Source organism: Gobius niger, assembly GCF_951799975.1.
Source record: "Gobius niger genome assembly, chromosome: 8".
NCBI lineage: Eukaryota > Metazoa > Chordata > Actinopteri > Gobiiformes > Gobiidae > Gobius > Gobius niger.
Genome location: NC_136859.1, coordinates 13,164,199 through 13,308,377, shown reverse-complemented (window position 1 = coordinate 13,308,377; position 144,179 = coordinate 13,164,199). Strand labels below are relative to the sequence as shown.

The window sequence follows — 144,179 nt, the reverse complement described above, 5'->3', positions numbered from 1 at the left end:
TACAACCGAACATTGCAAACTACACATTTAAAGTGACTCCAGTAACAGCTGGCCTCGAAATAATAAAAATACAAATCTTCAAAGTTGTTGTTGTTGGATCTGAAACATGAAAGAGGAAGAATGACCTTCCTCTCTGAGAAACGCCGCCTCTGGCCAAACACATTTCAGCGGCGTAAGTGTGAGTGACAGGACGTCTCAGCGCCCTGTGAGCTGGGAGTTTCAAAAGAATAAAGCAAAGCTATATACATTTAGGAAAATGATTACGCTTTACTTAGTGGTTTTAGAATATTACACCTTAACATTGGAATTTCACATTTTATAACTAACGTGCATGTATTGAAAATAGATTAAATACTTCTGCCTTAATTACGGGAAACATGAAACTGTATTCATCACAGCAGTGTTTACCAACCAGGGGTGCGAGGACCCCTGTGGGCACTTAGGCACAGGAGGGGACTATTTAGGATTAATAAAGAAGGCGAAACCAAACAGTATTTGAAAATTAATGGCACTTCCAAATTTAAGAATTTGTCTATTTATGATGATACAGAATTTGAAATGATTTAATCACATCACATCATCTTTTCTACTGGGTGGGTAAATTGAAGACTGTCGGGGTATAGGCATGACAAAACGTTTGGAACCACTGGAGTCCGGACCCAAAAGTGGGTCATGGAACCGTTTTCATCACCATTGGTCGCGAGCCTTGCCCAAGAAACCTTTCTTCTAATATTTATGTACAAGAAAGTATAAAATCGCTAATTGAGTCAGTTAAATTGACTTAGAATTGTATTGTTTTTTATAAACTTTATTTTTGGAGGAAAAGACAATACGTTTGTTAAGTGGTGACGTCACAGCTCTACTTCCGGGTCCGCAGATGTGCGAGAAACTATAAAAAACCTCTTTAATACCACAATAAATATTTCTGAAGCTCAACAGAGAGTTACTGAACATACTTATTTATCAGGCCAATTAGCCAAAAATGCTGCACCTACTGCCATAAAAGTAATATTTACTAAAATCGGTACTTCCGGTTTAGCGGAGAAAAAAGCGGAAGTTGTGACGTCACACTTAACGTAAACGTATACTTTACATTATATTTAAAAAAAGCCTAAGTTGTTGGAGTCGCTGCTTGCTCTCCCAGGGTGATTGTGGGTCCAGGTGAGAACTACTGGTGAAGGGGATCTGTTCATAAAGGAACAGGCCACCTTTTTTCATATACTGAGATATGTTCTTACCTGAGCTTAGACGAGTTGATACATACCTGTCTGGTGTTTGTGCCCATGGAAGAGCTTGATCGCTTCTAACTTCACCCGTTTGGAGCTATAGGAATATGCTGGGAGAGGCCAAATGCTAACAACATCTTTGGTCATTTTGGGTGACTGAGCGCACGCACAAAGATCAGACAGGTACACATCAACTCGTCTAAGCTCAGGTAAGAACATATCACGCGGTGGTGGTGCGTTCGTTACGTATGTAGTTAATTTCCGATACTGTAGACTGACAGAACCTTTCACCACCTTTCATTCACTCACACACATCATTCATCCTGGCCTATCGTACATGTTTTTATTGGTAGGGGAAACCGGAGTACCAGGGGATAACCTATACAGACACAGAGAGAACATGCAAACAAGAGTGGAACCCAAGACCTTCTTTCTCAATGTAATCATTGGACAGTACAGTGTGGTACGATTGCTGTTCAGAACCGGGACAAGAAGGCACTGCAGCGTTTGGTCAAAGTGGCAGGGACGATTATTGGACGCACTTTCACACCATTCACTACGAGCACTGCAGAAAACAGGCCACAAGGATTCTTGGTGACCCCTCACACCGCTCCAACGAAGTCCAAGGAGCATCAAAGTGAAAACCTCTCGCCTACAGTCCAGCTTCTTTCCTGAAGCAGAGAGAATAGTGAACAAGCCACACCAAACGCCTCGGAACGCCTCTCATGCTGCTTTACATGTCGCTCTTATGTCTATGCATTGTTGTCTGTTTGTTTTTAAGCAGTATTTGTGTATTTATATTTATATTCTTAGATTTTTTTATTTATTTAGGTGCATCACTGGACCTTGAGGACCGACTTCCGTTGTTTTGTGGCATGTGGAATGACAAATAAAGTATGTTGAACCTTGAACATGAAGCTGTTCCCATAGGGGGCACTGTTCCAATCTCTGTGTCATGGGTTCGAGTCTCAACGTAGATAATTTCCTGGATTTCACTCCCTCTCTTCAGGCTCGTTCAATCTGCGCAGGCCTGTCCAATAAAGCCAAAAATCCTTCTAAGAAGTGCTTCAAAAAAAGTGAACCGAAAGAGAATGGGCTTGATATTAGCATTGAGTGCACAAACACACGCAGCAGGGTGTGGAAGTCCAGGCCAAAGACGGAATATGTGAGCACATCTTTTGTCACAACAGCCCCTCTATGTTTTGCATGTCTGAAACACCGCCACGAGACACGAGTTAAAACTGAAATCATGTGGTGGAAAATGGCCGGTCCCAGTGGAATTGGTGCAGGTTCAGAGGGTTTTTGGTGTGAAGAAAAATATTTGTTTGTGATGAGGTTCGTTTATCCAAGAGGTCAATTCTGTCTTCGAGGCATAACATGGTGGGTTTTCATCCACAACGAGGTCCTGCTTTCAGACTGCTTAGTTTTTTCTTTGTCTTTTATGAGAATAATAAAAGCAGGCAGGCAAATGAGTCTGAGATGTGCTCCATGCTGTGTGTGCCATTGATAAGTTAATGAGACTGCTAGCACACATATTAAATGTATATAATATGTTGATAGACAATGTTTGTGGTTATTTTCTCAATTTCCTTTTAGCTACAAGGTGCTTCAGGAAACAATTTGCCTCCTAGCACGAGCATAATTTCCAGGCTAATAAAATAAAAAAGTGTTTTTCCCTTTTGACAACACACTGTCTATTTATGGATGTAATGAAAGATTATTACACCGTTAGGAAAAGGATGCAGAGGAGACATTAGTGAAATCAACTGTTTGTATTTCCAGATCTATACACAAGAATGTGTTTTTTATTTGCTGCTTGGTATATAGTTTAATCGATTAATCAAACAAATGAACATGTGGAAAACTGTTTGAATTACATAGCTATTTAATTTGAGTACTTTTGCACTTGAGCATCAGTTGTATTGTATATCAGCACACAACCAGACTGAACTTTGACTACATATTTTGTAATGATGTAGATTTTAAAATTGTAAATAGAAACAATAGAAATTGTAAGCCAGAAATCACTGCTAAACCTGTTCAGCCTCACCTGAATGGGGTTTATGCCTGGTTTTAAACACCGGATTTGGCCTCACATTGATTGGGAGTGGATGGCGTTTAGGAGTCCTTGGGATTTAATTTGTAAGGGTCCCATTAACTTTGAGAACCCTTACCATAAATATACGCAGCCTTGTTTCCTTCTCCAATTACTCAGCGATGGTTGAAGAGCTGGATTTCATTGCACTGACTTCAAGAACAAGATCAAATATGAAGTCAAATTATTACTTCAGTAAAAGTACAGTGTGAGTGTTTTCTGTAGAAAATGTAGAAAGTACAATTCTGTTTGAGTGTTGTAAAAGGTAACTCTGTGACTTAAAAAAATAATAATAATGAGAAGAGCTTTATTTATATAGCGGCTTTTACAGACACAAAGCAAGACAATTGTACATTCACTCCATACTCGGTGGTGGTAAGCCACGTTTGTAGCTTCAGTTTCCCCTGGGGGAGACTGACAGATGTGCCAATGGTCTCTCTGACACCACCATGCATTCACTCACACACATCATTCATCCTAAGCTATTGTACATGTTTTTTGTGGTATGGGAAACCGGAGTGTGTATTTTTAAAAGGGCTGGGGCGATCCACTTTTGTCACGATCCGATACCCAGGGGCCGATCCATTATGTATTGCGATACAGTAAGTAATTATAACAAGTGATATGTTTACCTTAAAGGTGCGCTTAGTAACTTTTTATGTCAAAAAAAAGACTTGATATTTGTGTGTATTTGACCTTTCATTGACTCAATGGCTTTATGGGGGCAGCGTGGCACCTTTGTTTTCCCTCACGCTCAAGAATCAATTGTTTTTTGGGTTTCTGGACAGTTTCTGGTACGAACCCCTAAAAACATTTGATCCTGGAGCATCATAGAGGCCACTGTGAGGGAAAACAAAGGTGCCACCCATAAAGCCACTGAGTCACTAAAGGGTCAAATGAGCGCAAATATGAAGGTTTTTTTTTCACCTTAAAACTTGCATAGTGCACCTTTAAAATGTGAAAAAAGTCATGAGTCCAAAGTTTATAAACCAAAGGCCATTTAACATTTATAAGTGTTAAGATTGAAAAATGCATTAACACACAATGTAACAAAGTGCTGTGTAACGTGATAAACAAAAAAATGCCTCCGAACACAAGTATTGAAAGTATTGCGATACTTGATGAAGTACAAAGTATAGCGATCCAAGTCCGATATTTTGTCCCAGCCCTATTATTTTACCTCCACCATTTCAGCCCCTGTTCGAGGTTTAGAAGCTATTCATTTCTTTATTTGTGGTTTCATGAAAGCTGGGCTAAGGAAAGCGGGATAGTGGTTATAGAGAAAAGGAAATGAAAGCAGTATGAGGTTAGAAAGTGTTGGATAGGACGATTATGAGGATGCAGTTTCGAGTTTTCCAGTTCACATGGATAGTTGTCTTGGCGATGGTTGACTCCAGAAGCCGCCATTGGGAGCAATAAAGGTTGCTGGTTGGCATATTGTTTGGAACGGTTTTAATATCCTTTATATTTAGGAGAGTCATTTTTTAGGTGAGGAAATGATGATCAAGTTCAATAATGCAGATGGAAGTTGTAGATTTGTGGATCACATGTGAATCTTTCTTATAACAGAGATTTAGCCGCAGACATTTCAGAAACCAACTGCTCCCAATACTAAACTCCTGGGTTATAAGTGGAAATGAAACTGAAGTGTTGGATTTGAAATGATAGTTGATGTGAGTGACACCCATGTGCAGAAGATGGTGTTAGTGATTTGCCTGTCAGAGGTTACAGTTACTGCGCTGATACTTGAGTGATGTTTGATGGATGGTGTGAGAAAAATGATGTATCTGATCTGGTCTTTGCAGAAACTGGTTTAATGTCTGACCAGGCAATATCTGACTGGGTGGGGTGAGTCCATTTATGAATGTGTTGTAATTGATTTTCCAGAGAATAATATTGAAAATCTCGAGACTTCCTGAAGATGTATTTTTCTGCAGACTGGTAAGTTTTATGCTTGGTGTTTAACCCACTAAAATCATGTGATCATGGAATCTAGGTTCATTTTGGATAATTTGGGATAATGTATTTTAGGGTTTGATTGTTATTTTCATTACTGCTGACCCCACGAAGCAATTTGTATGCATTGATTCAGTAAGTAAGTTTCAGAGCGTGGTGTCCTGCACTGGTCAGCTCCTCTTTCTTTTTCCTCCTGCGCAGCTCCCTTCGCTCCACAACAGTCTTTCACCATCTTCTCCTATAGAAATGACTGGAGAGAAAGTACAGACCCTCAAGAACTCAGTATTTACTGTAAATGTACTGCGTTACTCCACCTCTGTAATTGACGGGTTGAAAATGTCACTTTCGCGTTCTTGTATATCCTCAGATAAAAGCTGTACACGCACCTCTTCATCACTTTCCTCTCGGCTTGTCTTGCTTTGCATACGCCCTTTTCACTTTCAGCGGGTCAACGTTTCGTGTTGTGCGTGCGCTCCTCGCCCTTACCTGTGTCGTAAAGGCACATTGTGTGTTGTGTGAGCAGACCACGTCCACTCTCCTCGGCTGGCTCTGTCTCTGTAATTACAGCTCAGGACTCAAGCTGCGACGGTAAATGCCTCTCTATTCCCTCTCTCTATCACTCTCCATCATGCCTCTTTTCTCGCCAAGCAAATTACATCTCCGTTACTATAGAGACATGTTTATTGAAAGCTTTTTTTGCAGCACTTTTAACGTCCCCCTAAGCGCGCTTTTACCTGCGCCTTCCACCCACTCCGAGCTGCGCCCCATCGACGGTCATCTCCGTCTTATTGTCTGCGCCCCTCCACGGCTCTGCTGACTAACAGTTTGCATCGGTAAAGAATGGATGAATATTGATTGCTAGGATAGATTTTTACTGCCACAGTGGGGGCATTGTGTTGTTTCCTGGTCGTTCATGTTGCAGATAAAGAGGCACAAGTTTCTATTGTATTCGTACTGTGTGCTGCTCGTTACTATTGACTTTGCAAGTGGCCACTTCAGAATACACTGCGAGCGAGAAATACAACAGATTCCTGATTAGGTCTCTGCACATTACATTCTCTCTGCTTGATCCAAGTGCTCTGAAACATGGCATTGAAGAGCAGAGAATGGTTCTAAACCACACAATTCCACATAATGCAACAGAAAAGGTCAGATAGCGAATCTTAATCTTGCTTCAGTGTAGCCCAGCAAGTCAGGATCCTGGTCAGAAAAGGTGACAAATCAGACGTGGTCAAGTTCATTCTCAGTCATATATTATTCATTTTTGTAAAGATAAATGAATAAAACAGCCTTTGTAGTACAGAGGAGTTGATAGAATGAAAATGTGAATATCTGGCAGTGCCCTACAGTGTTTCAAGAGGATCCCAAAGAATATAAAAGCTTTAAACAAAAGAGCTTGTTCCATCCTGCTTCGCTATTCTGTTTGAACTAGCATTCACTAACATTGTATTGTTAGTCACGAACAATACATTACAGCAGTGACTCAGTGTGAGTCCCTGGCATTGCATCTGTGGTTTTAAAGAAACCGAAACAAGTGACACTTTGGGAGTCATGATTGCTAAACTCCATTATACTTTCTTCCCTGTCCTTTTCTCGACACCGCATTTATCTGTGTGCAGTGTAGGAGCAGGACGTGCACCTCCCGGCACAGTCCTATATCCTCCCTCTGGAGCTGCCCCCCTGCCCCGTGCGCCCGCAGTCGCCCGTCCCGAACACCCTCGTCCATCCATCCTGCTCTGCTCTCCTGAACATGTCCCGTATCAGTCCGCCCTCCCCGGCCCAGATGGTGCCAGTGAACCCTCTGTAGTGGAATTAACTTTGAGGCTCGCACATACAGAGGAATAGCCTGCCAAACACACACGCAAAACTCGCTACTCGATCTGTCCCTGCTGCCAACAAATGCTGCTTCTGTTCTGTTCTTCTCAGTTTTCTCTGATATAGAAAAACAAACAGAGGAGCGCGATGCCAGAAACGGATTTCCATTTAAATCCAGCCAAGGGCACGGAGCGTGATATCAACTGTCCCATTACAAGACATGCAAGACTGTTTAAACGCCTCCCAGGACTCCTGCGCGATCATTTACAAAAGACGCCTGTTGCTCATGGAACAACTTCCCAAAGTCTCAAAGCTACTGTCAAATTGTGTTTTGCATTTAAGACGTCGTCTACAAAAATGGCTTGTGGGTATTGCAGGTAATTAAGACTTTCCCACTTTGCAAATGTTCAAACTGACGGAATTCAGTTCCCAAAGCTCAGTTGTAAAGGGCTGTTCTAACATCATTTTGAAAGCACATTGTACAATTTGACAGATCCATAATTTGCCTGCTTTGACTGGATCAATATGAATTTTGTAATGTTAGAGTTCTGTCTGGTGATATTTTGTTGTTTTCAGAGAAGTTATCATTGGATATTATACTATAAAACTGAACAAATCAGATGAAGGATGAGTTGCGACTGTGATCTTTACCACTCTGGGCAAAGGCCTCATTTGGTCCTCGACACACACAGGACATTCATGTCATTTTACCTGCCTACTTGCAATTGTATGTACAAAGGGAAGAAAAAGTAAGTACACCATTTGGATTTTCTCACATTTCTGCCTAAATTGGTCATAAAATGTGGTCTGATCTGATTCATAAGAATGAATAAACAGTGTCTGCTTAAACTAATACCACCCAAACATTTACATTTATCTTACTTTGATTGGCCATAACATGTAAGCATTCACAGGAGAGTGTGGAATAAGTAAGTACACCGCCTGAATCTCGCTGAACTGCAGCAGTTTTGTAAAAAGGAATGGTCCAAGATTCATCCTGTGAGTATCTAATCTTCAACGACAGAAAAGCAGTTATTCCTGTAAAAGAAGGGTCAGCCAGTTGTGAATTTCTCAGGTCTTTCTGCAAAATATCTTAAACTTGTGAATGACTTTTTCTATTGATGATAGCACGTTGTTCAGGCTCTGAGGCAACAAAACAGCCCCACGCCATGATTTTCCCTGCACCATACTTCACAGTGAGGATAGTGCTGCTCCCCTTTTCCTCCTTTTGGATGCTCCACAGCACTACTGGAAAAAATAGTGTGCCCATAGTCCACAGTAATGTGTCTGGATGTGACAGTAAGGGCATCTGGCTTGACAATTTTACAAATCATGTTTGATCTGGCAACGCCTAATGAGGAAGAGCAAAACTGACATGAAAGATTTATATAGATAAAGAAAACAAAAACAGCAGTGCTTTGAGATGAGTACCAGATTGAGCACATCTTCCTATCTACGTATTATACTGTATGTCTCTATGAAAACGGAAAAAGATGCAAATGTCTTTTCTAAAAGATGGCAGAACTTATTTAATATCTCCGTGCCTTTCCTTCCGTCTTTACACTTTAGAATCTTATGGGAAGCGCATTTACATTGGAGTGAATTAAGGCAGATGAAACTCTGTCATTGTTGCAGGCTTTCTTCATTACACAAATGTTCTCGCTCCGCTGTTATCTGGCAGATGTGCTTATGTGGTAGGAACTAAAAGCAAGTTAATTGTTCCCCCGGGAAAACAGGCCGTGGTCCACTTAAAACCGTGGGCCGCTGATAAAAATGCTAATTCTTTCCCTTCTTACTGATGTCTTTGGCTTTTTCCTCGTCAGTGTCTTCTCTGGGGTGTTTTAAACATTATTGTAACTAGAGAGTCAGGTTCTGACATGGCACTTGGGCAGATTGACACATAAGAAAATGCTCACATATTTGCAGTAGTTCAAAAGGTAGAGGATATTGTATAAGCATATACATCGCCTGACTCCCCAGAAAGTCGCCACCTGAATTGAACTAACTGGGGTTGCTGCAGTTGGTCAGGTCTAGTTTTAGCAACACCCCAAAGAATGAGATCAGCTGATGACCTGAGCATCCTGAATGACCAATGGATTTCTTCTTTATGAGAGGAGTTTGCATGTTCTCCCAGTGTCTGCGTAGGTTTCCTCCGCATACCCCCCTACCACTAAAACATGTATAATAGGTGACTCCTCCAGCCAGATGATTATGACCAGCAGCCTGGCAACAGATCTGGACGTGGGTCATCGGGCCCACTGCTCCTAGAGATTGTCTCAACAGATTTTCATCATCAGACTTTGCTGTGAGCGGCTCAGCTCTCTTAAGACATGACTGTAACCTTACCAGGAGTGGGTACGTCTCCACCTTGTCGCCATGGAGATGTCGACTAAAGGCAGCAGAATTTGAGATTTAAACTAGTTAGGTCCTCATCCAAATTCATTCTTTGATCACCCACTGCAGTAATAGCATTTTCTGATGGCAACAGTAAATTATAGTCCAAAATGTTTGCCCTGATGGGCATATATCAAGATGACACTGCCAGGATTCATCAGGCTCACATTGTGAAAGAGTGGTCCAGGGAGCGTGAGTGAAACTGGATTGACCAAAGAGTCCAGATCTTGACCCCATTGAGAATCTTTGGGATGTGCAGCAGAAGCGTTAGGGCAGTGGTCAAACTCTCCCATCATCAATACAGGATCCTGGTGACAAATTAATGCAAAATAGAACAATGCCTCAGCTGCAATCAAAGCTAAAGGCTAATATTGGACCAGTGTGTAGCTTTTTTTTTGGTCAGGCAGTGTAATTATAAACACATTATTCATTCATTAATACATTAATACATTAAATTATCATTATTCAAAAGCCACTGTTTGAGAAGATTGTGAGGGAGTGGTTCTTTCCTGCTCTTTCCTGGCTGTTCTCTGTTGGTCAAGAGCCGCTTGCAAAGTAGAGTGCATGATGTTCAATATCAATTCCCTCTGACCTGCCTCTAAACTAATACCCATAATTGAATTTGCTCTGTCTATTAGTTTTTCACTGTCCCTGTGACCTCTTTTTCTGAAACTGCCTCAAACAAACCGCAGCATATTGAGCATGCAGACTCACAGCATGTTCACAACCCACTGCAGCCATTTCAAAGACCTTGCCCTCACCTTTCAAATGGTGAAAGGGGGGGTTCCTGCCATTGTTGGCAACAGTTACAACCAAATTAAAGGTATATGTTATAAATTCAGCAGCAAAGGTGGGTTAAAAATGATCTATGTTTTTACTATAGTATAGTTTCATATGATATTTAGTCAGTTATTAGTTTCTGGCTCTATTTTTTGTTATCTGTGCTAAGCTAATCTAAGAAATGTGATTTATGTGATCAATTATGTGTGTTACTCATAGTAATGACTCGTTCCCCGTTACTTTTCAGATTACCTGACTTTTGTAACAGATAGAACTTCGACTTCACTCTTTTTTCTTGCGTTGTCTCGGCACCTCGTTTTCCAGACACTTCCGGTCGAGCGCGAAACCCGTTCATTTTAACGGAGAACGAGGAAAAATATTCTCCGCTCAAATCTGATGTTTAGTCAATTGATTTGTCTAAAATGGCCAATGTTCATTTGCACCAACACTGCACCGTTTCTCTGTGCGGCCTGAAAACGGCTTTGTTTTCGTGTAGTGACTGATTTTATGTGGACTTCTCCAGCCCCATGTTAACACATAGGAGAAAAGGGGCGGGCACAATTCATGGCAGCGCCCACGCGAGCCTCCGGAATAAGGTGAATACAGTCCTACAATCACTAATGGTCTTTCGAGCCGGATCCTACAATCACTAATGGTCTTTCGAGCCGGATCCTACAATCACTAATATTGGTACTTAGAGCCGGATCCTACAATCACTAACATTGGTCCTTCGAGCCGGATCCTACAATCCGGAATAGAATGTGTTTTTAATGAGAAAACATAACAATATTGCAAAAGGTTTTCACTTAATTCTATTCATTCCTCGAACGGACATTTAGATAGAGCCTAAATGAACTACTCGTAAGGACTTCTGTGTCCGCCTCACACCAGAGCCTTTATACTTTTGCGGTTTGAATAATTAATTGGCCTTTATTGTGTCATTACTTTGAGGATGTGATCTTCCTAGTTCTTCTCATCAGGAGAAGAAGACGGCTGAAAGCGATATCGTCTAATGATTAGCCGCACTTCTGGCTTTGCGCACTGTCTTTCAGTAAATGAGGGAAAGTGATACGCCGCTGTAATGACCGGCGTGAATAATCACCGCCTATATATAAAGGCCTGGTGTTTGGTGGAGCTCCCGCCACTGTCCCGGTCTCGCCTTCATCTCCCATTAACAGACTTTTTTCCTTTATAAATACAGGTACTTCGCGTTCGGCCTTTTATCATTGATCCAATTTCTCGCAGCGTGCCCTGTCCGTTTTCATCCCGCGCCCCCTCGCCCTATTACGCGCAGATCACAGAAGAGGCTCAAACTGACATCCATTTCAGGGGCATGTTTAGCTTTTATACGGCGTACACGAGCGGAGAGAGCTAGAGGAAACGGAAGACATAAAAGAGCAGCCCAGAGAGTGCCTTAGATAAAAGAGAGAGGAAAAAAATCGTCACGTCTGTCTGTCTGTTGAGCCGCACGTTTATTTTGTGCTTACTAAAGTTCTTCTCTCGCATTTGAAGCCGAGGAGGAGCTGAGTTATTAAAACGCCAACCTTTCCAACAAGAAGCAATAAATCAAACTAAATATCCAAGGGAGAGAAAAGAGGGAAGGATGAAATGAAAAAAGTGAAGTTGTTGTTAAGGGGGGGGCTTAAAAAGCAGAGGGATTGGGAGAGGTGCAAGAGCAGTGTAATGGGATAAATGGATGAGGGGGGTTTATGAGGAAGACCCGTAATGAGTGCACTGATTTAGCATTCGGAGAAACAGCCAATCAGAGCAATTCTTCAGAGCAGGAATCACGGGCAAATTTTCATAATGGAGTGCACAGGTTTTCAAATCGCTGCAGAGTCATGTTAGTCATTATGGAATCAGAGGAAGATGAAAGGGCTGGGTTGTTTGTTCTTTACACACACACACACACACACACACACACACAAAGCCAGAGACGCATTTGACTTTTCTGAACCAGGATAAGTCAAATCATCAGTCTTCATCAGTTACATAGAGAAAAGGTTATGATTACAAATACGCAGTTGTATATTGTGGAGGGAGATTAACCTAGAGTATTGGAGGTGCAGAGGACAGCATCTATCACAGCATTGACAAGTCGTGGAGACATGCCCGAGTCTGTCTTACCCGGAAAAAAAAGTTTTAAAAAGATGAACCAAATAACCCTGTTTTATATATGAAAACATACATTTTTGAGGGGAAAATGCTATTCAAAGGTACATCCATAGAGTAAATGGTAGATGGCCTCAACTTTGCCTGGCCGGACAGACTCTCCTCCTTTCTGGTCAAAATACGCCATGATCTACGTGCACGTATCGACTCCTCCCAGCACACGCTTCTGATTTTCACCACACACACACACACACACGCATTTGTTGTGGGAAGCGACCCCACAGAGGAGCACGCTGTACAGATTGTCATTAAAAGTTTTGTAACCCGCGATGAGAACAAATGTGCTGCCTTCTGGTGGGGGTTATGGAATCATTCAGAGATGCCAAGCTGTAATAAAACAGAAATGCAACAGCCTGAAAATGAGCTATGAAGGTAAGCAACATCCAAGTGTTATGCGATTTTAAAGTTCTTTTAATGGTTTTTAAATGTCTTAATGGTCTTGGTCCTTCTTATCTTTCAGAACTGCTTTTACCTTACGAACCTTCACGGCCCCTTCGCTCCTCCGGCAGGGGTCTCCTAGTTATTCCTAAAGTCAACAAAAAGACTCATGGTGAGGTGTCTTTCCAATATTACGGCCCTCACCTCTGGAACGACCTGCCGGAGGAGCTCAGGGCTGCAGAGAAAGTTCATGTTTTTAAGAGCAGGCTCAAGATCCACCTTGCTAGCTTAGCCTTTAACTGACTAATCTATTTATTTAATCCTATAAAATGTATATATATGGGAGGATGTCCCAGGCGCATTGTTTTAAATGTTGTAATCTGTAAAGCACTTTGTGATACCTTTCGGTATTAAAAGCGCTATATTAATAAAGTTTGATTGATTGATTGATGCTAACACCAGCTAAAGTTGCGGTGGCTAAATGCTAATATTGCAAAATCCCCTTTTAGAACAGCGGCATGAGGTGAAATATTAACTCCGCATGACCTGGCTGTTTTAGTGAAGGCTGTTCACTGTCCCATTTGCCTATCAGCAGCCAGCAGTCTGTTCACGTCACCTTAGTATGATTCAGCGCGCTTTGGCCACATCCAGAGGTCGGTCTCAAACCTTATGTTAGAGGATAACATTAAATCGCTATCTATCATACTGGGTCTAGCTGTAAAGTGGTACTACCTCTGTCATAGCCTTTACTGTGGTGCTCAGGCGCCCACTCTTGCTTGCGTGTCAGTATGACGCTCCCTTTTCTGCGGATGCCAGACTTGAATGGTAGGACAAGCGCAGTGTCTCGAGTTCATGTCTCCGGGTCCCGCACCAATGGTAAAAAAAACTTTTCCTGCTTAAGACATCCAGACTGCTGCCTCTTTTTCATCTATCCTCTAGAACACCATAGTTAATTCTCTAACATTTAAAAAAAAAAAGCTTGCTGAACGGGGGTGACCAGGCATTGGGCTGATACACGCCTGCCTGTAGAAAGGCAGCTCATCGGTCCATTCACGGACCGAGAGGTGGGAGTTCATCGCACCAAGACACGGAAGCTGTCACTGCGCATGCAAAACATTAAAGATGGCATGCGCAGCGACTGATACACTCTTTTCTTTTGCTCTTTCATCTGTTTTAAATCATCTGGAAAATTAAAAGAAAATTAGTTCTTGAAAAACTGCGTCACATCCTATCATATCCCGTTTCTCTAATTCGATTTGAACCCTCGATTGATCATGAGACGACACACTCTACCATCTAGAGCTACGAGGTCTATATGTAATTCATTCTGAACATTGGTTAACATTTGCAGTTCACAGTATGATAATTATTGCTTTTTAACTGATAAATAATTGCACACACCATGCACGTACCCCAAATAAAAGAAAAATAGAATAGAATATAAAAACACACCTATATTTGTCGGCTCTTCTGGATCCACACAATAGAAAGACAAGCCATTAAAGCCATGGGTGTTTCTCATTGGGCATTAATAGTTTTGCTCCTTGGCCAGTACAGTCAGTGGCCCCTCCTTGTCGTCCCCTGATTGTCGTCTTTATAAAGTTCTGATACAGGACAGACACATCCATCACCCGCTCTCCCTCATTACCACTCCGAGGGCATTAGCAGCACTCTCAGATGGACGCTGTCTGTTTTGTGGAGTGCTTTTGGTAGAGGCTTTGGTAAAAGAGAGATCTTGAAAGCGTGAAGAAGAGACAGAGCAATAAACAGAAGCACTCCTCCATTTTGTTCCCCACTGGACCGTGAGATGCTCTGGATTTCACTAAAATGGTTATGCGCCAGGTCTCCAAATAATTATGTCATGCTCTCCCCCCTAAGGATGCGGTTTGTGTTTTGTAAATGTGTTGTTGTGTTACAGCTGGAAACATGAGGCATTACCAGTGCTGAGTTCATTTGTCTGGCTTTAAAGGTATTACTACTTCATTTGATCCTAAATCTTATTTAGTCACTTGAGAAGAAAAAATGCGAGAGGAAATGTTTGAAAATGAGCCAAAGTAGAAATTTCCTTTTCTAGCATGCTTGAAGCTTATAACCCAGAGCAAAAATGGGAACTCTGCAACCAGGAGTGCAATATGACTCGGGTGGTGGAGTGGTCGTCATCTTATTCTGTAGCTGGAAGGCAGGCGGTCCGATCCCAGCTCTACTGTTCACTTCACCCACTTCAATGGAGGGGTTAGGAGTCGGCAACGTCAGGCCCTGGAGCACATTTTCTCGAGTTCGACCTTACCCAAATCTAACAGTTTCTTGGCCAGTGTAGCGGCTCATGTGAAAGCTTCAAAACTGATCGTACCTTTTTTGTCGTGCTGTCGCCACATTATAATCCCATTTTTGAAGCGCTTTATTTTCGTCTCTTTTGTGTATGTGCTTTTTTGTCTTGTTTTCTTCAGTTTTCATTGCATTTTGTAGCTTCTTTTTTTTGCGTTTTGGGTCACATTTTTGGTCGCTCTTTTGTGGCTTTTTCGTCACTCTTCAGGCGTGTTTTTGCCGCTTTTTTATTGCATTGTTGATGCTTTTCTGGGATGAAAATGCGCTCGGTTCAGGCGGGGGTTAAGAGGTTAAAATTCCCTCGCAAAACAGCACGTAGTGTGTTAATATTAAAGGGACTATGCAGAGATTAGAAATGTTAAAATTAAGTATTTTCCTCCCTCTACATGTTCCAGCCAAGTCCTAATGTGTAGAATGAACTCAGACCTGTTCACCACAACTGCCTCTAAAATCCTGCACTGTCACAAGAGCTTAATATAGAACCTGCAGTTACGCATAAGACCTGAGGTGGCAGTAGTGAGTATAAAATGACCAACTTGCATCTAGTCTCTTGCAGTGCAGCGTTATCATTTGTAGAAGTGGTGCTTGCAAACAATGAAAGGGGAAGCCACTAAATTAAAACCTAAACTCAATAGTTACTTTCCTAAATTATTTGTAGCATCTAAATTCTTTACAGTGACCAGTTTATATAGGCACATTTCACAACTTGCAGGGTCACTTTTCAGGGTCACTTTCACAAAAATGTGAGAAAAATATCCTGAAAGTTCATAAAATGTATGCAAATATTTTATACATTGATGCACGCTGTTTTCCCATTTGAGTTTGAGTTACAATATAATATACTAAAGGAGGACAAAATATATAATTTCTAGAAGTAAAATCAGGTATTGCTCCTTTTAAATGGGGCTACATTTCTTTATTTTTCGGTTTAGCTCACCTGGAAAACCGTTGATCTAGGGCACGGGCCACGCAAGTTCACAGCAGGACGTGGGCACATTTTCTGCTCATCATGAAGCTTCAAGCGCTACACATAACCACCCAGTCCGTTACGCAGACCACGTCCCCCACTCTCGCCATTACCCAGCAGCACGCCACCTCAGTAGCTACAACGTGTTCAACTGGGTAAACGCACTCACCGCTCCAATTAACAGGTTAAATCATCAGGAAGACAACAATTTGGCACTGCATGAAGCATAATCCCACGTGTGGAAAGTCAGGCACCTGTGGGCCTCTTCCCTCACTCAGATCCTTCATATTCAGGTCTCATGTTGTGACTGCGAGCTGTGATGCAGGACTTGACCCTTGGAACTGAACTTGAAAAGAACAAATGCAGCCTCTTTCTACCGCTGCGAGCACAAAAAAACACCGGCATAAAAAACACACAGCGATGAATTATGGATAATGGAGAAGCAACTGAAATCATTGGAAGACAACAATGGGGCCACGCTATTGTTATACCCCGGTCTTGACGTCAAAGTGCCGTATAAAAATTTTACACTGTGTTTTATCTCGGGGAAAATGGTCGCATGCTTCAGTGATTTTTTCTTTTCTTTCATTAGGCGGCTATTGAACATGTCCTAATTTTCCTCCTGAATTTGGCCTGATAAAAGTGTTGTTTGTCAGTATAAAAAGCAGCACATCAATAATTCATTTAGTGTTTTTCTCAGCCTCAGATACTTAGAAATCAATCATTACACTATTCTCACCTGCAGGGTCTACACAGAAGCACACACTACAACCTGGTCTCTTAGGACTAATAACCTTGAGGTGGGGCTATAGCTGCTCCACACCTTTATTTAAAACTAACCATAAACAACTTTAAGGCGTGTCTCAACTCTTCTCGAATCCGGCTCAGATCTTCTTCTTTCTTTTTTTGTCTGTTGAAAGAGAGGCCTTACAAATGCAGAAAGTATTTTTCTCTCCATAGAAAGACCTCAACATATGCCTGTTCATCTGCCCTGTATTGTGTGTGTACAATTTGTCATTAAACCTGCCACATGCGTCTGACTTTTACCCAGATCACAAATTGTACAGACTTCACCAGAGGATTGACTTTTTAAATCTTAACAATAGTGTAGTCATGTTTGGCTGGTCCATGTTCAAATAGTATAGAGGTCATTTTTCTGACCCACTTTTTCTGTCTATCCACACTGGGGGGAAAAAACAGAAAAACCTGACCCTAATGGCGCCGAGGTATGAAAAATAAATCTTTACAGGGCATATGTTTAAAGTGCATATGACAGGTTTTTAATGCTTTTTGAAAAAAAGACTTTAGAATTTAGATGGATAACCTCTGGTGTAAGTAATAATTATAATTTTATATCAGTGAATCAAAGGGTCTATTTGCACGTTGGTAATTTTTATACTCACTACTGCCACCACAGGTCATACGTGTAACTGCGGCTTCTATATTAAGGTCATTTTGATTTTAGAGGCAGTTGTGGTAAGTATTGCTGGAACATGTAGGGGAAGGAAAACCCTTAATTTTAACATTTTTAAACTCCGTAAAGTCCCTTTAATGAAGAAATGTTGGGCAGAAGTTATTTTTATTTGAATTTTTAAGCTACTGACAGAGCAGTTTGATTCACTCATTTCCCATTGACGTAACAAGGCAACAGTTTCAAATTGTTTGCCTCTGTCTTTGTTACTTCCTGCTAGTGTCCAATAAGGAAGTGAAACTATAAACATCACAATTTCTTTGCAAAATCTTAAATATAATTGTGTTAACTATGTTTTAGCAAAAAAAAAGTATCGACTGTGTCACATGCACTTTATTGACAGGTCATAGTGCGTGTATGTGGTTCACTAGCATGAATATGTGGCGTACATACATGTTTTACGTCTTGTTTATGACTTCTTTTCCCATACACTTAAAAGAGTCTATAGGTTCTGTATAGTGTCTTGTTAGCAGCCTCCAACTGCATCTCCTGTGTCACCTTTAACCTTTATGAGCTGCACTCGGCGAGCGACCTCTCTCATGTGTGACCTCAGCAACTCGGGGTCAGGCATCACTGGTAAGTAATATAGACAAATCCCCAAAGAGAAGCTTCACTTGAACTGATATAAAAGAATGAGAAGTGAAAGGCAGGATATACAGTAATACAAAGGTGAGGGGTGCAGGTAGTATACGTACACCCTCCCCAGTCACAGTTGTGGACATAATCAAGTGCATTACGGCCAGCTGAGGCCTGCGGTCTCCTCTGTGGACGCCCGTCAATCTCCTCTCACTCAGTGAGCATCTCCGTCCACACATGTGGAAGCCATTTGTCAGCTTTGAGTGACCGTTCATGTCTCTAAACTTATACATGTGGTGTAAAAACTATGGTGCATATGGAATCAGGTATTATATTGTGCTGTAATATTATATGTTATATGCCTTATAAGTCTTATATGGAAGTCCTCTTGATCATAGGGTCTGTAATAGAGTGTATATCGTCCAGAAATGACCTCATACTTTTAACAGTCTGGACACAGCTCAAATCATCTGCCTGAGGCTGACTTTGGTGCTGTATGCAGAAGGTTTGAAATGATATGCTCTTCTAACCCAGAAGATCATCGTCTGATATTTTTAGTTTAGTTTGCGCTGCGGCATATTTAAAATCAGAGTGTGTGTGTGTGTGTGTGTCTGTGTGTTTTTTTTGTTTTTTTTCATAAAAAACAATAGTGATATTTAGCAATAGTCTGTGAAGGTTAAAGTCATAAGTCAGTGTTAGGTCATGTGTTATTCTCCTCTAGAATTCTATATTATAATGTATTATAATTATTTATTTTATTAAACAATATGCATGTATGTCTGATCTGAATTTTACCCATAACTTTGGAATGTGTGAATTGATACAGCGTTGAGATAAATGAGATAAATGCCGCACATTGGCCCACTTCCTTTCGGAGTCATCAGAATAGAACCCTGGGCTAACCCCTGGTTCACTTAATCAAGGGCCATTTTTCACCCATCCCATGCACTTAGGTTTTATTCTGACAGGCCTGGCTTTTGTATTCCCCAATGTTGAAGCACTCAGATAAGTCTGGTAAGTGCGGCTTTCCAGCGAAGGCCACTTAGGCGCACATTAGCGCCCTCCTTAAAACAAACAAGGCTTAGAGCCTGCAGTTACATAGTATCGCAGTGAAGAAGAAATCTGTTTAATAGATGCTCCGGCAAATAATCTTTTTGACCTGATGATGAATAGTCAATAAGCAGCTCCATCCTTTGAGGACTATTAAGCTGCATTCTGTCTACTGTGCATTTTATACATAGAGAAAAAGTACTCTTTGTTATTGCTTCTATCGCCTGTATCCCACGAGAGGCGGGACAGTGAACACCCTTTGAACAGTAAGGTGGAGGTAAGGACAGCAGTACAGTAAAAACAAGTACAGAATGTATAGAACAAGTGTGTTGTTTGTATGGGAGAGCAGACGAAGGATACATTGAGAGGCTTTGAGAGACAATAAAAATAGTGCTGACATGGTACAGTGAAATGTGTGTGCTCTCGTCAGCAGGCAGAGGAGGAGAGAGAGTGCTATCCTTCCCGGAGTGCCGCTCGTAAAATAAATAGAAGAGACTGAAAAGAAAAGAAGTTTGGGAAGATAGAAGGCCAGATTTGCTCCTCGACAGATCAAATTAAATACTTTAACTTTTAGGCTTTTAAGAGGTGTGGCTTTGCATGATCTGACAAATGTTTTTGGGTCTCCTCACTGGTGGCGAGGCACTTTTTAGACAATACAGATTTAAGGGAAGGATTTCAGGAATCTTTTTTATTTTTATTGGCACTTAAGTTGTATTAGTATGTTTACTCGACTGACACTTCTACTTTGTAAAGCCACTCTTTTACTCTCAATAGCCACTTTGGCAAACTGAAACTACCACTTTTATTCAAGGCACACAATTGAAATAGGTTGCAGTGTATGTTATAGATCTAGTATCGAGTGAATGGCTAACCGGTTCGCCTTTTCGTTGCAAACAGGAATCAGTGTGGCTATTAAAACACACATTGGCTAATAATATTTGGAAAAAGAAGATGATTTGCCAATGAACAAAAGTTTAAGTCAAGTGCTTTATAAAACCCAAAACATCTGTGGAAAATAAGTGTTGTTGTATGTATGAGCAGATTTAAATGTAATGAAAAAAGTAGAAAAGTAAAATACTTTATCCACTGCTGTGCCATCACAAATAGATGCCTCCATGCAGCAGATGACTTTTTTTTGACCCAAATAAGTTCAGTAATGGCAGGATAACACAAAGACTAGACTGCATGAGAGAACGATTGCGTGATGGTTGTTTATGGTATGGAAAAACCTGGCTGGCGTATAGTGCGTAAGCAGGAGCAGAGGAGAGAGGGATGCGGCTGGAGGATGATGGATGCACTGCTCTGGTTTTGTGCCCCCTAACGAACACTCTAATTAGTGTTTGTGTAATTCCACACTGTCTCCTCCGCCTGCTCGTCTTAATTAACTACATTCATCTTCCCCTCCCGTTCCCATCCATCGCTCCCCTCTCTCTCTTTCCCCCTCTCTCTCTCTCGCTCAGCCCTCCTAAAATAACACACTGCTGCCTGTCGTACCCCACCTGGACCAGACCTGCTTTTACTCAGATTGTCGCTTTTTCACTCCCCCCCTCCCGCTCCTCTCTATCGTCATCTTTCTTCTGCGTCTTTGTGGCTGGGCGGCTAGTTTCCCTCACCTCAGAAAACTCCAGTGTTTTCTAAGAGTCTTGAACGCAGCAGAATGTGGAGGAAGTTGGTCTGGAGTAAGCGCTGGCCACCCGGAGAGTCCCCAGAGGAACAGTGACGGGCCGTTTAGTTCCTGCTCATTAATTTCATCAAACAGTCACAAAAGCGTGGCTGCATAGCTGTACACAGAATGTATTTAAGTCCAAACAGGCTTTGCACAGCTGAGGCCACTGAGGATACGGCAGCAGAGTAATGCTCTTGTTTATTCATTAGTTAGTCTTCTAGTGACTGAAGGTTATTATTTCACAAACAGTCTTTGTAGATGTGGAGTGACTGGAGTTTGTCTCTGTGACACATTTGACAATGGCCTGTTAAAGCTGACAGAGTCAGATCGTGAACCCAAACGTCTTTATAGTATTTTGATTGTGACTGATGTGATTGAAATTCCGACTTTCGTTGGTTATGAATAGATGGTGGGTCACATCTAAAGCTGCACCAGGCTGTGTGCAGCGGTGGCTGCAGCCTCAGTGTATGAGTGGCAGGTGGAGCAGAGTGCCATGTGAAGTGCATTTACAGATGGAGATGACAGCGCCCTGATGCCTGGCCTGGACTGTGTTATTGTAGATGGAAGCCGTACCTGCCATCATTTAGCCTCGCTCTCAAATAGGTTTCCCACTCCGCGGCTTTCAGCAGTCAGTCAGTGTGACAAAGGACTGCTGGAGTCACAGCCTCTCATTCACACAAGCACACACACACACACACACACACATGCACACACATGCACAAACGCACGCACACACACAACACACACACACACACATGCACAAACGCACGCGCACACACATGCATGGACACACACACGTGTGCACATGCACACAGAGGTAAATATTCTGCACACTCCAGTGCCCATGCAGGCAATCAATCAGACGAGCTTCAGAGAGAGCTCCAGTCGAGCCCCATAGGGCCCAGGAATGAGGTGCCAGTCAAAATCACTTGTTTAAATGTATGTATTTCTTAGGGGGATTGAAGCTCTCTTTACAGTGTTTACATGTTTGAGCTCAGATAAGAGTCTTTGTGTGGAGAGCAGCAGTATACAGTATGTCTTATCCTTTTGAGTATGGGCACTCTATTTACCCAGAATACACTATCATTACACTGAACCATCCCGTCTGCACAGGACAGTCATCTCGGTTTCCAAGAACACAACATACAAGATAGACACACAATATCCACACTGACACTGATAGCAATTACAGCCAATTGGTGGCACCTCCCTGCAGAGGTCAGAGTTTAATCTAGCAGCGTCTCACCTGACAGCACAGAGGCCCCAGGCCGAGTGAGCAGAGCAAGAACACGGTGTAAATAGAGCGATACAGAGGAAGTCAGAGGCAATGGGCCGACAGAGATAGCAGCGCTGCAGAGAAGTGTTTGAGATAGGACCATAGACAAAGTTGTGTGAGTGAAGGACAAAGAGGAGAAAGAGACACAAGGCATGTCCTTCATATGCGTGAAATGACTTCCCTCAGCCTGCCCTCGTCTTTGAGATATGTCCCCCTCAGCCTCTCCTACAGGGAGGAAGATGCCTCCGGGCATTGATCTCAGATCGGCTTAGCCACTGGAATAACTAACCTTTAACAATAAAAGGAAAATGCAAATCTGACCTTAGATGACAGTGTAAGTTAAAGCTCTTCCCAGTCTCCTAATCTCGAAGCCTGCTGGGCTCATAACCTGCTCCACAGCCGCCGCCGCCTCCGCCGCTGCCGCTGGTGCTGCTGATGAAATGAGATGTTGGACAGAGCGGCAGGCTGCTCCTCACCTGTTCCCCTGTCCCGTGTGTGTGCCACTGTCGGTGTGTGTGCCATGGTGTGCACATGTGTGTGTGAGTGCATGGATTGGCATCGAATGTGCTGTTACGTGCACATACGTTTGTGTGAGTGTGGAGCTGCAGGCGCTTGTATGTGGCTCTGTATCAACCAGTGTTTCTGTGGAGGACACTCGTGTGGATGGTATTATCCTGAAAGCTGTCACACACATCAGAGTAAAGAGGCCTGAAGAGGACCACTTCAGCTCAAACCGCCCTAATGCTCAAATTGGTTTGAGGTCGGTCAGTGAAATAAGTGACAGAGGCACGGCATGTTTATTTATACCGCAAATTTCATACAAAATGCGCCTGTTTAAGAGTTTAAGCATGAGTTTAAGAGTTTAAGCATGAGTGACGCTCGTAACGTGCTCTCCTTATCCACGTCATGTAGTCTAGACTCAGACATCATGTTCAACATCCAAGTGACGATCACGGTCAGACACAAATCTTATCATTTCTCTTGAGTTCTACAGCTTTTTAATCATTACTTCATCCAATAATGAGTGGCCAATATCACAGCATTGGGTGAAAAAGTAAGACTAGATGCTCTATATTTATATTCATTATTTTAACTCAATGTAACTGTGGAGCAATGTGTAAGTATAGGACATTACAAGGCCTTTTTTTGTAAGATGTGTTTTAGAAGAGCCTAAAACACATCTTACTTAAAACCAGGGCTCTATTTTTCCGTGTGTGTGAATTTATCTCCCCCTTCAGTGCACCGTCTGATTTATGTCCAGATGTTTGGTGAAAAATGCCCAGCGAACACTGTTTAGGGCTGCGATCGCTGCAGAGATTTACTGTAGAGCAGCGCGCCCTGTGTGATCCCTCTGAGATATTAGAGAGAAAGGAAGGCCTCTCAGAGCGGAATAGGAATGAACACTCCCCACCGAGAGGCGCAGTTGGACTTAATTAAAAACACACTTATGTTTCCAAAAAGACTCATTAAATAACAGTTTTAAAGAGGTGGAAAACCATCCTCCATCTGACTCTTCAACTTGAACAACTGAAAATGCTGGAGTGGATTGTTAAATGTAACTTATGTTGGAATTTGCTTATTTTATATGATGTATTATAGACCTATGAACTGAGATAAAGCATTAAATCTGAAACAGGTTCAATCACAGAAACAAGCTATAACTGTATTGGCTGAAATAAATGGGGTATCAGGCATGGGATGGTGAAATCAAGCCTAAAATGACCATATGCAGATTTACTGATAAGACAAAAAGATGAGCATTGTCTTCAAACTGCAGGCTGTGAAACTGGAGCGTCTTAGCTTGACTCATGGTTGTGTCTGTCTTACATTTAGAATCGGTGTCTTGTAGTTGACATTGACCTGTGATGAACAAGCTAAATAAATACACTCACCTTTCTGGGGTGATTCTCGTCAGAGCTGCCAAACGCCGGCTAAATATTTGACATGGAGGAGAGATCAGTGAGCGAGCAGATCAAAGCGGAGCTGCCAGAGAGAGCGCGGTTTGGCACGAGCCGTGATGAAACACCAAACTGTCTCCATCGCCATCTCCAGAGAGCGCGAGTGCTAACACAACTGAAGCTGCTGTGTGCTGCCTGCGTCCACTCGCCACCGCTCTGCAACTCCTGCTTAGGTCATAAAACACAAAAACACACATGCACCATAACATCATTGTTTTATTCTTTACGAGCTATCTGGAAACTCGGTTTTATTTTGGAGCCATTTATATCAAACGGACTGGGCATGGGATTTGTTCGTCTCAAAGATAGCAGTAGCTGTAGATACTGTACATAGTCGAGGAACCAACAAGTTGTTTGTTTGCATCCCAGGAGCTAAAGTGTGGACCGTCATTAAAGGGATATTTCAGGATTTTTGACATAGGGCCTTATTTCCTAGTTATCCAGAGTGTTGCTGATTTCTGGAGATATTTTTTTTTTGTAATTCATGCAGTTCTTATATTTGAAGAGTTTTGTCGCGCTAGGCTTGTGCTAGGCTAGCGCATTTCTATGGTATCAGCTAGCCTGCATTAAAAACGCTCCACAGTGCACCTGAGGCAAATCACTTATAATGCCAGACTAACCATATGTAAATGTCTGCGTCGATAGAATAATTTTTGGAATATAACTGACCTTGCATCACATGAATGATCGCATTTTGAGGGACTATTTTCTAGCAGATCACTCCGCCGCCGCATAGCTTATACAACCACGAAGCTGATGCTGCTCAAATATAAGTTATTTTAAATGCAAAATGGTTAAAATTACTCTATCGACATATCAAAGAATATGAGGCTGCCATAGGAGAGCAGCGCACTGTTGTAATAAACCACGCCTCAGTCGACCTCTTTTTTCAACATAGCCTAAGCAACAGCAAGATGACGCTTGTCTAACGTTGCATTTGGAACAGGGCTGTCTTTACGCCAGGTGGAAAATCTAGGCCTAAAACCCAACACTCCCGTGCACTTGAGTTGGTGCAATGTCACAACAAAATGGCACTCTTCTAAAACAAGGTATGGCAATTATTTCTTTAATTTGAGGCGCTGATCTCAACAGTATTGCAGCCATGAAATTAAACAGCAATAGAACCATTTGGCTAGACTTTTAATGATAGTGAAAAAAGGTCCTAAAAAGGGGGGAGTAAATGTCCTGAATGGTGAGGAGGAGACCATCAATGATCTTGTCAGCCAGTGTTTAACATATCTTATAAAACCTCCCCCAAACATTTTATCATGTGTTTGTTTCACTACCACGTTTGATACAAGACATTATAAACCTATATATCCCTTGAACTACAAAAATCTTTGCCCAATTACTCCTCACTCAACCACTTTTAACAAATGACCAACCCATGGTGAGTGTGTCAACATTGCCAACATGCCCTTTGGCCTTCGTGCGTCTGTGGATGAGGCAGACCATTGATCAAAGCTATAGCTCGGTATTACGCTTTAAAAATGAGACTTTAGGTGGTTGTGGAAGTGCTAGAAAGAGAACTTACTCACAAACAACTCTTTTATTTCTCTTCATCAGGCCTCCCTTCAGTCCCCCCATTCAATATTTCATGTGGCTGAGAGCATATCTATTCTGAGCCAGTCTTTTCCTCCCATCTTCTCAGGAAAAAAAACCCGTGCACTGGCATCACTCTTGCTGTTCTCTGCCTCTGTCTGTTCCTCCATAAATCTCTCTCTCCCTCCCCCCCCCCCACACACACACACATTCTCATTGCACTCCTAATGTTCTCTGCCCCATCAAAAACTCTTTCGCCCCAGCACGGACTTTTCACTTTCTGTCGTACAAGCCCATTTGGGAGGAGAAAGAAAGAGTTGGGCAATGGACATGTTTCAGTCATTTGACTATCCTCAAACAATACAGTATTTTAGTTTATTTTTATTGGTGCATCTCTTAATAAACCAATGGAGAGTTTACTGGAGCACAGCACAATAGTGACCCAGCAGCTGATGACCCACCACTGTTTTCTCTGCTTTTTCATGGTCTTTTAGCTAAAAGTTTAGTCTATAGACATTTTTTGCAAGTAAGTGGTTTCGTTGAATTTCTAACAACGCATCCCAAACTCTACAGAATTCATGAGCAACTTCAGGATTTGACACTGCACTTTCCTGATATATTAAGACAAATATGTATTTAAAAAAAAAAGAACAAGCTGATTTTATAAATAATAAAACCCCATTGAGAAAACAAAACTCTTTGCAAACACATTGGCATAAATCTTGCAGCTGTAACTTTTGTCAAATTTACACATCTCACACAAGTTGCGCAAGAAAAAAAGCTGGAAATTCCAGAGCTTTTGTTGTACATAATTATTATTATTTTTGCTTGTTTAATAAAAGGAAAGACAATAAAAATGATTTTGTGAATCATATGTTTATTAATAACAAGTACTGTACGTGGATTGTGAGCTGATCAGATTGCTGTCATTGTGGCATATTATTTTTAAGTGTATCTATAGAGCGATGGCCTCAATCAACCAATCATAGCCCCAGCCATTCATTGCCAAGGATCCCCTTCTTAAGCTTCCTCGTTCATTGCTTGGCCGTTTCCCAGCTGTGCTGCGACCCTCCTCCGCCTGGCCTCTCCTCGGCTCTGCTCGTCGTCGTCAACTGGCCACTCCGGGTCTCATCCTCATCTCATCCCAATCATGATTCATATCTGATATAACTCCTCACGCCACTCTGTTTCTGTGAGTCTTTTCAGGTCTTTTAACCAAAAGTTTAATGCCATTCTTTAGGTCAGTCAAGACATGAGTACAGCTGAATTTCAGACTTCCTGTTATGCATGAAGAGAAGAATTTCCAGAGTGTTACATTGACATTTTTGAACAATTTCTGCAGCCTGAAGACTCATTGATGCCACAGTGATGTCTTTCTTGCCGATTAAGTTTTGTTGCTGTGTAGGGAAACATTCCTTCACTGTCCACTCAAGATTTCCTTAATACTTATTGTCTTAGCAGGACTGTTCAAAATCCTCAGCTCCTTCCACTTCCATTCCCTCTTTTGCATTCCAGGCAAAGCATGGAATAAGCCCCTCATCTGTGTTTCTGCACTTCTTCCCACACCCCTCTGCCCCCCACCCCTGGTCCAGTCGCCCCTGTCCCGTCTTGCCAGCGTTCCGCCCCGCCCTCGCTCGCTCCTTTTCCGTGCTCTTTTAGCCCCCCGTACGGTGTTGTTTTAGGCACAGCGGTGAAAGGTAAACAGAGAGATTGAAAATTCGTGTCAGTCAGCGCGGGTGAGAGAGGGGGGGAGGCGGAGCGGGGGGGAGTCGGGGAGGGGGGAGGCGCGGGGGGAGTGTCAGTACAATTTACTAACACAACAGTGAACAGCGAAGCAGGCCAAGACTCTGAGCGCACTGCTGGAGTGAACCAGAAGAATAGCTCCGGCGCCATTGAAATGCTGCAAATACAAGCACTCAGGGGGGAAATCAAGTATTGGTGAGATATATATGGGGGTCCTGGAAAGTCGGGGTTTATCTCCGGAAGCCCAGAGAACCAGGATGAGAGCTCTGCAGGAGGACGAGCATCCAATTATGAGCGCTATATGAGGAGGCAGCGATTATTTGGCCGGTGCATAAAGGGGCACTTGACAGATGTGTTGTTGCTCGGCGTCGAGTTGGAAATGTCATAAATGGAGCCTCCATGTCACTGCATTCGGCCAGACGCGAGGTCGTCTCTCAGTAACCTCAATACACCAGTAATCCACAGGCACAGGTGTGAGGAGAGAAGCCGACTTGTCACTGTCAATTCAAAGATACTGGCAAAAGTGTGGTTATAGTTAGAAATACTACTGGTGTCATGTTCATCCAGTGGGTCATCTGCCTCCATTTGTTGTTTTTACTTTGCAAACCATGGCTGCAAGAAAAGAAATTATGATGCGACAGTTCAATAAGTGCATTGCAAGCACTGTTAATTTCATCAACTAAATAATTCGTCATAATTTTAGATGATAAGTGATTTTTTTGCTGACTAAAATGAATTCAAAAGTTGTTTAGCCGCTTAGCTGGGTAATGAAGCGTACAAGTGGATGTCTTTATTTTCCACTTGGTACACAATACCACCTTTTTCCCCTTTTCAGGAGCTAAACACTTCCTACCATGACTGAAACACGTCAACAGAGACAATTAAAACAATCGGTTACACTATGACTAAAATGTTATTAAAATGTCAACATTTTTTGTCTGTTGCTCACTGTTCCATTTTCCACACAGAACTGGAAAAAAAGGCCTTTTCTGCTCCTTTTACATGGAGCATGTTGCAAAAAGACTAGAAAATAACTGAATTTATGTCATTGAACGCTTTAAAGTCCAGATTGAGAGCTCTTGAGATGACGTTTTTAAATTGTAACTGTTTTCCATAATGTGGATGTCACTTTATTTGTATGTAACTGTGTCTTTTGCTGCCTCTTTGTCCAGGACTCCCGTGAAAAATGAAAATAGGTTTTTTAATCTAAATGGGACTTTCCTAAAATAGTAAAAAAAAAAAAGTTAAATTACTGAATAAAAATGAAAAGAAGAGACTAAAGCCATAATCCAAACTTCCAATATGAGCGATCATTGTTATTGTTTACTTACTGCAATTTTCGCCGGATGTTTTGGTGAATGGTCGGCAACAGCTGATGCATCCAGGTCTCTAACTCGGTTTTATCAAATGATAGATCTGTTGCAGCGCAAGAGAAGCAATGCCCTGTTTATGGACATTGTTTTTGACTATCATAGGATTTTAATAAAATGTTTATCAAATATGAAAACGTAAAATGCCTACAACGGCCAACGGATGTGGCGACATTGCGATCGCTCGTATGACCGATTGAAATAGCCTCATGTAATTCACTATCAAAGGGACAGGTCTGTGCTTTGTCCATGTGGGAGAAAAAACATAAAGCAGTGGACCTTGATTCATATCAAATATTATAAATCTAGAGTTCTAAATTCATTTAATCTAGGTTATTACATTTCTGCCAAAAGCTAAACCTAAAACTAAATTGACATGTGTTGCAAAAATGAACACTGATTGCAAGATATTTAGGCATACTTTCCAATACAACACATTATACCACCTCCAGGGGGTCGTATAAAGCTTCAAATATGGTTTTGAAATGCATGTGAGTTGAGTTTTTGAGTTGGTTTTGCAGTTCATATTTCAGTCTCAAGAGTAAATGCATTATTATTGCTTTTTTTAAAAATCCTGGGCAGGAGTTATGATGCATTCCAGGCAACTGGTATCTGGTACATTTCCCACCTCCCACTTGGAAAAAGGCCTTGGAACGCCGCTCGAACTGGTAATTACAACTTGTAAACTCGGAGACCTCAAGACCAGTGGAGGTGCGCAGTTAATGTTAAAACTGTAACAAAAGCACAGCATCAGTGACGTGAATGTTACTTTTCGCTTTGAACATAACGTTATGTCGCATGTTTTTAAGCATTAGCCGCTTTGCTATACGAGTTTAATCACCTGGAAAGCTCTGAGGTCGTAAGTCGTAATTTTCAAGTGGGAAAAATACCAGTTACCAGTTAGTTGTCTGGAACGCACCATTTCACTTTTTACACTGTTTAACCTGAAGCTAGTTCCAGCTCAAGTGTTTGTCGATGTTCTTCAGCCTGAACTCTACTGAACACTGTGTTCTTTGAAAGAGTCACTCATTTCATGTGTAGAGCATAAATAAAGCCGAGTCACATGTAAGGTCAGGGTGTAATTGATTCAGCGATTTACAGAGGCCTATTATATTACTTGTGTTTTTCCCCTCTCGTGTTGTGTTGAGTTGGCCTGTGCTTTTGGACGGGGAAAACCCATTTATCCGAGCTTGTGTGCGACACGAGGAGGAACCTTTGTCTATCCCTTGATCTATTTCTGTTCATCTGTATATAGGCTCTGGGTGTGAAGGCGAGCAGTGGAAACACACCTGTCCGCTGCCTCACCCCGGAGTAATCACTCATCCGTGCGCGGGGTCAGACTGCAGGGTCACTTCACATATGGACCTGACACGTGTCTTCACTTACCACCACTCAGAGGCACAGCGTTTAGGCTTGATTTGTTCTGATTTGTAAACATTACGACCAGGAAAATTACAAGAGACGGGTATTCTTTATGCTTTTTAAGGTATTGAAGAAGACGAAGACAAAGAAGAAGAAGAAGACACAGTCAGTGGCTCCCAATCAAAGGAGCTGTTCTTGGTCTGGTCAGAAATGTTTTATTTGAGCCAAACATGTATAGAAAAAATTGAACACATGATTTTGAAAAGAGTAAAGCGGCAAGGACACACCAATTTATTTTGAGTGACTGAAATCAATGCTTACTAGCTATTACTTTTCAATGTATTTGTTGCTGCTATGGTTATGGGCAGAAGTGGGAAGTGTAGCCAAATATTTACTCATGTAAGAGAAAAAAGTACTTGGACAAAATGCTGATTGAGTACTGTGAGTATTGAGTAACTGCTTGAGCGCTAGAGTCTGATTTATGTTTCAGGAGTGACAGAAATGATGAAAGACAAGACATGAAATAATGTGAAAATTGCAATATTCTCAAGAATAAATACAATAAAAACCTAGAAAAAGAAATCATTATGACAAATTAAGTAAACAGATCAAGAAATATCTTAGATAACTACAGGGCCTTGGGGTGGTGTATGCTTCAAGGGAATAAAGGTGCTTTAATGACAAAATAATTTCAACTTATATTTCATATGGACAACTTAAAACAAGAAATCATCAATTTGACAGTTCAAAGGCCAAGGCTACTATCGAAATCTTAGCTGTGCCCACCCTCTGTATCGACACACTAACACTGATGCACTTTATGGGTTACAAGTAAGTAAGTAAGCAAGTGCTTTATTTGTCATTGTACAAGCGTACAACGAAATAGTGTTCAGGTGTTAGTCCTGAGCCGCTGCCACTGAGCTGCTGCCACTGAGCCGCGCTGTGGGTCAACCTGACCAGGATGTTCCGACCCTCTGAAACGGTGCAGCGCCTCCTGTGTTTGTTCCTGCTTCAGAGCATGGTGTCCTGCACTGGTCAGCTCCACCGCCTCCTTCCTCTTGCGCAGCTCCCTCCACTCCACAACAAATTACCAGGGCAAGTTAAAACATTTTTTTCAACACATTTCAGTCTCATGGGGGCATGAACTGCATTAAATGAGTCAAAAGAGTCGCGTGTGAACACATTCAATTAAACCGAACATTTTTATTTGTTAACAAAAACAATGGGAAAAAAGATGCTTCTCTCCAATACAGTTCTTCATCCCACATTGCACAAGATACAATAAATGCATCATGAAGTAAAAGCAAAGTCAGTTTTATTAACTTCTCCACATGCAGAGAACATGCAGAGAGTTGAAATGAAGTTGCCTTCAGTCCCACAGTTGTTTATGTAATGGTATTGGGACCACCTCGAGATAACTCTGTGTGTTCCAAACAAACTAATAACAGATTTTTCTTTTATTTAATTGGTTCCAAGCTTCTTCCTCGATCTGTGAATAACGGCTTTTCTCTTTAACACATTACACGTCTTGTTCCTAAGTTTGTTTAACACGCAAAACTATGCTATTGATCCTGTACACTGGACATCCGTACATGGATTTCACATCTGCCGCTGTAATAGTCAGCCTAAACGGAGAGCTGTGTGAGCAGAGAAGCGAGGGATGATGGACGGAGCTGAAATGAACAGGGGATGAGGAGGAGGTGTGCTCATTAAAAAGTTGCATAGCTTCTACCACTGCGAGAGAGAGAGAAGGAGAGAGAGAAAAAGGGAGAGGGGATGGGAGGGAGAGCAGACAGGTAGCCCACCAGAGACAATGCTAACAAAAGGCATGGCTAAAATAGCGGGTGGATGGAGTGTGCAGCGTTTGCATGGGAGGATGGCGACACAGAGAGAGAGGAGGGGGGGGCGGGTGTCTGAGTGGATGGACAGCTCAGGACTGCAGAAGACACCAGGACTCCCCCATGGCAGCTCATCTCTCTCTCCTCTACACCTCTTCTTCTCCTCATTTCCCCCCTTTTTTCTCCCAATAAATCATTCTGACTTCTCCTTAACCAACTCATTCCCAGCAGGCAACAAGAAAACTGTAACAATCCCTTCCCAGCTGCAATCTCTCTCCTCGCTGCTTTCCTTCAGTGCACGCTCTTGTCTCTTACTCCGTCTGCCCTCTGCCTCCCGTCCACACATGCAGGCGAAAGTGCACCAACATGGTCCAAAACTTGGCCTGAACTTCAATATGTAAAAGTGCTTTTGATTGTACCCAGGTCATAACAACTGCTAGTGAAGATTTAAAGCCATAACATTTTACCCAATAAATAGACTGACACATGCAGATTCATTTTATGATGAGTGTCAATATTGGCAGCGATAGAATATATATATACCCCTCCTGGAACCGCCACCTTAACGTGTTGGAGGGGTTTGAGCGCCCGAATGACAGGTCCTGGGTGACGGGTCAGACAAAGAGCGGTTCAGCAGCCCCTTATGAGAGACCAACACCTGGAGGAAGAGCCATAAGGGGCTTGTGCAATGTGATCCCACGACCCGGTAACAGACAAGTGGAAGAAAATGGATGGATGGATGGAGAATATATATAAACAGTGTAACAAGTGCAAAAACTTAAGTGAAAACTAAGGAATTACATGAGATAAAATAAAATAAAATAATCAAAACAGAGTTGGCCAAATTGTGCCGAAAGGAAAACCACATGTACTGATCAGGGTAAGTGTCTGGCACAAGGGCACTTCAAAAGCAAGAATCAAACTACTGGTGAAGTCTTCGGGCAATAAGTGCACCTCCCGTATAGTCTAACTGTGTGGAGAGGCCACTTAGCAACGGCCTAAAGGCTTGACCTCCTTGAAGAGGGCCTCCTGCCTGTCAGCCCGCGGGGGGTATTGGTGTGGTGTCTTCCTAATTTAACTAGATCTAGAGGGTTAGAGTTCCTGCTTCGATTGGTTTAGGAAATAGTAAAAGTTTCGGTCTGTTTATGTTTTCTCTCACAAATTGCTCTCGGTTACAAATGTATAATTGCATTAGAACAGTTGGTTCTCGGTTTTTGTTGACAGAAGAAGCCGCCAAACTTCCTGGACTCTGGCAGCATTAATGTCTGTCGTGTAAACAGTGGACAGCGTTTGGCTCTAAATCCATGATAATGTTTGTGATGTTGCAACATTTATAATGGGCTTCATTCTCCTAAAACTACAACATGCATCACACTTGTACATCTATTTTTGATTAGTTAGAAGAACTGGATTGAATTGATGAGGGAAAAAAATCCAAACAAAATGATTAAACTAAAATAAAAGTGCTTTATGAATATTTTTTACTGACTGGTTGTTAGACAAATAAGCAGTAATGAAACACTTGTAAAAAACAATGACCAACGTGACAGTTGGTAATTAAAGGGACACTGTGTAACATTTTGGACAATACAGTTGTAATCAGTACAAAACAATGACCTAATGACCAGCTCAACACAGAAAAATGCTATTACTGCTGTGAATAATCAAAGAATGGATTTGGATGAGGACCTAGCCTGTTTTAATCTTAAATTCTGCTGACTTTAGTCACATCTCCATGGAGACGAGCTGGAGACGTACCCACACTCGGTAAAGTCTTTGGAGAGCTGAACCTCCCTCAGCAAAAACACATTTTTGTTTGTACATTTATGAGGTGTATTTACAATGATGAAATGATCTATCATAAAATAAATGGTAGTATTTCAATTTTATTTATAAGTGAAAATCCTACGCGGTGTGGCTTTAAGTTAAAGATAAACTAACGTGTATTGAATTAGCGTTAGTTTGTGCTTTGTGAATGATCAGTTAAATCCTCTTTGAGATGTGGCTACACCTGTGTTAGCTGCTGTTATTGAGATGACCTTGTCCGTAATGCTATTCTTGACAGGTCACAGGTCTAAGTGTATGACAGTATTCAAAACAAACTGTGAATGCTCTCATCCTACAGTCAAAATAACTATCTATGGGGAAAAAATAAATAAAAAAAAATCAAGTTTTAGGCATTTGAAATGTAGCTTTAAAAAAAAGGGGGGGAAATTGATAGGCCTGTTTATTGCATTTCTCTGATTAATTAAATGTTCGTCGATAAAATGCCTGTTGTTTAAGCCTACAGGGAAAAAACAAACAAACTTACAACTATTTATTTTTCCTAAAAACTCAAGATACCGGCGACACGTGTTAAAAAAAAAAAAAAAAAATGCGTGAAATACAAATCCAGCATGTCGGTGCGCGAGAGCCACGCTGAAGACGCCGCGGAGTGCAGCGACTGCGCTCACATTGTTTTTATTTGGAAACAATTACGGCTTTTTCTTCGATTTACGGGAGCTGAAGGTCGGAGCATCGGTCCTGTAAAAACTTGAAGCGCCACAGCAATGCAACAATATCGGAGGAATGCTCTTTTGTCGCTCGCAGGGGGTGGAGTTAGAAAGTGAACGAGGGCTGCCTACCAAACAGAGACGAGAGAGAGAGAGGGGGGAGAGAGAGAGAGAGGGAGGCAGGGGAAAGGAGACGGGCAGAGCTCCTCACCGTAACGATGCTTGTCGGTCAGAGTCTTGAAGACCTACTCAAACTGGCCGCAGGAACTGTTTCGCCAAGCTCACTCACGCTCGCGACATAGGCTGGTTCGCGTCCCCCCCTTTTCTTCAGCCTGGAGGAGAGACGCCGCAAGACTTCGTGCAACATTTGACCGGGACTTCTTTTCGTGCAAAACTCCACTACTGCCTTTTTGTTGTTGTCATCAAACGCAACTCTTCTCCAACATAGGATTAAACCGGTTTATACTAAGTACCAGAGAGAGAGAGAGGGGGCGCTTCTTGGATCCGGTGTCGGCTCCCGTGCGCTCCTGTGGCGGGCTCCTTTACGCAGCGCTACCCGGTGAGAAGGGGGACTTATGAGAAGGAGTTTTGACTAGAGCGCAAGGATGTGTAAAGGGGGGGGGGCTGCACATGGGCTTCATAGTGTAGTGGGGGAGGGGTCATCCCGTAGTGAATGTCTTGCAGAATAGTTTCACAGCTTTGCATGCAATTCTTTTCGTGAAGAGCCATAGTGTGACACCTCTGTTCTCCCCATCTCGACAGGGCCGGTGCCGGGATGTTTGAGAGGCGTTGTTGCTCGGTGGTGGTGGGGTGAGTCAAAGGGACCGAGACGGGAGACGAGTAGCCTAAAGAAGAAGACAAGGCTGGCCACCGGAGAGTGCGAGGGGGACGGAGGCCGAGGGAGCGCGAGCGCGGCGTGGAGGAGGAGGAGAGGAGGAGGAGGAGGAGGAGGCGGCGGAGGAGGAGGAGTAGGAGGAGGAGGACCGGGGAGCATGGCGGTGGTACTGCTTTCTCTCTGGGTGCTAACGGGTCTCACCTGGGCCAACCCGCTGCAGGTGTCGGGCAACAGACACTCGGTCTACTGGAACAGCTCCAACATACAGTAAGTCCAGATGTGTTTTTTTTCTTCTTCTTCTTCTTCTTTAATCTTGTTTTTAACCTCTTAACCCCCACCTGGACCCAGTTTGGCTTTACCCAAATCTTAAAGCTTCTTGGAAAAAGTGTGACGAAAAAGCCAGAAAAGTGTGGGGGGGAAAGTGATGGAAAAAGTGAAAAAAAGGGATGAAAAAGATCAATTTAGATGAGCTTTGTTGGTCTTAGCTTTCAAATGGCCTGTAACCTTTTAGATTTGGATGAAGCTGAACTGGAGAAAAGGGTTGGGAGGTTAATGCTGCTTTGTGGATTTCTGGCATTGCTACCCCCGCTATATCAAGCGTGGTTTACTCCATGTGTGTTTGGATGATGCGTAAATCTCTTCTCACCATCAAAGGGAATCATTCTGTGCGTAGTAGTTGCAACGCTCCGGAGAAATCAAGCAAACTTTGGAAATTCCCACGTGGTAGTCCCTCCCCAAACTTTCCCGGCTTCCCCCCCCTGCGCTATTATCTCTTTCCCACTTGCCATCATCACCTCTCCTCCTTTAGCTAAGCGAGTGAACTATAACCTAACGCTGAACACGCTCTCCCTCTTCCATCATACGTCTGCCTCTCCCCCCCCCCCCCCCTTCTCTCCACATGTTCTTCCCCGGGCCCGTATAGCTGTCTTTCGCACACTATCTGGTTCAATTAGGAGCACTTCTTCATGCTGACCCCATTGTGTTGGAGCAGTGTCACTATTCAATCTCTCCTCCTTCTCCGCCGCCACTGCTGCCTCTCTCCACTCTCTAGTGCTCTTCTCTCCTCCGCTAACTCCCTTTTTCTTGTTTACACTCGGTCCCGTTGGCCTTTTGGTTATCCCTCTAATCCCTCACTCCTCGCCCCATCGCGATCCAAGGGAGAGAAAGGGATAGTCTTTCTTTTCTTTGCTCAAAGCTGTCTTTAATACTGTCCTCCTCAAGTCCCAGGATCCCAAGACCGGTGTGGCTATATGCTGCACTGGCACACATGGCTGGAGCTCTAATGCCTTTGGTTTATAGCCTGGAAAATACGAACGGATACTTCTTTTTCTTTTTTTTTTCGGGTTTTAATAAGCACTAACTCAAACTAGAGTGAGCATGTGATTGTGATTGAGAAGCACATGATGCAACATTAACAATATATCAGATATATTTTAGCTTATTATAGCGCATTAAAGTGCCTATACCTGCTTTTTTCTCCCTCTTGTGATGAAATTTGTTTTGTCCTTTAATATATTATAAAGGTAGACATTTGTGGGGAAAGATTTTTGCACGGTTTGCCTCTAATTATGAAGCATTTTTATCAATTCAACGACGAGGTGTGTAGTTGTTGTTGTTGTTTTCAGCGTATTACTATGACAATATTGCTCTCTGGACTCAGTTAAACGTGTTTATAAGGTCATCCCTGTGAAGAAATGGGCTTTTATAAATGAACTGGAGAAACGAACGATTTAAATTTTCGTGCTTTCTCTGTCAAAGTTTGCAACCCCAAAAAATCTGCCTTTAAGCGTTTTAAGTCCTGGATTCGTCAAAAATATGCTGTAGCTTGTGCAATTTTGAATTTGCCTTTGAAATTAAAATAAACTACTTTTTGTTTTTGAGTGGATAAAAGTAGCAGCATCGTCGTCTGAAATACACAGCAGCACATGCTCCAGAACCACCTCATCATTCTCCATCTTGAGGTGCCTTTACCTCTATTTCTACTCCTCCTTTATCTTAGCAACCGTGCACCCTGCTGGTTATTATTGTTGAATTTTATGACTGCTGCTAATGGCAGAAACAATATAAAGCGCAGACAAATACACCACATTGCTTTGGAGAGAAAAACAGGAGGTTAATATAGGCCTGATTTTATGGTGCACCACCTTCAAGACGAAGGGGAAAAAATACAAGTTGAATTTATGCCTCACAACAGAACAATCCCTCATAACAGAGCAGTTCTACATAGAGTGCTGTGTAAAATAATGGAGGCGGAAAGTATAGAGTTATTGGTTTTGCCTGGATATTGTAAACAATATTACTTTTCCTGAATGTGAGAAAATTGTTTCTAGTCATTTTAGAGAAGCTCATATTACATTCAGGGCTTGCGACTCGTACATTTTTGCTGATATTTTATACTTTTAATATAGAGGCGTCTCATGTTATGTCCCAGGATTTCTGCTGCGTAATAATTTGATAATAAATGCTAATGAAATTCTAACTTTGGTTTTCATATCAGAGACTAAAGTTGATTTTTGTAAAATATGGGGAGAGGGCGCTTGAAGGCATTAAGGAAGAAAGCACGTACAGACTCTCTGACTAGCATGCAGAACAAGTGTGGTAAGACTAATTGCATGAAAAGGAACCGCAGTTTAAATAGCCGCAATTAGCAAATTGCAAAACTACAGTTGTTTAGGTCATACAATATCCTTTAGAAACAACACTAGTCATGTGTGCACGGGGATTTTTTATGTTTAAAATCTGCTAACAGTTTCTACAAGTAGCAGCAAGTCATATTATTAATGCTTTTTAATGCCCAAATTCTTGTTTATTTTAGTGCCAAAATTGCAACAAAAATACATCTATTCATATTTTATTTCTTAAGATTTGCAAACTTTCCATCAAACAGAGGAATAACGGGAACTTTTGATATTGAAACGCAAAAATGACACAACAAGAAACTTTTGAGCAAAAAGTCATGGACTATTTCAGCCCAAACTGCAGCTGAATGTGTGTGTGAAATTTTGGATTTTACACAAACGGATGCAATAAAAATAGTCGAGCAATGCCTTTATTTCCCCCCCAAAATAGATTTAATACCTGTTGAATAGTTGATTTTGATGACTTTTAATGCATTAATTCTGGCTGGGGTGATCCATATCGTATCGCATATCGTTATGGTGATATGATTTTTTGATATCGTAATTTTTTGTGTGGACACGATATAATTTTATGTTACACTCACTCTCAGCTCCATCAGAGCAGCATAAATAGAGCTGTCACGATAATTACTATATCGACTTATCGTTCAATAAATCACAGATGAAAGATATATTTTTGGGCTCGATATTAATCGTCTGTACATTTATTAGCTTCCCCCCTATTTTTTCTTTGTAAAACTTTAATGTCTAACAGAAGCAAATTGGGTGACATTATATTTCATGTTTATTGCAGCTTGTGTGGTATTTTAGGATATGAAGATGCGTTTTCAGAACAAAGGTTTACTGTGAGAGTTGACAGTATCGAGTATCGTTAGATCAATAATGTCGTTTATCGCGATACTTTCCTGCCTCAATATATCAAACTTCAAATTTGTTATCGTGACAGGCCTAGTAGGACACAGGGGCAGGTGCTTAAAAAGTGAAAATGAAATGAAGGATGTAAATAGCTTGAGTAGATCTTGTTTGTGAGGAAAATGAGTATGGTGCTATAAAAAGAGAATGAAATATCTTTGCATTAATCTACCAAATAGGTGTAAAGTTGGAATTTTGAACTAGTTTGTCTGTTGTCAATTATATCGTGAAATATATCGTTATCGTGACAATTCTCTTTCATATTGTGATATCGAGATTTTAGGAATTCTGGCCCAATTCGTTGAAACCCTGGCTCACAGTGTAGTTTAGACGCCTGGTTCAAGTGCAGAGTCATTACTCAAAAGTGGGTCACAGAAACATTTTCTACTGGTCGCGTTTTGACCAACAGTATTGAAAGATTTTTGCCCGCCTTATGATCAATCCGCTAATCAAGAAAACTGTTCTGAAAGACTGCCATTTCTATGCAACAGGTCAGGTCAAGTCAAAAATCAGCATTTGAATGTTTGAGGCTTGTTGTAATAGATTCACGGTGGGTCCTGAAGCTCCTCCAGCTGAGAGCCACTTAAACCTTTACAAACGGGTTCTGGTAATGCATGTGACTCTTGTATCATTTTTCATATTTCGGTCTTACAAGTAAAAGGTTCTGAATGAGTTGCAAACGTGCTCTGTGAACTAAACCTTTGATTAAAAAAAAAGAAAAAAGAGAGAAAAAAAAGCTATCGCAATCAGACATTTTTCCATAATCAGGCAGCTCTATCTCTAACTATTCTGACAATGCTGCGGGTAAAAATATGGTGTTATTTTCTGACATGGCGCTGATAGGAGTGCAGCAGTGTGAAGCAGCGTGACCCCTAACCCTCGACTTGGGCGCCGCAGAGCCAGGCCATCTCCCTGCTGCCTGCAGAGCTGCCTCTCTCTCTCTCTCTCCTGCTCAAGTATTCTTAGCGCTGAATACTGCTGCTGTGTGTGCGTGTGTGTGTGTGTGTGTGTGTGTGGGTGTGTGTGTGTGTTGTAGAAAAGACAGTAGTTAATTAAAGAACAGTGTATCTCACAGGACCTGCCTCACGCCTGATCCTCCCATCCTTTTTCTCTGCACTTGGATCCACGGAGCTCACAGTGACAGCCTACGAGCACCGAGGAGGGAGAGCTTTTCATTCTCTGCTATCCCAGTCTAGTACAGTCTAGATATAGGGCTGAGCTAGAGGTGGGCAGTGTGTATCGTCTGCAGGATAATACCGGAAATGCTGTTTGGAAGAAATGCAAATTTATCTGGAGTGTCAAGGAACGTGGGGAAAAATATTGCAACAAAAATGGGGCCCTTGTGTAGTCTGATAAGGACAATTATCCTTTAGAGCGACGTCAATTAAGATGTTTGCCAGCACGTTTTTGCATATTTCTGGTTTGCATAAATATCATTTCATTATCAATATCGAGAAAGTCCTCAAAAATAGATATTCATTTTTGTCAATATCACCCACCCCTAGGCTGAGTGATTTTGAAAAAATAAATAAAAAAAAATCTTTAGACATGTGTTGCATTTATGAATACATTTTTTATTTATGTTTTGAAATCAAGCTTCTTGTTTAAAATAAAGGTGGTAACACACTACACTACCCTTGATACATTGTACCTGCCACATTAAGTACAATGTAATGTGCTCTGTAACAATGTGTAATAACTTATAACTATGCAGAACATACACAATGGAATAATGTGTATTAGTATTTTGGTGGTACATAATATAATAAGACATCAGACCCAAACTGTAACCCTAACCTCAAGCCCTAACCCCAAGGGTTTTATGTATTACATTATGTACCTCCAAAGTACTAATACACATTATTCCACTGTGTATGTTCTGCATAGTTATAAGTTATTACACATTGTTACAGAGCACATTACATTGTACTACATTTAGTGTGTACAATGTATCAAGGGTAGAGTAAAATAACGTGTTACCGAAAAGACGATATGATCTAATACAGTAATCTTATCCTGTGAAAGTTTACAGAGGTTTAAGTATGGGGACCCCGGGGGTACTTCGAATAATTTCAAATCTAAAAAGAAAAAGCAAGCAGGATTTGTATACTGCTTTTAAAGGAAAGCCGGGTAGTACTTTGGCTTGACACAATGACATTTTTTTTTTTACTAAATAGGAGGTTTGGTTAATAACTTTTGATGTAGGGAGTACACACAGTATACACAAAAGGTCCAAAGGGTACACGAGACAAAAAAGATTGAGAACCACTGTTTCAAACTACAACGTTAGCAGGTTATAAGCATTAAAATCCTTATGAAGACAGACATTTTGTTAGTTTCAGAGCTGATTACGCTAAGTAAATAACTGCAGTCTTTGTGATTTGTTAACAGCGACTAATAAAAGTGCAATCCCAATCCGACTGTGTTAAATTGTGCAGTTCTAGTTGTTTCTTGCCAGTGTTAAACCAAATGTGTGCACCAGAGGAGACGCCAAATTGAAGTTACTGTCAAAAAGAATGTCCAAAGACTATTATTATATCTGAGGTGAGTAGGGCTGTCACGATATATACTATGTCGACTTATCATTCAATAAATAACAGATAAACAATACATTTTTGGGCTCGATATTGAGAGTTGACAGTATCTCGTATCGTTTAGAATCAATAATTTAGTTTATCGCGATACTTTCCTGCCTCAATATATCGAACTTCAAATTTGTTTGACGTTTGTTGGCCGAGACGTGAGTTGTTATTACGTCCTAAATGTTTTCTAAATCATTACATTGTTCACTGCAGACACTTTGGTCAGTTACAAAGTGCTTGATCGCCTGTCTAATCCATCGACACACAGTGCAGCAGATTTCTCAACATCACACTTCAGATTCCGTCTATTTGTTTTAATCTTTCAGTATATCCAGCGTCGGCAGTGCTGGCATGTGTATCTGTGCCGTCGGCGATGGGCCTCTCTGGAGTTTGCTCTAACTTGTAGTGCAGTGCGGAGGTTTAGAGAGGCCAATAACGCGCTGTAGTGTCTGTCAGTCGCTGGAGTAAACACATTGTAAAGCCTGAGGATGAGGCACTTTTTCAAGCTGCTCCTGACCCCGAGCCACTCATCAACCACCAGAGACGCGCGAGGATTAGCTGCTCACAAACCAGTGCTGCAACATTTATATTCATGGATATTTGTGTCAAAACTCCACACTTCCTCGCTGCTATTTTTAACAGGATAGTGTAAACGGACTATTAATAGGACTTCACATTTTAATCTTTTAATTCTAATTCAATATGTAACGTCTAATTATCACCCGCAACTATAAATGCAGGGACAATTAGAAGAATTAATGTGAGTGAAATGTATTTTTTGTCCTTAGCAAGTGTGTATAAGGTCCTGTAAGCTATCCTACATGGAGTGCAGCGGTGCAAATACAATAGTAAAAGCTCCACATATCACGTCTAATGTAGGGCTGGGTACCGTTAAACAATACCAGTATGGTACTAAAAAAAATGAAAGTATCAAAAGCAGGTAATGAACAAAATATTGTACCTTTAGAAACCACGTTTTGATGCTGTTGGTCCAGAGGCAGCATTACCCCCGCCTTACCCGAACACATTTTCTCCAGTTCAGCTTTACCCAAATCCTAAAGCTTCTCGACTGGAGCCTCCAGCCTATAGGCCAGTGTAACGCCTCATTTGAAAGCTAAGACCTACAAAATGGAGCTAAGATTTTTGTTGTTGTTGTCACTTTTTGGTCGTATTTTGTTGCTTTTTCATCACTTCTTTACGTCTCGTTGCTATTTTTTTTCAAGAAGCTTTTAAATTTGAATAAAGTTGAACTGGAGAAAATGTGTTCAGTTAAGAGGTTTAATGGAATAAATGATTATTGTTCTGTTTTCTGGTTCTAGATTACCAATATTTTAGTGTAGGTATATACAAAAGTATTGTTTAGTAAGTAAGTAAGTGAGTAGGTAAGTGCAAAACAACACAATTTTGTTCAGGTCAGTCCTGAGACGCTGTGACCCACTATGGGCCAACCTGACCCGCATGTTTTTGGAGGCAGGGGAAACCGTACTGCCTGCTCCTCTGAACCGGAGCAGTGCCTTCTGGTTAGTCCCTGTTTCAGAGCGTGGTGTCCCTCACTGGTCAGCTCCATCTCCTTCCTCTTCCTCCTGCGCAGCTCTCTCCGCTCCACAACAGTCTTTCCCCATCCTCCACCACCTTCTCCTCGTAAAACAAGTATGGGCTTGTGGTTAAAGCTGCACTACCTGAATTACCACTGTGAAAGCTGGTAGTAGTTGAGTAAAATCTCTCAGCTGTTGCCTTAACTCGTTGGACGGCCAACCTCTGTGCTAATTCAGCCTCTGACTTCTCTCTAAAATATGTATCAACAGAGAAAGACAAATTGACAGTTGGGGGAAAGTAAACAGTTCATCAAAAGTTTTAAACATTGCGACTGTCCCTCTGTGGCTTGAGTTGACTGTGGCCGTTATAATGTTTTTAGATCATTCAATAAAGCTATCTCACTTCACATTTCGGTCTCACATTGAGCAGAGCACTTCTCACCATCGGTCCGCTGTCACTGATATCCCATGGTGCACTGCTGTGTGCGTCGCTTTGTTTTTTGGCTGTACGTAGTGTGTGTTTGTCCTGTTACAGATGTCTGTGTTCATCGATGGGCGACCGGAACCAAAACAGATCCATCAGAGCGTTAAATCACACATTATCTCCGCCACCTGGCAATTACCCACCTCCGCCGGTGGAGCCGCGCACACAAATCGCTGCATGTGTAATGCAATATCGCCACAGTTTACTGATTTGCATAATAAATGTCAGTGATATCTCTTAATTTATCACTTGTTTTTTTCAGGAGTGATTAGATGGGAAACAAACACAATTGTGAGTTTGTCTGACACTGCCGTCTCGTCGAGTAAAATTATGGAGACAGACTAAATCAGCTGCGTGAGGCGGGCAATTCATCATCTTCAAGATCATGCTACATTCATGGTTTTGAAGATATGAAAAGTTACGAGAAAACAACAACAAAAATGCATAAATACATAAAATACACGAGTTCTACACGTTTGAAGTTCATTGTGAAGTAAATTCTCGTTTTGAACAACACATTAACCTAAACAAAGACATTTCTGATAAAGAATGTTAGGTATGCACTGATCTGATACTGGTATCGGATTTCGGAGAGTATACGATACAGGTTATCGGGGGTCTACCCTATGTTCCCCTGTACCTATGTTCCACCGTCAATAGAAGTGGAGGAACATCGATGTATTAAGATTAGAACCAGCCCACTATCCTTATGGTTAGTGGCTAGGGCAGGGTCAAGGGTTAAGCTGACTGATATGACGTTTCACTCTCATGACTTGTGATTGGTTGATGCACCAACTCACGCACGAAAAAAAAAAATCGCACTCGGGGAACATAGGTACACACCCGGGTATCGACTAGAAATACTGGATATGATTCTGAACTGATTTTTGTCTCACCACTTTAAAAACACAAGTTTTACCAACTAAATCTCAGTGAATATGGACATGATGTATATCATTTTTTTAACCGGGGCTAACAACAGAATGCTAATGCTAACGTCAACTCATCAAAGCTCATCGTAATCAGAAATGATGATTGGATAACCTAATAAAATAGCCACTGCTGGAGTGTCCAAGTGTTTATATTGTAGTTTGTGAAATGCACAAGTTATAATGATCAGATCATTTTATGTGAGTTGTTTATGTTAATGCTACAGCCTGCCTTATACCCAAGGATGTTTAGTGCAGAAAAGTCCAATGATCGTTGTGTGATGATTCCCATTAGTTTACATAATTGCCTATGTAATGTTGTTTGCAAGAAAAGATAAGACTATTGATCTGAGAAAAGAGGACCTTTCACTTTTTCACTCATAACAGCCACTTTTAAGACAGTCTCTTGGTATCGGTTAATATCAGATATCGGTAGATACTCAATCCCCCAGTATCGGTATCAGAAGCAGAAAAGCCAGATTGGTGCTTCTCTATAAAATATCCCTTGAGCATTGTAATCGAGAAAGCCCCTCTTAATATTGACATGCACTGCTCCTATAGAAGCGGCTGTAGTATGTGTGGTATTGGTAATCAGAGTGTAGCGTGATATCACCCGACATGTCAAATGGCGTAGCATGCGGGGCAGAGGAGAAAAACGCAGGAATACTGTATGAGTGGCAGATAGGAGGAGAAGCAACAGGAGCTGGTGAGGACAGAGAGAGAGAGAGTGTAGAAGCATACAGATAGACTCAGAGTGGAACAGGCAGCAGAAGAGGGTCATCATAATCATCATAACGCCTGTCCAGGGCCTGATCCATGGCGTAAACCCACTGGGTGCACGTGCGTGTTAGCGTGCACAAAAATAGAGACAGACACGGGAATTAAACAGGCTAATCAACTATCCCCCTGACGGCAACACAAACCTATCTGTCTCGCAGCCCCACTTAAGACAAGAACATTTACATTTATGAATATCTCCGCAAAACAGAGCATCAGTCAAAGCCCTATCTCAGCCCACTGTGAGTTCTCGCGTTTGTGCCGACCATCCATCATCTGTGTCTGCGGAGGCTCTGAAGGGGTAATCAAACAGGGGCAGACACTTACATGTTAATAGTGGATGGATGCCATGAATTAGCTGGACCCTGTAGTCAACATCGCACTAATATGTATGTAATCGAGTTCAGGATATAATGTTATAAATGCACAGAATCAATGCCACGACCCTGGACTGTCAGACTGAAGGCGTTCCTTCCACTCCAGTTATTTTCCAATGAGTTTGTAAATGTGTAAGATAAAGTGCCGGACAGTGAGTGTCTGATGGGCAGAGGCTGGCAACGTGTTAAAAACATTACAATATGTGAAAACAGGAGAAAATGCCTCCCGTAGGCAGGAGTGAATGGCTAGTGTTAAATAATCCATCCATCCATTTTCTTCCACCTGTCCGTTGCCGGGTCGTGGGGGCAGCTGTTGGAGCTGCCCAAATCACACTGCACCACTGGCTCCTCCTGCAGGTGGTGGGTCCACCGGAGAACGGCCTCATGATTAACCGGGCCTGTTGGTCTCTCATTAGGGGCTTCTGAACCGCTCTTTGTCTGACCCGTCACCTAGGACCTGTTTGCCATGGGAGACCCTACCAGGGGCACCAAGCCCCCGACAACAGAGCTCCCAGGATCATTTGGGCGCCCAAACCCCTCCACCACGTTAAGGTGGCGGCTCCAGGAGGGGCTAGTGTTAAATGATAACAATCAAAAATGTAAATGTTTTTCACTTGATAAAAAAACGTATAGGATCACATGAACACAGCAGTTATCAAAGACATACATTAGCTAAAAACAATATTAGGAAAGATCCATATTCATTTAATATGACACTAAATGTGAATTTGGAGCAGATACGGCAACACTGTCCTGATCTTTTTACACTCCAGAAACATGTTGGAATGTCACATGCCAACAATAAACAATGAACAAGAGAAAACAACTTATTTCATACAAAAGATGTAGATTCAGTCAAACTATGTCACTTCTACGTCCACTTAGTATTGAGAATAAAGACCAGACTGATATAACAGTGCCAATAACATTAGCACTGATATCAATCTGCGATCGTATCGTCTTGAATCATTTGGGGAGAGGATGCACTTTTGGAGCAAAGCACATCCCAAATCTGTTACATATTTAGTTTTGAAAAATGTTATGTTTTTGTAAAGTAGCAGCGTGTCTCGTGATTTTCTGTTGTCAACGGCTTTATCCCCGGCTGAACCGAGAACATTTTCTCCAGTTTGGCTTCACCCAAATCGGAAAGCTTCTTGAACAAAGCGTTAAAATGGCGACAAAAACAAGGGTGAAAATACAACCCAAAAAATGACAACAAAAGCAACAAAAGAGCGACAAAAACATGATTAAAAAGTGACAAAACCGGGACGAAAACACGACACAAAAGCCCCAAAAAGCAAGGAAAAAAAGCAATGAAGCAACAAAGTTCAAAAATGCGGTGAAGACACAGCAAAAAAGGCTAGAAGCTTTTAGATTTGAGTAAAGCTGAACTGGAGAAAATGCGCTCAGTTGAAGGCGGGAGGTAAGAGGTTTATAAGTGTCCATTTGACCCGAAACACATTTTGTTCAAACTCAAACAGATCGGTGGGAGCAACACCAGATGGATTCTGGAGTGTTTGTGAACTCACACATACCTCGAGAATTCAAGGTTAAGAAAGTGTAGAGATTGGGTATTGCCTTTGAATGTGTTAGCATTACTAGAAAATGTTTACTTAATGTCTTTGGAATAGTCGCTCATAGCTTGCTAGTAATGCAGAGATTTTAAATACTATTGAGGACGGCTGTTTTTCATTTGTTTTGTGACATTGATTCCCGAGCTCCATACGAGAAAGTGGCAGGGATCCAAGTCACGGCTGCGGTTTGTTCTTTTCACTCAAATTTTCTCTGACAACCACAGCACTTTGAACTTCAGTTTGAGAAATCCGAGTTTACCCAATCAGGACCCACACACTCACACGAAAACTTTCAGGTACGACTCCTCATAATTACCCGACCTGCTTAGTTTCCTCAGGTGAGTTGAATTTGGAAACTCTTGCTTTTGAGTGCCACCTCGTGCCACTCGCACAGACTCAGTGATCAGTCTCTTCATTAGTAAAGAATAATGCGGCCCTTAGCGTGTGTGTGAGATTATTTAGGTGCGGGGATGTGTTGCTCGAGCGAACTGGTGTGGGAGCATCATTAATTTAAAACAATAGGAACACCTGTGTGACGGATGAGCGCTGTTTGCATAATAAGATCCACTGCTCGCTCTATCTTGTGCTATCACTGAGTTGGAAGTAAATACATTTCTTTTGATTGTACGTACGCCTATTGTGTGCCAGGTAAGCAGCACAATAAATGACACGTACGAGAAAAGAAGAAAGCCATGAATAATTCTTGCATCTGTTGTGTGATTTCTCTTTGGGGATGAGCTAGTTTTGTAGCGGCCTTTTATCGCCTCTTCAGTTAGGAACGCACTCCCCTGGTCGTGTGTTTTTTTTGTTTGCCGCCGCTGTACGGTGGTTAAAGGGATATTTCAGGATTTTTCACATAGGGTATCATTTACTAGTTATCCAGAGTGTTGTTGATTTCTGGAGATATTTTTTTTGTAATTCATGCTGTATTTGAAGAGTTACGTGGCGCTAGGCTAGTGCAAGGCTAGCGCATTTCTACGGTATTAGCTAGCCTGCATTAAAAACAGTCTGACCCGCTCCACAGTGCACCTAAGGCAAATCACTTATAACACCAGACTAACCATAAAAATGTCTGTGTCAATAGAATATATTTTTTTGCCTTTAAAATAACTTATATTTGTGCAGCATCAGCTTCGTGGTTGGAAGCTATGCAGCGGCGGAGTGATCTGCTAGAAAATAGTCCCTCAAAATGCGATGATTCATGTGATGCAAGGTCAGTTATATTCCAAAAATTATTGATTGACTGCGGAATTCTTCCGCAGTCAATTATTGGTTTTCATGTTCTTTATTATTATTCCTCTTCCATCTTTTTCCCGATTTTCTAGAGCTTTCAGCACCTTCATGCTTTGTGCAATTTATGCAAGTTATGCATCAAAATGTTCCGCATGTTGAGGAGAAGGGTGCTATTACTTTTGGGACTTCTGCAACTTACGTTTTTTCCGCAATCGGCCAAAATGTCGGAGATTTTTCCCATTGACTTATAATGGGGCTGCTGCAAATCCATGCTTTTCTGCACTTTTTTCTGCATTTTATGCAATTTCTGCACTTTGTGCATGTTCAGCTTCTGCAACTTGTGGGTTTTGAGAAAAAATTGGCCTTCTGCAGTTTTCCAGTTTTTTTATACGAGAGTTTGACATTTTTGCATTGGTGTGTATGGGGGGAATCCAGCCAATGGGGAGACTCCAGGCCTTTCAGCCATTTGTGCAGCTTCTGCCAATCAAGCACTGAGGCCATTTCAACAGTTTGACCAGTTTATGGAATTTAAAAAGTTTATGCAACATTAATAATTTATGCAAATGAACCACTTTATGGGATTTAACCAGTTAATGCATTTTAAAGCGTTTATGCAACTTAAGAGTTTATGCCATTTAGGATTCATGAATTTTAAAGAGTTTATGCAATTTACACAATTTATGCAAATTAACCCATTCATGCATTTTACCAGTTTACGCAGTTTATACAGTTTATGCAACGTGACATTTTATGCATTTTACCAGTTTATGCAAATACGATTATGCAAATTAAGCATTTTATGCAATTTAAACAGTTTATGCAATTTCTGCATTCGCTTCCCGCAATTCCGCAGTCAATCGCAATGGCGCAGCCATTGCATTTCTAGTTATTATTATTATCGACAGACATTTATATAGAGTTCGGGAATGTGACGTCATATCGCTAAGCATTATGGGATTAGCAGCAATTGTAAACTAATGGAGATTTTAAAAGTTAAAATACTGGAGTTATTGTTCACATTAAAACACCTGGGCACCACAGTGAGTTAGATGTATTTACCAGCAGTAACTCAGCAGCTAACGTTGTTCCCCTGCTTTTTTCTCCACTTTTTATACTGTTTTTAGCTAATGTTAGTCAATGGAAATGTATGCTAACAGCTGCAAAGATGGCGGATCTCCATGGTAACTATGGGCTTTCCCGAACTCTATTGTTAGTCTGGCGTTATAAGTGATTTGCCTCAGGTGGACTGTGGAGCGGGTATGACTGTTTTTAATGCAGGCTAGCTGATACCATAGAAATGTGCTAGCCTAGCGCCACGAAACTCTTCAAATATGAGAACTGCATGAATTACAAAAAGATGAGGCCCGATGTCAAAAATCCTGAAACATCCCTTTAATTTGATGGCAGCGAGATCCTTCAAAATGTTTGCTTGTTCTTTCTGTGTCTGGGCGCTCAGGTTTTCCCCCGCTCAACCTAAAACATGCAGGATAGGCTAAATCCCTCAGCTGTGCTCCTGATCAAACCGAGCGTCAGATGTGGAGCCGTGTCCCCGGGCGCTGACAGGCTGCCACAGTGACATTACAATGTACAGTGCGTGGCTTTGAGATCGGGTTTCCTTCACCTCAGCTAACCCGAGCTCTTTCAATCTTTTTTTCCCTTCCTTCTTCTAAACACTCTGAGATTTTTTGACCACTTGCGTAACTTGCAGAAAATACCTCATCATCTTGTCGACCCTTTGATGCACAAACGCGGGCAAAATATTCACATTGATCTCTTTGAAAAGAAGAACTGGATCTATCAAATGTAGACTTTTAATGTGTGTCCTGAACGGGTCTTTTACTTCTTCCAGGATCTGAGGCATCGCCGTGGAAATAAGGAGTATTGATGCTCAAAATTGGCTACAACTGGTTTGGTGTTGTGTCAAAGGCAAAGCGGTAATGGTGTGACTCAAAGACGGCTTTGATATGAGGTGTGTCATTTGTATCTCGCGGTGCTGTTTAAAACATGTCTCTGTTACTTATCACAAAGCTAGAAAGAAAGTGCTTCGTAAAATAGGCCAGGGGAAAAAGCGCGTCTGCTTTCACGACTTCCTGATGTGTTTGTGAAAACGTGGTGTTCAGCACAATAAGACAACAGCCACCTGATCCACATGTAGTGAATTAATAAAATAATACATAACGTAGCGTGTTTCCCACCAGCGGCAAAATTATTTTTGGTCTTTTCAACCTCAGGGGAAGCGGAGGAGACTTAATTCTGTAGCTACACGTGCAGCATCTTTGTGCCAGACATTAGTGCTGCTCTTAGCGCTCGCATCGAAATGAACAGCAGGAAGTCCCAGACGTGGTGTATTGATTATTAGTAAGTCTGCAAATGCATTTAATTGAACCACACAATGTAGCCTTCTGTGTGAGAACATTGACTTATATGGCAAGTGCACAAATTGCTTTTGCCCGTCTGTTGTTCTCAGAGAAGACTCATTCTGTGATTTTTCATTCGACGCTTCAATCCTTGAACACAATACGAGTTTGACAATTTGAAAATATCTGTGCTAAAAGTATAATCGAGGTCGGTCTTTTAATCTAATTACACGGTCTGTGTCACATGTCAATACATTAAGTGAACTACAGTGTATTAGTCAGCACTGGAGGATACGTTTGTCATCACTGGCTTTTTATACAGTACCGGCTTCCATCCAAAATAATCCAAAACAATAAAGTAAACTAGAGGTGCACCGATCCAGCTTTTTTGCTACCGATACCGATACTGGGTTTTGAGTATCTGCCAATACTCGATATTTACCGATACCACTTCCTTAAAAGTGGCTCCATTTTAAAATCAATAAAGTCATATTTATTGTCATGATGATACGGATCAATTATCAGTTATCTATTGATAAACTCTTGGATAAACATTTAACAAGGATCACTGGACTTTTCTATTCTAAATATCCTTGGGTATTCTCCTTATTCCGCCCCGCCCACTTTTGCCTCTTTTTGCCTTGTCTCGGCACTTCCGTTGTATTGACACTTTAACAACTCACTTATAAACAACTCGCATAAAGTGATCTGATAAATACAAATATGTCAGATCAGTTATTTCTTAAACTAAAATACAAACACTTGGCTTCAGCAGTGGTCGTTTTTATTTTATTAGGCTACTGTAGCTATTTCTTTGTGAGCTTCTGTCCCAGCCTTGATTAGTTTTCTTTAGCATTAGCATGCTAACACTAGCTTGAACATACTGATGCTAACCGAGGCATTGTACACGCCGATGAAAATGCATAAGTTGAATCCTCCTGGTTCTTAGCTTCCCAGTGCTATATAGCATACCCATATTCACTTAGATGGAGGTGGTAAACGTTGTGTTTTCAAGGCTTTGAGAGCCAAAACTGGCATCGGTTCAGTATTGGATATTTGTAGCCGATACCGAATATCGTATTTTTTTCAGTATCGCTCCAATACGAGTATCGGTGCATCCCTAAAATAAACACTTGTACATAAAAAATAAATGTGGCATGTATTATCTCTTATAGGTTACAGTAGCTAAGATGACTCCCACAGCAGACTATATGAATCACAAACTGCTTATTTCCCCGTGTGACCTGATATGTAAGTATTTTGGTCCGTGACGGCTAATAGATTACATCATTAGGCTTGCTCTTGTTTGTCTTTCTCTTCTTAGCACCATTAGAATACAAATTTGCCTGTGCAGAAGTGAAGGTTTGAAGGCACCGCGTGACTGATGAGCTTTATTAGGCCCGTACAAAAGTGCTGCCTGGACAGAGAGCAGGTGATGAAAAGCTGCCTCCTCAGATGTTCAGGAGAAGGTCGTCCGTTGTTGTGCCTAATTATTGTTGCGCGGTTCCAGAAGTCTCTCAGTCTGTCAGCTACACCTGTGCCGCGGCTGCTGATAGTGGCCAGGTGCACGTAACGGTCAGGGCTGGAATGCCGGGACAGCATCTCATCTCCACATTCCTACTTTTAACTTCTGATGACCTGATTCAGGGACTTTGTTGGCAACAAAGTTCAAAGGCATCAGACAGGACTCGTATTGTTGAAAGCAAGAAGACCAAACAGGAGAGGTATTGTGGCTAAAACAGACATTAAAGAATATTGTTAGAGATGTTTATAGGTAGTGGACATTCAGAAGAAAACAATTATCTATATCAGCATGAAAAGTATCGTAGCACTATTTACATTGTGTGATTCTCACTGACATTAAACTATAAAGGAACACATGGGATTACGAGGGAAACTAAATAATATGTTGATATTTTAACCATTTTCCATCGCATTTTAGTCACTTTCTTGTTGCTCTCTTTTGACTGTTTGGTTGTGTTTTTGTGCCACATTTTTGTCACTTTTGCATTGCTTTTTCCTCACATCTTCGTCGCTCTTTTGTTGCTTTTTCAAGAAGCTTTTGGGTAAAGCCAAACTGGAGAAAATGTGCTCGGTTCAGATGGAGGTTAAAGGGTTAAATTCTTCCAAATTGCCACTCTTTACTCTTGGCATTTCCTCAATGAGCTTCATAAGGTCACCATCTGTGATAGTGTGTGAGGTCGAAACCATTTCTGGTGACGACGACTTGAAGCTCATTGAGAAAATGTGCAAAGCAAAATTATTTCACTTTGTTTTGTTTAAAACATAATGCTCATTCATAAACTAATGCCTTCAGTGAGAGCCGGCAATGTAAATGGTCTTAAAATAAACCCCCCGTCTTAACCAAGCACATTTTCTCCAGTTTGGCTTTACCCAAATCTATAGGCAAAAAAGTGGCACAAGAGCGACAAAAATGTGCCGGAAAAGCGACAATAACACAATAAAAAACCCGACAAAAATGAATGAGAGAAGAGCGATGAAGACGCAAATATTAGACAAGAAAACATCAAAAAAGCAATTTAAAAAGTCAAAAAACACAACAAAACACTTCTAAAATGTGACATAAACACATGACTAAAGAGTGGTGAAAAAGCGACAAAAATCGACAAGAAAGCTACGAAAGCGTGTCAAAAAGGTGACAAAATTGCAATGACAAAGTGACCAAAACACACACAAAAAAAACGACTTAAATGTGCTTAAAAGATGCAACAAAAAGTTAAGTTACGATCAGTTTTGTAGGTCTTAGCTTTCAAATGAGACGTTACACTGGCCTATAGGCTGTAAGCTCTACAGACAGGAACCTTTTAGATCTAGGTAAAGCCAAACTGGAGAAAATGTGCTCGGTTAAGGCGGGGGTTAAGAGTAATATCTTCCGAATTCTTTAGGAGTGACGATATTACTGTGCGGACGTCGAAGTGCTCCTCAGGTGTTATTACGCCTCACAATATAGTTCCCCTTTTTATCCGCTTAGAAAATCAACATGTTTAATTTTGTGGGACTATACTTGGATCGTGTAACTACCCTCGTAACCGTATTTAAATAGGGAAAACGTGGAAGAGCTTGATCGCTTCTAACATCACGCCCTATGAGAGGAGGAGAGGCTAAATGCAAACAACAGCTTTGGTCTTTTTGCGTGACTGAGAGCACGCATAAAGACCAGACAGGTACACATCAACTCGTCTAAGCTCAGGTAAGAACGTATCTCAGTATGGAAAAACCGTGGCCTGTCCCTTTCATACGGCCCAAAGTTGCTTGAATATATTACAGTCACTCACAAAATGCAGTAGAAGTAGTGCCTGACTTAACCTTCTTCTTTATTTCAGACTTTCTACCCTGTAAGTGCTGTAGTGTAGCTATTGCCTCCGCTGCCTCTTTGGGTCAGATCCAAGACACTGACTGGAGAATTCTTACTGAGCTGAATTAAATGAACTACTGCTACAAATAAACACTCTTTTTAGGACTGTAGTATCCGGGAACAATGCGCCGGTAGCTGTGTGTCCAATAAGCTTTAAATAAAAAAAAAAGATTGGTTTAGAGTTGTGTTGTTTTTGTGCTGATTCAATGAAACAAAACAAAAAACTCCTCGCCAAGAAGTTCCTTTTCGAAATCACTTGATGACCACCTCCTGTTTTTGTCACTAAGAGTTTGCAATCCCCTCCAGTTTTAGTTACACTGAAGTCTGTATCTTCTCGGGGGAAGTCAGACTTTCTAAAAAAAAAGAAAAAACATGCTTGAGTTTTATTGCTCAATCTCAAAGTTTCTTATTTGCTGCCTCTTATTACCAGCGGCTAACACAAACAAGCCGCAGATAAATTGATAAGAAAAGTAAACATTTCCTACTTCTTTCCAAACAGCAAAGTCAAGGAGAATAAAAATGTTTCCAGTCTCTTCAAATTATATCCTGAACTCCAGCGCCGTAATAAGGACAAGCCATTTGAAAGCCATTTATATAGGGATTATATTTAAAGAGCATAAGACTCAAAGTAATTCAAGGTCATTGAGAGAAAGAAGATTTTCAAAATACATGTAAACACACCAAAATAATTGAAATATCTGAACGTGGATATTTGAACACAGTCAAAGTTAAGGCGGTGCATGCAGGGATGTGTAAGTATTGTTATGTCTATTCCCTATTGTCTCTTTTGGACTTGGTCTGATAACACAGTCTGTCAGCCGCAGAGGCAGATGCGCGTACGCTGTGTGTGTGTGACGTGGTTAATGATAGCAGCAGCCTAAGCATCAGTCTGAAACCATATGCTGAGGCTGATCACAACAGAGCTCAGTGGGCTAGTGTTAATAAACCCAACAGACGGGACAATTAGGAAGCCTCTGCACCAAGACAGTACAGTCGCAAAAGGGTTTCTGTCAAATCCACGCGGGCGGGAGCCAGCTGTCGGACACCTGGACCGAGCCGCAGCAGGGGACGCAAATGCACACCGGACGCATTTCCGAGTCCAGCTTTGGTAATAATTAGGGCTGTGGCAAAGGCAAACCCACCACATTTTAAGTCTGTTTGTTATCCCTGGAGTCCAGTCAAGCAACTTTTGGGCTTGAGCTGGGTGATTGATGTCCACTTTGTAGCTCAGATTAGGCTGACGTGGAGAGACAACTGTCCACTCTGGCATTCATATTCACTACATGAGCAATTTAGAGTTACACATTCATCACTTTAGACCAGAGAATAATAAATAATACAAAAAGAAATAGGGCACGATGTAAAGTTTCAAAACGCAGACTATAGCTTAACATATTAGGAGTGCACTTTGTTATCTTGCCACTCTTTTGCATTTAAGTTTGAAGTACGTGGGGTGGAGGATCACTTTTTCCTCCAATTAGACTCCACCGCCGGGAAGGGGGAGGGAGAGGTGGAGTCGTGGGTGAACATGTGCATTTGTTTTGTTTCGCATTTGCGGCCGAGCGAGTGCTGATCCGCGCCACAGTGTACTTGTACGGCAGTTGCTCTCTCTCTCTCTCTCTCTCTCTCTCTCGCTCTCTCTCTCTCTCTCTCTAGACATGAACATTGTTTAGCTCTCACGATGGGTTAAGAAAGTTTTTTGTTTGACCTGTGAGAGCCTTGAAGGGGCTGGATGCAAGTTGGCCATTTTATACTCACTACTGCCACCTCAGGTCATATGTGTAACTGCACCCTCTATATTAAGCTCGTGCATGACGGCAATTCGGACCCGAAGTGACACCTTTTTGAGTGACAGTGCAGGATTTTAGAGGCAGTTGTGGTGAACAGGTCTGAGCTCATACTACACATAAGGACATGGTTGGAACATGTAGGGGGAGGAAAATACATAATTTTTACATTTTTAAACTCCCTATAGTCCCTTTAAAGGAACAGGCCACCGTTTTTCCATACTGAGATATGTTCTTACCTGAGCTTAGACGAGTGGATGCGTACCTGTCTGGTGTTTGTGCGTGCCCGTGGAAGAGCTTCTAACTTGACCACGTTTGGAGCTATAGAAACATACTGGGAGAGGCCAAATGCTGACAACATCTTTGGTTGGTCAGTCTTTGACTGAGGGTACACACAAAGTGTTAGGATAAGGTCGCAGAATAATAAGTGAAGTTAATTTTGAAGCCTCTCGACAAACATTTTCCTAAGTCTATATTAATCTTTTATACGTTTTGTGGTTTGTATTTTGCACTTTTCTCTCCAATAATGTTTTCAAATCTGCACCGTGAACCCGCACCCTGACTTTAAAGCATGAATCACATTTGTATTTGCAGTCTTTTGTATTAGTGCAGCCCTTGTAAGCTGTAAACCTGTTCTTTCCTGAAGGGAGGACAGTGCAGTCGAGTCCCATGGCAACAGGTTTTAATGAGAACAATTAGAGCGGAGCTTGATTCCACCAAAACTGTCGAATTGTGCTTATTCAGTCCTCACTTCGAGCCAGAGAGTGAGACAGTCTCTAATTGAGGTTTCATCCATTTAAGCTGTCACTAAGAGGCCAGCGCCGAAACCTTTTAACCACTCTCCTCCCCGTAATGACACAAATCAGTGTGTGCAGTGTGTTAGCTTCATGTGTGCGAGCGGAGGGGTAATTATGCGGAAATTGGGAAACGGCTAAGTGAATTATGACCTTGTTTGAGCAGAAGGCTTTAATCAGGCGGTGGCGGTGGCACTGAGGGGAGCGCACTGTTCCCCCGGAGGTGCACACTGTACCCAAGGACCACAGGAACCAGGAACAGTCTGCCAGTGTGGGGGCTGTCAAATAGAACTGGATACGAGGCACCTGCGCACAGACAAGAGGATGCTTTCAGTGCAGTAGAGGAGAGACGTCTGTCATTTTTACAAGCATACATTCAGAAGTGTATCGTGTTTGAAGCTAATGTTTAAATATAAAATGGTTATTGAATTTATGATGTTTATATGCACACAATCTGGTTACAAGATTGTCATTGACCTTGTTGTAATTGCCTCTTGTTGAAAAGCCGATCTGTGTAATGACATGGGTGCTTTGAATTCATTTTTTTTTTTAAATCAAATGTATCAATACGTATGGTCTGAGCGGTTAAATGGCTTGTTATGAATTCTATGGTCAATGTCAAATATCAGAATGATATGTTTGGACTTTTAAGGAGTAAAAGGGAAACTCTGTTGGGCTGGGTATTGTTATTTTCAATACCAGTTCTTTAATGATACTTGGTTTTTGATACCGAACCTTGAACAATGCTTTTTTCCGATATAGAACCGTATAGAACCATAAAACTGATTAACAATGTTAAGTATTCCCTTTTCCTTCCTGTATTTTTGCTTTTATATCAATTGTTTGAGGTGAAAAAACAAAGAAACTTCCTTTAACAACAAAAGCACGTAAAAAACACTTTCCAAGTTTTTCTTATTTGTCTGAACATTTCTAAGCAATTTTTTCACGTCTTTTCCCCCAAATTTTACATACTTTATACCAGGGCTGAAAGATATATTGTATCGAAAACAGCAAGATATAAATGATATAGATTTTCTTCAATAAAACTGCACTTACTGTTATGTTTATATTTTTCTGAAATATGCCTGTATGTCACCTAACCCATTGTCATATCGTATCGTATCGATATCGAGATATCTTGCATGAATGTCTAGATATGAAATTTTGTCCATATCGTTCGGCCCTACTTTATATCAAATTTTCCGAGATGTTTTTCCCCCAGTTTCCCAAAACTTTCTTTTTTTCCCTTTTTTTTTCCCCCTTTGTCCCCTTTATCTAAAACATTTTTCAACTTGTGTTTCCCTTTTTTTTACTTTTCAAATTTGATGACCAACAGCATCAAAACTTGAATATAAAGATTATATATTTCCCTTTCGGTTCCTGCTTTTGTTGCTTTTATTTTTTCGACACCGGTAGAACCTAAACCTTTTTTTCTGATACCTGACTGGCATCGTTTAATGGTATCCAGGGTCGTATCTGTCATGATTATTACTATATCAACCTAGCGTTCAATAAATAACAGATAAACTATATATTATTGGGCTCGATATTTATTGTCTGTACATTTATTAGCATATACCCCCTATTTTATCTTTATTAAAACATTGATTTCTAACGGAAACAAATTGATTATATTTCATGTTTATTTCAGCTTGTGTGGTATTTTAGGAGATGATGATGCACTTTTACTGTCATTTTTATGCCTGAGAGTTGACAGTATCTAGAATCGCCAATAATATCGTTTATCGCGATACTTTCCTGCCTCAATATATCGAATTTCAAATTTGTTATCGTGACAGGCCTAACGGTATCCAGCCCCAAAACTCTGTGTTTGTAAAAAAGCGGAAGGCTTGTTTTGAAACATATCAGAAACCATTAGTAAAAGCCGGGTACATTTTCTGTTTACTGGAAATGAAATCTTTGTTTAGAATGTTGTTAACCCATATAGCCATTGTTACAGAGCCGGGTAATATGACAAAAAATATAGTGTATTGTACTGTATAGATAGATTCACTATTTTCTTATCAATATAGAATACTAATATGACGAGTGAACATAGACGAGACAGATCTTGAACAACAGCCTAAACAATATATGAATGTTTTACACTTCTGCATTATCAATACAAGAAACCAGGATCTATTATTGCCGATTACGATCGATGACAATTATGGATATTGACCAGAGTTTGGATTTTAACTTTCATTAATTGCACCGCCCTACTTTGGCGCAGTTTTAAGTCAGCATCTGTCACTCGGCCTTACTCCTGAAGTATTTCCTCCTGAGCTGGTTGAGCTAAGTTGGTGCGGGTGCATGTGTTTCCTCTCTGTCCTGAGTTGTGCGCTGGGTCAGTGTCCCGCTGTGTTCCCCTGGTGTACCCTGCATGTCTCTCGTCCAGCCGCTCCGTTCTGCTCTGCTGTCTGTTTGTGTTGGATCGATGGCGCCCCGCAGACACTGTGCTCAATGCTTCACACTTGTTCCTGTGCCTGTCTCTCCCCCCCCCTCTCCTCTCCCTCCCCCTTCCTCCCATTGGCTCGGCTCTGTTGGCATTCTGTCTTCTTCCTCGTAGCTCTTCCTCTGCATTATCATACTACGCTCACACAGAAAAACCCGGCGCTGATGTGGAGGCGGACGTGCACTCATTCTTGGCTGTGTTTTTTTATGAATGCTTCCTGTTCTTGACTGCAAGTCTCGGGCCAAGTGTATTTACTGTATTTTAGCAGCTTTCCCAGATTTAATAGGATTTGTGGCGCTTTGGTGGTGGCCCAATACAATCCGAACAGAATTGTGTGAATGAGATATTTTTTTTTATTTGAAATAGAAGACTTTGTATGTAAAAGGGGATTATGTCGGATTTGCGCTCAAAATGGCACTGTTGTAATTGTCACACTGAGCAGCGAGACGCCCTAAAGGGAAACAGTTAAACTTTCATTACAGCCATATACCAGGCTCAAGCTCCAAAACTGTGCTAAGACTGGGCTTTCTTCTGTTGTTCTTCTGTTTTCTTCTGCATTTTTTCCTAAACCAAGAGAGCAATTTGAGAGAGCTATGTATGTTGAGTGAGAGTGTTCAGTCCAAACCGAACATTGTGACCGAAGAAATAAGTTCAATTTGTGAGTCATGTGTGTCACACCTCCCCTGAGTCATAAATGGCGTCAGTGAGGCTATTATACATACACATGGCTTTTTCCTGTTATAGATGGTATTTCGAGAATATTTGACCAGGTAAAAGACTGAATATTAAGGTTTTATTTGGTAAATTGCTATGGCAACGGTCCAGATGATTCATTATTCAAGAAGAATGAGAGCCATGGGTAGCTTGGACTGGGGCCTTATATGAAATGCCATATGGGCAATATCCGCCATGTTAAAAATAATGTCATTAAAGAAACTTGATACCGCCAAGTGTATGCCATATATTTATCACTGATGGATAGCCGAGGGGGTCTGCTGTTGTGACGCACTGTTGTGCTTTTAACCTGAATCAAAAAACAGTTGTTTATGATAATCTATGTAATGCAACTGTTTAAAAGCTTTTAGCCTTTGGGCATATGGAGCGGAACATTGTGGATTTATGTAAATGATGAGAGTGTATGTACACAGCTGTCCCCTAAGTCAATGGCAGGAGACCCAACATGGCGGTGTTGTGGTGGTGGTCGTTCGCTTTGGTCCTGACGCCCACGCTGTCTGCAGGCTTTGCTTTCTGCTCCCACGCTCCCAGGCACAGAGGACACCTCCGCGTTAAAAACACCACCTCTCCACACGGCAGCTCCAAAAGCCTTAATGAAAGTCCGGGACGTCCGTTGGCGGATTCAAAATATGCACGCGTGACTGGGAGAAACATGGAGAAGAAGCGCTGGGGGTTGTACTGTTGGGTGCTGCTTGTAATGAATGTAGTTAGAGAGGATTCTGTGTCACTTCCCGAGAGGCAGGAATAAAGGGGGCGGAGGGGGAGACAGGGGTGTGGGAGGAGATGTTGTGAAATAGGGATGTGTTGTGTTGATGCAGTCCTTCAGCACCAGAAAAACTCTCCTCCCATCCCAGTGTAGGCCTGAGTTCCCTAAGCCTTCAGCTGAACCACCCACACTTTATCCACACGTACTGAGCCCATACATATGTATACCGGCTCCACCCACTTCAATTTGGTGCGTCTTTCACATAATCTTCCTGTAAACCCATTTCACTGGATCAAATTATTGTTATTGCCAAGGCTGCATAGTATCACAACATGTCTTACAGTAAATCCAATGTGTGGATACCGTCAATTAACAGTAATAGGTTTCATTTTCTATAGGTGACAGGTGATACTAAACACGGCCCATGAATATAAACCAAGTAGTGAAATAGTTGTTTTATATAGTGACTCTTAACTAATTCATATTGTCCTACTTTTCGAAACCTTTGCAGCTAAGTTTGCTGATATCGCTGAACATGTCATGATCCATTCGCATCATCCTCTGTTCCTCAAATTGTCAAAAAGAGAGTACACTAAACTACTGAATCTTTTCTGACAGTAAATTCCCATACACCCATAAACAAATGCCACCCACTCTCCGCTCCTGTGCAATCAAACCCGAAGATGATGCCTGTCCACCCACTCGCGGTGCGCTCATAACTGTGGGACATGCGAGGGAAATGCCGTTCCCCTGAGAGCCCTTGTGAGTGCGAGCGTACTGCATGTATTGCGGTATACGTTACAAGCGGCCTACAGTATCAGCGCGGATAATCAAAGCCTCCGTGACATACACACACAGCGCGAGATGATGGAGCTCAAGAGGCTTCTTAACTCCACTCCGTCTGAAGAAAGAGAAAATAAATCATTGACGGTGGGGGTTAAGGGAAAGCGAGGGGAGGGCACCCGAGGATAGAAAAGAAGGAGTGTCTTGAGGAACAGTACTGCCAAAACCTAGGTCAATTGTGATGAAAATGGCTGTTCACATGACCACAATAGCCGCTGAGTGACAGGACTAAAGCAGCACGGACCGGCTTATCCCCATCACACAGGGGCTGGACCGGGGGAAACCACAATGCCCGGGAGATGTGTCCTTTCTGGGCTCCAAGGATCACAGAGCACCCACGGTCCCCAAGCCCTGGCCCCGAATGGTACCCTCCATTTGCATATCAATAGGCGCCCTGGCTGCCGGGCCAAGGAGCAGGGCGGCTGGCGATAGTGCCTCGCTGGTTAGCTTCATCCTGCGCCTCCGCACGGCCATTCAGCGGGGAGTCAATGCTAACTCAATGCTATAGGTGAAAGGGAGGATGTGTAGGATTGTGTCGAAGCCGTGGACTGTGTCTGGTGGGGCCGGCAGGTGGCTCGTCTTTCTCTTGTCCTCTCCATCTGTTACTTAGGACTATTTGTCTTATCCTTTTCTGTCTAAATTAGCAGCCCAAGAATCTCTTTTTTTTCCATCAGCAGTGACCATTAGGAAAGACTAAAACCCTCAGTAGTGCAAAATGAGTGTCAATTCTTGCTACTGGTGTTTTTTTATAAGTATATTTCCAGAGAACTTTACAATAACAAGTGCTTTACATAAAAAACATAAGAGAAAACATCAACATTGAATGATATAAAATATTTAAACACAGGCGAAACAAATCAAAATAGAGCTGCACTAATTATCATGGGATGCCTGTCCAAATCAGAAGAAGAAGTAGTTTTTATTGCCATTGTTTGAGAACAGGTTCACAAACCAGGATTTTTTCTCGGTACAATCGTGCAACATAAAACATATAACACAGAATTTAGATAAAAATAAGCTATATTTAAAACTATAGATTATTAAAATAAATAAACAAAAAATAAAAGCATAATATGACAAGAAAACAACAATTTGACATAGAAGAACAGCAGGATTGTATTTACAGACTAATTTGTTTGTTTGCTGCTTTGTTTTACTATGTGAATGTTCTTTTTGTCTTTATCTGATTTTATTCTTCTGTTGTAGCACTTTGAGGTTTCGTTGAAATGTAAAGTGCGATCTAAATAAAATGTATATTGCACGGAGCTAAGTGTGGACATAACACATAGTGCAGATTACATCCATGAGTCTGTAAATTATGGGGTCTTGTTTTTGTTCATGAGTCTGATGGGGAAAAAAGTGTCTTTAGTCTAGACTTAAACAGTGGCAGGTCAGTGTCTCGCAGCAGTGAGTGCACTGGATGGCACTAGATTTCATTTCATTTATTTATTCTCCATTCGTGGTAATGCAACAAGAAAAGACGTCAATCCATCAAGCACAACAGATGCAATAATGCACTCAATGGCAAGAAGAACAGTAGCAGGATGAAGAAAGATTCTTAATAACGCCTACCCCATTCTTATTAGATTAGTTAATTACTTAATACTATCATATCATATTGTCTAAAATTGTCAAAATATTGGCCTCAAAATATTAAAAGCGCAGCTATTAGGTCTTCTTGAAGTTTTGAGAAGGGCAGCAATGCAATTATAATTTCAATCATCCATTAATTTAACATTTTTTCAAGCTCTCGGTTTTCCATTAGTTTTCCATCACTGACAAAAGTTCAAACCTGTTGTTTTAAAACCGTCCCAAAAACAGCATAATCCTTATTGCCGTACAACATTTTTCGGACAGATTCATTACAAAACGCCTTGTAACTTCTGACGCACTGGCCTTGTATTAAACGCCTCTGAGAGAAAAGGAAGTGGATTTTATTTCCTTTTCCTCAGCCGTGCACTCCCTCTGTAATTCTGGAAACAGAAGTTGGAAGAGAGTGGAGTTAGAGCGGCTGTTCTGAGGATACGATATCGCATGACACTCTCTGTAGATGGCCTTTGATAACATTACAATGTAATTAGAGATATTACACCTAGGCTGTACAAGCCACAACTCACTGGTAACCTTGTTATTACGCAATAGGAGGAAATGGATTATCTGGAGACAGAGGGCGGCCAGATTTTAAATGCACAGGGCGAGATGGAGAAGGAAGAAGCAAGGAAGTAGAAAATCAATGGCGAGTAAATGCAGTGAGGGAGAGCGGCTGTGAGGAGAGTGCAGAGTATTGGAGAGCCACTTGTGCTTTGTCATTGGGAATCAGAGCTGTTTGATTTGGTCTTCATGTTTGAAAATGCCAGTCAGAGCGCACCCTACAGAGCGTCTGGCACTCACCCCGGGCCGGCTGAGAGGTGAGCACGCGTCGCCAGGTGCCAGACTGACTCCTGGTAGCAGCTTTGTCATTTGTAATTAGAGAGAATAGAGAAGCGGCCTTGTCTTTTTTCTGATTATGTGGCTGAAGGCTGTCTCTGGGTATCGACAAACCAGCAACACGCTCCCATACATGCCCTGACGCCCGTTTGATGGGCCAAGTTTGATTCCATTAAGTGGAGTTTGTCAGTTCGTCAGCGGAGCGTCGGGGCGCATGTTGATGTCCAAGTCCCGCGGAGCAAAACAAGATCTGAAGCCGACTCCGACATCAAGACGCTAAATTACACTTGGGGGGGAGTGACTGAGCCGTGCCTGCCCTAACTACAGCCATTCTCTGTCAGTCACAAGCGCTCTATCCGCTCGGGCTGTGCTGAGTTCTGGTCACGGTTAAAAGAGGCTTCCTTCTTTGGGGGGGGGAGAGGCCGGGGTCGAACCTTAAGATGGCGAGGGGAGGGAGAGGGGGGGGTGAGAGGAACAGGAGATAATAGCAGCAGGCGCGGAGGAGAGGGGCGGGTGGCGGGACGAGGATGAACCAATGAATGGAGGAAGATAGGGGATGGAGGTGGGTTTCTCGGGACTATGAAAGCCATTCTGGTGCCATTGATGTATTCTAATGCTAAGTGTGTAATGCAGGGCAGCGACTGGTCTCTGGGAGAGGCGAGGCTTTGATAGGCACAACCAAGCGCCCGGGCCCGAACCCTCGCGACGGCTATTCATATGCATATCTGCGAGTGTACAAATGTGGGAGCGCATGTGTACTCTGTGTGTTTTGTGGGCCATTTAAGTAACTGTTTTCAGACATTTGTGCCAGCGTTCGATTGCTCTCATTTCCATATCAATGCACTCATATTTGAGCTTGTTTTTACCATTACGCTACCTAATCCTAAGTGACCCCCATCCAAAGCGCGCTCGGGATGTTTTCACGTCCTGCGGCTTTATGTGTGTGCACCTACCATAAAGGCGAGATTTGGAAACAGAATGCGGAGTTTTGTTGCGGCCTAAAAACCTGTTTACAAGGGCATTTTATGTTGTTTATTACATAGACAAGTAAGAGCCTTGTGACAAGCACTGATAAAAAAAAATAGCAAAGCAAGCCTTAAATTGCTTACAAATCCTTGTTGAATCAAGGATCAGAGACGAGTAAATGGAGCCACATTCTGTATATATTAGTCCTGTTCATTGAGGATCCACTCACTGTTTGAAATAACATTTACAACACTCACATTTTAGAGGAGGAACATGGTACGAGGGATGCAACGATTTAGTAACAATTCGATACGTATTTGGATATGAAGGTCATGATTTCGATTTGATTAATTACATTTAATGTGCTGATACTAGGGGTGGGCCGTTTCGTATCAAATATCGTTATCGCGATCTAATTTTTGGATATGTTATTTCTTATATCGTTGTAAACACAATATAATTTATTTAGAAACAGGAGCTTAAAAGGTAAAGTGAAATGAAGGATGTAAACTGCTTGAGTCAATCATATTTGAGTAATAATATAATCTTAATATAATCATTATGTTCCCACAATGTGCAAGGCTGAGATTTTGAAGTAATTTGTCCATTATCAATTATATCGTCAAATATATCGTTGTCGTGATATTTCTGTTTTATATCGAGATATAGATTTTAGGCCATACCGCCCTGCCCTAGCAGATACAAGTTCTATTAAAATAAAACATTTTCTTTATTTTGCTAGCAAGCAAAAAAAACTCAAAATAGAATTACTATCTACTGTAAGATGTGTGTAAGAATACATTCTAATATTTAAGTGCTCAGCTCTTATAGCCTCTTCAATATTTCACCCATTCATATTGAACATATTCACGTACTGAATGACTCCGACTCAATATAATAATGAAAATTGTTGCACCCCTACTTGGTGCTGCGTCTTTGGGTGATCAATTTTGGATATACCTTTTGCAACTAGATTGTGTGCACACTGCAGATTATAGATACATCCAGGAGTAACTCAAATATAAGCTAAACGTAAAGGTGCATTATGCAACTGGTGAGAGGCTCCATCAGCAGTGAAAACTTTCCAAATAATTGATCCTGGAGCGTCATAGAGACCACTGTGATGAAAAGTAAAGATGCCATGCTGATCATTCATACAGCTGCTAGGTCAGATACACACAAATATCAACTTTTTTCCTCATAGAAAAGTTGCATAATGCACCTTTAAGCTATGGTTTTAATTTAATAGTGATTTAGCTTATATACTGTATATCCCTACTGACTTTCAGAGGAAATTGTCCATAATAGTAAATAAATACATCAAACTCGTATAGTGCTTTTTTGGACACTCAAAGACACTTAAAGGGACTAGATGCAAGTTGGCCATTTTATACTCACCACTGCCACCTCAGGTCATACGTGTAGCTGCAGCTTCTATATTAAGCTTGCGCATGACGGTAATTCGGACCCGAAGAAACAACTTTTTTGAGTGACAGTGCAGGATTTTAGAGGCAGTTGTGGTGAACAGGTTTGGGCTCATTCTAAACATTAGGACATTGTTGGAACATGTAGGGGGAGGAAAATACATCATTTTAACATTTTTAAACTCCGTATAGTCCCTTTAACATTGAAATACAGTAAAGTAGCAGAATACTGTTGATATCTGCTTACAGGCTGCGCTGGAATGCAGTAACATCCTTCCCCAGTGGACAGTACTGTTAATTTCTGGTTCTTGTCATTGTATTTTTCATAATATTTGAATTCGCAATAGACACATTTATTAAAACACATCTGGTTCTCTCAAAGCCATCTGCTGAAGAGACCACGGAGAACAATGCTGCACCTAAATCTATCACACCCTCCTGTCCAGAAGTCTCTTTTTGATACATACGTGTGTACGAAGTATGAAGCGTTGGCGTGTTTTCCAGCCTCTTTGTCTGCGCTGCGTTCCGGCTCCCAACCCTGATTAAAGCATGAAATTCCTCCCACATTGCATAGCGCCGGGACGTCCCGTGTGGATAAATGCGCACAAATAACCACGCACACACAAAGCCAGGAGTCATAGAGGCCTGTTAATGAGTACTGGGGCCAGAAAGGACACTCCTGCCGCAAAGCTCTGTGGAGGTGTCAAGAGGCGCGTGACAGATGCTGATCGTAAAAATGCCTTGCTCACAGGTTTATTGTCGTGAAGAAAAGCCGATGGTCAGATTCAAGATTGATTATGTTACTTTCTTTTTCACCCCCCATTTCAAACGCACAGACGATAATGCATTGTGGGGCCGTAAGGAGTCTCCCATCGCTGACCCGCAAATCATTTCTCCGTGTTCCTGACATCTTTTTAGTCGTCGTTCCAGGACAATTCGGAGAAAAGCCAGACACCTCATTGTGATGCGTCGCATCAGCAGAAGTGCAAAAGATAGGTTGTAAATCTCAGAAAAAACATCTGTTTCTCACACAAAATAATACAGCTAAAAAAAACAAAAAAAATCTGTAACTTTCAATCTTCAAAAAATTCGGCACTAGCTGAAATGTATCAGGTTAAGTCCAGCTTTTACTGTTGTTGTGTCCGTTTACAAGAAACACATTATTGTCCGGTTCACGTTGTGGGATTTTCGTGGAGAGAATGAAACTATATATTTTTGGAAACCTAATGGTAAAAGCACTGAGAAAAACAATGTTTCCATTTGCCCTTGTCATTTGGTAAAATTGTACAATTATACAATTTTTTCCATCAGAGTAAATGGGGAGTTCTGGTCATCGCTACGGCAACGCCATGAAACATAGGACAAGAGTTTCATTGACTTTTTTGATTGGAACGACCAAATGGGATTTTCTGCCAAATTTTGTAACTTTCTGCCAAATTACGTTTTTTACTCCCCATATACATTACATACATTTTTCTGATGGCTTATTTTATAATGTTTTCAAAAATCCAATGGAATAACATGGTAAACTGAACTATTACTCATGACTGTCACACTGAATTGCCGATTGCAACAGGAAGGGCATGCTCGCGTGCTTAATAATAAACGTCTGCTCAATCTTAAACCAATGAGCTAATGGTGTTGAGGTCTGGGGAAATAACTTCAGAACTTCATAAACTCTGCAAAAGAAAGCCATACTTATAGTACATTGCGCTGAGTATCTGGATTACACAAATATATTGTATGTAAAGTCACAAGGTTTAGAATTTAAGGATATTGTAAATTATAGAACTGCTTGATTATTATATAAAAGCGAATAAAGAAAAAAGCTTCCTGGAAATTTACAGGAGCTGTTTTCTTTTGGAGAAGCGGTTTACTCCTTAAGACAAGGAAACAATATGGAGCAGCATTTTTGCCCGAACTACGCTCAGCGTGCGCCACCGTTTGTGGAATAGCCTCAAAGAAGAAATGAAACAGTCCTAACATTCTGCAATTTAAACAGTTATAAAACGTACAGGGAAGAGGAATCTGCTGAAAGGCAGTCTTTTTGTTAAACACTGCAAAAAGTAATTCACTAGATTAGTTTAGATGTCTCAATTTGAGCAAAATAATCCACATTTTTGTTGTTTTGACTAGTTGAAGGGGCAGTTGTGGTGGATATGTCTGGGCTCATTCTACACTTGAGGACATTGTTGGAACATGTAGGGGGAAGAAAATACATGATTTTAACATTTTTAAACTCCGTATAGCTCCTTTAAGATGTAGTTGGGCATTTGACCTAGATTATTTCACTTGTTCTCTGACTCGTTTCAATACATTTCGCCTTTATTTCAAGCACGTTTCTCTGCCAATGGGGTAAGAAAAATGGTCTTGTCCCATTGGCAGTTTTACTTTCTTCTTTCAAGCAAGATTTACCATAGAACCATCCGAAATGTCATCAAACTAGCAAAACAACTTGATCAGGAAAAAGGTCTAAATGAGTGAAAACCCCTCAAAACAAGATATATTTCCTCAGTTCAAGTCAATGCTTGATATTTACTTTTTGTAGTGAAATGTCTGCGTTTGTTTTGAAGGAATGTTTAATTGGACATTTTGTGTGCACATTAACATAAATTAACAATAATAATAGTACCAGTAAGAAAAGTGTTTTTTTTTTTGTATGAATTCCAAAACTATAAAGGGGTCATTTACTAAGCGTTTGCTCATGTGCAAAACTAGTAGCACGTGCAAAAGTGGAACAGCAGCAATTTGTGCAGTTTTTACTCACTGAGCATTTCCTTATTTACATATTGTATTTGTGGCACTATTACTGTTGGATACATTGCTACAAATGTTAAATCCAGTGCAAAACGCCCACAAAATAGTATATTTCATTTTTCAACTTAGCACCTGTCTTTATAAATGACCCCAAACAATCTTTTTCATCTATAGTTACAGGGGTTAGCATTAGCTCTTTGCAGTATATGTTTCTGTATTGTTCATTTCCCCAACCTCACAACTCTTTTGGAAAATCCTCCCGTGCTCACGAACAACAACTGTGCCTAAGAAAGTAGCGTGTATGTTTTTCTATAGACGTGAGGTGGGAGCGTGTCAGAGTGCACTCCGCCTCTCTACTTTGACTCCGTAGAATATGATGGATGTTTCAAACCGGAGTGAAGTGTGAGTATCAGCGTGTGGAGCAGGGGTGTGTGCGTCTGGGCTGAGAGGCACTGGAGGTTATTTGATCTCATTGTGTTGTTGAAGAGGAGCCTGCTCTCTTGTTTTATGACCAGCGCTGTAGGGAGATATTCAGCTTCACCTGCTGCTCCTTAGCAATCTATCATCGCTCTCCTCGCCTCGCTCTCTCCCATGGCTTCATCAGGGAGTCAGCGAAACATTTAGCGTTCAGGCCCTCCTCACACGTGATACGTACTCACTCTTCTCAGGTTGTGCCATAAAGCATGTCACTGGAGAGGACTTAGGAGTCGGCATAAGTGAAATGTAGACGCCGCAGACATTGCAGTTATTTACTTTGCTGTAATATTGATTTCATACACTTTATCCAGGGCTGCACGATATGAGGGAAAAATGGCGTCGCTTCATTAGTCTTAAATATTGCGGTAACCATATTATTATTGGAATATTTTACTAAACCAAATAGGACCAAATCAAGACTTAAATGGAACAAAATCAGGAAAATCAGGACAAAAACTGAACTATTTCACTGTTAGTTATTGTCAGTTTCACTTTTAGGGAGATGGAAAACTGTGGGGTCAAGTGGATCGGCTTCTGCTATAGGGATTTTGTATCCCCCACTTTTTATCCCAATTAGCAGTTCTGCTTCTGGTCTGTTATTCAGCAAACTCTGAGTGGATATCAGGAGGAGGGAGAGTGCAGTTTATTACAGTTTTGCTCGCCCACTTTCGAGGATCTCTTGAGTCCAGCTACAAACTACTTCTCTTGGTTGAATTTCCCATTCAAGGATGGTACGTGTAAGGAGGAGTCCTTGTACTGGGTATTATTGAATGTAGTGGACTAGTCAATTATATAGCCTTGGTCTCTCAGTGGGGCAGAGGAAGTTTCCGATCATAAAATGTACTTCTTGGTGGCCGAGGCCTGACTGGAAATGTTTAGCCTGGACGATCGGAAAGCCTTAAGGCTCATTAATGCTCTCTGTTCGAAACGCATACAGATACCGCTGGGGACACAAGTGAAGCAGAACAAACAGCTAAACTTCTAAAAAGTGATTTAAACAATTTGCAAACAAACTGCTTCCCTGCTTTGCATCATTGTCTCTTCTTCAGTTAAAGGAACAAGCCACCGTTTTTCCATTCTGAGATATGTTCTTACCTGAGCTTAAACAAGTTGATGCCTACCTGTCTGGTCTTTATGTGTGCGCTCAGTCACGCAAAAAGACCAAAGATGTTGTTAGCATTTAGCCTCTCCTATTCTCCTCCTTTCCTCTATGGGACCAAATGGGGTGAAGTTAATTCCGCGCAGTAAACTGAAGATATTACTGCGCAGACATCAAAGTCAGTGTTATTACACCACACAATATAGTACCCCTTTTTTTTATCAGCTTAGAAAATCGATATGCTTAATTTTGTGTTGCTATACCTGGATTGTGTAACTACTCATGTAACTGTATTTAAAGGGACTAGATGCAAGTTGGCCATTTTTATACTCACTACTGCCACCTCAGGTCTTATGCGTATCTGCAACCTCTATATTAAACCCGTGCATGATGGCACTTCGGACCCGATGGAACAACTTTTTGAGTGACAGTGCAGGATTTTAGAGGCAGTTGTGGTGAATAGGTCTGGGCTCATTCTACACATTAGGACATGGCTGGAACATAAAGGGGGAGGAAAATACATATTTAAAAAAAAAAAAATTAAACACTGTATTGTCCCTTTAAATAGGGAAACAAGGAAGAACTTGGTCGCTGGTCCCATAGAGGAGAGGAGAGGAGGAGAGGCTAAATGGTAATAACATCTTTGGTCTATCTACTGAGTGCACGCTTAAAGACCAGACAGCTACGCGTCAACTCGTCTAAGCTCAGGTAAGATCATGTCTCAGTATGGAAAAACAGTGGCCTGTTCCTTTAATACGGTGTAAAAACCAGGCACCATATTGTTTGCTTTTTATTCTCCCGTTTTGTATTTTCGGACACACTTCCACCGCCCCCTAGTGGCCATCTATTTGCGTTCGAAATGGGAGCATACAGTAAATGAGCCCTAAATCTCTGCAGTCTCACCGCACTACAACATCACCTCATTCCACCGCGCCACACCTCCACCTCGACCAATCAGCATTCAGCCGCTGCATTTAAATAAAGCCTCGCCTCCTCCTCAGTCGGCTTTTACCTTGTGCGCAACCCCCTCCTTTCGGTCAACTCACCCCCTAGACTCTTATCTTCGTAATCTCCTCTTCTGCATCTTTTTCACGCCGCCCAACGTCTCAAATGCATCTGCAATTTCGTTGGTTTAGGACTACTTTACCGTTGCTTAAAGGGAATTCATCTGCTGCAGATGCAATAGGATATCCCTCGCCTTGTGAGAGTCAATAAGAAAAGTTTAGACTTGCTCCAAACAGTGCTGGAAATCAATACTTATCCACTTATTTGGTTGAGACGGGGGCGAGCTATTGAACATCTGATGCTCGAGCACGTATACTCAACAGGTACATGGGCTGATCTTCATATGTGTTGCCTTTGCTCTCATTGTAGAGGCCAGGCGGCTGAAATGTCTTGACCAAGGACACAGCGGTCCCCCTTTGAATCACTGACCCTTTAATCCATCGCCACAACGACATACTTTCACTCAGCGACACAAACAGCTTCATAATTCCGCCTGGAGATGATTAGAAAAGTGTAAAGGCACCGTGGCTTCTTCGTTATAAGCTGTTAAGTGTCTGGTAAACCAAACGGGAGCGAGGACGCAGCTAATGACTCTTTCTGCACACTTCATCAGATCGCTCCCTCGCAATCTCGCCCCGTATCACTCCCCGGCACCACTGGCTCCTAATAGCGTGTGTACATTTGTTAGTGTGCGCGTGTGTGTCTGATCACGCATTACTTTGTACAGCCATTTGAGTTTAATAGGCAGAGTAGAGAGCGCGCGGCGGTAATGCTCCAGCAACGTGGAGTAATGACACAATAAAACAATTAAATATGGTGGTGGAGAATTACTTTTAGAACAAGCTGCACCCAGAAGCAATTTGGAGCGAGACGAAATAAACAGAAAGAAGGCTTATTAAGAGGCAGATGCCGAGATTCGCCACTGTAAATCGGCTGAGTCGGTCTGGTGTGATTTAATATTAGGGATGTTTTATAAGGCAAAGCGTGCATGACAAGATGAGAAACGGTGTCGTATTTAACTTGTGAGTTTTCTTCAGACGTGTAATTTTCACATTTTAAGACGTCTGAGCCAAGAGTGCATGCGATGTGTCAAAGAGGAAAGATGAGCTTCTTTGTACCGTGACTTTGGTAGTGAGAGCTGTGTGATCTCAGTTTCTTTCTTTATTTTGGGGTTAAAGTCGTAGTAGTTTCAATGTATTACAAATTTAACAGCCGATAACTACAATTTAACCGCCGATAACTAATAGTCTGTATACCGTCAGGGCTGGGCGACGTTGGCGAAAAATGAAGATCTCAATATCTCTGGGGACTTTCTTGATCACGATGATGATGATGATGCTCGAAAGGATCGTTCAGAATCAGAATTGGTTTTATCGCCATTGTCAGTGAGCAGCAGGTTCTCAAACTAGGATTTTTCTTCTTCCACGGGCACAAAGACCAGACAGGTACGCATCAACTCGTCTAAGCTCAGGTAAGAACATATCACAGAATGGAAAAATGGTGGCCTGTCCCTTTAATACCTTCACCTATGGTCATGAGATCTTGGCAAGGATAAGATTGCGGAGAAGAAATGGCTTTCATTCACAGGGTGGCTGGTCGTTCAGGAGGAGGCGCTCAATCATCTGGGAGGAGCTCGGAATAGAGTCACTGCTCCCAAATGTTTTCCTCTCAAATTTCCCCTCCTTTTTCCCCCTATCTATTTTTCTTCACAATTTTCCCCACTTTTCTTGACATTGTAGATAAACTCGATATTGTACATTTGCATATCTTCCAAATAGCTATTTTCATATTATCTTCTGTATTATCTAGTTGCGCATAATTGAACGCTTGGGCCTAGAGTTTGACGTAACATGAGTAATATTTAATAATGATACAGTTTTATTGCCTTTGTTAGTGAACAGGTTGGTCCAGATTAGAATCCCCGGTGCCATCACGTTGACCAATGAGACGAGCTTTCCTGTGAGCCGATTTGTCAGGTCCAATCCGGAAGTGAGGGGGGCGGGACCTTGAGCATTTGCTTTGGAAATCTTTTCCTCCCTCTCCTCACTTTGTAAACTAGAAGTGGCTTTCAGGTTGTTATGGCATTTTAGTATTTAGTTAGTTAAATTAGTAACCACACTGGCGTCCCTGTCTTGGGTCCCCTGCTGGGCCTTTGACTAAACCAGGTAGAGAGACCGGCCTTTCCTGGACCCCAGACGAGGCCCTCGCACCTTTAGACAAAGGTCCCAAATGGCCCATCTCCCCAACAGCAAAAGATCTCCTTCTGCCTCCAAACGCCACCATGATTTCATTACCATGCAAAGTGCCTTTTGGTGGCTGCATTAACATCTCCAACTGTATTACCATTTCTCTGTGTTTCTGGGCTTCCCTTTGTTGTGTATGACCCCTGTCCATGCTGCTCTGTCTGTGGCACTCACCTATAAAGGTAGTGCCAGGGCTGAGCAGAGTAGAGCTTACCATGATCTCCGCGGTCTGTGTAACCCTCTCCGCAAATGCATTTGTGTAATAAACTTCACATGTTGACTAGACAAACTTCTCTTAAGCTTTATTAAGCAAGAAAATCCACAACAAGGTCCAGTCCAGAGGGGTGCGGATCTCGATTGTTTAGTTCTCTCTGCAATCTTACAGACTATACACTTTAATCACGCTGAGTTGTTGTCGATGCTGCCCTGTGCTCTTCTCCTTTCTGTTCTGGAGCTCTGGTGGTCCTGGTTCAGTTGTGGCTTAATCCTGCTCCTGCTCACTGCTCTCAATAACAATTACAACATTTTTTAGTTGCTTTTCTCTGATTTATTTTTCACGAAAAGGCTCAGAAAACAACCCACGTTTTCGCTGAACAATCGTCAATTATCTGTGCGCATAGTTAACTTCATAATTACTGTCTCAGTTTTACAAATTGTCTCCAGAAGAAAGAGAGATGCCCGCTTCATTAGACCGACAACGAGCTGTGAACTTGAGTTGAGAGAGAACAAGATATCAAAGCTTGGTACTCATCAATCAGTACCAAGGTTTGTTTTGGGTATTGCTCTTTATCACAAACTGCACTGATGAAGTTTATGTACTTCTTTACACATCGCGACCACAAGGAAATCCCAAGGTGAAAACGTGCAGCGATCACGCCAGAACTCTCCGACTTTGTCTTTCTCTGTTCATTTTCGTCACACATGTGTATTTATGTACTCATTCATCGGGATCTGTGGAGAATTAGGGATCGAAAACCCATTTGCAGAGGTTACCCGCGTAAAGTCAGCCTATTTGTCTTCTGTGAAATCGAAACTCGTGCCTTTAAACCCACATCTGCAGCAGCTCTCCTGTTCATGCTCTGCGCAGCATCACCCTCGACCCCGAAGGTTCACAGTTCCACCGTGATCGCAGGAGCCGAGGGGAGACGCCATGATTGGGATGAAATGAGGAAATTAGGTAAAGACGAGAGAGATGTGCAGGGCTGCTTTACTGCGGAGAATAGGCTGACTTCTGAAGGTGCTCAGGGCCATAGCACAGGTTCAGTTGTTTTACGTCGCAGTGAAGTTATGTTTTGAGGAACTATATGGATCAATGTGTTGTTTAAAGAAGCTCTACTACAACCACTAGTATCTTGATGATTCGTTTTAGAACATAGAATACAATTTCATTATTGATTGACTGTCACTCATTCAGAGCATGACAAAGGCTGCCCAACAGGAGAGGTAGTTGGTGAAAAGTACAAGGCATTAGTCTGTGTTATGAGTTTGGAGATGCATGAAACTTTTTTACTGCAGTCTCTTTAAAATTGGAGAAGTAGTGTAATTTTGTCCATTCATCTTCGGTGGGGTACAAAAGAGAATTAGAACTTAAATCTGACAGAAAAATTGAGAGACAGTATTTGTGATTTACCTATTATTGACATATTACCAAAACAATTTATAAAACCTCTACATTTCTCTGTAAATAATAATGTTGAGCGAACAGTTCTGATCTGTGCTGCCTGCCAAGGGATTACAGATGGAAACTAGCATCCCCGCTATAATCTGGCATATTTACAGTGGTCATGTGCAACTGTTCATCAATATGCATTGTCCCTATTAAATAAATAAATAAAAAATCTGGATTTGCTGCAGTTATTCAGGTCTAGGTTCAGCAACACCACATGCACAAAGAATGAGATCAGCTGAACATCCTGAATGACCAGGTTATTCCATCAATGGATTTCTTCTTCCTTGATGGCAAGGGCATATTTGAAGATGTGAAAAAGTGGTTCAGGGGGCATCATTGCCACATTGAACAACAGAGTCCAGATCTTTGACTCATTGAGAATCTTTGGGATGTGCTGGAGAAGGCTTTGACCTTGTAAAAGCTTATTGAAACTTATTGAAATGCGCGCTGTAATCAAATCTAAAGGCGGTCCAACAAAATTTTAGAGTGAGTGACCTTTTTTGTGGCTGCTTTTTTTTATTATTGACCAGGCAGTGTAATTGGTCAAAGCCTACGGAACATTTATTTTGAAAATGGCCTCTACTTGCACTTCTTATTTTAGTTATTGGCCTTTTTGCCTGTGCGTGACACACTGACTGACATTACCTACTGTACCGTTATCGACATCAGAAATCCTGGCCAGAGGGGGGTCGGAGTTTGTTGTTAAATGATGCATGGCGCGAGAGAAGTGGTTTTGGGATTTACGTGTGCGAGGAGCTCGCGTGTGAAAAGAGCGGAGAGAGAGAGCGGAGTGATGGAAAACAGGATTAGAAGGAGAGCACCGCGGGGATGTGCTTTGGGCCCGCGGTGAGGAGAAACCAGTGAGTGACAGAGCCCCGCTGCACAGACATAGGAGGCCATACAGAGTCAAGGTAGGACAGGAGCGGAGCCGCTGAACATGGGTGAATGAGGACAAGGTTGTACTCGACAAAGAGCGGCAGTCCGAACTAATAGCCTGTCTATTAATATATGCGCTAACGACACCGTGACACAAGAGGAACAGAATCCTTATTCATCACATTTTAACTTCTACTTCCTGAGTCATGGGCACGATGAATTATTTACACAAAGCGTGGCCTGATTTGTGATCAGCAAGGACTTCGGAGCTTTAAAAGTGAGCCTGCACTATTGAGTATTCACGGATTTCACATGATGACAAATTTGACAGGAATGTGCAAAATCCGTCATGTTTGTTGCAAATGGGACTGTGAACCAAAAGCTAATCAGAACAATATTACAAAAGTAAAGTAATTTTCTGACATCTGAAGGCCTTATGACAAATGTTAACTTGAATATTTCACTTTTGAAATGCTCCACTGATTCACCTTGACACTAAATAAGAATTTGATGGAGCTGAGATGAGATGAGAGTCCGGGTGTGAGGGAAACCAAACATGTGACTGAAATCCATTGAATAGACAGATAGAATGACGTATACTCAAACTATAAGGCTAAATAAAGGGTTAGTGTAGCTTTATTTTATTCCGTTCTCACATCATAGACTTCATTCATCTTCAAGACCTGAGAGTGGATACGTTCTTGATTGTAATTTCCTACTTTCTTGTTTAAATTTACCGCAAGTAGTAATTATATCAAGTCAAAAAGGTGTACAGAGCTTTTGCTGCTCCACCGGGTCTAACTCCTACAGTGTGATGCTGCTGAACCTTCACAACAACCTGTTTGGGTAATTAGGCGTGTATTTCAGCTACACATTGCTGATTCAATCTCAAATATAAGAGGCAGAGAAAACAAAGACGAAGAAGAAGTGTAAACACAATGCTTTACAGGTGAGTTCACTGTTCAGCATAATATGAAAACAAAACAATGAACTCATCTTTAAAGGTGCGATACAGACGAACACCATATGCACAAAAAATATACATGAATGGAACCAAACAAAAGCATGGTTTTGAAGAGGAAACCACTTCAAGCCAGTAGATTGTAGCAAAAGTAGAAATGGTCTAATTTCCATGAAGAAAGAGAAAAGATTGATATTTGTGACATTCATCAGGTTGGCAGAGCGCCCCACCTGCTCTTGTATTTGCACACAGGGGGAGCCGTTGAGCACGTTATTCGAGGGCACCTTGACATGTGCTGAAGAAGGCGTCACAGAAATTTCATTTAGGAAGCGTGAAATTACACCCTGTTAAGAGAAAAATCACATTATATTCGACAGGCAGAGCAGTTACACAGCACACACCACAGCCCTAATGCTTTACTCTCACACCAGACACAGGCCGGCTCCTTCCCTTGTGCTAGTCCTCACCCATCCCTGCCTTTTGTTTTGGAGCTTTTTACATTTATTGTGTTACAGCTATAAGTCGGTTAAAGGGGAGTGTTATCCAAAGTTGACTTTCTTTCTACTTCCTTTGAGTAATGTTTAAATCTCTCGCAGGAATTATTCAAATGCTCTTGTACCTGTCTCGGTTTATTAGTACATAGCAGTAGTATATCACTTCATCTTTGGTGCTACTGCAGCGGTGAAGTTACCAGCAGTAAAAGTAAAAGTACATTTTCTCCGGTTCAGCTTTACCCAAATCTAACAGCTACAGCCTGTAGGCCAGTGTAACGCCTCATTTGAAAGCTAAGACCTACAAAACTCAACTTATTCAAACCGATCATTTTCCTTGCTTTGTTGCCGTGTTGTCGTCACTTTTTTGACATTTTTGTTCATTGCATTTTTGTCACATTTTTGTCACTTTTTCGTCACTTTACTGGTATTCTTTGGTTGCCTTTTTATAGATATTTTGACACTTATTTAGATTTGGGTCAAGCCAAACTGGTGAAAATGTGCTCGGTTCAGGTGGGGGTTAAGAGGTTAAAGCAGTGCTAAGTAACTCTTGCCCCTAGAGGCCATAAGTTGCAACTGCAGGTGTCGTAGCAAGTTGCGATTTTTTAACTTATTAATTGGCTTGGAGAGTAAATACTACGCTGACAGAAAAGACAAAGGGAGAGAAGGATATTGTACATCCAATTACACAATGGAAATCATTTTTTTCACTCAAACTTGGCTGTAAATACTGTTTAAAGTGACGCTAGCCCACAGTTAGCTTTGCCCGTTAGCATGTTAGCTTCTTCTTTGTGATTCTATTAGTGTGTATTGGTTGCTCCGGTCCGGTGGCAGTCAAGTTGCAAATATGGTTTTCTGGCCACAGACACCAGGGGGAGATGAAAGACCCTCGAATCATCCCATAAACACTTGTATTACCCCCACAGGGATTACGAAAATGATTTATTAAGGTAAACACGTTGCTTAGTACTGCTTTAAGTAGAAGTTTTCTTTTCTACTGTTCAGTTTAACCTTATTTTTGAAACTATATATTTCCAATTACCACCTGTGCTCACGTATCCCCCGGGGTCCTAATACCCCTAGTTGGACAACACTGCAGAAGCACAGCTTACTCCTCCCCCACAGAATAATAAGAGGCAACAATGTCTACCGCAGCCTCGCTGCAATAAAGCATCAGTGCAGCATCTGATACTCGTGTCTATGTTTAACAGTTCACAGAGCCGATGAGGCGACAGAGGTTTGTTTTGATGGGGAAGTTAAGATACAGAAGCAATTTGCAATATACCAGAAACCATAGGCACCGGCCCATTCACTCAAACATTGTCTATGTAAACTGTACTTAAGTGTGTGAGCCACATTTCCATCAGACTGTCCCAGGGCAGTGCCACTGAGTGTTAAAAATTGTGTATTTAGTTCCTTACTCTACGCACTTTCAAACTATTTCAAGATTCAATACAACTTAAGCATTTACTCCACAACTTCAGCTTCCTGTTAAAGTTTAGGCCTGAGGGACTCGCTCAGTTATGACCTTTTAGAGCTCTTAATTGATTACTTTGTTGTTGTCTTACTAGCTTTTTTATTAAACTCCAAATACTTCTCATGTGCACCATCAGCATGACTAGACAGCAGTATGAGTGGGCCCTAGACCAGATCCATACGATTGTTATAGACTGCAGATTGAATGGGAAGATAAAACAATTACAGCTCCTCTCCACCTCCTGTCTCCTGCACTGGAGCTGCCTGTCTCTTTGCATTTCCTAAAGTGTCTGGGCCTTTATGCGTCCCCTGATACACCGCTCTCAATGCAGGAGTCACTCTAATAGACAATTGGCTCTGCAGCTTCACTGTCTACACAAGTGCGTTGGGGGGTTATGTAAAGACAAACAGTTGAAACACACACTTGACTGATATTATCTGGGAGCGCTCTGAAGCCACTGAACTGTGCAAACTTCATGTTATTTGCTCGTGGAGGTATGGTTGCGTTGTTAAATATAGACGGCCTGGACAGAGATGGAGCGTGAGGAGAGGGAAGGGTCAGAGCTGCAGAGTTCATAAGGTGACTGTGCATATTCTGCCTTCTCTTTTCCCACCCGTCTATAGCTGGAAAAATACATTTGAATTTTACAAGAATAACATATCAATACTTGAACCGTTTTGAGCAGTAGCAGGGTCAAAGGAAAGTGTTTGTTACATGTGTAGTTGTGCCCAAGAATATGAAAGATAAGTCAATATGTTTTTTTTTTCACTCATAGTTTTATTTATTTATTTTTTAAGCAGTACTAAGTAACTTGTATACCTTAATAAATCCTTTCCGTAGTCCATCTGGGGGTAATACACGTGTTAATGGGATGATTGGAGGGTCTTTCATCTCCTGGAGTCTCTGGCCAGAAAACCGCAATTGCAACTTCGCTGCCTACGGGTCGGAGGCACCAATACACACTAATAGAATCACAAAGAAAAAGCTAATGGGCAAAGCTAACTGTGGGTTAGCGCCACTTAAACAGTATTTTTGAGTGAAAAAAAAAGATCTCCATTTTGTAATTGGATGTACAATAGTGATGCGCGGGTCAGGGTTTTTTTCAACCCGCGGGTCCCGCATTTGGAGCAGGTTCTAACCCGACCCGGCCCGCCCCGCAACGTTGTTCTATTTTTACAGCCCGCCCCGCCCCGCACCCGCACCCGCACCCGCAACCATTAAACATTACGCGTTACAACTATGATCCGTATGAACAGCACCGGCGTGTCAGCCCCTCGCGCGCGCGCGCGCTCTCTCTCTCTCTCCCCCCCTCCGAGGAGCGCTGGGCAAGAGGGAGAGAGGAAGAGAGCAGAGGTCGGCCTAACGCGAAGTCACACACAGTCGCACATACGGTGGAAAATAGGAAACATGAGCTCCACAAAAGCGTTCTCTGGATCACAAGCTGCAAAACGCTGCTTGTTTTATGAAAATCCGACGTATATTTACGCCAAAAACCTGCTGTAAAGACGACGGAATAAGTTGTGAATGAATTCAATGAATGCGCGTACGGAGGCATAGAGTGCCCGCGACCGGCATTTTTTGACCCGCCCCAACCCGCCCCGCGATCGAAGGAGAATTTCACGACCCGACCCGACCCGAACCGCGGGCAGACCGCGGGGCCCGCGGTGGAACCCGCAACCCGCGCATCACTAATGTACAATATCCCTCTCTCCCTTTGTCTTTTCTATCAGCGTAGTATTTACATCACGGACAGTTAATGAGTAAAGAAACGTAACATGCTACAACACCTGCAGTGGTGCTTATGGCCTCTAGGGGCATGAGTTGCTTAGTATTGCCTTAAAGGGACTACACAGAGTAACCGTGTGTTAAAATAGTCAAAAACAAAAACAAAATCTGCCAGGGTATGTAAGCTTTTGAGCACAACTGTATGTTCTGGGTTTGATTCATGGACAGGATCCTTCAGGTTCACCTATATATATCGCGGATAACAAACTATAGAGTCTCCTCTATCGTCAAGACTTCCAAGTAATAAGAAAAATCATTGTGACATTCCCGTTAGAAACAGGTAAATAGGCTTGACAGCAGTGATGTTTTATGTTTTAACTTCAATGTTCCACACACGCCCAGGGCTAAACCAGTAAAGGGCAAAAGCAATAAAATGTGCCATCTGAAGCTTCCTGGCTGTAACTAGTTATTCAACAGGTTTACAGATTGTGTGTGTTGTGGTGTTGCTTTTATTTCATTTATGTATGAACTTAGTGTGTGCGTCCTATAATGATGGGAGAGTAGTATGGTATAGTCAGGTGCACAATGTCCATTTAGATAAACACCACAGCCTTTTCCTTGTTCCACCTCCATGACTCATCTCTACACGCCAAGGGTCACGTCCAAACCCTATTTTTATTTCCTCTTTGACCTCTCTCCTTTGCCTCCTCTTTCCTCCATCCTCGTCACTTACCCTCCCGCATTACCGGATGCACAGAAAATCTTGTAGCTGCAATCAACTAACGTAAAAATCAGTGAGCCAGTGGAACACGTTGGCCCCGACAGAAACAGCGTTTTAATTTGTGTGTTTATGCAAAGCCAGCGTTTGCTATTCAGACCAGCCGACCACAACCAATTACAACCAATCCAATTACCTTCTACATGCAACACTTGATATGGAGAAAAGGCCTGTGCTAAGCTTCTGAACAATGTCGAGATTAGGGGTGAGCGATACAGTGTGAACTATTTTACAGAAATCCAAAACGTTATCGATGTATTGGCAGCTTTTGCAATCCGCCATGGGCCCGTTCAAATTGCGATTCCTGCAGCCCTGGTGGAGCTGCTTTCCAACTTTGTGCTGTCAGACCCGCGGGTTATTCCCTGGCCGGATCGTGGTCGTGTCTGATTGGCTGCCAGGTCTGGTTTGATCACATGACACACATCGGCGCCTCACCTGCAGGTCCCGCTCTGTCTCGCCTCGTGTTTGAAAGCGAGTCCAAGTTTGGCTCGTGATGAGTTTGTCTGGCAGGAGGAGCAGCGAGAGGAACTGTGGGGGGGGCAGCTTTGATCGAAAGGAACGGAAGAACAAAAGCGCCTGCACTGGAGCTGTCCGGGGCACGACCGGCTCATATCAGATACTGTAATGAGCCATCAAACTTTCTGACAAAGCAAGGAAGAATATACAGCTGCGGTGATATTTATATACCTGCGCTTGTATTTTATTTACTACATGTTGTATGTATTTAAAGGGCTGTACCTGTACCATTCTGCTGATGGTGAAGTGACATTTTTTTTGCCTCATTACAGCATATTCTATTCGGTGACGCATAGTAGGCACGGTATTCTGAACTATTTTCCCATCGCAAACCCGGAAGTTATGGTACTGGAGGAATGATGCTTATAATATATACAGTAGGAGTTAAAATTAGACATTAGTTAACTTAGTCACTGCCTGATTCACCACTGGCATGAAGGGCAGCAGTAGGAAGTGAAGGAGACTGTGGGAAACAATTCAAGCTGAACTAGTTTCTTATGTTAAGGTTTGTGAGGAAGCTACAAAGGCTTGAATCACAAACATGCATTTGCTCTTTGGCTGATCAATATTGTTATATTTCACTAAACCAACTTCCATTCTAATTAAACACAAATCGTAAGTGACTAGTTTTTCAGAAAATTGTGTCAAAAAACGACTTGAAAAAAGACTAAATCACGACCAAAACAAGAACTAAGTTAGTAAATGTTTAACTAAAATTGAACCTATTACACATGTATACATTTTGTTTGTTTTTGGCAGAGTTTGCAAAACATGTGTAGATCTCAGCCAGATGAAGACTTGTGCAATTAGAGGTCGACTGATATATCGGGCAGATATTTGGAGATTTTACAATATCGGCTATCGGCCGATCTAGTCCTGATAAAAGCCGATATCCCAGGGACCAAAAGTGATGGCGTCATGGCGACTTCCTGTTTTTTGCATTGGAAAGAGCGAAGTCAAAGCTTTAAAATGAGTCCTCCCACGACTTCCTAAGCCTCAGGAACAGAAAAACATCATTTGGTCAGGACAGTACATGTTAATGAACATACATGGGTCTCATGCATGTAAACAAACCACACCGGATTGTAGCCTTGGGCTACTTTCCATCCGTCATCCCCCTTGTGCTCTCTCACATTCATCCTGGCCTATTGTACATGTTTTTAGTGGTAGGGAAACCGGAGTACCCGAAGGAAACCTACGCAGACACGGGGAGAACATGCAAACTCCGCACAGAAAGTCCCTGTCCCTGGTGGGAATCGAACCCGGACCTTCTAGCTGTGAAGCACCCAGTTAGTTGGTTTCACTGAACGTCAGTCAATATAGACATGCTGCGTGTCATTTTGAGACACAGAACCAGGAGAATGCTGAGTTGGTTTCAACCTCTGAAATTTTAAGTTAAATTTAAAAAAAATACAATTGCCTTCTGCTGGAGCGGCCAAGTATTTTTGTTTTTACAAGATTATAGAACAAAAATATCGACCGAGCATATCAGCATCGATCAATAAACATCCTAAAAAAATCGGCATGGGTCTCAGAAAAACCCATGTCGATCGACCTCTCGTTGCAATATATTGTGGCTTCTTGCGATATGGATATTGCATCGCCCAATATCACGATACGATATTTTTGCGATATATTTTGCAGTCCTAATTTGCTCCATACTCCAATTACCTGTATCTTTTTTCGTGAGTGGAAGTATGAATACACATACATACAAACATAGAGGCTCAGAGGTGTTACAGAAAGGAGTGTAGCTAAAAACGCGTAATGAAGGGCGATGAGTCACTGTTTTGATCATAGAAAGAAAGAGAAGATTTCATTGACCTTAAGTTGACAGCATAGTCCCAGTGTGGTCTCAAAGAAGCAACAATGGCAACAACGCGTATGAGTAAGTGATGTTTTGGCCGCTTTTATGGTATGCACAGAAATAGCTCCCTTTCAAAACAAGGGGTCAGAGTTCAGACACGCGAGCGCCTGCCCATGTTAGCTCAGGTGTAACGATAAACATTACCGCAGACAAACAGATAGACTCGCCCGCCGCAGAAGCCCGCCAAGCTGCTTTATCTGCTCTGCTAACACCCAACACCAGATTGCTTAAAACCCACGGGTTGGAGGTCGGGACGAATGGTGCGCTAAGCAAATCAGCCGCGCGCAGACCGGCAATAAGGCTCAGGTTTGAATTTCAATCAGCGGCTGACAGGGAGGAGGCGAGGAAGCGAAGGGAAGGCGGCTCGGAGGAGGGCACTGATGACAGGGGGGAGAGATAGACAGTATACAAAGTGGATGGAGATGAAGGGTCCAGAAAGATAAGCAACGAAATGGAAGCTCAGATGGAGATATTTTACATGGAGGCTGGTGGATGCAGGTGACATGTGGGACAGGGCGCAGAGATAATTACCCAGATAGAGACGACTGCGAGTTTACACCACATCAGATTGATCGCGGGAGCACAGAGGTGGAGATGGAGAAAGTACAGACGTTTGAAGGATACCAAGGACACTGAGCCGGAGTTAGTCCTTGCCTGAAGCGGCAAAAATGTCAAAAACAGAACCGCCCCAGTAGATATACATTCCTCTAGTGTGGACTTGCTTTGCCTTTGCCACATCTGTGCAGATAAATTGTAGGTCCTGACAAGGGCTGGGCAAAATACGTACTAATGGTAATTTTTCTGACAAGTTTGAAGGAAGCACAGATAAACTAATGAAGGGAATGAGAAGATGTTTGTAGAGGTGAAAACAACAGGGTGAGCAGGTTTTATACACTGAAGATAAGTCATTATAATACTCAAATAACTGCTTTGGTTGCATATTTTCAACATGTTTGCTTCAGTTTGGCAATACCCAAATCTAAAAGCTTCTTGGGGGGAAAAAAGCAACAAAAACGAGACAAAAAAGTGATGAAAACACAACAAAAAAGTGATCAAAACATTACAAAAAAGTGATGAGAAAGTGACACGAGTACTCAACCCGTTACAAAAAAGTGATAAAAAAGTGACAAAAGAGTGATCAAAACATTACAAAAAAGTGATGGAAAAGTGACTAAAGAGTGACAAAAAAGTGATGAAAAAGTAACAAAAGAGTGAGAAAAAAGTGATGAAAAAGTGATGAAAAAGTAACAAAAGAGTGACAAAAAAGTGATGAAAAAGTGACTAAATAGCCACAACAGACCAAGAAGAAAAAAAGCAAGAATGGAGGACCAAAAAAGTGATTAAATATGACAAAAAAAGTGATTGAAATATTGACACAAAAGCACCAAAAGACCAACACCAGAGTGACAAAATCAACAACACGGCAACAAAACAAGGAAAAAGATCATTTTGTATATTTCAAATAAGGCACTACACTGGCCTGGAGGCTGTCAGCTCCAGTCCATAACCTTTTAGATTTGGGTAAAGCTGAACTGGGTTAACACTGTTCGATCTGATTGCATATATATATTTTGATAATGGAGTGGAAAGTGTACCGAGGGCACTGAGCCGGAGTCGGTCCGTGCTCGGAGCGCTGACAGACAGTCCCCTGAAGATTTACATCCCTTTGGTGTGGGCGCTCGTTCTGCTTTTGCAACATCTGTGCAGGTAAATGGTCGGTCGTGAGCCATCTGTGCCCACGCGCCGATAACAGCATCATGAGCGCGGCGCAACAGCCATGCATTTTTTAAAAAGGGGCTGAATCAAAGCGGCGCTAACAAGGCGGGGAGGCGCGCTGTCACAACGGCTCCGCGGCAGCAGCAGTCGTGGGCAGGTGCATATCTGCTTTGATATTCTTAGAGATAACGCGAAAGGCAACAGGGACCAGAGGCAAGGAAACAATCACTCGCAGAGGAGGCCAACTTAAACACACAGTTCATCATGTCAACGGATTCCACATTTAGCTGTGACGATCATTTGTTTAACTTTATTATGATTATTGTTTCAGCTTTGCAATCTGATGCACTTCTATTGTCTCATTCTTAATGTGTCGCTTATCTCCCGCCTTGACCCAGCGCATTGTCTCCGCTCCGACTTTACCCAAATCTACAAGCTTTTAATCTTTCTTGTCACATTATTGGTGTGGTTTTTGTCACGTTTTTCTCACATTTTTGTTTCTTTTTTGTCAAGTTTTTTTTTTTACATTTTTCTCACATTTTTGTCACTTTATTGTCACATTTTTGTCATTTTTTTCTCACATTTATGTCACTTTTTTATCATGTTCTTCTCATTTTTTTGCCACATTTTTGTCACATTTTTGTCATGTTTTTCTGACATTTTTGTTACTTTTTGTCATTTTTCTCACTTTTTTGTCATGTTTTTCTCACTTTTGCCACATTTTTGTCACATTTTTCTCATTTTTTTCTCACATTTTTCTCACTTTTTTGCCACATTTTTGTGGCTTTTCCCCCCCTTTTTTATTGTGTTTTCGTCACTTTTCTGTGTTCATATTATGCACTGAACATCCTGGTTTAGACTTTTACCTTTGTCTTTTGTTCTTTTTCAGTCCTTAGTTCAGTCTCAGGCTCCAGTTCAGACCTGATTAAATCCCTGTCTTTGTTTTAGTTCAGCAATAGGCGTTGTTTTTTTGTTTTTTTACCCTGGTGTGGTGCTAGTTTCGACCTGTACTAATGCAGCGATCGCCTTTTTATTTCTAACTAATGCCACCAGCGAGAGCAACGGCAAAAACAACACCCACTTACCAGGTCCATGTGCATATGATTACACAGACTGTTCTTATGGCCTGTTAGTGGCTTGGAGTTAAAATCTATCATTATCAGTAAGAGCTCATTAGAAAGCAGTCGGCCAAACGCAGTGAAATGTCAAGTGCAGGCATTACCATTGCTAATTTAACTGCGAAGAGCTTCGGACCACGGGCACAAGAGCACATGATGTCATCGGTAAAAATGCCCAAGCTAAAACGGCCCATTGTCATTAAGTGTAATTATCGCAAACAATAGCAATAGGTCAACACTGTAATTACCGCCTAGAGTTTTTTTTGTGTGTGTGTGTTTGTGATTTTGTTCTGCTGGGATTGATTGTTCCAGAGAATTGTCTGAGCTGAGCTGTTTACCCGGTCAATGGTGAATGCAGGCCTCTCCAGAAGTCCAGCTCTTGTGTGGTCTCAAATGAGTTTAGATGCTGCTGTCCCTGTTTGCTCATGTCGCGGATGATTTCAATGGCTCAGGGTCAGACTCATTGTTGGCATTAAGCAGCTGGAGTCTGTAAGAGGTTTGGAATGAGAGAGAAGTCATGAAAAGTGAGACTAAATGAAGTTCTTTATTTATTGTACATATGATACCCCCCAGTCACTACTTGTTTGCACATTGTTCTTCTTTGATTGCACATTCTCCTGTCTATTTACGCCCCCTGAGTGTCCTTGAGAGCTCATGTAGCAAGTGAATTTCTCCAGTGTGCGATCAATAAAGGCTTATCTAATCTTATAACCATAATAATGCATTATTAGGTGACACACTATATCCATATCGCGGGAAGCCGTACTATATAATACAAAAACAGCAAGGTCTAACATTTGACTTGAGATTCAAACATTTTGCCCCCAAAAAAGCACTTTGTAGCTTTAGCCTCAAAAGCGTCTAAATAGCACCAAAAACAAGATGAAAAAGTGACGAAAACAGGGATAAAAATGCAACAAAAGAGCGACGAAACTGCACGGGACTGTACAGGAGCTGAGCAGCTCTTTCAGTGGAGGACTGAGACACCCTCAGTGCATGAAGGAGCGGTTCCGTAAGGCCTTCATCCCCACTGCTGTCAGACTGTACAACACTGCTAACTTATGTGCAATCACCCATTTGCAAAACTACGTGCAATAATCTCTGTATCAGCGTCACAATGCGGACTTTGATATTCTTTTTTTTATATATAGTCTTTTTATTGTAGTTTTTATTTTGTTATTGTTTATATTTTTGCCCCTTTAAGCTTTTGTTATTACCCATTGTACATAAGATACTTCTATTTACTATTTAACTGTTTGCACATTTCCTGTCTATTTTTACACACCCTGAGTGTTTTTCTGGAGAGTCAAATGCAACAAGTGAATTTCTCCATTGTGAGATCAATAAAGGATTATCTTATCTTAAAAAAAAAAAGACAAATATGGGGCAAAAATGCAAAACAAAAAACAGACAAAAAGCTCAATTTAGATGAGTTTTGCAGGTCTTGTTACACTGACCTATAGGACCTTATGGATTTGGGTAAAGCTGAACTGGAGATAATGCACTTTGTTAAGAGGTTAAGAGGTTAAGATGTGGAAAAGTTTAGTTTCAATCATGATTTACAAATTCATTTCCATTTTAGCCTTGTTTTGCTTTGATGCATTATATCCCTCCAAACATGTAAATTCTTCTTTCCTACTAATCGTTAATTATTCAAACACTGACACAAAATGTATTGTGCATGTTTAGTAATTGGCACTTTCTAGTTGTTTAATGCTATAGTCCACTTGGATTGATTGCAGTCGTAAACAGGAGAGAGTGCGAGCTGCCAGAGCCGGCCTAAAGCAGCCGGTGACAGCGGACTGACAGGCTGAGCGCGTTACCGCGAGGAGAACAATGACACGTGTTCACAGTGCTTTATGTGCAGACCGCTCTATTGTCATGGCCCAGCTGTTTGCCACATTTACATTATCACTCAATGTCAGTCTTCAGTCAGTCTTTAGTGTTTCACATATGGTACTGCGTTAAATGTGTACATGTGTGCATTGTACTGGCTTAGAAAACTGCGACTACTCTGCCAGATGTTGTGCAGAAGAACCTTTATCGCACTGGATTAATGGAGATGGATTTCTGTTAGTGTGACCAGGCTCAAGAGCACAATCACTGAAATAAATGTTAAACCTCTAAACCCCCACCTGAACAGAGCACATTGTCTCCAGTTTGGCTTTACCCAAATCTAAAAGCTTCTTGAAAAAAGTGTCAAAACAGCGACAAAAATGTGATGAAAAAGGGACAAAAATGAAGACCAAAAAGAATATGACAAAAAAATAAATGGAAAAGTGGCAAAAAAATGGCAAAAAATTGACAAAGGAGCAACCAAAAAATGGCAAAAATGTGATAAAAAATCTATGAAAAATGACAATAAAGTGACAAAACCGTGACAAAAAAAGCGATGAAAAAGCCATAGAAAATGTGATGAAAACGCAACCAAAAAGTGACAGCAACACTGCAACAATGCAAGGAAAAACATTTGTTTAGATACATTTTGTATTTTTCAAATGAGGCATCACTCCAGTCCAATCTTTTAGATTTGGGTAAAGCCAAACTGGAGAAAATACACTCGGTTAAGGCGGGGGTTAAGAGGTGTCTTGTACATTTTGATAAGGGATATTTTTGATGGAAACACTTTGTACTTACTAGGAAAAACAGACTCTTGTCCTACATCTGAGAGTGGATTATCATCACATTTTAGAAATGAAAACCACCAAAAACTTGATTCTGTGAACTCACTTGCTGGTTCAAACCCAGACGTGACTACAAGACGATTCCTGATATTGAAGTTGGTCTTGGTATTTACTAACCTTACCATTTGTATCCTGGCTCCTCCTCGGAGCCGTTTCTCTTGGGAGAATCTATCATAATCCATTTAGCTCCAAACTATGTATCTCTTGCATCATTTAGATTTTGATTAGTCTTTCACAATTCAAGTAAAGGTAAAGGTTTTTGTTCCCTAGTACTGATGTTTCCTCTTTTTCTTATGGGGACAGCGGTATCAAGGAGCAGGTACCTTGAGCTATTCCCCCATAACGCTCTGAACCCATGTTTTGTGGAACGTTGGTACTTAAGGATGATCCACTTACCGACATCAAGCATCCAACCCTTATCCTTACCCTCGTCCTTAACCTTTCCCTACCCCTAAAGCCGTAGAGAAAACTACACTCTGCTGCAACACAGCTGGGGGAACACGGGCGCCTGCGGTGTTTGGAGGCACAAGCGCTATATGGGGAACATCGAGCTGACCCCAGGGCTCGCAGCACAATTATACAGCTTTTCCTACATCTTGGTTGAATCGCTCCCCCTTTTTTAGTAGCTCAGCTTTCTCCATTAGCCTCATCCACAATAGGCACAGAATGAATCCTGAAACAAATAAAGTCTTCATAATATTAGGATCATAAATTTACTGCAATAAATGGGATTTGTATATTGCTTTTGCTGATCTCGCAATAATCAAAATATGCAATACTGTAATCCTCTGGCGAAAGTTAGCATGGGAGCTGATCCACCATTATGCAGAATGTCGGAGTGCAGTTTTATGTGCTGTTGTGCTTTAGCCCGGCTGTGCTTGTTAGCTTTAATGATGTTTTTTGATGGTCGGGCTAGCGGATATTGAGATGGATGGTCCATATGCTCTTTATGGTCCATGCATATTTCATATTCAGGCAGCAAAGCAGAGCAGCCATTGCTTATATGGCCAGGATGTTGCACCGCGACGTGGGCTGACTTTATGAGTGCCCCGGTACATAGCCCACAGGTTTGTCCCATTTGAATTAATCTGCAAATAAAACAATATGAATCACAATGCACCTTCATATCCATAAACGTATCAACTTGTTAAAGCTCCTATGTGGCCCAGGCATCTGTAGCAGCTAATGTTTCTAAGTCACACAAAGCCAAGCACAGGAAAGTAATACCCGACTGCACAAAAATGCAAACTTGGCTTCTTTCTTGCAACTATTTATAAAACACAATAGTGAAGCCAACTTTTTCAGTCTACATTCTCGTATAGAAAGAATTGTGCACTTTTCTCACTCTGGTTTGTTTTAGCCTAAAGAACTTTCCTAAAGATGTGTCAGAACAAAAAAACGTCCTTGACAGAAAGTGTAGAAAATACGCCTCTACATAAAAGCTGCTGTAACTGATTGTGAAAGAAGAGACCGTATTAGGAGCCACTTTTACTTTTACTCAGACCCAGGGCAGCTGTGGCTACATTATAAGTTTACCATTATAGTGGATGGATGATCCTCATTGAGAAGTTTGGCAAACATGTCCCATAAATCCAGTCTGTTTTTAGCTGTCGTTTTTCGTAGCGCTGAACTTAAAGGCCCTCTGTGAGAAAGACCTTTGTGCGCTGTACTTCTAACTGACTGTGCATAACTTCAAATCATAACAACGCAGCCCAAGAAGTGACTTCCTGTTTCGATCCAGCACGCCAAAATAAAAGCACACAGTTCGCCTCATTGATTAGTTCAGCATGTAGTTTCAACATTACAAGAATATAATATAATACACATATTTTAATTGTTTTGTCTGTTAATAGTTAGGCAGAAAGAAAGTTGAACTAATGAATAAGATGGTGCTTTTATTTTGGTGTGCTGGATCGAAACAGGAAGTAAATTGTTGCGAAGTAGCCGGTTCGATGTTGTTGTTTACGTCACCATGACAGTATTATAGCAGCTTATAAACTCATCCCTGTGAAGGACTGGAATGTTAAGCATTTACTTTGTTTGGAACACAACTAACAGTTTACATTTTATACGCTCTCTCTGTCATTGTTTGTTTTACACAATTAAAAGAAGAAACAGAATAGGAAAAAAAACTGACTTGAAATATTACTATCTAATCAACAATGCTTAGAGAAAAGGGTTGAAAGAGTCACCGAAATAGTATTTGTATCCCTAAACCAGAGATATTTCTTTTTAGTGTTGGTATGATGATAAATTAAAGGAGCTATACTGGATTTTTTTCTTTTTTTTGTAACGTAAAATTATTTTTGCCTCATAAAATTATGTTGTAAAAGTAGTCATTTGTGAAAAAATCAGCCTGATTCGTGACATATGTGCCATATTATGATTCGTTGATGTCGCGTATGGTCAACCCAAATCATCAATATGTGACGAAAAGGGGTTTTAACCTTTTTTTTTTCTTCTGGATCATATTAAATCAATATCAGCTATATCAGTCTATACCAGCTTATGACTCATACTCTGTAAATATGCCTACAGTTAATGGGCTTTCAAAAGAGCTGTATCAGAGGCTTTAAAGCTACTTGAGGCTCCTGAGATAGTTGCTGCTAATAACTGCCGTAGAGTAATATTAACAACAATAAGAATGTAATCTAAACATCATACGTTAATAGGAACACTACATTATTATTTCACATTTAACATATCCATTGGTTTAGTATTACACTAGCTGTAAGGTTGATGCAGGTATGACAACATGATCCGGAGCTAGTCAGATTCCACCTCTGTGTATAGACGACTGACTGGTATGTTCCTTCTTGAGCCTTTATAAATACTTCAGTTTGACAGTAGCTCCTGTATTTGATTTACTCGTCATATCCCCTGAGCGCGACAAATACATCCACACACTGGGTCCACATGAATGCTCTTTCTGCTGACTGTCACGGCGTGATTGACAGGCTGCCCCCGCATGAAGGCGCTTATTGACTGGGCGAGAGGGCGAGAAAGGGGGCGGGGCCGGCAGATTGACAAGCCAATAGAGTAAGACGGAAAGGCAGGGGAGAGGTGTCATCGGAGGAGGAGTGAGCGGACGTCAAAAAGATTGAACGTGAAATGAAAAATTGAGCGGGAGACGGATGGCGGGACACTGATAAGGCTCGGTGCTGGAGAGGGATGTTCCTCTGATGGACTGTCTGACACTTAGAGCTGTGTTCAGCCAGGAGAGGCCAACACATCATCAAATACTGACACCGGTACAGCCAAATAACTACAACACACACGAGCGCTACAAAAAAGTGACTTAGAATGAGTCGAACGATTAGAGAAATGTATCTGACAAACATGGCAAAATGTTCTGATCTGTGAGGCATTTTCATTAAGATTCAGTTCATTGTGCTTGATTACAAATGCATAATAAACAATTAGAGAATCAAATTAAACTGCTATTCATCATATTGGGTCATGCTGCACATCTCGGTCGTAAAGTTGTGGCTCTCAGGCATTGAATGTTTTGCATATCAGTATGACGTACAACAGAGGGTATTTATCCCTCTTCATGTGGACTTGAATGATAAGAACTTGAGACATGGTAAATCAACTCCTCCTGCATAAGATTTCCAGACTATTATTCGGAGACCACTGTTTCTTCTTTAACAACATTTATGAACAAACTAAATCAAATAGACTCTCATAAAGGTAGTCAGTGGGTTGTGTAGAATTGAAGGCTTCTTGTTGTTGTTGAAAATTTACTCTACAAGGGGCTATTCTGAGCATTTTTGTAGAGGTCTTATCTACAGCGTTACCATAGTCATTATAGGCAGTGTTTTCATGCTGCTGTGTTGTTGCTGCCACTGCACCTTGTCATCTGTGGCAGGTAATTTTCCCCAGACACTGGGCTTACAGTCGTGTTTATGTTTCAATATTGTTAACAAAAGATCGAAAAATATAATATGTACCAAAAATATGAGATCTAAACTGTATTCTTAATTTGACATGGCTAAGCATTCATTGATCCATTTGGTTATTTAAAGCAGTACTACGTAACTCCCCCACTGCAGGTGTCGTAGCATGTTGCGTTTTTTACTCATTAATTGTCCATGAGAGTAAATACTACGCTGACAGAAAAGACAAAGGGAGAGAGGGATATTGTACATCCACTTACACAATGGAGATACTTTTTTTCACTCAAACTTAGCTGTAAACACTGTTTAAGTGGTGCTAGCCCGCAGTTAGCTTTGCCCATTAGCCTGTTAGCTTCTTCTTCGTGATTCTGTTAGTATGTATTGTACCTCCGACCCTGAGGCAAGGAAGTTGCAAGTGTGGTTTTCTAGCCAGAGACACCAGGGGGAGATGAAAGACCCCCCATTAACACTTGTATTACCGCCAGAGGGACTACGGGAAGGATTTATTAAGGTAAACAAGTTACTTAGTACTGCTTTAAGGCTCAGAGTTAGTCATATTTAACAGTGGCTTGAATTCCTACTGTGTACTTCAGTGCCTACTAGCTACAGCATACATTCTTATTTGACCTTTATTTAGCCAGGAAAGTCCCAATGAGATTAAAATCTCTTTTGCAGAGGAACCATTGTAGGCTACATATTTTTAGTGGTAGGTAGGCCTGTCACGATAACACATTTTGAATTTTGATATATTGAAATTATTGGGATAAATTATATTATTGAAGACCTTTTAATGTCCCAGAAACTAATTCTAAAGCTCAAAAATAGCAGTAAAGCATTGTTTGAAAAGCACTTAAACGTACAATATCCCACTATAAACATGAAATACAATGTAATACAACTTACTGAGGGTAGAAAAAATATTACATTAGAAAAATGTGACAAAAAATGCTAATAAATGTACTGCAGACAATAAATGCATTGTTCAGCTGTCATTTATTGAACAGTAGGTTGATATAGTACTTATCATGACAGATCTAGTGGTAGGAGAAAGTACCCAGAGGAAACCCACGCAGGCGAACATGCAAACTCCACAAAGAAAACATATTGAGTAAAGCTACATCTTTGGACGTGCACGGCTGAGTGATACCGAGTCTAAAAATTGTTTGGTAAACGTGTGAACTCCCGTTGTCTCTGTGAGGTCAGGAGGATGGATATTTCTGTCCTCTTCACACATATGAACCATCTAAATTATTAACTCTCCTAGTACATCCAGCAGTGGAAGAGGATGGTGTGCCGAGTTCAACCCCACACTGACAGATTTCTCACTCCTCCAGCTAATGCTTTCGAATGTGTTACCACCCTGGGCCGCGCAGTGAGAGGGCCGGGCGTCTTGTTCTTCATCACAAACAAAAATAGTCTCCAAAATGAAATGAGCCTCTGCGGTTCGCCACTGTTTTGTTGTTTTACTCCATTGATCATGAGCAGATAAATGATTTTCCTCGATGGCTAATTGAGCACTTATCGCTGAGATTAGCATAGCGTCTCTCTTGGCGTGCCTTGATTTCACCCCTTGTGCCTGAGTACAGATGATTATGTCTAATTAATTCTTCATGTCACAGTGCATTAACAGGACGTAATGGTTTAGTGGGACCAGAGCTCAGCCGTCATCAGGTGTTAGACAGGACTTTTAACACCACCATTTTCTTCACTGGAACGTTTCGCTATAGGGATGTTATTGACATGAACCTGGGTTTGTCATTTTAAGGCTGGATTACATGGCATGTAAAGAAATGCATTTTTTAACTATATTTTTTTTAATAATAAATGAATAAATATGTTTCAAAAATATATCCAAATATATTTCACTAATATGATTTGTTGGATAGACATTTCCAAATAAGTCTCATCTTAAAGCAGTACTAAGTAACTTGTTTACCCTAATAAATCCTTTCTGTAGTCCCTCTGGGGGTAATACAAGTGTTTATGGGATGATTGGGGGGTCTTTCATCTCCCCCTGGTGTCTCTGGTCAGAAAACCACAATTGCACCTTAACTGCCACCAGACCAGAGCAACCAATACACACTAATAGAATGACGAAGAAGAAGCTAACGGCCAAAGCTAACTGTGAGCTAGCGCCACTTAAACAGTGTTTACAGCCAAGTTTGAGTGAAAAAAATTATTTCCATTGTGTAATTGTAATTACAATATCCCTCTCTCCCTTCGTCTTTTCGGTCAGTGTAGTATTTACTCTCACAGACAATTAATTAGTTAAACAATCGCAACTTGCTACAACGCCTGCAGTTGCGCTTATGGCCTCTAAGGGCAAGAGTTACTGCTTTAAACAACAATTAAAGGATTTCCACTGCAGTGCAGTGCTACAAACAACGTTTTACATGACATGAAAGTTGTTTGTGGTTACATTTTTTGTTTTGGTTCTCAAGATGACTATCCAATCAGAAAGCAGAACGCACTCGATAATTTGGGTTGCCAGATTCAATGACTAATGATCCTGTGACTCTATCATCCACAATCCCGGAAACTGTCCCCAATCAAGTCTTAAACACTGCAAGCGCAGGTCTCCAGCAAAGTTCAGTCACTGCTTGTGCTTGTGTAAATAAAGTAGACCTTGTGTCCTCATTTGGTTTGCAAGTAAAGCAATACCATTTTGCTTGCACTGCCTTTTTACCACTACGAGTGAATTTACATCTTTATCTTTAGCAGTTTTGTTTTCTCACATACAATAGTAACACTAGGACTTAACTGTCTAATAATAAGCAGTGCTACAGCAATGATGTTTGAAATGCTAGTTAGTAAAGTTCCACTTGATGAGCTTTACTTCCACAGAAGGCACCATGCTTAATCCGGATTAGGACAACCAGAGAAAAAAAGAGTATCACAAACAGTTAACAAAAATACATACTTTTCTTTAGACACCATATTTTGACGTCTATTGGGACCAGGGACCACTTTGGCTGTTTCAGCTCAAATAATTTATACAATTTCTTGAAGAAATTAAGAATGATTTACCATTATTGTTCTGTTTTTATGGTTCTAGACAAACATTTTAGTATGGGTATAAAAAAAAGTAGTGTACAGGTATTGGTATTTATAAAGGTTCATACTACTAAACTATTACTGATTGTTGTTTTAGTAAGACAGAAGGTTTGTTTACCAGCTGTACTAGTTTCGATCACTTCCTGTTATCTTCCTCCGAAGCGTCACAGTACTTTTTAAGGCAGTGTTGTTTTTTTAAGTATAAAATGTAAATCTAGATTTAATCATGAATCATTCGACTTGATTAGTTGCACAGCTGTATTTCCTCATTACTTCAAAGCTAACGGGGGGAAAACTTATCAAGACAATGTGGTCACAAAAAGAAAGTCTTGATTAGAATGTTTTGTGCGTCTCTGTGTGGAGCGAGCTGTGGGAGTTTTTCAATGAGTCCAAGAGAATATAAATGTCTCTGCTGGTGACAGTCACACTTGAGGCATTGAGGCAGTTTATGTAGGAGTTATCATAACCTCATGTCATGCAGTCGTTCATAGAGAAATGTCAAGAAGAGATGGACTTGAGGTGACCTGGGGGCTAATAAGGGCTTGTTCTCCCTGGACCTGATCTTCAGTGAGGGTTAGTGCTTTGAATTCCCTCATCAAATAAAGAAAAAAAATGCAAAAAAGGTATATGCTCCAGCTATGCCTCTAGACCGAAATGCTGGGTCAAGACATAGACAACTAAATTCTATAGTGTCAATGGACAAATATACCAAAAACAAGAAAATTACAAACCTTATTAACTGAGCATAGTCTTATCATTCAGAAGGAATCTCATGCTGTTGTGTGTATGTACTGAGGCATCCTGTTTCCTTTGTCCAAAATTACAATATTCTCTTACAACTCTGTACTTCACATACTTCTGAGGCAGAGCTTTGAACCAAATCAAAACCTGAACAAATGTTTTTCTCATGTTCCTCCTGAGTTTAAGTAGAAATGTACTTTTGCTTGTCTTCTGTGGTTAAAGTTGAAGGAAAAACATCATGCTTCTCCTCCATGACTGCCCTTAGTTACACACCTTACTCTTGGGTGCTTTGGGACTGTTTTTCCCTCCTTCTACAGAGCCAAAAAGGTGTTCAAAATCTGTCTTTTGTGGAGAATGTGCAACAGTAATAGCAGATGATTGGTGATAATGTGGACCAGTCATAAGTGGCACTTAATTAGCCATTAGACTGACAGAGGGGAGATGGCGCTAAAGAGGAGAGAGATGGGTGTTATACAAAGCCATAGACCCCCCCCATTTTTGCCACAATAGCCCCCGCTTTTGGGCTTCTTCGGTCGTCATGGAGACTAATGTTGAAGCCAGCTGTGGTTTTGTCTTGGAAGCCCATTAAGCCAGAACTCAGTTGGCGCTGGTCTATGCCTTGATTTATTTTTGGCTGCGCCTCTAAAGACTTACAATGGTGAAAATATCCTGTCCGTGTCCCGACTGGCGTGTGGTATGGGACATGGGGGCAAGGAACAGATGCAAATCGTCCAGCGCTTTTGTTTTAGGCGCACGGTGGGATCTTCATTATAGAAATCTATTACCAAAGGAGAGTTTCAAAGGCTTCATTTCAGACAGGCTGTTCATTGTAAAATACAGCACATGACGTACTGTTCCTTCAATCAGTCTTTTTCCTTTGTTATACCTTTTCTTTCTTTCTCAATGGACTATAAACAAGATTATTGTCCATTTTACAATGGAAGCTACTTTACTCAAAGCACATCGTATTCTCAGCATTGTGTTGCAATACTTACTGTTTTTATCCTTTTTTTGTGTTGTGAAAGAAAAAAAAAGATAAACATTTTGTCCTTGTTTATATGTTCAGAAAAAAATGATTATACACAGTGCAACATTGGTGCACTGTGAGGCGGGTAGTCATCAGTTACTTTTACTCGAGTACATTTGCTGGAGTCATTTTGGCTCACAGAACTTTTTACTTGAGTGATATTATGAAATGACCGCCGTCTCTCTTGGTACAGCAAAATTTTTTCATATTGTCTGAGAACTGCATTTATAGTTTCTGAGTTCCACATTGTTTTACTGGATACTTTTGTACATCTTTGCTATGTTTTTGTGAGGTTTATTGGATTTTTTACTGCAGAGAGCAGTGTTTCTTCTGTAACACTGAAGAGAAAATGAAGAGAAAATGGTGACAGACTGTGGAGCGCAGGAGGAAGCAGAAGGAAGAGGTGGAGGAGCTGACCAGTGCAGGACACCATGCTTTGAAACAGGGACAAACTCAAGAGGCGGTGCACTGTTTCAGAGAATCAGAAACATAAAAGTCATTAAATTAATTTTGCCAAAATGTTGCCTTAAATATCCATCTATCTAAATTGGAAAATTATAACATCGCTGAACATGTGAAGCAAGTCAACAGTCGACTGTTTTGTTTACTGGAACACTCAAATAGTTTCATAGCATACTTTTATTCAGTAATTATTAGGGTCACTACTTTTTACGTGTACTTGAATAAATATAATTAAAGATATGACTCAAATGACTCCTATTTGAGTGAATATCTTGGCTGCTCTAACCGTTTCTGTCTGGGCTCTGTGTTGTCAGACTAAATCTTACAACCAAAAAAAAAAGCTGTTCTTTTAACATCTCATCTTGTTTTAACTCGGACACCTCCCACTTCGCCGTTGACTCGGGTTAAACCCAAGAGCAGGCAGATAAAGAATTATTTGCCTAGGCCATGTGACCCGAGTGTGTTTGATGGATGACGCTACTTCTCATTCCACATTGTCCCTGCGGCCTGTTCCTGCCCTCTCCCCATCCCTTAAGTAAATACGGCCCAAGAGAGAGGTCTGAGTAATGTTGTTGTTGTCGTTTCAGAACACTTTATCCCAATCGCTTGAGCTCCTATTTTTCAACCTTTTTTTTTTTTTCCTCCTCCGTTGAAATCTGAGCTTCCAGACCCGACCCAAACACCCCAGTCAGCAGGACGCGGTACCGTGTCGGGCCAGGCCAGGAAGTGCAGCCCAGAAAAGAGAACACAGGAGAGTGATTGTTATGCAGCGGATTGATCAAGTTTCTCCGCCGGACGATCGATGCGTGAAGACTGCGGCCGTGTAGCTGCGTAGACGGGCCTGTTAGGTGCGGTTGTGGGGGGTCAGGAGTCCGTGGCTTGTGTTTGGGGCGGTGAGGGAGAGGATCGATGGCCGGGTCAGAGGGTAATGTCTCACTGAGTGCTGAGTCTATACACAAGCATCACATGGGATCTCTATCAATCACGGTCGAGCCTCGAGTACAGCAGCTGTCTTTGTTGTTGGGGCAGCTATTGCTCATGTAAGGACTTTCGCGATATGAATGGCATTTGTAGTTCCCGTGTGTCAGCAAAGCATTTATTAAACTGGAGGTAATTTGTTTTACTTCAGTGTTGTCTTTTAATAAAAACACTGACAATAGTGGTATAAAGTTTAATCCAGTCACAAAAAGTCATCCCAGGCCTTGATGGATCGATGTAAATGCCTTCCTGCATCCTAAAGAAAAGTATAGGCTGTAATGAGTTAAATATCCTAAAAAGGATGAAAGAGTAATTTTGGTAACACTTCATAAAAACTACGTCTTATTTAGCCTTAATTAACACTTAATTCATTGTGAACAATTCATTAGTGAAGTGTGACTAACACGAGATAACTACTTAAAGAAGTAACGTGTTTACCTTAATAAATCCTTTCCGTAGTCTCCCCCTGGTGTCTCTGGCCAGAAAACCACAATTGCAGCTTTTCTGCACTGGGTCGGAGGCCCCAATAGACACTAATGGAATCACGAAGAAGAAGCTAGCAGGCTAACGGGCAAAGCTAACTGCAGGCTAGCACCACATAAACAGTATTTACAGCCAAGTTTGAGTGAAAAAAAATATCTTCATTGTGTAATTGATGTACAATATCCCTCTCTCCCTTTGTCTTTTCTGTCAGCGTAGTATTTACTTTCACGGACAATTAATGAATAAAAAAATGCAACATGCTACGACACCTGCAATGGCGCTTATGGCCTCTAGGCTACGTTACTTAGTCCTGCTTTAACTACTACAGTTTATGACTAACTCATTATGACTAGTTACACGGTCACAGTCACATACTTCACTTATTATTCATTGTTAAGTAGTTATTAAGTGTTAGTCACACTTCACTAATGAATTGTTCATGAATAATTAAGTGTTAACTCTTCATTTATTAAAGGAATAGGCCACCGTTTTTACTTACTGAGATATGCTCTTACCTCACTTTAGCCGGGTTAATATATCCCCGTCTGGTCTTTGTCCGTGCGCTCTGTCACGCAAACGGAGCACATACGCAGCCTCTCCCACATATCACATAGCTCCAAAAAAGCTCACGATAGAAGCTACCAAGCTCTTCCACGTGGTCCTGTGTGGAGCTATGTGATATGTGGGAGAGGCTGCGTATGTGCTCCGTTTGCGTGACAGAGCGCACGGACAAAGACCAGACGGGGATATATTAACCCGGCTAAAGTGAGGTAAGAACATATCTCAGTATGTAAAAACGGTGGCCTATTCCTTTAAGGCTAAATAAGGTGTGTTATTAGTGTTAAAAAAAATAACTTTTTGAGGTTTTAATTGTGTGGAATTATTAAAATAGCAGTAAAAAGTACCATTGTTGACGATGTGTGCCAAAAATACAGGAGGCCTGAGGTACACTAAAAATTGGTCTGTGGGCCGCATTTGGCCCCCGGGCCACACTTTGGGTACCCCTGCGTTACATGGTTAATATGCAAATTTGTTGTGCAATATCATCAACGTTTTTGCACTGTGATGTTTTATTAACAGATTTGTTTATACTGAAGAGAATGTCACTTCAGATGTGAGGGATAGAGCTACACCTTAGGTCCACCGGAGCGTAAAATGGGTTGTGGGAGCCAAGTGGAAGAGACAATGAATTAGCGCTGAGGACCAAAATCAATAGAGACGCAAATTAAAGTAAAAGCAGTAAGCGGCGGACTTATTCACAGGTTAAACAACATTTCTCTTAATCGAACTCCCGTGTCTCCTCTCCTTCCTCTTCCTCTCCTTCATCCTCCCCTTTGTCTCGCCGCTCCTGCCATCTGCCGCTGTTCATGTCCAATCGCTACATCTGTGGACAACACGTATGATGATTAATAGCCAGAAACATGCATGTGTGGGAGAGCGTGCTGGTAATGGCAGTGCAATGGGGAAGAAGACGCTGGACTGATCATTAGGGAGGGAGAGAGAGGGAGATGGATGATGAATGGTGATGGAGGCAGAGAGCAAAGTGGTGGCAGGAAGCGAAAACCAATGAGGAGGGGAATAATCATAGAGACAGTAGAAGAAGAGTGCAGAGATTATAAATGCAAATGTAAAGTTAAGTGGGGCCGACGTCTTGGGATGTGTCTGAGGTTTGGGAGTGAAGGACTAATTGTTAAAAAGGTCCATAAATAACATAGAGTAGTTTTAAAAGGGCAATACAATCGAAGGATGATTAACAAAAACGTACTTCAAGTTGCCATTACAGTATGAACTTGCAGATTGGGCCTCACTCACGACACGTTCTTACACACAAATTTGTTCTTAAAGGGGGGGTATTATGCAAAATCGACTTTTTCAAGCTTTACATCATGTTATTAAGTCATTCCCTCATTAAAACCATGCCTGAAGTGTTGCCTTGGCACATTCACGTATTTTCGAGTAATCTGTAGAAACTCTGATGGCAGCCATTTTAGGGATAAAACGCCTGATTCCTTCAGGAAACGCCCTCGACCTCCAGGATACGCCTCCGACCTTTCGTCACCAGCCGAGTAACCAACCACTGCCCCTCAGCAGAACCCCCTCCCCGCAGTGTCCAGCCCTAAGATGTAAACAGAGTCATCATGGAGGATTAGCTTCATGTGTTGTGAACCGGAGCCACAGCAGACTTTTACAAAGACACACATCAGTGTTTCTGTTACCTAAACACCCAGGATATAAACTGGTGACAAGAACGCTTATTTCAGTGTCTGGTTCTGCGCTGGGCCTTGATGATGCACAGAGCCTCCGGAGAAAGCTAATGCTAAGCTAAACCTCGAGTCATCACGTGAAAACGAGAAATATGCACACATAAAGTCAATAAAACCACCACACACATAAAGAACCGTTTAACAATGATCACACACGGAGCCAGGCTTGTTGATTTGGAAGTTTATTGCTCACATTTCATCTACAATGGGTCATAGCCGAGTGGTTTTCTCCCGGAGCTAACAAGCTAGCCGCGACAAGCTAACGGGAAAATTCACTGAATACAAGCAGCATATTATGCATTGAAAACGTCACTAAAACAGGCAACTGCTTGAAGCAGCCTTTATGATGATCACACACTGAGCCGGGCTTGTTGATTTCGTAGTTTATTGCTCACATTTCATCTACAGTGAGTCGTAGCCGAGTGGTTTTCTCCCGGAGCTAACAAGCTAGCCGCGACAAGCTAACGGGAAAATTCACTGAATACAAGCAGCATATTATGCATTGAAAACGTCACTAAAACAGGCAACTGCTTGAAGCAGCCTTTATGATGATCACACACTGAGCCGGGCTTGTTGATTTCGTAGTTTATTGCTCACATTTCATCTACAGTGAGTCGTAGCCGAGTGGTTTTCTCCCGGAGCTAAGGCACTATTAGCCGCGACAAGCTAACAACCTTCACCTTCACAACATTCATTGAAAACAGGCAGCATATTATGCACAAATAACGTCAATAAAGCAGCAACTACTCGAAGCAGCCTTTACGATGATCACACAATGAGCCTGGCTTTACACATTTGTGGTTTATTACAGACTTTTCATCAACAATGAGCTGTAGTCGATTATAACAAGCTAACGGGGTAACCTCGAAAAACCATTGTCCACCTGCACAGATAATGTCCGTCTTTTGAATCGTATGGGTTCCTGCAGATCCTGGTGTCGTCCATGGGGGTATAGTTAGAGATCCATAGGGCATGGCAGATGCAAAGAGATAATCTCCAAACAGCAGTTATTTTTCAGGCAAGAGCCCCTTCCAAGCGTCCGGTGTGGAAGGTTCGTCTTCAAATCACATCCTGTGTGGCCATTGTTCACAAAGTGATAAACAGTAGCTCCTTTCCAACAATAAAAATGAAAATGCACCGATCGTAGTTTCAATACTGTGGAGACAACGAGCGGAGTGTTGTTGTGATGCCACAGACAGCGTGTGGAGGGGGCGTGTCGGAAAGGGTCAGAGGTTCTTAAAGAGACAGAGGCCTATTTCAAGTCATTTGCTACCGCCATTTTGAAAGAGCAATTTTATACAAGGCAGTTATTCTAATTTACTGCATTGACAGACCAACAGAAGGTTTCGTCATCATTGTAGAGTGCTATAGACTGGTGCTATGTGGCTGAAAAAAGCATAATACCCCCTCTTTAAAGGAATTGGCCACCGTTTTTACATATGTTCTTACCTGAGATTAGACGAGTTGATTCGTACCTGTCTGGTCTTTTTGCGTGTGCTCAGTCACGCACATGTTGTTAGCATTAGCCTCTCCCAGCATAGGTATAGCTCCAAACAGGGGTGACATTAGAAGCTACTAAGCTGTTCCACGTTTTCCCAATTTAAATAGGAGTACTTCGACGATATTACTGCGCAGACGTCAAAGTACTCCAGGTGTTATTACGCTTCACAATATAGTTCCCCTTTTTATCCGCTTAGAAAATCGACATGTTTAATTTTGTGTATCTAGACTTGGATCGTGTACAGCTTGGTAGCCTCTAACGTCACCCGTTTGGAGATATACCTTCACTGGGAGAGGCTTCTTAGGAAGGTATTTGGCATTCACTAAACTTGTTCGTAGTTGAACATGTTCCTTTGTAAGAACAAATCCTGAGAACAGTCAGGAGGAGGACTCATATGAACAAAAAAGTCTCCACAATCAGGCTCCTGATGGAACCCAAAATGTTCAGTCGTATATATTTGTACATAGTAAATCTTAATTCATTCATTAAAGGGACTATACGGGGTTTAAAAATGCTACAACTATGTATTTCTCACCCCCTACATGTTCCGGCAATGTCCTAATGTGTAGAATGAGCCCAGACCTGTTCACCACAACTGCCTCTAAAATCCTACTACAGATACTTTGTTTTTTCACCGATTTAAGGGACAACTACGAATGAGACAAAGTCGCGGGTCCTTGAGCTCAGCGCACCTTGGGCTGAAGTTTTTATTCTATGTGGGTTTTCTTCATGATTAGTTTTGGATTCACGTTTTGCCATGAGTGTCCTCCTTTGGCTGCCTGTCTGCCTGTTTGGTGAATTGGTAATCCAAAATGGCCCGTAGTGAGAATCAGTCTGTACTGGCCTTATGTGATCAGTGTCCTGCATCTACTTTCTAATATTATGTTTAATAAAGCTTACCCCATACAGATGAAAAATGTATCTCAACTTTCAAAACTTAAACTGGTGGGCAGACTGTTCAACATATCGTTACAGGAACAAGTGAACATTTGCATTACAAACCAGGTCAAGGCGCTGCGAGCAAGAAGAGCATCAATCATTTATCAGAATCAATGCAGAATGCTCGATCTAAATATTGATTTCCTGTCATTATGTCCTACAGTGTCCAGCCTCGGAGCCGGTCTTCCCTCATTTTTCTCTATTTTTATGCAAACAAGGGGATGAAGACCCCGGAGATTATTCCAGAATGACTGTTCAATGTGCTTGGATCATGTCAGTGCTGAGCATGTGAGGCTGCCTGACAGAGCGCCCCGGTAGCTGTAATACTTTGATAAATTCGCCAATCATGGACCATCATTCTGCCGGCCCGTCCTCGGCGTCGGTGTGTGCGAGTGCGTGTGTTGTGCGCGCGTGTCTTGGCCTTGGGAGACAACGGCGTATTCCAGTCTGTTGGACACACTTGAGACAGATATTGATTTCAGTGGGGGGAGAATTTAGAGCCCAGTGGAGCATGGACAGGCACATGCGCAGGTGGGGCAGCAAGGAGCTTATGACATGATGGAGGGATGCGCGAGAGACAAAAGAAAAAGAGCAACAGTATTATGCCTGTCAGTCTCCTCAATGTCAACTTTTATTGGACTGGATTGGACTATCACAGAGGAGAGAGCTGCCCGGTCTCGGATAAACTCCATAATTGATTCCATGAGAGAACTTGATGTGAACTCCTCATGTGTTTGCTAAATCCTCGATGTAATGTTGAAAACACATTAACAAATAAATGAAATTTAGCAATCTTAGCATCAACTCACTCCAGTTTAACCATAAGTTATGACGATTAGGTCCGCTGTGGGAGGAATAAAGTTGGAGTAAGGGATGTAAAAATGCTGTTCTCCAGATTTGAGCTATAGGGTCTTGGTTAAAAGTACCTCGCTGGAAGCTTTAAGCAACTCTGCATGTAGTGGTTTGATGGGGGAAATTGGAACCCCGGAGGAAAGTCAGGCAGACACGGGGAGAACATGCAAACTTCACACTTAGAAACTAGGGATGTTCATGATAAATGAGTTAACCGATTATTTGTCATCATTTTTTGTCTTAATCAATTAAAAAGTATGTTCAATAACAATTAATCCTTCTGCTGTATGTGAGGGGGAATTGCAGTAAAATCAAAGTGCAAATGAGCATAAAATGTGGCATTTGTTGAAGTTTTATTATGTATAATTTGAATAATAATTAAACTTTTTAACAGAGGTTGACCAATATGGGGTCTTCTAAGGCCGATGCCGATTTTTGGGCATTTTCATTGGCTGATATCGATATGCATGTTATTTACACCATAATATTTCCATCATGATATTAAATATCATGGTGTAAATAATTTAGACCATGATATTTACAGCATATTATGCCATGATACTGAAAATGCTGATATTTTTTATCAATATTTTTTGCCCGATTTTTACAAATGTCTTGTTTATAATCCTGTGTATAAATGGTAAAAATCTGTCAGTGTTGAGCAGAGACAGCCGGGGGCGCTTTATTAGGAGTATAGGGCTGATTTATTTAAAAAAAAAAAAACATTTCTGTATAGTAGGCACTACGGGGGGAAAAATATGTCTCTTATTATTCCAAAATTAGAAGCAAAAGTCTAAAAAAAAGTCTGCAACATAAATCTATAAAAACTTAAACCATTTTTCATCACAATGCTTATCAGTTTCCCTGAGGTCCCGGAGGTCCAGGGTTCATTTTATAGCTCTGAATTAGCGCTTTCCAATGCGGTATTAGATCGGCCGATATCCGATACTGAAAAATACCAAAATATCGTCCCGATATACTGGTCGACCTTGATGTTTTTGTTTGTTTTTGTTTTTGGGGGGTGGTGGTTAACAGTTAATCGATAATCATTTGATAAAGTTACCAATTTATCAATGACTGAAACTGAGCAGAAAGCAAAGGATAAAAACTGCACTGTAAAATGAGTCCTAAATGGTAGTATTATGTTCAAACTGCAAAAAAAAAAAAAAAGGTTTGGTAAATAAATACAGGTCTCAAAATGTTTGCTTTGCTTCATATCTGTCATTTTTTTTGTAATATAAAGTTCTCTTACTGAAACGGTTACAGTTTGCTACAAGGACAAAAATGCAGATGTTAAAACAAAAGAAACATCTATTGATATGAATGACTCGTTACATCCCCAGTAATGCTATAGCCGTGGTAAACAAGTGGACAGCGGTTTGTTGTGAGCCTTTTCTCTGAGGCAGCCTCTCGTCCACTATAGCTCCTGTCTGATTGCTGCACTACAGACACAGCGCTTGCTAACAAGGCCTCTCTAAAGTCAGCCTTCTGTAGTCCGTCTCTCTGTCTCGGTCCTCATCGACGTGAGGATCCTCGGCAGCCTCACATTCAGCAGGGCAGCGGTTCAATTATGTGCCGGCTGATTGGAGTCATCCCCAACACTGTTACGGCATCTCCTGTACAGAAGTGAGCGGGGATTAGGCCGTGCCGTCCCGGGAGGCGCGGGGGCTTTTTATGTCCTGATTGGCAATCATTTGTAACGCGGCTGGACAGGGCCTAATCCAGTCACAACCTGGTGCCCATCAGCGACGTCTCCTCTGATTTCTTTAACCTTGATTTTAAAGCGGGCCATGCATGCTACTTTTGGCACATTTCTGAACGCTGCCAATCAACCGCCCGCTGCCTCCGGACCACAGGGTGAGCAGTTAGCAAGAGCAAAACTTAAAAGCACCGCCGGGCTAAGAAATGGGTCAAATTTCATACCTTCAATCACGTCGTATTAGAATGTAGGCAAATCATCAAGCCGTATTTGCAGATCCTTTGTTGCTGAGTATAAAAGTAAAGTTTTGGAAAAGTTTGAGAGCTGGGATGTGTGCAATTTGAATGAAATAGCAAAAGAAAGACATTTATTTAGGCAGTACAATATTCTTTGCAAACAACAAAGCACTCCTTTCTTCCTTTTTAAACCCTGCTGTATGATCTGAAGTGCATATTATTGTTGTATAAGATCGGCTGTTCATATTTCAGTTTTCTCTCAAATATTAATGCGAATGACTTAAAAAAAATAAAAAAATGTTTTATTCACTAGCAAGGACCACGCCACAACAAAGTGCAATTAAGATTTTATTCACAAGGTTAGTGTGGAGGGAAACTGGGCGAGACTGTGGGTGGGGGCTCCGTCTCGGATGAACCCAGCTATTCGGGACCCCCCTTCTAAGCAGGAGAATCATTGCTGAAATGGAACAAACATGAAGGGAGGGCGCGTGGGGTCGACAGTTTCAAACAAACTGAGATGACGAGGCTTGGCTTGGCATATAATGGCTCCTGAGTAATAAGAGGCGTGGTTAGGTGAAAGCATGAGTGGTTGGTGTGCAAAGTGTGATAGGTTGAGCCGTAGTCCCGCTCCCGAACCTAGTCAATAAATATTGACTCCATTCATTGCAAACCGAAAGACAAAAAAAGAGAGAAAAAAATATATATTCTTTTCCAACCAGATTGTAGATTTTACAGTATAAAATTGAAAAACAACTAAACTAGTATATTCTATAGCGTATAGGGGTCTCTAACCTTTTTTACCCAATGAGCTACACAATATGAGCATTGGAGAGCTACTTATGTTCAAAAACACTTGACACCCAGACGATTTACTCGCCAAGGTGGTATTTCAAAGAAAGTGACTTGAGTTTAGTCCTTATACTTCACTATATTAAACCAACTGTTCACAGATTGTGTTCAGCATGTCCAGAACAAACAGAAAACGCATCTTAAATTTGAGTTATGAAGCGTGTAGAGATGTAGAAAGTCTTTGGCGAGCTACTTGGAGAGGCTTGGCGAGTTACTGGTTGGAGATACCTGGTACATGGTATATGGTAAAGTGTTTAAATGCTTTAGTTAAAGGGACTATAGGGAGTTTAAAAATGTTAAAAATATGTATTTTCCTCCCCGTACATGTTCCAGCCATGTCCTAATGTGTAGAATGAGCCCAGACCTGTTCACCACAACTGCCTCTAAAATCCTGCACTGTCACTCAGAAAGGTGTCACTTCGGTCCAAATTGCCGTCATGCATGAGCTTAATATAGAAGGTGCAGTTACACATATGGCCTGAGGTGGCAGTAGTGAGTATGAAATGGCGAACTTGCATCCAGCCCCTTTAAGCTTTACAGCTTTACAGTGTGCCTTCAGTGAGTTGCGACATCACACATTCCAGTGGTCGGTGATCGATCTTTACCAGATGTTTCCAGAAGAAACAAAACAAAAACAAACTTTTTTTCTGAGATTTTCATGCTAATCAGAAGTGTTGAATAAAGCAGTTTTGGAAACACAATCAAAACCGTTTACACCAGGGGTCACCAGTTTTTTAGAGCAGAGGGCGACCTCAAAAGCTTTAACCTGCTCGGGTCAGGGATTAGGGTTAGAAACGGCAAATGTGGGGTAAGTTGTGTTTCACTCACACAGAAGCTAGAAGGTCTTGGCTTTCAAATAAGGTGTCACAGTGGCATAGCGGCTGTAAGCTCTCCAGTCAATACGCTTTGAGGTTTGAATAAGCATAATTGCTAACCCTATCCCTCAGGTGGCAGGTAACAGGTTAAGTTGTTTGTGGGCTACTGATTAAAAATATATCCCCAAGATTTAAAAGTTACACTGGTCAGATTAACCACAAGAACACAAACACAAATAAATTTTTAACAACCAGATTGCGAGAAAAAACAAACCGCTGGGATAAAGTATTTAGCAAGCTTTGGTAAATTCTTCATTATTTATAAAACCTCACAAAGAATTCTCATTATTAGAATTCATTTATTGGTATAAAAAAGTGATTCATGACGACAATCCTTAACTATTCCAACCAGACGCAGGGACGATGCACAGTGTTACTACGGCAACGCATACAACATCTACTTATGTGTGTATAAATGATTAGTGAATGATGAATGCTTTATAAATGTTTGATAAACGCATTATTTAGAAATACTGTGTGTAGCTATTGCAAAGTGTTGCAGTACTTCTCTGCAGTTCCTCTCTAAAACTTTAGCAAAGATCTACTCATTAATCCGTGTGCATTTGCAAACGTCGGTCTGGATAATAGTTTGCTGAAATGTTGGTTTTTCGCAGCCCTGGGTCTTGACTGTTAGGACCGCTAACCTCCACCTCCCACCGGCGCTGCTTCCTGCCTTATTGTGCTTTAACTTCTGTTTCCATGGTTCCCTCTCTCACGGCCGTACCGGGACATGGCTCCTGTTTGCTGACCTGTCATACTAAAAGGCTTTAATTAACCATTGAGAGTGTGGTTTAATAACTGTTGCCACCTGAGAGCGTTCAGACAGCCACTTTACAAGCCCAGCTTTCTTTGACAATGGTCTTAAAGTTTCAACTGACTAATTACAAAGACTGGCCTCCGCGATCCGCTGTTTCCAATAAAGTTGGTCTGAGGTGGAAAGTTGCTCGGGCAATTTAGACCAAGTAAGTGCTGTGAGAGTGTTATTATTTTAGAGATTGCTTCTTTACTTATACAAGTTTTCCGACCACAGTGGCACAGTTAGACTGGGCTCGTATTTAGAAGGGTTTAAGAGGTTGTATGAGCAAAAATAGACGGAAATGAGCATGGACCTAAACTTAAAGGAGCTATACCTGATTTTACTTCTAGAAATGGAATGAAGAAAAAGAAGCAGGACCTAGTTTTGGAGTTTGGACAAGATGATGGAAGATCTGTGTGTGTTAAATTATATAGAAGGAATGCATTTGTTGTTGTTTTTTAGCTTAAAGGGACTAGATGCAAGTCATTTTGTACTCACTACTGCCACCTCAGGTCTTATGCGCAACTGCAGCTTCTATATTAATCTCGCGCATGACGGCACTTTAGACCCGAATTAACAACTTTTTGAGTGACAGTGCAGGATTTTAGAGGCAGTTGTGGTGAATAAGTCTCATTCTACACATAAGGAAATTGTTGGAACATGTAAGGGGAGGAAAATACATATTTTTTTTACATTTTTAAACTTTTTTTTGCAATATTTTTGAAAGCTTTATTAAAAAAGCAATCACCAAGACAATGTTTCCATTTGCTGGAATATGTTAAAAAACAAACAAAAAGGCTTGATAACATTTATATGAGGAGTAAAAAACATAGTTTAGCGGAAATTTACAAAATTTGGCAGAAAATTCAATTTGGTCGTTACAATAAAAAAAGTATATGAAATCCTTGTCATTTGTTGCATGGAGTTGCCATAGCGATGACCAGAACTCCTCATTTACTTTAATGGCAAAATTGTGTAATTGCACAATTTTACCAAATGACAAAATGACAAAATAAAGGGCAAATGGAAACACTGTTTTTCTCTTTGTTTATACCATAAGGTTTCAAAAAAATATACAGTTTTCATACTCTCTACAAAAATCAGTGGAAATCTAAACATTGTGAACCACACTATATGTCTCATTTCATGAATCAGCTACATGTATTACTTAGTTTACTTATTTACGTAGTTTGAAATTATGAAATCAAATTGATTTACGAATATATATATTTTTTGCCATATCGTCCAGCCCCACAGTACAGGTCGAGGAGTAAACGCAATTGGATTGGATTTGCAAGTTCAATTCAGTCCCTCAATAGCAAAGACCTTCGCAAATAACTAAACATCTCGTCTCCTCGGGGCCTTACGATGTTTAGAAACAACTGAGATTGTATTTGGACTAACTTTGCTAATTACATTGAGATTAAATATCTTCCTGTCATAGCTGCTGTAGTAGTAGTAACAGTAGTAACATAGAAGCTCGAACTGCAAAAATAAAAATGCTCTAGTCGACTGGAGTATAGATTTCTTACGCCCCTAAAGCCTCCGCGGGCATTGATCCAAAGCGCTTCAAAGACGATCGTTGTAGGTATCTGGTGGAGTTTTCAAAAGACAAAGTCACAAATTCTCCTTACAAAGTCTGTCTTCTTCCCCCACAAAGACCCGGGATGAGCGGGATAAGCTCGTGTGGCTCCGGTTACAAAAAGGGACTTATGTCGGGAGTGTTTTATTGACGCGCAGCTCCGGTAGATGATCGCCGGGCAGAGGGTAACTGTGTAGCATTATGCGGCTGTCCACTGATTTATACAGGCTGCGGACGCGCTGCCTCCATCTGCCTTTTTACTGTAGTGACATTGATCCCAGTCCACTTTGATCTCGCTCTTAGCTGGATAGTACCCCCCCCCTTAACTCTCTCACTCGCTCTCTCTTTCCCCTCCTCACTCCAGTCCCATGTGGGCAGACCGTGCAGCTCCTTAACCCCGACTAGCCCACGTCTCATCCCATAAATCCACCAGTCTTTCTCCGTCCATCATCTCGTCTCTGGTGGATCTCACCCGGGTTCGTCTGCTGCTGCTGGAGTGATTATGCATGACGCACAGTACTGAGAGAACATACAGTAATTCCTGAAATGCTGCTCATTGTTGTGTCGTAACCTCTGTTTTCTAAACTTTATGAACGTCAGCGCATGTTGTACGTTCTGTTCTTTTCCCCGGGAAAGCAATAAAAGCAGCAAAGCAAACACACAATCACATTTACTACCTACTGCTGTAATCGTTTCTTTTTTACCGCGATAATAGATGCCGTCTGTAATGTAAACATACGTCTGTCGGTGCTGACTTTCCTGCGTTACCATAGCAACTGTGACACAGGTTTTCGTGAATGAACCTACAGTAAAAAACAAAGTATGTTGAAGCAGATCCTGTTCTCGCTGCTCAACTTTATCAGCTACAATTTAATAACAGGCCTGTCACAATAATGACTATATCGACTTGTGCAAAACAGTATATTTATGGGCTCAGATTTTATTGCGTTTTTTTTTTTACTATTTACTTTACTCTGTTTTGCAATACTTCAACAACTTAAGCTTAGTGTGTTTCTTTATTTCGACTCGTGTTACTGGAGATATGTTGATAGACGCACATTGTTTGCAGTTCGTTTCAGGTCTTCAATAATATTGTTAATCGCAAAAAAGGCGAGACGCTGCAGGCGAATAGGGACATTTTTTAAATTTACAGATATTAATTTGAAACTTTTGCTGTAGATTACTGGCATAAATGTGAGAAAAAATATTTTGCAAGTTTTCTGTCATTTTATGTTTTTTGTATAAAAAATAAGGTGCTTTATGCCTAAAAATGCCCAAAATGTTCCATCTTTTCGGCGATGAAATCTGAATAACGGATTGAGCTACATTCAAATTTATGCTTTCATTTTATTGATGAATGAGTTAGCAAGACTTTTTCAGAGGGGATTTTGGATATCTTGTTTAGTTTTAATATAAGCTGTTTTTTAGTGGAAAAAACAGTAAATATTACATTTTCTCCTTATTTTTTGACATTCAAAACTCAATAAATCATACTAGGAATTAGTTATTAAAAAATCTGAAAAAATCTGAAAAATATAGTTCAGGTTAAGTCTTCAGGTGCCACTGATATGGACATAGTGTCGCCACAATGAGAGAAAAATGCGTTTTGAGAGAAAGGCCCTTGAAATGACGTTTTCCTTTATAAAGCTATGGGGAAACATTGGATCAGCGCAATATTTAAACATGTTATTGTGAAGAATATAGGTATATTTTTTTCCAGGTGAAAGCTTATATGTTCAGAGACCAATTTGGCCCAAAACCTGAAAACTGAATGAATTACTATATCAACATATCGTTCAATAAATAACAGATGAACTATATATTTTTGGGCTCGATATTTTACATTTTTTCTTTGTAAAACTTTGATTTCAAACTGAAGTGACATTATATTTCATGTTTATTGCAGCTTGTGTGGTATTTTAGGATATGATGATGCGCTTTTAGAAGAAAGGTTTTTATGCCTGAGAGTTGACAGTATCGAGTATCGTCAGAGTCAATAATATCGTTTAACGCGATTTTTTTGCCTCAATGTATCAAACTTCAAATTTGTTATCGTGACAGGCCTAAATTATCTTTCACCAGGCTTTGCCCCCGCCTTAACCAAGCGCATTTTCTCCACTTCAGCTTTACCCAAATCTAAAGGCTTTGTACCAGGAGAGCAACAGGGTGACGCCTCGTTTGAAAGCTAAGACCCACAAAACCCGTGTCACATTTTATAAGCGTTTTTGTCATGTTTTCAGGGCTTTTATGTCGCTATCTAATTGTGTTATTGTTGCTTTTCCAGCACGTTTTTGTGGCTTTTTTTTTTGCTTTTTCATCACTTCTTAATCATGTTTTTGCTGCTTCTTCGTCACTTTTTTAAACTAAATTTTCATCCTCGTTTCCGTTGTCATTTTGACACTTTATACACACGAAGCTTTTAGATTTGGGTAAAGCCAAAATGGAGAAAACGCGCTCAGTTCAGGTGGTGTTATAAGAGTTTCCTTACACTTACAGTTATATATTGGTCTTATCTCCATTGTTTCAAACCTACATTATGAACCCTCTCAAAACCCATTGTACGAATCACATTATTGGATTCAGCCCTAGGTTTTTTTCCACAATCTCCTCTTTGTGTTTGCGCCTGTTCACGAAATCTCGGAGATCACACTCTCAAAGATAATAGGTTGGCAGATTAATTTGATACGCTTTCATGTCACACCTAGATTTTCTTGTACACACTTGTGCTCTTGTTTTGTTTTTTTTATCTCCGGGATGCGATTTTGCTTTTTGATTACCGTAGATGCTCTGAGCTGCCCTCCCTCTAGTTTTTCATTTTCTTTCCTTTTTTTTTGCCCTCTATCTCTTCATGTTTTCTTTGGCATCTTCAAACTGCTATTTATTTATGTATTTTTTTACTCCATTTGCATCCACACCTCCCTTGTAGTCGTTTTTTTTTTCTCGTATTTACACTATAAATAGTTTCCTCAAAGCTTGACGTACTTTTTATAGAACTTATGCCTGTAAATCTGCAGACTTATGTATGTGATGCAATAAAAGTGCAAAAAAAAAGAAAAAAAAAAGGAGGACAAATTAATCTTTCCAGTTATGTTTGTCAGAGAGGGGAGAGTAATCACGCGCAGGAAAGGACTGAGGCAAAGCTGTGATGAGGAGCCGGAGACATCGCAAGCAGGGTTTCGATCTTTATTTAATAATTGAATAATAATCTCCCTGGAGACATGACCTAGAACTGGCAAAGGCAGCTCAAGGGGTGTCATGATGGCACACTGGCGCCCTCATGTGGCACCTTGGCATCACTACTTGACAGAGACACAGGCCAGACTGAAATTCCTTTCTCCTACATGTTTAAATCAGATTAAAAAATCCCAAATCCTCTGCATTTCCTGTAAATACCGTCTGTGTCCCGTGGGCAAGACAAGAAAGTTAAAGTGTGTGCGACACATTAGACACATTTTTTGCTAAAACATAGTTAACACAATTATACTTAAGATTTTGCTTAAGATTAAGGCCATTTTAGTGATGTTTATAGTTTCACTTCCTTATTGGACACCGACAGGAAGTGACTTAAGAGAAGGTAAACAATTTTAAACTGTTGCCATGCCAACTATGTTATGTCAAAGGGAAATGAGTCAAACTGCTATGGAAATTTACCTAACCTGTCACTTCCTGTCAACAGCTTAAAAATAAAATAAAAAATATTTTCTGCCCAACATTTCTTCATTGACATTGCTGCTTCACTGAAATAAAATGATAATTATGCAACTGATGTTATTCTTCTAAACAAGTCATATTTTCAAAAGCATTAAAACCTGTCATATGCACTTTAAGCAGGAAATGAGGGAGACATTCATCATTTTGCCAGAACCGGCACATGACCTAAACTTTAAACTTCTTAACCTCTGCCTGAACTGAGCGCATAGTTTTCTGCTTCTGCTTTACCCAAATCTAAAAGCTTGTGACTGTGAGAGCAGCAGTGTAATGCCTAATTTGAAAGCTAAGACCTACAAAAGTGATAGTTACCTTTGTTATCCCGTTGTCTTTGTCTTTTTTTTGTCGCGTTTGTAGAGCTTGAGTAGATCATGAAATAAGTATGCCGTAAACAAAATAAAACAAAAAATGAAATGAATGAAATATCACTGAATTAATCTCCCCAATGGGCGTAAGGCTGGGATTTTGAAGTAATTTGACTATTGTTAATTGTATCGTCAGATATATCGTGATTGTGATATTTCTATTTTATATCGCCATATCACCCTGCTCTACTCTTATCTCCCGAGTGCTCTCTACTTCGGCTTTACCCAAATTGAAAAGCTTCTCAACTGGAGAGCAGCAGTGCAATGCCTCATTTGAAAGCTAAGACCTACAAAAGTGATACTTTTTTATCCCATTGTCGCCGCATTTTGGTCACATTTTTGATGCGTTTTTGTCGCTTTTTTGTCACTTTTCTGTAATTTCTTTGCATTTATGTCACTATTTTTTAGTGGGGTTTACATCATTTATCTCTAAATATCATTTCTGTAGTTTTCACATCATTGCAATCGTCTAAAACAGTGGTTCTCAACCTTTTGGAGCCGCGACCCCATTATAACAGGTAAAGGGATTCGTGAGCCCTCGCCAGGGTCACACCGTGTGAAATCGGAACATTAGCCTACATAATTCTTAAAAACCAATGAAAAAAAACAAATGGCTGAAATAAAATTCATCAAACAAATAATGGCACTCTGGTAAAATAGCAAGCACATGCTACAATAATAATAATAGCATTTTAATGCTAATTAAAATATGTATATTTTATCTAAACGATCTGGCGACCCCCCAAATTTGTCTCGCGACCCCCAGGTTGAGAACCACTGGTCTAAAACCTCACACTAACTTGTCCTTTCTTATATCACGTTGGATCTGTTCATAAAGCATACATGTCTTTGCCCAGTGTTCATTGGCTTGTACATGATTTACAACCCGTTTTTGTCACACGTGTCTGAAGTGATGGCTTTGGGGACCTGGGAAGACAATGCATTCCACACACACACATATATAGTAATAGAGTCCCAGACATGAACTCGCCTTATCCTCTTGTCAGGGCCGGTCTTTTTTGGGCTTGATGTTGATGTATGGGTTTTTGGGGGAGAGCAGAGAAATGTGGCCGGTCGGATGTTGACGAGTGACTTGTTGCGTCTCAGGTTGATGTACGAGCGCTGGGGTTAGGGGACGTTTGCCGCGCTGACACTGGCCCTGGGGTTTAAAAGCTAAAGCTGGATGCTCTGTATATGCAGCAAATACACGCTCAAACCGGTTCAAACACATCTGCTGTGTGGGTAAATAAGATGAAGGACAGAGGGGTGGTTTGTCCAAGTACAAAGTTGCACAAGACGACGATGCAACTTTGCTGAAAAGTGGACACAGGTTTTAGACAATGCGTCGTTCTGCTGTTACGCATTAGTTTGCACATGACTGCGTAAGTGGATTTGCGTGTTGGAAGCATCTTTTTTTGCTTTTTCATCTGCTGAAAATCGACCTTGTCACATATTTTGCAGTCAGTGCCGTTTGACACATGGAACAACACATTCATCTGTACCTTTGCAATATTTAGTCGCTCGACAGTCAGTTTTTGTATTGTCAAAGCCACACTGCACACAATACTGATTTGGTTTGACCGAGCACATTTAATCCAGTTCGGCTTCACCCAAATCTAAAAGCTTCTCGACTAGAGCTTACAGCCTATGGGCCAATATAAGACTGCGTTTTTGTCACGTTTGTCCAGGGCCAGGCGGTGCTGAGAGACCAGATTTCCCCAAAAATGCTATTTCTGTGCTCATTTCCTGTTTATTTGATATTGCCTGTACTGTAATGCGTAAATGATCCACCAGGGGGTGTTGTAGCTCCCTCAGCACCCTGGGTTCCCACGGCCTAGCGATTGTCACATTTTAGTTCCTTTTTTATCATTGCTTTTCTGGCATGTGTTTGTCCAGGGCTGTGGGAAGATATTTTGGCTAGGCGGTGCTGAGAGACAAGATTGTCCCCAAAAATGCTATTCCTGTGCTCATTTCCTGTTTATTTGATATTGCCTGTAATGTGTAAATGATCCACCAGGGAGTGTTGTAGCTCCCTCAGCACCCTGGGTTCCCATGACCTTGTGTTTATCGCACTTTTGTTCCTTTTTATCATTTTCCCGGCACGTTTTTGTCATGTTTTTTGTTGCATATTAATCACCTTTTCGTTGTGTTTTTGTCTCTTTTTTAATGCTTTTTTAGCATTAACATTTATTGTCGTTTTTTTTGTCACATTTTAGTCGTGTATTTGGAGCTTTTTGACAAATTTACTGACACCTTTGTGTTGCTTTTCCATCACGTTGTAGATGCGTTTTTAATTGTGTCATAGTTGCTTTTCTGGCATGTTTCTGTCACGTTTCTGTCGTGTGTTTTTGTCACATACGCATCACTCACTAATTTTTGACGTCTTTCCGCTTTTTTCAAGAACAGGAGAAAATACGAGGTTAATAACCCACTACAAAAGCTTTGGTTAACTTTACTTTTTAATTGGATTGTGTACACCCTGATAAATCCTGCTTCCCCGTTGTACAGTTAACTAAAATGCAATATCATTTCTCTATTAACTTTTACAATACTCCACATGCCAGTATAAAATAGATGAAGTAACCGTTATCTTCCCCTTGTCTGTGTCTCCAGTTTGCGGCGGGAGGGCTACACGATGCAGGTGAACGTCAACGACTACCTTGACATCTACTGCCCGCACTATAACGACAGCACGCGGATGGTGGGCACCAGCGAGCAGTACGTCCTGTACATGGTCAGTTACCGTGGATACCGCACCTGCGACCCACAGCTGGGCTTTAAGAGGTGGGAGTGCAACCGCCCCCACGCGCCCCACGCCCCCATCAAGTTCTCTGAGAAGTTCCAGAGGTACAGCGCCTTCTCCCTGGGCTACGAGTTCAACGTGGGGCAGGAGTACTACTACATCTGTGAGTACTTTCAGTACGCAGGAGGAACGCGAACAAGAGCATCACAATGATGTGCAGAACAAGAAACACCCCCCCATTCAAATTGTGTGAGAAAAATCTGACCTTGTGTCATAAATTTTATAACTGATGATGTGTCAGATGAGGAAGATGTGTACCTCCAGTGCTGCGCGAAGTGCGTTCTGGCTAATACGCTCGTGCACAGGTGTGTGAAAAGACACTGTTTAATATTGTACAGCGTTATACTGCACACCTGTGGTCCAACTATAAACGCTCGAGAATATGAAAACTTAATGTGGCATAGAATGAGCTGGATGGAAGGGCGGCTGTCAATTTCAAAGAGTTTTAGAAATGCATAAAATGTATAGAACTTAAGGACGACTTGCCCTCAATTAAATTTTTTTGCTGATAAACAGTATAAATGAGTGTCCAATAGTGTTAATAATAATAATAATGCATTGGTTTTATATAGCGCTTTTCTGGACACTCAAAGACGCTTTACATTGCACTATTCGTTCACTCCATACTCGGTGGTGGTACTACTATTGTAGCCACAGCTGCCCTGGGGTAGACTGACAGAAGCGAGGCAACCAGTCTGCGCCATCGGCCCCTCCGACCACCACCACCACTCACTCACTACATTCGCTAGGCTTCCTGGTGTTCCCAAACGGTCTCTCGTCCAAGTCCTGCCAGGCCCTTCCCTGCTTAGCTTCCCAGGGCTGACGGGATTGGGCAGAGCAAGGGTAAAGTATGGCCACATGTTGTCTACATATCCTGATCATAATTTTGGCAATTTAGTGCAAATAAATAAAAAGTTGAACTTTTCTGCCTAAAACCGTCAGTGAGGCGAAATGTCTGTACTGCATTTGATTTTTGAATTTGGCGGCACTATTGGAGTAGGCGTGACTTCTGATGTCAGTCGTGGTATCTGACGTCTGTTGCCGCTGTGGGATATTAAACCCCAGTCTCGCGCACGCCTCGTGGCGAGTTGGAGTTGGAATAGCAAGCGAGTGTTTACATCGATGTCCAGGTTTGCGTATTGTTAGCATAGCATTTAGGTGGATTGTTTAGCATAGCGCTTTGTATTATAGATAATTGTATAGTGTTAGTAGTGTCAGTTGCTTGTATAGAGTTCGGGAATGTGATGTCATATCGCTAAGCATCATGGGATTAGCAGCAATTATAAATTAATGGAGATTTTAAAAGTTAAAATACTGGAGTTATTGTTCACATTAAACTATTTGGACACCACGATGTATTAGTATTTACCAGCAGTAACTCAGCAGCTAGCGGATGTATGCTAACAGCTGCAAAGATGGCGGATCTCCACGGTAACAATGGAATTTCCCGAACTCTGTTGTTAAATTATTTAGCTGGATTTAGCTTAGGACATTTGTTAGTGTAGTAAAATTATTTAGCTCAGCTTTTTGTGTATATTGTACCGTCTTGTACTACTGTGTTAGGATTGATCAAAATCCTAAACAATGAAAGAGGAAGCCACTAAATGAATATGTTAGTTGTGTCCGAACTCATTCCTAACTTTTCTAAATTTGTTTATAGCCACATTTCACAATTTTCTGGGTCATTGTCACAGAAATGCTCGTAAACCACCCAGAGAGTTCATGAAAGTGATAAGTGATTGTAATGAGATGGACAGTGTTTTAAGTTTACTATACGTTAAAGGAAGGCAAAACTAAATTTGTTCCACTACTAGAAAAGATTCAGGTGTATTGCCTTTTTACAGATGTATTTGTCGGCTTAACAACTGTGAGAAAATGATCATTATGAGCTTGACCAACATCAAATTCAGTGCCACACACATTTATAAAACGTTTGCTAAAAATATTTCAACTGTCAAAAATCATGCCATCTTTTTTTGTATTTGTGCTTAGCCACGCCCACACATCACCACGGCCGCAGCTGCCTGAGGCTACGAGTGTACGTCTGCTGTTCGACGGGTGAGTCCCTTCTGCCTTTTTGATGGGTGACCATGGCATACTGTCCTGGGACTTCCTGCCGCCTATATGCACAGTCCAATCTAAATACTGTTATGAATACGGTGGCCTTTCCCCTTTTGGCATTTTCTCTCTTGATCCCATCATGTCTGTTCCCCTCTGCTCCAGAAAGAGCATCTTTGAAGGCGCTCGGCCTCTCTCTGAGCCTCATCTCTCCTGCGCTTCTTGTCAGTATTCATTTATTGCTTTATGCGGTCAGTGGTCACAGCTATGTATATGTACAGATACCCCCTCTGCCTCGTCCTGCATTCTACATACACGCCCACGTACACTCTCACTTTGATCCTTGGCCTGTCCGGTCCTTTTAACTTCCATACTACTAACCTCTCTCTCTCCCTGTCTCCTCTTTCACACACAGCCCTCGTTCTGTCCACTCGGGGGCGATTTTACTTAACCCTTTACACCCTCGCTGTAGAAGACGTGTAGATGTAATTAAAGTGACCCGATGTCTTTTTCTGTCTTCCCCTCAGCTTCTGACGCACACGATGAGCCAGAGCCTACAGAAGCAGACTACACGCTCAGGCCAGGCCTCAAAATTGACGATATCGGTGAGTCACATAATTGTCATGAAATTGCAGAAGCATGATTGACGTCTTCAAACAAACAAAGAAAATAACAATAGCACGTTTGATTGTCCTCGGAAGAGCATCATTGTGAGAGAAATGCCTGATTCGTTACTCCAACAATGTGATCCCTACCTACTACTGTGCAAGTATTTATAGAATATATATCATGTACTACGGCTTTGACATGGAGGTTTGTGGACGAGGAAGAATCTATTCACAGTGTGGGCACTTTTAGTAGCTCTTCAACGTCAGCCAAAAGAGGGCCATGTCCAGATATTTTACATTTATAATTGAAGCCCATCTGCAGCAGGTGATCAATGAACTTGCCTATTAAGTCGATAAAAAAAAATCATACTTAAAGACGCTGTAAAAAGATACGGTGAGTATATACTATATCTAATTACACTTTCAAGTATTATTATTGCGATTCGATTTGCAATTGATCAATTAACATCAAGATTGAATTCACACAGTATATGGTACTTTTAAACAGAAGCTTTTACATTTGAGAGACAACTTAAATATTTTATATGTATATATATTATACATACAATTAGATCTCCCATGGAGAAGGGATATTTCGTCCTCTGTTTCACTGATATTCCCAAAAAATAGCAGGAGGACGTTCAATCATTTGAACTGCAATTTAAATTCAATAATTTTGTGGTCCGGTTGGGACACTGAAGTGAGGGCAACAGTGATTTTGAAATGATATTTTTTATATTGCTGACATTGAATTTTATGTATTTTTGATTGAAAACAAACATATTGTTGTGAAATTAAGCCACATGTCATACAGTATAACAATTAACATTATTTAACTAGATTTTAAATGTTTTGCACCTTCAATTATTATAAATGCTATGATAAGATAAGCTGATCTCACAATGGAGTAATTCACTTGTTGCATTCGGCTCTCGAGAAAAACACTCAGGGTGTGCAGAATAGACAGGTAATGTGCAAACAATGAAATAGTAGATAGAGGTATTTTATATACAATGACTACCAAAAACTTTAGGGGGCAAAAAGTATAAAAATAAAATAAACATACTATAATAAAAAAAATGTCAGTATTAGCAGTGCATTAACTACATTTTACTGGTTGTGTAATATTGGGGGTTTCGGCCTGAAAAGTTTGGGAACCCCTGACCAGTGGTTCTCAAGTGGTTTGGCTTCTGAACTCAAATCACAAGCCGCAACCCAAAACAGAAATGAATTTGTTATACGTAACATAAAATACTGTATTTTAGTCTAAAAAGTGAAAATCATGATAAAAAACAATTAAATAGCAATACTAGTAATAGAGCTGGGTAGTGTTTCTAATATTGACAGAAACGTTTTCTGGGGGGTTTTCGCTCCCCACAAAAAAGAGTTCCCACTTTTAGGTCCTGACCCACCTGTTGAGAATCACTGGTCTAGACTGCCCTCTTTGCATTTACCTCTCAGTTAAATGCACCCAGTCTCCCAGACTGAGGGAGAGGCACACTGACCTGTTTATGAGAAGATCAAAAGTGACCATCTACAAAAGAGACACCCTCACATCCCCAGCTGGCTTGGCAGGCTGCTATTGCTGAACAACCTCATGCATATTCATGAGACGCTCACACTTCCACGTGCTGCAGACGGCCACTAAGTTTTCTGACTGCTCTCTTCAAGAATTTATAAGAACATTTAACATCTATAGATAGTCCTGCTAATGTGCCTCTTTTGGCAAATATCAGGTGCATATGCTGCTCACGTCAGGCCTGCTCATGACACTGGGCTGAATCATGACATCTGCTAAATGTGTAAAAAAAAAAAAACGAGACGTTATTAATTGTTCATTCTAGCCATAAAGCCTGAAGTATCTGGGTAATAATAATATTTCCACCATGTTATTATTATATAATTGTGCAGAACTGTAAAGAGCAACTGGAAATGTAATTGACTGTAGAACAATAATGAGTTTTATCTGAGGTAAAATGTAAAAATAGCGAGCTTTGCGGGGTTCGCTGGCGGCAGTTTGGTGCAGACATGTGGGTTTGGGCCCGCAGCCTGTCGAGCGTTCACACTCGGGTCTGAGGTAACCGCTAAAATATGGCGCTGTTAATCGGTGCAGGAGCAGTGGATCCTGGGTAATAAATTTGTCAGCTTTTGCGGGCGTCATAAGGGGAGTCATCACAACGACTGCACGCTGCAAATAGCCCCAGGTCAAATGAGTTTTTCTCTGCCATCTCTCTGTCATCTCCCCTCATCCCATCAGCTCTTCTCCCTGGCGTTTTACGGCGAGGATGGAAGGCAGCGAAGGGGAAACTACTCAAATGTGGTTTATTCACCTTTTGATGTGTGAAATTGAGTTTTCCCTCCGCTTTTTTGTCTATTTTTCGCCAAACAGATACTCACAGTTTAATATGATACCATCTGTGTGCCATTTAATTAGTTTGTAGATAATCAATGGCTGAGCTAATCGTGAAGTCTTCGATTACCACGGCAACATAAACTTCATGATTTACTCTGATTGAAGAGTATGAGTTTTTAATTTTGAAGGGAAAAAAAGTTTAGGTACTACTGGTATTGATAAAATAAAAGTAACAAAAGCAGATACAGGAAAAAATAATATCCTCTTTAGAGATCAACCTTTGATGCCTGTCGGGTCCAGGGACAGCATTAAAGGAAGTTACTTGGTTGTTTCAGCTCAAACAAATTTAAAAGGAATAGTATTTGATGGAATACATTAACATTAATGTTCTGTTTTATGGTTCAATATGACAAATAGTATAGGTACACTGCAAAAAGGAATTAACTAGATTTGTATAAATGTCTCAACTCAATTTGAGCATAATAATAAAAATGTGTTGTTTTGTGTTTGAGTTGTTTTGTCTAGTTAAAATTTAGTTTGACATTTGTCCTACATTATTTCACTTGTTCTGAGATGTTTCTGTTTCATTTCAATACCTTTTGTCCTTATTTCAAACAATTTTCTTTGCCAATGGGGTAAGACAATTGGTCTTATTGGCAATTTTACTTTCTTATTTCAAGCAAGATTTACTTTGAAGGGAATATGCAGAGTTTAAAAATGTTAAAATTAAGTATTTTCCTCCCCCTACATGTTCCAGCCATGAGCAATGAGCTCAGACCTGTTCACCAAAACTGCCTCTAAAATCCTGCACTGTCAATTCAGGGCCGAAGTGCCGTCATGCACGAGCTTAATACAGAAGCTGCAGTTACGTGTGAGACCTGAAGTGGCAGTAGAGAGCATAAAAATGACCAACTTGTATCTAGTCTCTTTTAAAGTGGTCTGAAATGTCCTTAAACTAGCAAAGTTAACTTGGTCTGATCAGGAAAAAAGTCTAAATGATACATTTCCTCGACTCATTTAAGCAAATGCTTGATATTCTCTTTTGGCAGTGTATCGATCGTTCAGGTATCAGAAAAATACCAGTATCAGGAAAAATGTAACGGTACCCAGCCCTATAATAATAATGCATTAGTTTTATATAGCGCTTTTCTGGACACCCAAAGACCCTTACATTGCATTATTCATTCATTCCATACTTGGTGCTGCCCTGGGGTAGACTGACGGCAGCGAGGCAACCGGTCTGCGCCATCGGCCCCTCCAACCACCACCAACCAACCACTCACTCACTCCATTCGCCAGGCTTCCTCGTGTTACCAAACCGTCTCCCTTCCAAGCACCGACCAGGCCCTTCCCTGCTTAGCTTCCAAGGTCTGATCACAAACAGTCCTAGAAGTAGTCTAAAGCAGTCCTATAGTCTTCATTGAAATCCATTCTTAGATGGTCATTAGGAGCGTGTTTTGTATCGAGTCTAAAATGTTACGCAGTGTGCCTTTAAATATTTGGGCTATGGTCAGTATAGCCACCTCTCCTCCCCTGGATAAGAAAATGGATTAAATTAATGGGAATTTGACATAGGGACCGAGCTCCATGCTACTGTCCCAGCCTCTGCTTTATAAAGAAACTTGACTTACTGCTACTATACCACAAGTACACACACAAGTACACAGTTTATATCAAGTTATATCAATGTAAAATTATAGGCTTCGTTTTGTCTTTGATTAATTTTCTTTATACCTTCCACCAATGTATGTATAGTAATAGCCTAATTATATTTAAAAAATTGGCAGCCGTCTCCTGGGAGGTAAGTCAAAGCTGCTACAGTGAGCAGATGTCAAATGAAAAGCCGGGAGCAGAGAGTATTAGGTTAAACGCCTCGTGCATCTGTTGATAATATTGGGTGAATTACAGTCGCAATAACAGAACACAAATTACCTCGGCTCCTCTGAGTCTCTCTCACCTGTACCACTGTGCTACCAATTCAATTAATAGGAAGTCCCACGTGGCTCGAGGAAGTGAGGAAACCTGGGGGAGCTGTGAAATGAACAGAAACATGATGTCAGACCGTACGCTACAAGTTACAGCTTTAATTGTAGAACATCGGAAGGCACACACTTAGGTTGTTGTTACCTTTAAAGGTCCAACTCTTATATATATTTGATCATCTTTGCATATTGAGCATCAGAAGTTATTGTTTGTAGGCTTACTTAATGTAAATCACACCCCAGTGGTTCCAGCAGACGGCTTGGGAATGTTGAAAAGCCTGGATACATTTGGGCATGTATTTTAACATTGTGCTTGAATAGGCTATTACATTACATTAACACACACATGGGCTGGTGTTAGCATGTGATTAGCTTCAGTGCGAGGACATTTACTTTTGTGGGATCAGATTTCCGTAGCTGACGGTCAGCTCCGGACATTAGGCAGAAATCAGAAACTTTTCTAAAGTGGCTTTTATTGTCGCGATCATCAGTCCTTTAAGTGACAGTGTCTGCATAAGGTTTCGGCCACAGAACACTGCGGAATAGATGCAATAATCTTAATGTAAGTCTAGGATTTCAAACTCTTTGGATGCACAATGGCTATTATCGTGGCCAAATACTGTAAAGGGCACAAAAATAAAGATGATATGATATCTGAACCCCCACATCTATGCATGAGCAGACAGTAAAAGGCAGTGGAGGCATAATATTGGCCCTGATCTGCAATTTTGAAGAGCAAAGATCTTGTTTTAAACTGGACATTTCTATAACCATGAACATTATAGCAGTGTTAAAGTTCAGTAAAGTATTCAGTTCAATTTATTTACTATATCACAACAAGTTACCCTCTTACATAGTAATTTGTTAAGACAGACAACTTTGTTATTTACTTTCTGTCTCTGGCTCAGTGGTTCGAGTATAAGTCATAAGTGGTTCAAATCCCGGCTCCATCAGTCTTACTCCTGTGCAGCTGTCAATATGGCTTTACCACCACGGAGTGTGAGGAGTTAATGAATAACGACAAGTGTGGCGCTTGGAGAAGCCTGTCAAGCATAATACAAATGTAAGCCATTATTATTAATTAAAGCTTGAGCACAAACTTATAATTATTTACATTGCCCTGAAAGACATTTGTCTGTTAAACGCTATAAATTATAAGCCTCCACTGATCTTTATCAAATACATTTGTCTGTTTTTGCAAATGAATTCTTCTCTGGCCAAAAGCACATGGGGGATCTTGGCATATGTGAACGCATGACACATTCAATGCATATTTATTATCACTTTAATTGAACATTCATTGTACATTCATGTTACATAATATATTGGGAAATCTTCCATTTGTTTTGCAACCGAAAGCATTTTCTAGACGCGTATGGTTTAACAACTGCTTAACATAACAAAACAATGAAAAACAATTACATTTAAACAGTGTTTTGTCCTTTGAATCAACACTAAAATCTGACTTTACAAGGTAATCCTATTCGTGTGTTAAGTGCAAATCCTTTATCTGCATTTTCCACTACCTGCTCTTGGCTGCTTAAGCATTAGGTGAAAGACACTTCTTTACAAAACATACTAAGTCCTAGGTGCCTATTTAGCAGCACAAGATTAAGACAGGTTATTATTACATCGTGCACAATTGTCCTTCGTTCTTACCATATTCAGCTATTATTCTTTTGAATAGAAAGTCGCTCCATTATTTGCCTGTGTGTAATCATGTTTGTTTGACAGTTCGTGACAGCAGATCTCAGTGTGCAGACGTGTTTTGGCCCTATTAGCCCGAGCCACAGTCTTTAACCAGTTGTGCAAGATTTCCTCCTGTCTGCTGGCACATTCCACTGTCAGCTTCAGCCCCGCGGTGTCCTGACCTCCCGCTGCAATCCGAGTTACACCGCGGTCAAAGCATTTAACCTGGGCTTCTCTGCAGCACGGACCTCATTAGAGAGCCAGGGCAGAGCATATACCGGACCATCTTTAAAGCCAGGTGTCACGCTGCTATTATCCCACAGTGTGACCCGTCAGCAGCTGCAAATATCCCTGTGTGAGATATGGCAGGATAGAATGAAAACAAATCCTGATCGCCCTGAAGACGGTCTATAAAAGTGGTATCTGAACCCCCTCTTCAAAAGTACCACAAGAGGCCCTTCAATCAAGCAAATGTAGTGACCCTTTTTACTTATCATTTTATTTATAGCCATCTAATACAATAATAGTCTTTATAGATGTTAATCTCTTAACCCCCAATTGAACAGAGCACATTTTCTCCAGTTCTACTTCTTACAGGCTACAGGCTACAGGCTAGCCTACCGCCTTCTTTTTTTTATCATCACATTTTTGCCACTTTTGCATCACATTTTTGTCTTTTTTTCCGCCACATTTTTTTCATCACATTTTGGTATATTTTTTGTCACATTTTAGTTTTTTTAGTCAAATTTTAGTCTTTTTTCGTCACATTTTTGTCTTTTTTTCAGCACATTTTTGTCTTTTTTTCAGCACATTTTTGTCTTTTTTCAGCAAATTTTTTGTCACATTTTTGTCTTTTTTTTGTCACATTTTTATCACATTTTTTTTCATCACATTTTTGTATATTTTTCAGCACATTTTAAATTATTTTAGTCAAATTTTAGTCTTTTTTTTGTCACATTTTGGTATTTTTTTCGTCACATCTTTGTCTTTTTTTCAGCACATTTTTGTCTTTTTTTCCCCTACATTTTTTGCCACTTTTTCGTCAAATTTTTGTCTCTTTTTTGTCACATTTTTGTCTTTTTTTATGTCAAAAAATATGGCACAAACAAAAAACAAACATTTTATAGTGGTGATATTAGCTGAAGCGTAGGTTTGGGGTAAATTTCACTCATTGCACACTTAGCACAGTCTTGCTGGGAAGAGTATCTACCAGCACGAACCATCTTTCAAACCAGGTGTCACCAAACCATTTCCCGACAGTATGACCCGCCAGCAGCTGCAAAAATCCCACCGTGAGAAGCAGCAGAACAGATTACCCCCTCCTTTTTTAAACCCAGATGCCCCTAAAACAGACTACAGTGATCAGCCAATGAGTTCATCTGTCTATGTCATGTATCAACTCAGCGTTTCGGGCGTGTCTAGGTGCGCGTGTTGTGTGAGGCACCGTCTGGTTACAGAAGGCGGTGTGTTTTGTTCACTCTGCTGTCTAGCTCAAATGAAAAGGGTTATTTTTAGGTCACCAGTAGATGCACAGGCTCATAGTGGGTGTAATAGTGTACAAAGTGACTGTGTTCTGTGTGTGGGGGGGTGTCAGACAAAGAATGTGCCACTTTATCAGCACAATTGGAACGATTTAAAATGGCAGGACAACTCTTGCTGCATTGTTTTATCAGTGGAAGTAAGAACTAAAGTTTGGGTACATCATTTTACTGTACTTCCCATTATGAAGAACAATGGGAATACTTTGTAAAAGCAAGAAGTGCTGCACAGACTTTCACCCAGGCATTGCATGCATAGTTCTGGCTAGTATGACTTTATGTTAATGTGTATTTGTCGTTTTGCACAAATATGAACAAGCATTTAAGTTCCCATGTCCCTGTCAAGAATCGACTCAATGAATCCTGGAGCATTTCCTAAAAAAAAACAACGGATTCTCGTGCTCAGTAACAATTCCTAACCAAACCAAGAACCAGCAGAAACAAATAAACACGAAAATCTCTATTTCCAAATTGCATAGGACACATACATGTAACTAATGGGAGTTTTTTATTCAGGCCAAGATGTATTGCTAACATTGCAAACAGCAAGGTTCAAACTCTATCAACACAATGTCATATAAATGTCCAGCGAGTGTCCACTTGTTAATCAGAATCAGAATCCCTCTATTGTCATTGTACAAATGCACAAGGAAATTAAAAAAGCAGCTCCACAGTGATCTCAAGTAATCATAAATATATAATAATTAAATAATACTTAATTAATTGTCTTAAAGTTGGCCATAATCCACTGTCCGACCAACAACTAAAGTCGCCACAAGAAAACACGCTTTAATATTACATTCGCTGTGGCATTGTTTCATGACATCAAGCTTCTGCAATGGCAAAAGATCCAGTGTTGCATTATTTTTTCACCAAGGTCTTGCATTGATGATGGGAGAGTGTGTCCACTGCGCCAAGCCTTCTCCAGCACATCCCAAAGATTCTCAACGGGGTTAAGATCTGAACTCTGTGGTGGCCACTCATGTGTTAGAATGGTGTCTCATGCTCCTGAGCCACTCTTTCACAACATGAACCTGACGAATCCTGTGCCATCAGGGAAGAAGAAATCGATTGATGGAATAACCTGGTCATTCATGATGTTCTGGTCTCATTCTTTGGGCGCATAGTGTTGCTGAACCTAGACCTGACCGACTGCAGCAACCCCAGAACAGATAGTTAAATCCATAATCCGTCTTTTTTTGGGGGGGGGTCAGGCTGTGTATTATGGTCCAATTCCTTGTTTCTGTCAGTCTTTTAAATACTGCCCCCTTTTGGCCAGTGCTGTTACTGCGTCCTGTGAAACGCGCATGAACAAATTTATCCAATTCCCCTCTTGTTATTGTCTTTTCCAGACGACTACAACACATTCGTACCGAAGCTGGAGAAGAGCGTTAGCGGCAGCAGTCCGTCCCGCGACCGCCTTCTCCTCACCATCACGATGCTCCTTCTCGCCTCGCTCTTCATCTCCTAGCAACGGCCGTCCCATCGATGTCGCAACGCCAGGCTGCCTTGGGAAGGGGGTGCAGCATCCAAGAACGGGACGGGGGGGTGGGGGGGTGGGCGGGGGGCATTTGAATGGGGTGTGTGGGGTTGTGTGGGGGGTGTGGGGGGTGGTGCAGGGCAAAGAAACGAAACCACAAGACCAAAATGATTGAAGTTTTCTAATTTCGCGTGTGTTTGAGGGAGTACGGCTGAGTTGAAAGCCTTAAGGCGCTGGCTGACAAAAGCAGAACTGTGTATCACGCTAAAGTCAGTCATAACAGCAGGTGTGTGTGTTTGTGTGTGCATGTGTGTGTGTGTGTGTGTGTAAAGCGTGTGTGCGTCGAAGCAGGCCACAAGTCGAGCCTGTTTGATCCTGCACACACAAAGCATTTAAACAGCAGGAGCGGCGCAGTTGAAACTTAGACAAAAAGCAACATTAAATCCACCCACCCAAATTGGAAATCATCTGAAGACTTTTTTTTCCTTGGAACTGATTGGCTGTAACATTTCCTTAGGGCTAGTTGCTATAGTTTTCTGCAACAAACCGTCAAAACGAACTTCAATGCACCGAAGAGCAATTGCCTTTTTTTTTTTATTATTTCTTGGCCAGGGGGAAAGGAAGGATCCCCAGTCTAAAGACTTAAGGGACCAGATTAAGAACTGTTCTGGTCTTGTGTGTGTTCAAAGTAGCTTTTAGATAATGAACAAAAAAAAACACACACATCTTGGATCTCCAAATGCCAATTTTTGTTGTCAATTCCACTCCCGCCGTGATCATCATCAGGAGGGCAACAGACTGGACATGTTACGGGACGAGTTATAAAGCATTTAATCAACCAATCGTTCATGTAAGAGAGTTTGACGTGCCATCTTCTTTTGTGTTTGTGTTTGAGTTTCATTCTTAAGTCATTTCTGAGGTTATCAAAGCACATGGCGGGGGGTTGGGGAGAGGAGCCATGGATACACTCAGCAATACCGACATCGCCTTTTCAGAACGAAAGAAAAAAGTGGAATACCCGAGGTGGATGGGAACAGGAAGACGAACCAAACATCTACATTCAACGCAGCGTTTACTGTCAGTGAACCGGACTCTTTCTATGTAAAACCACTCGTCACTTCACGCACTGGTGCACCGTGATGCTCTGTATCTGAATGAGAAGAAACTACGTGATGCGTGCCTGTTAGCATTTCCATGTTCATCCGTTAATGTTACAAAGTGTTTTGAAAAAAAAAAAAATCGAAATAAGAAAAACAGTTTGTACAAACCAAGTGCTTTGGTGAGGGGGGTTAGACGTCAAACTTCAAATATAAAAAAAAAAAAAAAAATACAGCTGTACCGGTTGCATCCCAATAGCCGTTTCCATAGCAACTAGCACCTTAACATGGCTACCCTACCGACGGGCCAACGATAGACTCCAGTAGGGCATATTAGCTTACCATTGCAGCTGACAACACTTTTGGTAATGCTTTAGAATGACTGGGACGAACGACCCACCGGCATGTCAAGTATAGTTCTCTTGTAAATGTTCGTGAAGAAAAGAAGACAAAGAATGGTAAAAAGCGTTTCAATACGCGGAGGTGAAATGTCGGAGTAAGCATTTTTTTTTTAACAAAGTTAAATAGCAGTTTCTTTGTGGTTGTGTTTTTTATCCAGGTTTGTTTGTTTATGTTACCGTGATGTATATTTGGTCGACTGAAGGAAGAAAACTGTGGTAGCCAAACGTGGACGTGGGCTGAGCTATATGTCAGATTTCACTTTTATAAGAAAGAAAAATATTATTATGAAGAGTGATTCATTATGTTTTACTTTTTCACCGTGTATAGGCCTGGTCCTTTGTTTTTGTTCAAAGCAGAATCCAATGTGACTGCACTGATCAGGCATAACAATGTGACTACTGAGAGATCACGGGCTTAACAAACAGTAGATTTCTGATTATGTATGACTTCAGTGAGTTTCACAAGGGTCAAAAAGTCTTAAGAAAGCAACGGTGGTGGAACTTGCTAGAAGGTGTTAGGCTGCAAACTAGCCTTAAAAATGATAACTTCACTGTATAACCACACTGACAACATGAAGTGGTATTTACTTTGTCTTGGCCCATAGGCTTTATTGGACAGGACAGCTCAGGCTGCAAGAGGTTGAAGAGCGAGAAGCAAACTTTCAGCTGTCTGGACTTGAACCCACTACACTGATCAAGAAAGAGTGTCCACTGTAGATGCTCTTGGGGGGCCATAGCCTTCCAACTATCAACCTAAAAAGAAAACATGCACAACTTGGTAATTCTGACTAATTCCAGACTGAAGATCTGTAAGTTTAATCTTTGTAGGTTGTACTGTGTTCATCCACTGCTGCTCCCAGGGTTTTCTCTACAGGACAATACTATTTTGGTAGTAATGTTATGTGTTATGCCTTATCAGTGTAGGTTTTGTGTCATCAATATTCAAGCCACTGCACTCTCTGTACTGGGGAAATCGTATTCTTCAGTTGTACCGTGGAGAGGAATCCAGCCCAGGTGTGCAGTTTGGCTCTGGGGTTGTTTTGAAACGTGTGACGTGGCTGCTGGATGTGTGTGAGGAAGTTTATCACTCTTCATAAAAGTTGCACTTATAAACTTAAAGACACGAGAGCAAGTCAGCGTGCGCGTGGATGTGCATGTGTCCATTCATGGGTGCTGGAGGATGTTGTTTGTTTTCATGTGAGATGGGGAGGAGTGAGAATCTCTTTGTCTCGATGTGTGTGACTGAATGTCGTCTGGTTAAACAACAAAAGCATTTACTAGCGTTGGCAACAACCATTACAATCATGTTTACCTTTGACGGGAATGACTTTAAATGAACTTGAAAAATACTGTAAACTGAACGGACTGTAACAGAGGTTATAACAATGATCATGATAACAAAATAATAAGCTTACAAATCTTACTTTTACCAATGTGCATCCGTGTCTTCATTTATCCCATGCCCCACCCTCACGACTATGGCCTTTGAAGATACGCCGAGCTAATCCCTGCCGGCAGATTGAAAAGTCAGTGCCGTACCTGCTACATCCATCCCTCTGAAGATAATGTTGTTTGCAGGCTAACAGATGGGGATTTTACATATCAAAGTTAGTGTAGCGTCATTTCTGCCACCGCAGTAATACCTGGACACGCTCCGATTAGGGCTGATAAATGCTATCACAGGGATGGGCTTTAAATGGCATTGTAGCCAACTACTATTGTGTGATCGTGGCCTCCATGCAGTCCCTAAGATCTCATGCAACAGGTGTTATGAAACAGGAGGGGTACAGATGTCAGAATTATAGCCTATAAACTGATTTCCTTTAAACATGGGTTGTTTGTGAGTTTATTTAGTATTTATATATAATAATAGTGCATTATGAGGTGTTTTCTGACTCACTGCAGCATATGATGGTCCTTTTTGAGCTCAAGAAGCAACAAAAAGAAGGTTCTCAGTTAAATTCCCAAGGCAACAACCAGGTACTTCTGACCACAATCCTGACTTAAAGGAACACTGCGTAACATTTTGGGCTATACTGTTGCCATCAGTACAAAACATAATGACCAGCTCGACACACAAAACGCTATTACTGCAGTGGGTGATCAAAGAATAGATTTGGATGAGGACCTAACCTGTTTAAATCTCAAATTCTGCTAACTTTAATCGACGTTTCCATGGAGACGGACTGGAGACGTAGCCACTCCCGGGAAAGTTACAGTCATGTCTAGGGCTGAAACAACTAATCGATTAATCGACAACTAATCGATTACTAAAATAGTTGTCAACTTTTTCAGTAATCGATTAATCGTTTTCTAGCAAACACAGACTAAAATAGAGCAAAAATGACATGACAATTATGTATTTTGGATGAAAACCTACTTTATTTTTAAAGTGAGGGTCTGCAGTGTTTTGTACATTGTAAATTTCATAAATATCTGTCTTTGCCTCGTCCAATCAGAAAGCAGAATTAGAGCCTCCTACAAATGTTTACTCTAAGTTTACTCCATCAACATGTCCTCAAGCGGCGCCACTTTAGCTTTATTAATCGTGAAAATAATCGGTAGATAAATCGATTATCAAAATAATCGTTAGCTGCAGCCCTAGTCATGTCTTATGAGAGCTGAGCCGCTCACAGCAAAGGCACATGTTTTTTTTTGTACATTTATGAGGTAATTTTCAATGATGAAAATATCTGTCATAAAATAAATGCTTGTATTTCAATTTTAGTCATTGGGTAAAATTCTATGCGGTGTGGCTTTAAGATACAGAGACAGGTACATGGGACTTGTCACATACTGGTCACATTCAAATGCACAGTCAAAACATCCAATGGGGACAATAAAGTCTCCAAAAATATGTTAGGAAGAGGCTTTTAAAGGTGCATTATGCAACTTTTTATGCAAAAAAAAAGGTCATATTTGTGCATATTTGACCTTGTAGTGAACCAGCAGTCATATGAATGATCAGCATGGTGCCTTTACTTTCGATCACAGTGACCTCTGCAATGCTCCAGGATCAATTGATTTGTTGGTTTTCTGTTGAGAGGCTCTGTCAGCCGTGAAAACCTTCCAAACAATTGATCCTGGAGCGTTGTAGAGACCACTGTGATGGAAAGTAAAGGCGCCATGCTGATCACTCATACAGCCACTGGGTCACTACATGGTCACATACGAACAAATATCAACTTTTTTTTTGTATAAAAGTTGCATAATACACCTTTAATGTGGATATGAGAAGTTGGATGAAATTCTATACAGATCCTTGTTTCCAACATTCAATTGATTATATTGTATTTTACACATTATATATTTATTTCATGAGTACTGACTTGATGAATGTGTTACATTACCTTGGAAAAAGAATGAAAGACATCAAGTCAGTCAAAGCTGGTACTCGCTAAATCTAAACTATTGCTTTTTTTTCTTCGTCTGTTTAAACAAATATTATTTTGTTTCAGTGCCTTTGGAGTAGCTTCTCTTTTCTTCCACATCTACACCTTGATTTCAGCTGCTGCGAGTGGACACCGTAGCCATTGTTGAAGGTTTTCGTGCAGTTCCCAAAACCTACCACCAGGTGCTGCTGTTCAGTCACTGTGTCGCATTGCACAGGCAAAGTGAGCTAACTCTGATTTTCAATCCTTTTTCTCTCAGTGAAGGAATCCAGTCCAGCTCTTTTATATCTGTTCTTATGAGCCACGTACCCCATAGTAGTAGTATAATCAACCTATGGATTTGTACGCTTACTTTTGAAGGACAGTCACACACAGGTGCTACGTGAAGAGGCTCCGTGCGCGCGGGTCAACCACTCACAGATTATGCAACAACTATTCATGCGTAATTTGAACAAATGACTGTTGAACGTGAAGGTCTCTCCCGTCACGGACATGCACACGGTGTATTTCAATGGGCATTCATTTGGCTCAGTGAGTCAGGCTGAAGAGGGAAAAATCAGCTCTCACTACGTGTTTGTTTTTGCAAGAAACCAATGATATGCATGATCAAGCCAGTAAATATAAGGGTGTTTGCGACAGGCTTGGTCTAGCAACATGTAAAACACACACAAAAAAGAGTTTAAACAGAGAATTGTTGTCTGGCTTGGAACAGATTGGAAAAGTGTTAAAAACCACAGTTACCTATTGTAACTATAGTTCTGTGAATGTATGCGAAGCCCTTTAGGTGCTTCGCTGATGCATAATCTCGGGAGCTCCGCTTCCCGCCCTGAGAAGATCAATGATCTGTCCGCTCCAATCACCTAAGGGGAACCACACACCCCGCACCCCTATAAAAGGGGCATTCTCCAAATGCTCGTCTCCCTTGAACTCAGCGATAAGACAAGAGGACATGGCTGCTGGGCCCGAAGCTAAAGGGCTTCGCATACATTCACAGAACTATAGTTACAATAGGTAACTGTGGTTTCTGTGTCATGTATGCTTCAGCCCTTTAGGTGCTTCGCTGATGCGTAAAGCCAGCGCGAAGCCTTGGCAGACCAATGTACTCCCAGCAGGCATGGAGTCACGTGATTGGAGCGAGGCCGTGGGCGACCCCTGCAACCAAGACCGCCACCTGCGTGTCAATGGAACAGGAGCCCACGGGCCAAGGGAGGTGTGCCCCTAAGCGCCGTACAAGGCGCCACGACACCTCACCCACATAACAACACAGGACAACGGACAAGACCGCCCCACTAAGAGCAGCGGTTTGCCTCCAACCTGTCACAATAGAGGGGTGCACAAGGCTGCCTCTCTCAAGAGAGCCAGGCACTCCTCATGCGGCCTAAACCCGGTCAGGCTGCCTCTCCCAAGAGCGCCTAATCTGCCGAGTTGGCCTATCGGGAATGAATCCTAAACCAGAGGGTGGCCAAAGCTGCCTCTCCCAAGAGCACTAGGCACACCCCGAAACCCAACCAGCCAGGCTGCCTCTCCCAAGAGCGCCACTGGATTGACAAGATGGGGCGCAACCGCCAGCACGGGCGTAACGCGCCCCACTAAAAGTGTTAAAAGCTAAAAGAGCTATGTCCGCCCCCCACCTAGCACAGCATGTGCAATTGAGCCAGCGGCGACATCCAGCAAATACGACTGCACAAATGTCGAAGAAGAGGACCAGGAGGCTGCTGTGCACACCTCCTCAATCGAAGCCCCACGAAGCAGTGCTGTAGAAGCAGCCACTCCACGTGTAGAATGTGCCCTAACAGCAGTGGGCGGGGAAAGGCCCTGTGCTTCGTATGCCATGCGAATGGCGAGGCAGACCCAATGGGCCAAACGTTGTGGGGACAATGGAGCACCCTTGTTTTTGGTCCCAAACCCGACAAACAGCTGGTCAGACCGCCTGAACCCAGCAGTCCGATCCAGGTAACAGCGTACAGCCCTGATTGGGCACAAGCAATGGCGGCGCTCGTCCTCCGCGGAGGCATGTGGAGGTGGAAAGAAGGGTCGGACCCTAATCACCCTAGACCTGAAGGCGGAAGTGATGACCTTAGGTTGGAAGGCTGGATTTGGCCACAACTCCATGAGCCCGTCACCAGCTGGAAGGGACATGCAGGACGGTTGTACTGAAAGTGCACACAGATCCCCAGACCTCTTGGCCGACGCTAGGGCTAAGAGGATCGCTGTCTTGTAAGAAAGACAATGAATCTCTGTCTGGTGGATGGGCTCAAATGGGGGCCCAGACAGACCTTCCAGAACCACCTGAAGGTCCCATAAGGGAACAGACCGCCTCATTGGTGGTCTGAGCCTACGGGCACCCCTCAAAAAACGCTTCACTAAAGGATGACTGCGAGCCGTGAGGCCACCGAATCCAACATGGCCGGTCGTGATGGCTGCTGCAAAGACACTTAGAGTCGCAGCAGCTCTGCCCCTCTCCAGGAGATCCTGGAGAAACCCCAATACACCTTGTATGGAGCAAGTAGTAGGATTCAAACCCTTCTCCGAACACCAATCGGAAAAGAGCTGCCACCGGACCTTGTAAGCATTAGTTGTGGATGAGGCCCGGGCCCCTTGGATTGTAGCTACGACCGAAGAGGGAAGACCTAGCCCTAGCAACTTCCCCCTTTCAGCTTCCAAACCATGAGACGACGTCCCAGCACGGGGCGCGAGTGTAGGGCCCCCTCCGCTTGGACCAGAGCATCGGGCCTGTCCGGGAGGGGCCATGGGTGCATCAGTGCCATCTCGGCTAAGTCCGGGTACCACCTGGCATGAGGGCTGTCCGGAGCCACCACCAGGATGAGAACGTTCTCCGTCCTTACCCTGTGGAGCAGGGGTGGCAGGAGCCGGAGGGGCGGGAACGCATACAGAAGCCCGGGTGGCCATGGTCGGTGAGCCATGGCGTCCACCCCGAGAGGGGGCTCGTCTGTTGACCTGAGCGAGAACCAGAGTGGGCACTGTGCGTTTTCTGCACTGGCGAAAAGGTCGGCCACCGGTCTGCCGAACCGGCGCCAGATCTCTGCTGCCACTTCTGGAGACAGGCTCCAATCGTCTCGCAGAGCGCCCCCTCTGGACATTCTGTCCGCTCCCACATTGCGCAACCCCGGAATGTGACGAGCTCTCAGGGAGGCTAAATGGACATGTGCCCACAAGAGAACCTCTGTTGCCAGCCTGTGAAGAGCAGGGGACCTGGTCCCCCCCTGTCTGTTCAGATAGGCCACCACTGTGGTGTTGTCTGTCCGCACCAGAACATGCTGGCCTCTCAACTGGGTGGCGAAGTGCAAGAGGACCTTCTGCACCGCTTCCATCTCCAGGAGGTTGATGTGTCTCAGAGGCTGGGACCAAAGACCGCCTATAGAGTGACGGCCCAACACGCCGCCCCAGCCTGTTAGGGAGGCGTCCGTGAACACCTCCACGTGGTGATCGACCTGGCCCAGTCGGACCCCCTCCTGGAGGCGATCTGGGGCTAGCCAAAATTCGACGTCGGCTCGTGCGGACGGTGCTATCTGCACCAGTCTTGAGAACCTCGCAGGGCGAAGTGAGAGCCGAGAGAACCACCGCTGAAGACTTCTCATGTGGAGGAGTCCCAGGCGTACCACCGGGAGTGCGGACGACATCATGCCCATCAAGGAGCGCACCTGGTTGGGTCGGACCAGTGGGCTCTCCAACACTGCCTGACCCAGCTGCGTGATCGCCGCCTGCCTTTCTGGTGAGAGGGAGGCAACCATCTGCCTGGAGTCCAAGAGTAACCCCAGATACAGCAGCTGCTGTGTCGGCCGCAACACACTCTTGGCCCGGTTGACGACAAAGCCAAGGCGGGAGATGTGTCTCAACACAATGGCTGTGTGAGCCTCGGCCTCCTGAAGGGACGAGGCAAGAAGTAGCCAATCGTCGATATAGGTCAGGATCCTGAGACCCTGACGCCTGAGCGGCTCCAACGCAGCTTCCACACATTTGGAGAAGGTGCGCGGGGCCAGGGAGTAGCCGAATGGGAGGCGGCAATACTCGTAGCATTTCCCCTGCATCGCAAACCGGAGAAACTTCCGGTGCTCCGGGGCTATGGGAATATGGAAGTAAGCGTCCGTTAAATCCACGGACGTCATCCAGTCCCCAGGCCTGATGCATCCCAACAGCTGTCGGACAGTGAGCATGCGGAAGGGCCTCTTCGCTATGCAGCCGTTGAGGACGCGCAGGTCCAAGATGGGCCGCACACCGCCAGTCCTCTTGGGAACCAGGAAATAGGGGGAGTAGAACCCCATACTCGCTCTGGACAGCTCCACTTCCACTACTGCACCGCGGCGTAGCAGGGAATCCACCTCCCCCAGGAGAGCTTCCGCATCTCTCGGGCTGCGCAAATTCGTGCTGAAAATGCCGCAGAAGGGTGGGGGTTTTTGTGAGAACTGCAGAGCATAACCCCTCCGAATCGTCCTGTCCAGCCAGGGCGCTGAGAGGAGTCCTGCTTCCCTCCAAACTTGATAAAACTCCGTCAGAGGGCGAACAATGAGCCCCGTTTGAGAGAGCTGTGATTCGGGCCCACCCACAGACCCCGCTCCCTGCAGTGGGTAGCAACGTGGGGGGCCCTCCCTGAAAGGGCCGCTGGGCCCCGGAGGGTGAGATCCCGGCACTTTGGAAGAGCTGAGAGTGCCTGCGCTTTTTCCCCGCGACCCCGAGCGGCGGAGATGGGGGGCGAGGGGCTACGCGCTTCCCGTGAGGGGAAGAGAGAGAGCACACAGCGCGCTGTTGCGTAACGGAGGCCGCGCGCTCCCGTGGGGCGTGTCCCAGAGAAGGAGCGTGCGAGACCGGCTGCTGTGAAACTTTACACCGCTGCTTAGTCAAGGCCGCGCGCTCCCCTGGAGCGTGTCCCAGAGAAGGAGTGTGCGAGACCGGCTGCTGTGAAGCTTTACACCGCTGCTTCAGCGAGGCCTGACGCTCCACGGGATAATATGAAATAGGCCTACTAGACCGCTGATGCGCTGAGGCCCCGCGCCTTCGGGGAGCGTCTCCCCGAGGCGCGGGTTCATTGTGCTCCAAAGGAGAAGCATAAGCGCGAGAAGGAAAGTTGACCCGCCTCCGCGGAGCTGCGCTGGGGGGCCGCGAGACCGGAGCATCATCCCCAGCAGTTCCCGACCTAATACGCGTGGAAGCTGACCTGGGAAGAGCCCTGTAGCTGCGCTTATGCTGCAACTCACTCCGCTGCGAGGAGGCGGGCGGAGTGAAGCTTTTGACAATCGTGACATCCAAAGCGCCGCTGTCAAAAGGTGCTACACCATCCTCGGATCTAACGGTCAGCGACTGCTTATCCATGGCAGCGCGAGCCTTGTCAGCTAGCGGCGCTGATAACGCACCATCAATCCGGGAGACTCCGGCGCCAGGCTGAGTTCCCGGGGACAAGGCCATTTGTGCAGGGGAGACCAGGGGCGGATCCACCACGCCCGAGTCTGACTGCACAGACACATGGCGAACAGCGTAGAGCGGGGAAGAGAGAGGGGAAGAAGTTTGCTCTTTATAGATGTAACGGGCCATACGGCCTTTATTGGTGAATTTAGCCCCCCCCTTTCCCCCTCTGGAGTTGGAGCCAGGACGATCACGGGAGAAGCGTCTCGGATCCTCACCACGCTGACGCTCGGGCCCGCGGGGGCGCTGAGTGGTCGGCCGAGCAGAGGACGTCGCAGAGCGGCGAGAGGAAGTTCCGGTCCTGCGTCCGTGGTCGTTCAGGCGGCGATAGGAAGGTTGCGCTTCCCGCTGCGGGCGGAGATGCGGACCCAGCTGGGCAGAGGCCTTGGTGGCGGACTCCAACCGCTCCACCAGAGCGTGGATATCCGGCCCGAAGAGCGAGGACGTGGAGAGCGGCAGGTTCAGGAGGCTACGCTTGTCCGCATCCTTGATGGTGGACAAGCATAGCCACAAATGGCGGCAGGCTACCTGGGCGGCGCACATGGATCGACCGCCGTCAATAGCCAGGGCCTGGGCCATACGGAGGAAGGTGGCAGAGGTGTCCTGGGCCTCCTCGATGTCCTGCGGGCTGAGCTGCTCACGCCCGCGCACCATCTTGTCCAGAGATGCGGCGAGGAGAGTCATGTTGTTTGCGAGCGCGACCACTTGAGCCGCGTTGGCATAGCAACGGTTTAGCATAGTCATCGTCAATTTATCCCGCTCAGAGGGAAAGGATGACTTCCCACCGGCCCAGGGGGAGGAAGACGGCAACAGGGACATCCTGATGCCGTCTTCAATGACCGGGACGCCAGAGAACTCGCCCCAGTTCTCCATCGCGGCGTATGGGCCATATGCTGCTGCTGGACGCTTAGCGTTGAGGGGACTTTCCCATTCACGCCTGGCTTTATCCATGAGAGGACCCATCTGCGGGGCCACCATGGGTCGGGACCTAGGACGAGACTCCACTAGTCCCTGTAGGTAGTCCGCCACTGGAGCTGCAGGCTGCGGAGGGAGCTGGACCTCCATTCGAGCAGCGGCGGCGGCGAGGAGGTGAGGGACATGGTCAAGGGGATAACGGCCATGTGGAAGGTCATCTTCGAGGACGGAAGAGACATCGTCGTCTTCAAAGACGGCGCGGTCATCCTCCTCATGGTAACTACCCGAACCCCTCTGAGGAAGCGGGGGTGGGTGGTTAGACCCTGACGGACCCGGCTCGGTTTCCGCCAAGACCTGCTCGCGGCGCACCGAGGGGCCAGGCCCTATGAAGCCCTGGCGACGTTCGAGCTCCTCCCTGGGGAGCTCAAGACACGCCGGACAAGAGCCATCCTCTGCGAAATGGCGGGGGCCAAGGCAGAGGAAGCAGAGGCGATGCCCGTCCTGGGGGAACATAACGGCCGGGCAGGAGCCGCAGATCCGCTCGACACCGGAGGGCGTCGTCATTTTCGAGCGGAGATCTACAGCGATGAATCCAGAATCCAGAATAGAAAAGTAGTACTAAAAGGAATCTTCTCGAGGCTTTAGAGCTGAGAGAAAAGGGAGACGAGCATTTGGAGAATGCCCCTTTTATAGGGGTGCGGGGTGTGTGGTTCCCCTTAGGTGATTGGAGCGGACAGATCATTGATCTTCTCAGGGCGGGAAGCGGAGCTCCCGAGATTATGCATCAGCGAAGCACCTAAAGGGCTGAAGCATACATGACACAGAACTAACTTTCCCAATTCCACTATAGAATCCAATCACTTTTCAGACATGGGCAAAAACAGTCTTAGTTCTCTCTCGGCCCTGACATGCTGCTTGAATAGGTGAATACCAATGCCTAATAATTGAAAAAAACCCTGCTCATAATTATGAGCTAAAGGAAGAAGGCTGATGTTTTTCCCCATCAGAGTTCAATAGAGACATTGCATAACACGCACGAGTAATCATTATTAAGGGTTTGCCAAAAGGTGAAACCTGAATCTTCAAAACATCGTCACAAAGTTTTTGTGAGTCACAGAAGACTTTTTCATTGCTTAAATAGGTTAAAGTTGAACCGCTTCATAATGATATAATAGTAGTTCAGAATGGAAGCGCGACATAATAAAACCTGATACACTTACAGTAATTATATCCTGCTACTGACGGTGACAATTACGGTTAACACACCCATTTTTGTACTGTGTCAAACACACTCACCAAAACAACAACAACACAGCTGGAATGAACTCTGTCACCTGACTTTGTCAATTACTTAACAAAGTCAAATTGTGTTGCTTTTATATAGCCCGATAGCAAACAGACAAGCATGTTCATTGTTGGAGCAGCACATGCATATCAGCACCCATGGTCGGGCAGACTATACAGTATAGGCCCGGGGCACATGGGAGTCCCTCTGCAGATAGGGCTGAAGACTGGGGCTATCATCCAGTCCCTTCTGGAGGACAGTAGGAAGGAACGGCGAGGGACTCATCCAGAAAGAGGAGTCTGGGGATCCACAGGTGGCTCAGACATTGGTGGGCTCTGTCACACATCACATTTAGCAGTATTATTCTTTCAGGATGTTTCATTACTTTGTACAGGAGTAAATATAGTATAGTTGTTTTTGTTTTCTAGTCGACATATATATAGACAAATATAATATAACATATTATAATAGTAATCATTCACTTGTGGTGGAAAGCTGTTTAGCCACAGCTGCCCTGGGGTAGAAAGCCGGATTTGTACCTGTCAATATATGCACTATTGACCCCTCCAACCTTCATCAATCACTCACCCACATAGCACATTCACATATGTACATGCCTACTACATACGTGGGCAATTTTTATATTATATACCGACATCACAGATCACGATCCGAATAATTTGCACTCCCCAGTGTCACGTTTGATCACATATGGCGGCTCCTCTCAGGGAGCACAGAGCCCTCGCTGGTTCAACATCTCTTGTTTTGCTTCTCCCGTCATCGCTCATGAAAAGGCAAATTACTGAAGCTCCTCAAGTCCTGGATAATAAAGTAAAACGTCTAAGGGCAGAACATATTCTCATTGAGAACTTTTGTAATGCATTTTATTGTTATTCTCAATGTTTTATATTGTACTTTACTTTCTACCTCTTGGCACTCACAAAAACCTACCCCTACTTCAATACCTATTTATGTCTGGATATTAACAGCCTGTCTATATCTCAGAATGAATTCAGCTGGAAATAATCACAACACGGCTCCTTCTTTAGGGAGCATACGGCATCAACATGTGGACACACGTTTTGAACCGCGTGTGCAACATGTGAGGGCCCAAACACCATGACAGCTTTCCCCGATCTACATGAGGAGACGCCGCACTGACTCACCCCATGTCACGTTGAAAGACCCGGGG

General features: G+C 42.1%; 1 protein-coding gene across 1 annotated transcript; it reads left to right on the top strand.

Moving 5' to 3' along the window:
- The first annotated feature begins 35,393 nt into the window (after positions 1-35,393).
- efna3b (ephrin-A3b) lies at positions 35,394-130,547 on the top strand. The gene is made up of 5 exons (XM_079560946.1): positions 35,394-35,554; positions 118,582-118,874; positions 120,764-120,829; positions 121,357-121,434; positions 130,352-130,547. The coding sequence occupies exons 1-5, from the start codon at positions 35,445-35,447 to the stop codon at positions 130,468-130,470; spliced, it is 666 nt and encodes a 221-aa protein (XP_079417072.1). The 5' UTR covers positions 35,394-35,444; the 3' UTR covers positions 130,471-130,547.
- The last annotated feature ends 13,632 nt before the right edge of the window (positions 130,548-144,179 follow it).

Excerpts from the sequence above, each read along its gene's own strand:
- efna3b (XM_079560946.1), top strand. The coding sequence starts at position 35,445 with ATGGCGGTGGTACTGCTTTCTCTCTGGGTGCTAACGGGTCTCACCTGG. Across the intron at positions 120,830-121,356 it reads GTACGTCTGCTGTTCGACGG|CTTCTGACGCACACGATGAG; the intron begins GTGAGTCCCTTC and ends TCTTCCCCTCAG. Across the intron at positions 121,435-130,351 it reads CCTCAAAATTGACGATATCG|ACGACTACAACACATTCGTA; the intron begins GTGAGTCACATA and ends TGTCTTTTCCAG.